Source organism: Eriocheir sinensis, unplaced genomic scaffold (assembly GCF_024679095.1).
Source record: "Eriocheir sinensis breed Jianghai 21 unplaced genomic scaffold, ASM2467909v1 Scaffold54, whole genome shotgun sequence".
NCBI lineage: Eukaryota > Metazoa > Arthropoda > Malacostraca > Decapoda > Varunidae > Eriocheir > Eriocheir sinensis.
Genome location: NW_026111876.1, coordinates 939,578 through 1,083,756, shown reverse-complemented (window position 1 = coordinate 1,083,756; position 144,179 = coordinate 939,578).

The following is a 144,179-nucleotide window of genomic DNA, read 5'->3' as shown; positions in this document are numbered from 1 at the left end:
AAAATAATGTAAATTTGAATGAAAATATATAAACAAATACACATAAAGAAACGTAGATTTGTATAAAATATATATACAAAACCACATTCAATAATGGAAAAATGTATAAAAAATATATACAAAATACACATAGAATAATGTAAAATCGAATCAAAATAAATGAACAGAATATCAATAAAATAATGTAAATTTCTATGAAAATAAAGATGCAAAATTCACATAAAATAACGCATTTTTTTTTTAAATATATATGCCAAAATGCACATAAAATATTTGAATTTGTATTGAAATAAATATACAAAATGCACATACAATATGTTAAATTTGTATTGGAAGAGATATGCAAAAACATATAAAACAATGTAAATTTGTTTCAAAATATATATACGAAGACATAAAATAACGTAGATTTCTATAAAAATATATATATAAAATGCAAATAAAATGAAGTAAATACGTATAAAAAAATGTATAAAAGTACATATAAAATAATGTAAACTCGTATCAAAATAATTAAACAAAATACCAATAAAAGAATGTGTATTTGTATAAATATAAATATACAAAATACACATAAAATAACGTAAATTTTTATAAAACTATATACAAAAATACACAAAAGTAATAAAATTTGTTTGAAAATAGATATACAAAATACACATAAAATAAGCTAAATTTGAATTGAAATATATATAAAAAATACATAAAATAATGTAAATTTGTATCAAAATATTTATACAAATACACATATAATAACGTAAATTTGTATAAAAATGAATAAACAAAATATTCATTAAATAATGTAAATACGTATAAAAAATATGTACAAAATATATATATAATAATGTAATTCGTATCAAAATAAATAAACAAAATACCAATAAAATAGTGTAAATTTGTATGAGAAAACATACAAAATACACATAAAATAACGGAAATTTCTATAAAAATATATGCACAAAAATGCACAACCAAATAAAGTAAATTTGCATCAAAACATGTATAAAAAACACACATTAAATAAAGTAATGTATAGAAAATACCTATGAAATAATCTAAATTCGTATCCAATTAAATTAACAAAATACCAATAAAATAATGTAATTTTGGATGAAAATATATATAGAAAATACACATAAAATAACCTAAATACAAATACAAATATACACATAAAATAATTTAAAATTGAATGAAATAAATATACAAAATAAACATAAAATAAAGTAAATTTGTAATGAAATATATGTACACATAAAATAATGCAAATTTTTATGAAAATATATATACAAATACACATAAAATAACATGAATTTGTATAAAAATATATATTCAAAATAAACATTAAATAATGTAAAAGCGTATAAAAATATATATATACAAAGTACATATAAAAGAATGTAAATTCGTATAAAAATAAATCAACAAAATACCAATAAAATAATATATATTTGAATGAAAATAAATTTACAAAAACACATAACATAACTAAAATTTGTATTAAAATATATACAAAAATACTCAGAAATAATTTCAATTTGTATGAAAATAGACATACAAAATACACTTAAAACTAGGTAAGTTTCTTTTGAAATATATATACAAAATACCCATAAAATATTGTCAATTTGTTTCAAAATATATAAACAAATACACATAAGAAAACGTAAATTTGTATGAAATATATATACAAAATACACATTAAATAATGGAAAAATGTATAAAAAAATATATTCAAAATACACATGTAAAATGTAAAATCGTATCAAAATAAATGAACAGAATATCAATAAAATAAAGTAAATTTCTATGAAAATAAAGATGCAAAATACACTTAAAATAACACATATATGTATAAAAATATTTATACAAAAATACACATAAAATAATTAAATTTGTATTAAAATAAATATACAAAATCCACATACAATAAGATAAATTTCTATTGAAATAGATATGCAAAATACACATGAAATAATGTAAATTTGTATTAAAATATATATATACGAAAACACATAAAATAACGTAAATTTCTATGAAAATATATATAAGAAATACACATAAAATGATGTAAATACGTATAAAAATATATATACAAAATACACCTAAAATAAGGTAAATTCGTATAAAATTCAAAGAACTAAATTTCAATTAAATAATGTATATATGTAGGAAAATAAATATACAAAATAATATATAAAATAACTAAAATTTGTATGAAAATAAATACAAAAATACACAAAAAAAATTTCAATTTGTATGAAAATAGATATACAAAATACACATAAAATTACTTAAATTTGTATTGAAATACATATACAATATACACATAAAATCATGTAAATTTGTATGAAAATATATAAACAAACAGACATAAGGTAATGTATATTTGTATGCCTGTCAACATCTACCTTTCCTTCTTGCTGGAAGTATGCCTTCACACAGCCTGTACCTAAGAAGGGTGACCGCTCCAATCCCTCAAACTACCGTCCTATTGCTTTACTTTCTTGTCTATCTAAAGCTTTTGAATCAATCCTTAACCGTAAGATTCAAAAGCACCTTTCCACTTCTGACCTTCTATCTGATCGCCAGTATGGGTTCCGCAAGGGGCGTTCTACTGGTGATCTCCTAGCCTTCTTAACTGACTCTTGGTCATCCTCTCTTAGCCGTTTCGGTGAAACTTTTGCTATTGCGCTGGACATATCAAAAGCTTTTGATAGGGTCTGGCACAAATCTTTGCTTTCTAAACTACCCTCCTACGGTTTCTATCCTTCTCTCTGTACCTTTATCTCCAGTTTCCTTTCTCACCGTTCTATTTCTGCCGTGGTAGACGGTCACTGTTCTTCCCCTAAATCTATTAACAGTGGTGTCCCACAGGGTTCTGTCCTATCTCCCACTCTGTTTCTGTTGTTCATTGATGATCTTCTTTCCAAAACGAACTGTCCTATCCATTCCTACGCCGATGATTCCACTCTGCATTATTCAACTTCTTTTAATAGAAGACCCACCTTCAGGAACTTAACGACTCAAGGCTGGAGGCTGCAGAACGCTTAGCCTCAGGGCCTTACTATTATTTCCGATTGGGGCAAGAAGAACCTGGTGTCCTTCAACGCCTCAAAAACACAGTTTCTCCACCTATCCTCGACACAATCTTCCAAACAACTATCCCTATTCTTTGACAACACAGCTATCACCTTCCTCAACACTAAACATCCTCGGTCTATCCTTAACTCAAAATCTCAACTGGAAACTTCATATCTCATCTCTTACTAAATCAGCTTCCTCGAGGCTGGGCGTTCTGTACCGTCTCCGCCAGTTCTTCTCCCTGCACAGTTGTTGTCCATATACAGGGGCCTTGTCCGCCCTCGTATGGAGTATGCATCTCATGTGGGGGGCTCCACTCACACAGCTCTTCTGGACAGAGTGGAGGCAAAGGCTCTTCGTCTCATCTGCTCTCCTCCTCATACTGATAGTCTTCTACCTCTTAAATTCCGCCGCAATGTTGCCTCTCTTTCTATCTTCTATCGATATTTCCACGCTGACTGCTCTTCTGAACTTGCTAACTGCATGCCTCCCCCCCTCCCGCGGCCCCGCTGCACTCGACTTTCTACTCATGCTCATCCCTATACTGTCCAAACCCCTTATGCAAGAGTTAACCAGCATCTTCACTCTTTCATCCCTCACGCTGGTAAACTCTGGAACAATCTTCCTTCATCTGTATTTCCTCCTGCCTACGACTTGAACTCTTTCAAGAGGAGGGTATCAGGACACCTCTCCTCCCGAAACTGACTTATCTTTCGGCCACCTCTTTGGATTCTTTTTAGGAGCAGCGAGTAGCGGGCTTTTTTTTTTATTAATGTTTACTTTTTTGTGCCCTTGAGCTGTCTCCTTTGCTGTAAAAAAAAAAAATATATACAAAATACACATAGAACAATGTAAAATCGTATCAAAATAAATACACAGAATATCAATAAAATAATGTAAATTTGTATGAAAATAAAGATGCAAAATACCCATAAAAAAGCATATTTTTATAAAAATATATATACAAAAATACACATCAAATAATTAAATTTCTATTAAAATAAATATACAAAATGCACATACAATATGGTAAATTTGTATTGAAATAGATATACAAAGCACACATAAAACAATGTAAATTTGTTTCAAAATATATATACAAAATACACATTAAATAATGGAAAAATGTATAATATATATATACAAAAATACACATAAAATAATTAGATTTGAATTAAAAAAAATATACAAAATGCACTTACAATAAGGTAAATTTGTATTGAAATAGATATGCAAAATATACATCAAATAATGTAAATTTGTATTAAAATATATATAAGAAAACACATAAAATAACTTAAATTTCTATGAAAATATATATTCAAAATATATATAAAATGAAGTAAATACGTATAAAATATATATACAAAAACACCTAAAATAAGGTAAATTCTTATCAAATTCATTAAACTAAATTTCAATAAAAGAATGTATATATGTAGGAAAATAAATATACAAAATAATAAATAAAATAAATAAAAATTGTATGAAAATATATACAAAAATACAGAAAAATTATTTCAATTCGTATGAAAATAGATATACAAAATTCACATAAAATTAGGTAAATTTATATTGAAATACATATACAAAATACACATAAGATAATGTAAATTTGTATGAAAATCTATAAACAAATAGACATAAAGTAACATATATTTGTATAAAATATATATAGAAAATGCATATTAAATAATGTAAATATGTAAAATGAGAGATATTCAAAATACACATAGAACAATGTAAAATCGAATCAAAATAAATACACAGAATATCAATAAAATAATGTATATTTGAATGAAAATAAATATGCAAAATACCAATAAAAAAAACATATTTTTATAGAAATATATATACAAAAATACACATCAAATAATTAAATTTGTATTAAAATAAATAAAAAAAATGCACATACAATATGGTAAATCTGTATTGAAATAGATATGCAAAACACACATAAAACAATGTAAATTTTTTTCAAAATATATATACGAATACACATAAAAAAATGAAATTTTTTTATAAAAATGAATATAAAAAATACACCTAAAATGATGTAAATATATATATATATATATATATATATATATATATATATATATATATATATATATATATATATATATATATATATATATATATATATATATATATATATATATATATATATATATATATATATATATATATATATATATATATATATATATATATATATATATATATATATATATATATATATATATATATATATATATATATATATATATATATATATATATATATATATATATATATATATATATATATATATATATATATATATATATATATATATATATATATATATATATATATATATAAATATATATATGAATATATATATATAATATACATATAAATTAACGTAAATATATATATATACAAAAATATATAAAATCAATTTAAATTTTAAATAGAAAATAGATATATAAAATATACATAAGATGAACTAAATTTGTATTGAAATATATATACAAAATACATAAAATAATGTAAATTTCTATCAAAATATTTAAACAAATACGCATAAAATAACTTAAATTTGTCTCAGAATATATAAACAAAATACACATTAAATAATGAAAATACGTATAAAAAATATATACAAAATACACGTATAATAATGTAAATTCGTATCAAAATACATAAACAAAATACCAATAAAAAAAAGTAAATTTGTATGAAATAATAATACAAAATACACATAAAATAACGCAAATTTCTATTTGAATATATGTACAAAAACGCACATAAAATAATTTACATTTGTATGAAAATAAATAAACAAAATACACATAAAATAAGTCAAATTTGTAGCAAAAAAATTACAGAATACAGTTAAAATAATGTAAATTTGTATAAAAAACAACACAAAGCATATAAAATGAAGTTAAATTGTATAAAAAATATATATACAAAACACACATTAAATAATGTAAATGCGTATTAAAATATGTATAGAAAATACACATGAAATAATCTAAACTCGTATAGAAATAAATTAACAAAATACCGATAAAATAATGTTATTTTGAATGCAAATATATATAGAAAATACACATAAAATAATGTAAAAACAAATAAATATATACACATTTATGGGGAGGCGGTTACTGAATCGTCAGAGTAACGGCCCCGTGTTCAATAGGACGCGAGATCAATCCCCGCCCGGTGCCATCAAGCTGGGATTTTTCAGCAGCCGCCGAGTGGCTTAAAACTACCCAGATGCTGTCCAGAAGAACACCTATCAACCCGGACTCTAAATTCTAGGATCAAAGATGAGCTCTGGGAGGGCTGCATGAGCCAGTGCAAGATGGCGCCACTATAAACACTCGCCCTCGCCAGGACGGGCTGGGCCGACCATCAGGACCCACCGGAAACAAGCCTTGGACCGACCTTCAGGATCCACCGGGAAGAAGCCTACCGGCGCAATAGGCCACAATGTAAAAAAAAAAAAAATAATAATAATAATAAAAATAATTTGAATGAAAATAAATATAAAAATCAACATAAATTAAGGCAAATTTGTAATGAAATATATAAACAAAATACACATCAAATAATGTAGATTTGTATAAAAATATATATACAAATACACGTAAAATAACATAAATTTGTATAAAAATATATATACAAAATACATATTAAATAATGTAAATACGTATAAAAATATATATACAAATTACACATAAAACAATGTAAATTCGTATAAAAATAAATCAACAAAATACCAATAAAATAATATATATTTGTGTAAATTAAATTTAAAAAATACACATGACATAAATAAAATTTGTATTAAAATCTATACAAAAAACACAGATATAATTTAAATTTGTATGAAAATAGATATACAAAATACACATAAAATTAGGTAAATTTGTTTTGAAATATACGTATATACATAATACCCATAAAATATAGTAAATTTCTATCAAAATATATAAACAAATGAAAATTAATTGCTTTAAATATATATATATATATATATATATATATATATATATATATATATATATATATATATATATATATATATATATATATATATATATATATATATATATATAAAATATACATTAAATAATGTAAATATGTAAGGAAAATATAAACAAAATACACATAAAATAATGTAAAACTGTATGAATATAAATATACAGAATATCAATAAAGTAATGTAAAAATTTTTGAAAATAAAGATGCAAAATACCCATAATGTAGCTCATATTTAAAAAAATATATATACAAAAATACACATAAAATAATTAAATTTCTATTAAAATAAATATACAAAATACACATACAATAATGTAATTTGTATTAAAATAGATATGCAAAATGCATATAAAATAATGTAAATTTGTATCAAAATATATAGAATACACACAATAAAATAACGTAAATTTTTATGAAAATACATATACAAATTACACATAAAATAATGTAAATACGTAGATAAAAAAAATATATATATATATATATATATATATATATATATATATATATATATATATATATATATATATATATATATATATATATATATATATATATACAAAATACACATAAAATAAAGTAAATTCGTATCAAAATAAATACACAAAACTCCAATAAAAGAATGTATATTTGTAGGAAAATATATATCCAAAATACAAATAAAATAACTAAAATTTGTATAAAAATATATACAAAAATACACAAAAATAATTTAAATTTGTATGAAAATAGATATGTAGAATACACATAAAATCAGGCAAATTTGTATTGAAATACATATACAAAATACACATAAAATAATGTAAATTTGTATGAAAATATATAAAAAAATATACATAAAATAAGGTAAATTTGCATAAAATATATATACAAAATATAGATTAAATAATGTAAATATGTATAAAATCGTATCAAAATAAATAAACAGAATATTAATAAAATAATGTAAATTTGTATGAAAATAAAGATTCAAAATACCTATATAATAACGCATATTTGTATAAAAATATATATATACAAAAATACACATAAAAATATTAAATTTGTATTAAAATAAATATACAAAATGAACATACAATGAAGTAAATTTGTATTGAAATAGATATGCAAAATACACATCAATAATGTAAATTTGTATCAAAATATATATACGAATACACATAAAATAGAGTAAATTTCTATGAAAAATACATACAAAAAACATATAAAATGATGTTAATAAGTATAAAAAATATATATACCAAATACACCTAAAATAATGTAAATTCGTGTCAAAATAAATAAACAAAATTCCGTTAAAAGAACGTATATTTGTAGGAAAATAAATATACAAAATACACATAAAATAACGAAAATATGTATAAAAATATATACAAAAAAACACAAAAGTAATTTCAATTTGTATTTAAATACATGTACAAAATACACATAAAATAACGTACATTTGTATAAAATATATATATAAAAAATACACATAGAATAATGTAGAATCGTATCAAAATAAATACACAGAATATCAATAAAATAATGTAAATTTTTATGAAAATAAAGATGCAAAATAACCATAAAATAAAGCATATTTTTATAAAAAAAACATCTACAAAAATACACATAGAATAATTAAATTTGTATTAAAATTAATATACAAAATGCACATTCAATAAGGTAAATTTGTATTGAAAAAATATGTAAAATACACATAAAACAATGTAAATTTGTTTCAAAATATATATGCGAATACACATAAAATAACGTTGACTTCTATAGAAATATATATACAAAATACACTTGAAATGATGTAAATACGTATAAAAATATATATACAAAATACACATTCAATAATGTAAATTCGTGTCAAAATAAATAAACAAAATATCAGTAAAAGAATGTGTATTTGTATGAAAATAGATATACAAAATACACATAAAATAACCTAAATTTGTATAAAACTATATACAAAAATACACAAAAATAACGTAAATTTGTATAAAATATATATACAAAATACACATTAAATAATATAAATATGTATAAAAAAACATACCCAAAACACAAATACAATTATGTAAAATCATATCGAAATAAATACACAGAATATTAATAAAATAATGTAAATTTGTAAGAAAATAAAGATGCAAAATACCCATAAAATAACGCATTTTTAATAAAAATATAAATACCAAAATACATATAAAATGTTTAAATTTGTATTAAAATAAATATACAAAATGCACATAAAATAAGATAAATTTGTATTGAAATAGATATGCAAAATACATATAAAACAATGTGTATATTTTGTATATCTATTTTCAGACAAATTTAGAAAACTTTTGTGTATTTTTGTATATAGTTTTATAAAAATTTACGTTTTTTTATGTGTATTTTGTATATATATTTTCATACAAACTCACATCCTCTATTGGTATTTTCTTCATTTATTTTGGTACGAATTTACATTATTTTATGTGTATTTTGTAGAAATATTTTTATACGTATTTACATAATTTTATGTGTATTTTTTAATATATATTTTTATAGAAATTTACGTTCTTTTTTGTGTATCTGTATATATATTTTGAAACAAATTTACATTGCTTTATGTGTGTTTTGCATATTCATTTCAATACAAATTTACCATATTATATGTGCATTTTGTATATTTCTTTTAAAACAAATTTAATTTCTTGGTGTGTATTTTTGTATATATATTTTTATAAAAATATGCTTTTTTTATGGGTATTTTGCATCTTTATTTTCATAAAAATTTACATTATTTTATTGATATTCTGTGTATTTATTTTGATACGATTTAACATTGTTCTATGTATATTTTGTATATATTTTATTTTACATATTTACATTAGTTAATGTGCATTTTCTATATATATTTTATACAAATATACGTTACTTTATGTCTGTTTGTTTATATATTTTCATACAAATTTACATTATTTTATGTGTATTTTGTATATGTATCTCAATACAAATTTACCTAATTTTATATGTATTTTGTATATCTATTTTCATACAAATTGAAAATATTTTTATGTATTTTGTATTATTTTTATACAAATTTTAGTTATTTTATATATTATTTTGTATATTTATTTTTCTACATATATACATTCTTTTATTGAAATTTAGTTTATTGAATTTGATACGAATTTACCTTATTTTATGTATATTTTGTATATATATTTTTACACGTATTTACATCCTTTTATGTGTATTTCTTAAATATATATTTTCATAGAAATCTACGTTATTTTATGTGTTTTCGTATATATATATATATATATATTTTAATATAAATTTACATTATTTGATGTGTATTTTGCATATCTATTTCAACACAAATTTACCTTATTGTATGTGCATTTTGTATATTTATTTTAATACAAATTTAATTATTTTAAGTGTTTTTTTGTATATATTTTTTATACAAATATGACTTATTTTATGGGTATTTTTCATCTTTATTTTCATAGAATTTTACATTATTTTATTGATATTCTGTTCATTTATTTTGATACGATTTTACATTATTCTATGTGTATTTTGTATATATTTTGATACATTTTTCCATTATTTAATGTGTATTTTGTATATATATTTTATACAAATTTACGTTATTTTATGTGTATTTGTTTTTATATTTTGACACAAATTTACAATATTTTATGGATAATTTGTATATATATTTTAAAAGAAATTTACCTAGTTTTATGTGTATTTTGTAAATCTATTTTCATACAAATTCAAATTATTTCTGGGTATTTTTCTATATATTTTAATACAAATTTTATTTATGTAATATGTATTTTGTAAATTTATTTACACTCAAATATATATTATTTAATTGGTATTTTGTTGATTTATTTTGATACGAATTTACATTATTTTATGTTATATGTACTTTGTATATATATTTTAATACGCATTTACATTATTTAATGTTTATTTTGAATATATATTTTTATTCAAATTCATGTTATTTTATGTGTATTTGTATAAATATTTGCATACAAATTTACATTATTTTATGATTATTTTGTACATAGATTTCATTACAAATTTATCTTATTTTATGTTTATTTTGTATTTTTATTTCATTCAATTTTAAATTATTTTATGTGTATCTTTGTATTTGTATTTTGGTTATTTCATGTCTTCTTTCTATATATATTTTCTTCCAAAATTACATTATTTTATTGGTATTTTGTTAATTTAATTCGATACAAATTTATAATATTTCATAGATATTTTCTTTACATATTTTTATTCGCATTTACATTATTTAATGTTTGTTTTGTATATATATTTTTATGCAAATTTGCATTTTTGTATATATATTTTTATAGAAATTTGCGTTACTTTATGTGTATTTTCCATATGTTTTCTCATACAAATTTATATTATTTTATTGGTATTTTGGTTATTTATTTTGATACGAATTACATGATTATATGTATATTTTGTACATATTTTTTATACGTATTTACATTATTTAATGTGTATTTTGTTTATATATTTTTATACAAATTTACGTTATTATATGTGTATTTGTATAAATATTTTGATTCAAATTTAGATTATTTTATGTATTTTGTATATATATTTCAATTCAAATTTAGATTATTTTATGTGTATTTTGTATATCTATTTTCATACAAATTAAATTACTTTTGTGTTTTTATATATATAGTTTTAGACAAATTTACGTTATTTTATGTGTATTTTGTATATTTATATTAATACAAATATACATTCTTTTATTGGTATTTTGTTTATTTGTTTTGATACGAATTTACATTATTTTATGTGTATTATGTATACATTTTTTATACGTATTTACTTCATTTTATGTGTATTTTGTATATATATTTTTAAAGAAATCTACGTTATTTTTTTTGTGTGTGTGTATTCGTATATATATTTTGAAACAAATTTACATTGTTTTACATATATTTTGCATATTTATTTCAATACAAATTTACCTTATTGTATGTGCATTTTTTATATTTTTTTAATACAAATTTAAATATCTTATGTATATTTTGGAATATATATTTTTAATAAAAATGCTTTATTTTATGGGTGTTTTGCATCTTCATTTTCAAAAAAAAATTACATTATTTTATTAATATTTTGTGTGTTTATTTTGATACGATTTTACATTATTCTATTTGTGTTTTATATATATTTTTTTATACATATTTGCATTATTTAATGTGTATTTTGTATATATTTTATACAAATTTACGTTATTTTAAGTGTATTTGTTTATATATTTTCATTCAGATTTACATTATTTTATGTGTATTTTGTTTATGTATATCAATAGGAATTTAGCTAATTTTATGTGTATTTTGTATATTTATTTTCATACTAATTAAAATTATTTTTGTGTATTTTTGTATATAGTTTTATACAAATTTAGGTTATTTTATATGTATTTTGTATATCTATTTTCATACAAATACACATTCTTTTATTGATATTTTGTTTATTTATTTTGACAGGAGTTTACATTATTTAATGTGTATTTTGTATATATATTTTTATACTTATTTACATTATTTCATGTGTATTTTGAATATATATTTCAATAGAATTCTACGTTATTTTATGTGTATTCGTATATATATTTTGAAACAAATTTACATTGTTTTATGTGTATTTTGCATATATTTTCACTACAAATCTACCTTATTATATGTGCATTTTGTATATTAATTTTAAGCCAAATTTAATTATTCTATGTGTATTTTTGTATATGTATTTTTATAAAAAAAAGTATGTTTTTCTTATGGGTATTTTGCATATTTATTTTCATACAAATTTACATTATTTTATTGATATTCTGTGTATATATTTTGATACCATTTTACATTATTCTATGTGTATTTTATATATATATTTTCTACAAATTTACGTTATTTTATGTTTATTTGTTTTCATTTCATAAAAATTTACATCATTTTATATGTATTTTGTACATGTATTTAAATACAAATTTAACTAATTATATGTGTATTTTGTATATCTATTTTCATACAAATTTAAATTATTTTTGTGTATTTTTGTATATATTTTTATACAAATTTTCGATATTTCATGTGTATTTTGTATATTTATTTTCCTACAAATATAAGTTCATTTATCGCAATTTTGTTTATTTATTTTTATACGAATTTACATTATTTTAGGTTTATTTGGTATATATATTTTTATGCTTATTTACATCATTTTATATGTATTTTGTATGTATATTTTCATAGAAACTTACTCTATTTTATGTGAATACGTATAAATATTTTGATATAAATTTACATTATTGATGTGTATTTTGCATATCTATTTCAATACAAATTTACTTTATTGTATGTGCATTTTTTATATTTGTTTTAATACAAAATTAATTATTTTATGAGTATTTTTGTATATATGTTTTTATACAAATATACGTTATTATATGGGTATTTTCATCTTTATTTTAATATAAATTTACATTATTTTATTGATATTCTGTTTATTTATTTTGATACGATTTTATATTATTTAATGTGTATTTTGTATAGATATTTTTATATATATTTACATTATTTAATGTATATTTTGTATATATATTTTATGCAAATTTATGTTATTTTATGTGTATTTGTTTATATATTTTCATACAAATTTACATTATTTTATGTGTATTTTGTTTATGTATTTTAATACAAATCTCCTTAATTTCATGTGTATTTTGCATATCTATTTTCAAACAAATTTAAATTATTTTTGTTTATATCTGTATATATTTTTATACAAATTTTAGTTATTTTATTTGTATTTTGTATATATATTTTCCTACAAATATACATTCTTTTATTAGAATTTTGTTTATTTATTTTGATACGAATTTACATTATTTTATGTGTATTTTGTATATATATTTTTCTACGTATTTACATTATTTTATGTGTATTTTGTATATATATTTTCATAAAAATCTACTTTATTTTATTGTGTGTATTCGTATATATTTTGATACAAATTAACATTATTTTATGTGTATTTTTTATATCTATTTCAATACAAATTTATCTTATAGTATGTGTATTTTGTGTATTTATTTTAATGCAAATTTAATTATTTTATGTGTATTTTATGTGTATTTTATGGGCATTTTGCATCTTTATTTTCATAAATTTTTACATTACTTTATTGATATTCTGTATATTTATATTGATACAATTTTACATTATTCTATGTGTATTTTGTATATATTTTCCTTACATATTTACATTATTTAATGTATATTTTGTATATATATGTTTTTATGCAAATTTCCGTTTTTTTATGTTTTTTTGTTTATATATTTTGATAGAAATTTACAAAATTTTATGGGTATTTTGTATATACGTATATTTCAAAACAAATTTACCTAATTTTATGTATATTTTGTATATCTATTTTCATACCAATTTAAACTATTTCTTTGTTTTTTTGTATATAGATTTTAATACAAATTTTAGTTTTGTTACGTGTATATTGTAATTTTAATTTCACTCAAATATATATTATTTTATTGGTATTTTGTTGATTTATCTTGATACGAATTTACATTGTCTAATGTGTAATTTGTGTATATATTTTTATAGGTACTTACCTTATTTAATGTGTATTTTGTATATATATTTTTATGCAAATTTATGTTATTTTACGTGTATTTGTATATATATTTTGATACAAATCTCCATTATTTGATGTGTATTTTGTATATATATTTCATTATAAATTTGCCTTATTTTATGTTTATTTTTATTTTTAATTATATTCAAATTTAAATTATTTTATGTGTATATATTTATTTGTATTTACGTCTTTTTATGAGTATTTTCTATATATATTTTCTTTCAAAATTACAATATTTTATCGGTTTTTTTTTTTATTTCGATACGAATTTAGATTATTTCATGTGTATTTTCTATACATATTTTTATACGCATTTACATTATTTAATGTGTGTTTTGTATATATATATTTTATACAATTTTAATTCATTTTATGTGTGCATTTGTGTTGCTTTTTTATACAAATTAACATAATTTTAAGTGTATTCTGTTCTTTTTTCCTACAAATATGCCTTATTTTTATGTGTATTTTGTTTTTTTATCTTCATACAAATCTAAATTATTTTATGTGCATTTTTTTACATATATTTTTATAGAAATTTGCGTTATTTTATGTGTATTTTGTATATATTTTTTCATGCAAATTTACGTTATTTTATGCGTAATTGTTTAAATATTTTGATACAAATTTACATTATTTTATGTATTTTGTATATATATTTCAATACACATTTAGTTTATTTTATGTATATTTTGTATATCTATTTTCATACAAATTTAAATTTCTTTTGTGTATTTTTGTATATAGTTTTATGCCGATTTACATTATTTTATGTGTATTTTGTATATTTATTTTCATACAAATTCACATTCTTCTATTGGTATTTTGTTTATTTTTTTTGGAACGAATTTACATTATTTTATGCGTATTTTGTATTTTTATACGTATTTACATCATTTTATGTGTATTTTTTATACATATTTTTATAGAAATCTACGTTTTTTTATATGTATTCATATATATATATTTTGAAACAAATTTACATTGTTTTATGTGTGTTTTGCATATCTATTTCAATACAAATTTACCATATTGTAAGTGAATTTTGTATATTTATTTTAATACAAATTCAATTATTTGATGTATGTTTTTGTATATATATTTTTATAAAAATATGCTTTTTTATGAGTATTTTGCATCTTTATTTTCATATAAATCTACATTATTTTATTGATATTCTGTGTATTTATCTTGATACGATATTACATTGTTCTATGTGTATTTTGTGTATATTTTATTTTACATATTTACATTATTTAATGTGCATTTTCTATATATATTTTATACAAATATACGTTAATTTTTGTCTATTTGTTTGTATACTTTCATACAAATTTACATTATTTTATGTGTATTTTGTATATGTATTTCAATACAAATATATCTAATTTTATGTGTATTTTGCATCTTTTTTTCTTACAAATTTACATTATTTTATTTATATTCTGAGTATTGATTTTGATACGATTTTACATTATTCTATGTGTATTTTGTATATATATTTTATACAAATGTACGCTATTTTATGTGTATTTGTTTTCATTTCATACAAATTTACTTTATCTTATGTGTATTTTGTATATGTATCTATATAAAAATTTAACTAGTTATTCGTGTATTTTGTATATCTATTTTCATACAAATTGAAATTATTTTTGTGTATTTTCGTATATATTTTTTACAAATTTTATTTATTTTCCTACAAATATACGTTCTTTTATCTGAATTTTGTTTATTTATTTTGATACGAATTTACATTATTTTAGGTGCATTTGGTATATATTTTTATACTTATTTACATCATTTTCTATGTATTTTGTATGTATATTTTCATAGAAATTTACTCTATTTTATGTATTCGTATATATATTTTGATACAAATTTACATTATTGATGTGTATTTTGCATATCTATTTCAATACAAATTTACTTTATTGTATGTGCATTTTGTATATTTATTTTAATACAAATTTAAATATTTTATGTGTATTTTTGTATATATATTTTTATACATATATGCGTTAATATAGGGGTATTTTGCAACTTTATTTTCATACAAATTTACATTATTTTATTGATATTCTGTTGATTTATTTTGATACGATTTTGCATTATTCTTTGTGTATTTTGTATATATATTTTATGTAAATTTACGTTATTTTATGTGTATTTGTTTATACATTTTCATATAAATTAACATTATTTTATGTGTATTTTGTATATGTATGTCAATACAAATTTGCCTAATCTTTATGTGTATTTTCCATATCTATTTTTAAACAAATTTGAATTATTTTTGTGTATTTTTGTATATATTTTTATACAAATTTTAATTATTTTATTTGTTTTTTTGTATATATATTTTCCTAAAAATATATATTCTTTTATTGGAATTATTTATTTTGATACGAATTTACATTATTTTATGTGTATTTTGTATATATATTTTTCTACGTATTTTCTTTATTTTATGTGTATTTTGTATATATATTTTCATAAAAATTGACGTTATTTTATTGTGTGTATTCGCATATATTTTGATACAGGTTTAAATTATTTTATGTGTATTTTGCATATCTATTTCAATACAAATTTACCTTATTGTATATGTATTTTGTATATTTATTTTAATACAAATTTACGTTATTATATGTGTATTTTGTATATTTATTTTCATACAAATTCACATTCTTCTATTGATATTTTGCTTGTTTATTTTGGTACGAATTTACTTTATTTTATATGTATTTTGTATATGTATTTTTATATGTATTTACATCATTTTATGTGTATTTTTTATATATATTTTTATAGAAATCTACGTTTTTTTATGTGTATTCTTATATATATTTTGAAACAAATTTACGTTGTTTTATGTATATTTTGCATATCTATTTCAATACAAATTTACCATATTGTATGTGCATTTTGTATATTTATTTTAATACAAATTTAATTATTTAATGTGTATTTTTGTATATATATTTTAATAAAAATATGCTTTTTTTATGGGTATTTTGCATCTTTATTTTCATACAATTTTACATTATTTCATTGATATTCAGTGTATTTATTTTGATACGATTTTACATTGTTCTATGTGTATTTTGTATATATTTTATTTTACATATTTACTTTATTTAATGTGAATTTTCTATATATATTTTATACAAATATACTTTACTTTATGTCTATTTGTTTATATATTTTCATACAAATTTACATAATTTTATGTGTATTTTGTATATGTGTTTCAATACAAATTTATATAATTTTATGTGTATTTTGTATATCTATTTTCATACAAATTGAAATTATTTTTGTGTATTTTTGTATATATTTTTATACAAATTTTTGTTAATTAATGTATTATTTTGTATATTCATTTTCCTACATATATACATTCTTTTATTTAAATTTAGTTTATTGAATTTTATGCGAATTTACCTTATTATAGGTTTATTTTGTATATATATTTTTATACGTATTTACATCATTTTATGTGTATATTTTATATATATTTTCATAGAAATTTACGTTATTTTATATGTTTTAGTATATATATTTTAATACAAATTTACATTATTTGATGTGTATTTTGCATGTCTATTTCAATACAAATTTACACTATTGTATGTGCATTTTGTATATTTATTTTAATACAAATTTAATTATTTTATGTGTATTTTTGTATATATATTTTTATACAAATATGCGTTATTTTATCGGTATTATGTATCTTTATTTTCATAGAAATTTACATTATTTTATTGATATTCTGTTCATTTACTTTGATACGATTTTACATTATTCTATGTGTATTTTGTATATATCTTTTATACATTTTTCCATTATTTAATATGTATTTTGTATATATATTTTATACAAATTTACGTTATTTTATGTGTATTTGTTTATATCTTTTGACACAAATTTACAATATTTTATGGGTATTTTGTATATATATTTCAAAAGAAATTTACCTAGTTATATGTGTATTTTGTATATCTATTTTCATAAAAATTGAAATTATTTCTGGGTATTTTTGTATATATTTTAATACAAATTTTGGTTATATTATGTGTATTTTGTAAGTTTATTTTCATTCAAATATATATTATTTTACTGGTATTTTGTTGATTTATTTTGATACGAATTTACGTTATTTTATAAGTACTTTGTATATATATTTTTATACGCATCTACATTATTTAATGTTTTTTTTAATATATATGTTTATACAAATTCATGTTATTTTATGTGAATTTCTATATATATTTTCATACAAATTTACATTATTTTATGTGTATTTTGTACATATATTTCATTACAAATTTACCTTATTTATGTTTATTTTGTATATTTATTTATGTGTATATTTGTATTTGTATTTAGGTTATTTTATGTGTATCTTCTATATATATTTTCATCCAAAATTACATTATTTTATTGGTATTTTGTTAATTTAATTCGATACGAGTTTATATTATTTCATATTTATTTTGTATACATATTTTTATACGCATTTACATTATTTAATGTGTGTTTTGTATATATATTTTTTATACAAATTTACTTTATTTTTTGTGCATTTTTGTACGTATATTTTTATTGCAATTTGCGTTATTCTAAGTGTATTTTGTTTATGTTTTCTCATACAAATTTACATTATTTTATTGGTATTTCGTTTATTTAATTTGATACGAATTTTTTTTATTTTTTTTTTTATTTATTTATTTTTTTTTTTTACATTGCAGCCTATTGCGCCGGTAGGCTTCTTCCCGGTGGATCCTGATGGTCGGTCCAAGGCTTTTTTCCGGTAGGTCCTGATGGTCGGCCCAGCCCGTTCTGGCGCAGGCGAGTGTTTATAGTGGCGCCATCTTGCATTGGCTCATGCTGTACTCCCAGAGCTCATCTTTGATCCTAGAATCTAGAGTCCGGGTTGATAGGTGGTCTTCTGGACAGCATGTGGGTAGTTTTAAGCCACTCGGCGAATTATTGTTATATTATTATTATATATGTACTTTGTACATATTTTTTATACGTATTTACATTATTTAATTATAATTTTGTTTATATATTTTTTATACAAATTTACGTTATTATATGTGTATTTGTATAAATATTTTGATACAAATTCACTTTATTTTATGTATTTTGTATATATATTACAATTCAAATTTAGCTTATTTTATTTGTATTTTGTATATCTATTTTCATACAAATTTAATTAATTTTTGTGTATTTTTGTATATAGTTTTATACAAATTTACGTTATTGTATATGTATTTTGTATATCTATATTTCTACAAATACACATTCTTCAATTGGTATTTTGTTTATTTATTTTGATACGAAGTTACATTTATTTATGTGTTTTTTGTATACATTTTTTTATACTTATTTACTTCATTTTATGTGTATTTTGTATATATATTTTTATAGAAATCTACGTTATTTTATGTGTATTAGTATATATATTTTGAAACAAATTTACATTGTTTTATATGTATTTTGCCTATCTATTTCAATACAAATTTACCTTATTGTATGTGCATTTTGTATATTTATTTTAATACAAATTCAAATGTCTTATGTGTATTTTGATATATATTTTTTTATAAAAAAACGCGTTTTTTTAAAAGTATTTTGCATCTTTATTTTCATACAAATTTACATTATTTTATTAATATTCTGAGTATTTATTTTTATACGATTTTACATTATTTATTGTGTGTTTTGTATATATATTTTATACAAATTTACGTTATTTTAAGTGTGTTTGTTTATATATTTTCATTCAAATTTATATTATTTTATGTGTATTTTTTATATGTATTTCAATACAAATTTACCTAATTTTATGTGTATTTTGTATATTTATTTTCATACAAATTTAGATTATTTTTGTGTATTTTTGTATATAGTTTTATACAAATTTAGGTTATTTTATGTGTATTTTGCAAATCTATTTTCATACAAATACACATTCTTTTATTGGTATTTTGTTTATTTATTTTGACACGAATTTACATTATTTAATGTGTATTTTGTATTTATATTTTTATACGTTTTTATATCATTTCATGTGTATTTTGTATATATATTTTTATAGAAATCTACGTTATTTTATATGTATTCGTATATATATATTTTGAAACAAATTTACATTGTTTTATGTGTATTTTGCATATTTTTTCAATACAAATTTACCTTATTGTATGTGAATTTTGTATATTAATTTTAATGCAAATTGAATTATTCTATGTGTATTTTTGTATATTTATTTTTATAAAAAATATTCTTTATTTTATGGGTATTTTGCATCTTTATTTTCATACAAATTGACATTATTTTATTGATATTCTGTGTATTAATTTTGATACGATTTTACATTATTCTATGTGTATTTTGTATATATATTTTATACAACGGTACGTAATTTTATGTGTATTTGTTTTCATTTCATACAAATTTACATTATTTGATGTGTATTTTGTACATGTATTTAATTACAAATTTAAGTAATTATATGTGTATTTTGTATATCTATTTTCATACAAATTGAAATTATTTTTGAGTATTTTTGTATATATTTTTATACAAATTTTCGTTATTTTATGTATATTTTGTATATTTATTTTCTTACAAATATACGTTCTTATATCTGAATTTTGTTTATTTATTTTGATACGAATTTACATTATTTGAGGTGTATTTGGTATATATATTTTTATACTTATTTACATCATTTTATATATATTTTGTATGTATATTTTCATAGAAATTTACTCTATGTTATGTGTATTCGTATATATATTTTGATACAAATTTACATTATTGGTGTGTATTTTGCATATCTAGTTCAATACAAATTTACTTTATTGTATGTGCATTTTGTATATTTATTTTAATACAAATTTAATTATTTTATGTGTATTTTTGTATATATATTTTTATACAAATATGCGTTATTATATAGGTATTTTGCACCTTTATTTTCATACAAATTTACATTATTTTATTGATATTCTGTTTATTTATTTTGATACGATTTTACTTTATTCTGTGTTTTTGGATATATATTTTTATACATATTTAATGATTTAATGTATATTTTGTATATATATTTTAAGCAAATTTACGTTATTTTATGTGTATTTGTTTATATATTTTCATACAAATTTACTTTTATTTATGTGTATTTTGTATATGTATTTCAATACAAATTTGATTCATTTTATGTGTATTTTGCATGTCTATTTTCAAACAAATTTAAATTATTTTTGTGTGTTTTTGTATATATTTTTATACAAATTTTTGTTATTTTATTTGTATTTTCTATATATATTTTACTACAAATATACTTTCTTTTATTGGAATTTTGTTTATTTATTTTGATACGAATTTTCATTATTTTATGTGTATTTTGTATATATATTTTTCTACGTATTTACATTATTTTATGTGTATTTTGTATATATATTTTCATAAAAATTTACGTTATTTTATTGTGTGTATTCGTATATATTCTGATACAGATTTACATTATTTTATGTGTATTTTGCATATCTATTTCAATACAAATTTACCTTATTGTATGTGTATTTTGTATATTTATTTTAATAAAAAAATTATTATTTTATGTGTATTTTTGTATATATATATATTTTTTCACTATGTTATTTTATGGGAATTTTGCATCTTTATTTTCATAAATTTTTACATTACTTTATTGATATTCTGTATATTTATATTGATACAATTTAACTTATTCTATGTGTGTTTTGTATATATTTTTCTTACATATTTACAATATTTAATGAATATTTTGTATATATATTCTTTTATGCAAATTTACGTTATTTTATGTTTATTTGTTGATATATTTTGATAGAAATTTACAATATTTTATGGGTACTTTGTATAATTTTATACCTATATTTCAAAACAAATTTACTTAATTTTATGTGCATTTTGTATATCTATTTTCCTACAAATTTAAATTATTTTTGTGTTTTTTTGTATAGATTTTAATACAAGTTTTAGTTATGTTATGTGTATTTTGTAAAATTAATTTCACTCAAATATTTATTATTTTATTGGTATTTTGTTGATTTAATTTGATACGAATTTACATGTGTAATGTGTATTTACATTATTTTATGTCTATTTTTTATATATATTTTCATAGAAATTTATGTTATTTTATGTGTTTTCGTATATATATTTTAATACAAATTTACATTATTTGATGTGTATTTTGCATATCTATTTCAATACAAATTTACCTTATTGTATGTGCATTTTGTAAATTTATTTTAATACAAATTTAATAATTTTATGTGTTTTTTTGTATATATATTTTTATACAAATATGCGTTATTTTATGGGTATTTTGCATCTTTATTTTCATAGAAATATACATTATTTTATTGATATTCTCTTCATTTATTTTGATACGATTTTACATTATTCTATGTGTATTTTGTATGTATTTTGGACACATTTTTCATTATTTAATGTGTATTTTGTATATATATTTTATACAAATTTACGTTATTTTATGTGTATTTGTTGATATATTTTGACACAAATTTACAATATTTTATGAGTATTTTTATATATATATATATATATATATATATATATATATATATATATATATATATATATATATATATATATATATATATATATATATATATTTCAAAATAAATTTACCTAGTTTTATGTGTATTTTGTATATCTATATTCATACAAATTTAAATTATTTTATGTGTATTTTGTACATATATTTCATTACAAATTTACCTTATTTCATATTTATTTTGTATATTTTTTCAATCATTTTTAAATTATTTTATGTGCAGATTTGTATTTATATTAAGGTTATTTTAAATGTATTTTCTACATAAATTTTTCTCCAAAATTACATTTTTTTATTGGTATTTTGGTTATTTAATTCGTTACGAATTTAAATTATTTCATAGGTATTTTGTATATATTTATATATATATATATATATATATATATATATGTATATATATATATATATATATTTATATATATATATATATATATATATATATATATATATATATATATATATATATATATATATATATATATATATATATATATATATATATATATATATATATATATATATATATATATATATATATATATATATATATATATATATATATAGATATATATATATATATATATATATATATATATATATATATATATATATATATATATTTCAAAAGAAATTTACCTAGTTTTATATGTATTTTGTATATCTATATTCATACAAATTCAAATTATTTCTGGGTATTTTAGTATATATTTTAATACAAATTTTTGTTATTTTATGTGTATTTTGTAAAGTTATTTTTATTTAAATATATATCATTTTATTGGTATTTTGTTGATTTATTTTGATAGGAATTTTCATTATTTTATATGTACTTTGTATATATATTTTTATACGCATTTACATTATTTAATGTTTATTTTGAATATATATTTATAGACAAATTCATGTTATTTTATGTGTATTTGTATATATATTTTCATACAAATTTACATTATTTTATTTGTATTTTGTACATATATTTCATTACAAATTTACCTAATTTCATGTTTATTTTGTATATTTTTTCATTCATTTTTAAATTATTTTATGTGTAAAAATGTATTTATATTAAGGTTATTTTAAATGTATTTTCTATATAAATTTTCCTCCAAAACTACTTTTTTTTATTGGTATTTTGGTTATTTAATTCGTTACGGATTTAGATTATTTCATAAGTATTTTGTATACATGTTTTTATACGCATTTACATTATTTAATGTGTGTTTTGTATATAAATTTTTATGCAAATTTTCTTTATTTTATGTGGATTTTTGTACATATATTTTTATAGAAATTTGCGTTATTTTATGTGTATTTTGTATATGTTTTCTCATACAAATTTACATTATTTTATTGGTATTTTGTTTATTTATTTTGATACGAATTACATGATTATATGTGTATTTTGTACATATTTTTTTATACATATTTACATTATTTAATGAGTATTTTGTTTATATATTTTTATACAAATTTATATTATTATATGTGTATTTGTATAAATATTTTCATACAGATTTACATTATTTTATGTATTTTGTATATATATTTCAGTTCAAATTTATCTTTTTTTATGTGTATTTTGTATATCTTTTTTCATACCAATTTAATCACTTTTATGTATTTTTGTATATAGTTTTATACAAATTTGCGTTATCTTAGGTGTAATTTTTTAATTTATATTTAATCAAATTCACATTCTTTTATTGGTATTTTGTTTATTTCTTTTGATACGAATATCCATTATCTTATGTGTATTTTGTACATGTATTTAAATACAAATTTAACTAATTATATGTGTATTTTTGTATATATATTTTCATACAAATTGAAATTATTTTTGTGCATTTTTGTATATATTTTTATACAAATATTCGTTATTTTATATATGTTTTGTATGTATATTTTCATAGAAATTTACTCTATTTTATGTGTATTCGTATATATATTTTAATACAAATATACATTGTTTATGTGAATTTTGCATATCTGTTTCAATATAAATTTACTTTATTGTGTGTGCATTTTGTATATTTATTTTAATACAAATTCAATTATTTTATGTGTATTTTTGTATATATGTTTGTATATATATGGATATTTTGCACCTTATTTTCATACAAATTTACATTATTTTATTGATATTCTGTTGATTTATTTTGATAAAATTTTACATTATTCTACATTATTCTTTGTGTATTTTGTATATATATTTTATACATATTTACATTATTTATTGTATATTTTGTATATATATTTCATGCAAATTTACGTTATTTTATGTGTTTTTGTTTATATATTTTCATACAAATTTACATTATTTTATGTGTATTTTGTATATGTATTTCAATACAAATTTGCCTAATTTGATGTGTATTTTGGATATCTATTTTCAAACATATTAAAATTATTTTTTGTGTATTTATATATATATTTTTATACAAATTTTAGTGATTTTATTTGTATTTTGAATATATATTTTCCTACAAATATACATTCTTTTATTGGAATTTTGTTTATATATTTTGATACGAATTTACATTATTTTATGTGTATTTTGTATATATATTTTTCTACGTATTTACATTATTTTATGTGTATTTTGTATATATATTTTCATGAAAATTTACGTTATTTTATTTAGTGTTTTCTTATCTATTATGATACGAATTTACATTATTTTATGTGTATTTTGCATATCTATTTCAATACAAATTAACCTTATTATAAGTGTATTTTGTATATTTATTTTAATACAGATTTAATAATTTTATGTGTATTTTTGTATATATATATTTTTTTTAAATATGAGTTATTTTATGGGTATTTTGCATCTTTATTTTCGGAAATTCTTACGTTACTTTATTGATATTCTGTATATTTATATTGATACAATTTTACATTATTCTATGTTTATTTTGTATATATTTTCCTTACATATTTACATTATTTAATGTATATATATATATATATATATATATATATATAAATATATATATATATATATATATATATATATATATATATATATATATATATATATATATATATATATATATATATATAAATATACAATTTAATTTCACACAAATACATTTTATTTTATTGGTATTTTGTTGATTTATTTTGATATGAATTTACATTGTTTTATTTTTAATTTGTATATATATTTTTATAAGTATTTACATTATTTAGTGTGTATTTTGTTTATATATTTTTATACAAATTTATGTTATTTTACGTTTATTTGTATATATATTTTGAAACAAATATACATTATTTTATGTATATTTTGTATATATATTTCATTACAAATTTGCCCTATTTTATGTTTATTTTTAAATTAATTTTCATTCAAATTTAAATTATTTGATGTGTATATATTTATTTGTATTTACGTTATTTTATGTGTATTTTCTATATTTATTTTCATTCAAAATTACATTATTTTATCGGTATTTTCTTCATTTATTTCGATACGAATTTAGATAATTTCATGTGTATTTTCTATACATATTTTTATACGCATCTACATTATTTAATGTGTGTTTTGAATATATATTTTTTATACAATTTATTTAAGGTATATTATTATTTGAGGTATATTTGGTATATATATTTTTTTTATTTATTTACATCATTTTATATGTATTTTGTATGTATATTTTCAAAGAAATTTACTCTATTTTATAAGTATTCGTATATATATTTTTATACAAATTTACATTATTGATGTGTATTTTGCATATCTATTTCAATACAAATTTACTTTATTGTATTTGCAGTTTGTATATTAATCTTAATACAAATTTCATTATTCTATGTGTATTTTGTATATATATTTAATACAAATATACGTTACGTTTTTTTTTTTTAAATATGCTTTATTTTATGGGTATTTTGAATCTCTATTTTCATACAAATTTACTTTATTTTATTGATATTCTGTGTATTTATTTTGATACGATTTTGCATTATTCTATGTGTATTTTGTATATATATTTAATAAAAATATACGTTACTTTATAAGTACTTGTTTTCATTTCATACAAATATACATTATTTTATATGTATTCTGTACATGTATTTAAATACAAATTTAACTAATTATATGTGTATTTTGTATATCTATTTTTATACAAATTGAAATCATTTTTGTATATTTTTGTATATATTTTTATATAAATTTTCGTTATTTTATGTGTATTTTCTATATTTATTTTCCTACAAATATACGTACTTTAATCAGAATTTTGTTTATTTATTTTGATACGAATTTACATTATTTGAGGTATATTTGGTATATATATTTTTATACTTATTTACTTCATTTTTATATTTATTTTCTATGTATATTTTAATAGAAATTTACTCTATTTTATGAGTATTCGTATACATATTTTGATTCAAATTTACATTACTGATGTGTATTTTGCATATCTATTTAAAAAAAACTTTATTGTATGTGCATTTTGTATATTTATTTTAATACAAATTTAATTATTTTATATGTCTTTTTGCATGTATTTTTTTTATACAAATATGCGTTACTATATGGGTATTTTGCATCTTTCATTTTTCATACAAATTTAAATTACTTTATTGATATTCTGTTTATTTATTTTGATACGATTTTACATTATTCTATATGTATTTTGTATATATATTTTTGATACATATTTACATTATTTAATGTATATTTTGTATATATATTTTATGCAAATTTACGTTATTTTATGTGTATTTGTTTATATATTTTCATACAAATTTACATTATTTTATGTGTATTTTGTATATGTATTTCAATACAAATTTGCCTAATTTTATGTGTATTTTCCATATCTTTTTTTAAACAAATTTAAATTATTTTTGTGTATTTTTGTATATATTTTTATACAAATTTTTGTTATTTTATTTGTATTTTGTATATATATTTTCCTAAAAATATACATTCTTTTATTGGATTTCTGTTTATTTATTTTGATACGAATTTACATTATTTTATGAGTATTTTGAATATATATTTTTCTACGTATTTACATTATTTTATGTGTATTTTGTATATATATTTTCATAAAAATTTACGTTATTTTATTGTGTGTGTTCTTACATATTTTGATACAAATTTTATATAAATTCATGTTATTTTATGTGTATTTGTATGTATATTTTTATACAAATTTATATTATTTTATGTGTATTTTTGTATATATTTCATTACAAATTTACCTTATATTATGTTTATTTTGTATATTTATTTCATTTAATTTTAAACTATTTTATGTGTATATTTGTATTTGTATTTAGGTTATTTTCTATATATAGTTTCATCCAAAATTCCATTATTTTATTGGTATTTTGCTAATTTATTTCGATACGAATTTAGATTATTTTATAGGAATTTTGTAAACATATTTTTTATACGCAATTTCATTATTTAATGTGTGTTTTGTATATATATTTTTATGCAAATTTACTTTATTTTATGTGCATTTTTGTACATATATTTTTATAGAAATTTGTGTTATTATATGTGTATTCGTATATGTTTTCTCATACAAATTTACATTATTTTATTCCTATTTTGTTTATTTATTTTGATACGAATTACATGATTATATGTGTATTTTGTACATATTTTTTATACGTATTTACATTACTTAATGTGCATTTTGTTTATATATTTTTAAAGAAATTTACGCTATTATATGTATTTCTATAAACATTTTCATACAAATTTACATTATTTTATCTGTATTTTGTATATCTCATTTCATACAAATTTAGTTACTTCTGTGTATTTTTTGTATATAGTTTTATACAAATTTACGTTATTTTAAGTGTATTTTGTATATTTATATTTATAGAAATACACATTCTTTTATTGGTATTTTGTTTATTTATTTTGATACGAATTTACATTATTTTTTGTGTATTTTGTATACATTTCTTTATACGTATTTTCTTCATTTTATGTGTATTTTGTATATATTTTTATAGAAATCTACGCTATTTTATGTGTATTCGTATATATACTTTCAAACAAATTTACATTGTTTTATATTTTCATTCAAATTTATTTTATTTTATGTGTATTTTGTATATGTACTTCAATACAAATTTACCTAATTTTATGTGTATTTTGTATATTTATTTCATACAAATTTAAATTATTTTTGTGTATTTTTGTATATAGTTTTATACAAATTTAGGTTATTTTATGTGTATTTTGTATATCTATTTTCATACACATTCTTTTATTGATATTTTGTTTATTTATTTTAACGCGAATTTACATTATTTAATGTGTATTTTGTATATATATTTTTATGCGTATTTACATCATTTCATGTGTATTTTGTACATATATTTGTATAGAAATCTAAGCTATTTTATATGTATTTGTATATATATTTTGAAACAAATTTACACTGTTGTTTTGTGTATTTTGTATATTTTTTCAATACAAAATTACCTTATTGTATGTGCATTTTGTATATTAATTTTAATACAAATTTAATTATTCTATGTGTATTTTTGTATATACGAATACACTCAATAAAATAACGTAAATTTTTATGAAAATATATATACAAAATACACATAAAATAATGTAAATAGTAGAAAAATATATTTACAAAATACACATAAAATATTATATATTCGTATCAAAATAAATAAACAAAATTCCAATAAAAGAATGTATATTTGTAGGAAAATATATATACAAAATACAAATAAAATAACAAAAAAATTGTATAAAAATATATACAAAAATACACAAAAATAATTTGTTTGTTTGAAAATAGATATGCAAAATACACATAAAATATGGCAAATTTGTATTGAAATACATATTCAAAACACACATAAAATAATGTAAATTTGTATGAAAATATATAAACAAATATACATAAGATAACGTAAATTTGGATAAAATATATATACAAAATATACATTAAATAGTTTAAATATGTATAAAAATATATATACAAAATACACATAGAATAATGTAAAATCTTATCAAAATAAATAAACAGAATATCAATAAAATAATGTAAATTTGTATGAGAATAAAGATGCAAAATACCCATATAATAACGCATATTTGTATAAAAATATATGTACAAAAATACATATAAGATAATTAAATTTGTATTAAAATAAATATACAAAATACACATACAATAAAATCAATTTGTATTGAAATAGATATGCAAAATACACATCAATAATATAAATTTGTATCAAATTATATATACGAATACTCATATGATATAATTTCTTTGAAAATATACATAGAAAATACATATAAAATGATGTAAGTATAAAAACATATATACCAAATATACCTCAAATAATGTAAATTCGTATCAAAATAAATAAACAAAATTCCGATAATAAAACGTATATTTGTAGGAAAATAAATATATAAAATACACATATAATAACGAAAATTTACATAAAAATATATAAAAAAATACACAAAAATAATTTCAATTTGTATGAAAATAGATATACAAAATACACATATAAATAGTTAAATTTGTATTTAAATACATGTACAAAATACACATAAAATAATGTAAATTTGTATGAAATGGAAAAAAATACACATAAAGTAACGTACATTTGTATAAAAGATATATACAAAATACACATAGAATAATGTAAAATCGAATTAAAATAAATACACAGATTATCAATAAAATAATGTAAATTTGTATGAAAATAAATATGCAAAATACCCATAAAATAAAGCATATTTTTATAAAAATACATATACAAAAACACACATAGAATAATTAAATTTGTATTAAAATTAACATTCAAAATGTAAATTTGTAAGAGAAAACATATACAAAATTCACATTAAATAACGCAGATTTCTATAAAAATATATGTACAAATATGCATATAAAATAAATTTGCATAAAAAAATATATACAAAACACACAATAGATAATGTAAATGAGTGTAAAAAATATGTATCCAAATTACCTCTGAAATAATCTTAATTCGTATCAAATTAAATTAAGAAAATACCAATAAAATAATGTAATTTTGGATGAAAATATATCTAGAAAATACACATAAAATAACCTAAATACAAATACAAATATACACATAAAATAGTTTAAAATTGAATGAAATAAATATACAAAATAAACATAAAATAAGGTAAATTTGTAATGAAATATATGTAAAAATACACATAAAATAATATAAATTTGTTAGAAAATATATATACAAATACACATAAAATAACGTGAATTTGTATAAAATTTGTATCAAAATATATACGAATACACACAATAAAATAACGTAAATTTTCATGAAAATGTATACACAAAATACACAAAATAATTTAAAAACGTAGAAAAATATATATACAAAATACAGATAAAATAATGTAAATTCGTATCAAAACAAATAAACAAAATTCCAATAAAAAAATGTATATTTGTAGGAAAATATATATACAAAATACAAATAAAATATCTAAAATTTGCATAAAAATATATACAAAAATACATAAAAAAAATTTAATTTGTTTGAAAATAGATATGCAAAATACACATAAAATTAGGCAAATTTGTCTTGAAATACATATACAAACTACACATAAAATAATGTAAATTTGTATCAAAATATATATACGAATACACATAAAATAGAGTAAATTTCCATGAAAATATATATTCAAAATACATATAAAATGATGTAAATAAGTATAAAAATATATAAAACAAATACACCTAAAATAATGTAAATTCGTATCAAAATAAATAAACAAAATTCCGATTAAAGAATGTATATTTGTTGGAAAATAAATATACAAAATACACATCAAACTACGAAAATTTATATAAAAATATATACAAAAATAGAAAAAATTATTTTCAATTTGTATGAAAATAGATATACAAAATACACATATAATTAGTTAAATTTGTATTTAAATACATGAACAAAATACACATAAAATAATGTAAATTTGTATGAAATGAAAACAAATTCACATAAAATAACGTACATTTGTATAAAATATATATACAAAACATACATAGAATAATGTAAAATCGTATGAAAATAAATACACAGAATATCAATAAAATAATGTAAATTTGTGTAAAAATAAAGATGCAAAATACCCATAAAATAAAGCATATTTTTATAAAAATACATATACAAAAATACACATAGAATAATTAAATTTGTATTAAATTTAATATACAAAATGCACATACAATAAGGTAAATTTGTATTGAAAGAAAATGCAAAATACATATAAAACAATGTAAATTTGTTTCAAAATATATATACGAATACATATAAAATAACGTAGATTTTTATAGAAATATATATACAAAATACACATAAAATGTTGTAAATACGTATAAAAATATATATACACAATACACATTAAATAATGTAAATTCGTGTCAAAATAAATAAACAAAACATCAATAATAGAATGTGTATTTGTGTGAAATAGATATACAAAATACACATAAAATATTGTAAATTTGTATAAAACTCTATACAAAAATACACAAAAAAAAATTTAAATTTATATGAAAATAAATATACAAAATACACATAAAATTAGGTAAATTTGTTTTGAAATACATATACAAAATACACATAAAATAATGTAAATTTTAATGAAAATATATAAACAAATACAGTTAAAATAACGTAAATTTGTATGAAATATATATACAAAATACACATTAAATAATGTAAACATGTATAAAAAAATATATACAAAACACAAATAAAATAATGTAAAATAGTATCAAAATAAATACACAAAATATTAATAAAATAATGTAAATTTGTATGAAAAAAAAGATGCAAAATACCCATAAAATAACGCATTTTTTATAAAAATATATATACCATTTTTGAATTTTTGAATATTTGAATTAAAATAAGTATACAAAATGCACATACAATAAGGGAAATTTGTTTTAAAATACATATATGAATACACATAAAATAACGTAGATTTCTATAAAAATATATGCAAAATACACATAAAATGAAGAAAATACGTATAAAAAAATGTATACAAAATACATATAAAATAATGTAAATTCGTATCAAAATAAATAAACAAAATACTAATAAAAGAATGTGCATTTTTATAAATATAAATATATAAAATATCATAAAATAACGTAAATTTATATAAAACTAAATACAAAAATACACAGAAGTAATTAAATTTGTATGAAAATAGATATACAAATTAAAGATGAAATAAACTAAATTTTAATTTAAATGTATATACAAAATACATAAAATAATGTAAATTTGTATCAAAATATTTATACAAATACATATAATGAAGTAAATTTGTTTAAAAATATATAAACAGAATACATATTAAGTAATGTAAATACGTTTTAAAAAATATATACAAAATACACATATAATAATGTAAATTCGTATCAAAATACGTAAAAGATATACCAATAAAAAAATGTAAATTTGTATGAAAAAATATACAAAATACACATAAAATAACGCAAATTTCTAAAAAAATATATGCACAAAAATTCATATAAAATAGTTTAAATTTATTTGAAAATAGATATGCAGAATACACATAAAATTAGGCAAATTTGTATTTAAAAATATATGTACAAAAATGCACATTAAAATAATTTAAATTTGTATGAAAGTAAATAAATAAAATACACATAAAATAAGGGTAATTTGTAGTAAAAAAAAGTACAGAATACACTTAGAATAATGTAAAATTTTTATGAAAACAACAACACAAATGCACATAAAATGAATTAAAATTGTATAAAAAAATATATATACAAAACACACATTAAAGAATGTAAATGCGTATAAAAATATGTATAGAAAATACACATGACATAATCTAAATTCGTATCGAAATAAATGAACAAAATACCGATAAAATAATTTAATTTTGAATGAAAATATATATAGAAAATACACATAAAATAGCGTAAATACAAATAAATATACACACATAAAATAGTTTAAATTTGAATGAAAAAAAATATATACAAAATACATATAAAACAATGTAGATTTGTATCAAAATATATATAAAAATACACGTAAAATAACATAAAATTGTATAAAAATATATATTCAAAATACACATTAACTAATGTAAATACTTATAAAAAATATATATACAAATTACACATAAAATAATGTAAATTCGTATCAATATAAATCAACAAAATACCAATAAAATAATATAGATTTGTGTGAAATTAAATTTTAAAAATACACATAACATAACTACAATTTGTATTAAAATATATACAAAAAAACACAGAATTAATTTAAATTTGTATGAAAATATATATACAAAACACACATAAAATAAGGTAAATTTGTTTTGAAATATACGTATATACAAAATAACCATAAAATATTGTAAATTTTTATCAAAATATATAAACAAATGAACATAAAATAACGTAAATTTCCATAAAAAAAATTATATATATATATATATATATATATATATATATATATATATATATATATATATATATATATATATATATAGATATATATATATATATATATATATATATATATACAAAATATACATTAAATAATGAAAATATGTAAGGAAAATATATACAAAATTCACCTAGAATAATGTAAAACTGTATCAATATAAATATACAGAATATCAATAAAGTAATGTAAAATTTTATGAAAATAAAGCTGCAAAATACCCATAAAATAAAACATATTTAAAAAAAAATATATATACAAAAATACACATAAAATAATTAAATTTATATTAAAATAGTTATACAAAATACACATACAATAAGGTAAATTTGGATTGAAATAAATATGTAAAATACACATAGAGTAATGTTAATTTGTATAAAATAAAATAAAATAACGTAAATTTTTTGAAAAAAAAAATATATATATATATATATATATATATATATATATATATATATATATATATATATATATATATATATATACAAAATACACTTAAAACAATGTAAATACGTAGAAAAATACATATACAAAATACACATAAAATTATGTAAATTCGTATCAAAATAAATAAAAAAAATACCAATAAAAGAATGTATTTCTGTAGGAAAAAAATATATATATATATATATATATATATATATATATATATATATATATATATATATATATATATATATATATATATATATATATATATATATATATATATATATATATATATATATATATATATATATATATATATATATATATATATATATATATAAAATAACTAAAATTTGTATAAAAATATATACAAAAATACACAAAAAAAATTGTTTGAAAATAAATAAACAAAATACACATAAAATAAGGCAAATTTGTAGTAAAAAAAAGTACAGAATACACTCAAAATAATGTAAAATTTGTATAAAAACAACGACACAAATGCACATAAAATTAAGTAAAATTGTATAAAAAATATATATATATACAAAACACACATTAAATAATGTAAATGCGTATAAAAATATGTATAGAAAATACACATGAAATAATTTAAATTCGTATCGAAATAAATGAACAAAATACCGATAAAATAATTTAATTTTCAATGAAAATACATATAGAAAATACACAAAAAATAACGTAAATACAAATAAATATATATACATGAAATAATTTAAATTTCAATGAAAATAAAATTAAAATAAACATAAAATAAGGCAATTTTATAATGAAATATATATACAAAATACACATAAAACAATGTAGATTTGTAGCAAAATATATATGCAAATACACGTAAAATAGCATAAATTTGTATAAAAAAAAATATAAAAAATACTCATTAAATAATGTAAATACGTATAAAAATATATATACAAATTACACATAAAACAATGTAAATTCGCATCAAAATAAATCAACAAAATAACAATAAAATAATATATATTTGTGTGAAATTAAATTTTAAAAATACACATAACATAACTACAATTTGTATGAAAATCTATACAAAAAAACACAGAATTAATTTAAATTTGTATGAAAATAGATATACAAAACACACATAAAATAAGGTAAATTTGTTTTGAAATATACGTATATACAAATAAACATAAAATAACGCAAATTTTCATAAATATATATATATATATATATATATATATATATATATATATATATATATATATATATATATATATATATATATATATATATATATATATATATATATATATATATATATATATATATATATATATATATATATATATATATATATATATATATATATATATATATATATATATATATATATATATATATATATATATATATATATATATATATATATATAAAATACATTAAATAATGTAAATATGCAAGGAAAATATATTCAAAATACATAGAATAATAGAAAATTGTATCAATATAAATATACAGAATATCAATAAAGTAATGTAAAAATTTATGAAAATAAAGGTGCAAAATACCCATAAAATAACTTATATTTAAAAAAAAATATATATATATATATATATATATATATATATATATATATATATATATATATATATATATATATATATATATATATATATATATATATATATATATATATAAATACATATAAAATAATTAAATTTGTATTAAAATAAATATACAAAATACACATACAATAAGGTAAATTTGTATTGAAATAGATATGTAAAATACACATAAAATAATGTAAATTTGCATCAAAATATATACGAATACACACAATAAAATAACGTAAATTTTTATGAAAATATATATACAAAATACACATAAAATAATGTAAATACGTAGAAAAATATAAATACAAAATACATATAAAAAATGTAAATTCGTATCAAAATAAATAAACATAATTCCAATAAAAGAATGTATATTTGTAGTAAAATATATATACAAAATACAAATAAAATGACCAAAATTTGTATAAAAATATATACAAAAATACACAGAAATAATTTAAATTTGTTTGAAAATAGATATGCAAAATATACATAAAATTAGGCAAATTTGTATTGAAATACATATACGAAATACCAATAAAATAATGTAAAATTGTATGAAAATATATAAACAAATACACTTAAAATAACGTAAATTTGCATAAAATATATATACAAGATATTTATTAAATAATGTAAATATGTATAAAAATACATATACAAAATACACATAGAATAATGTAGAATCGTATCAAAATAAATAAACAGAATAGCAATAAAATAATGTAAATTTGTATGAAAATAAAGATATATAATAACGAATATTTGTATAAAAATATATTTACAAAAATACACATTAAATAATTAAATTTGTATTAAAATAAATATACAAAATTCACATACAATAAAGTAAATTTGTATTGAAATAGATATAAAAAATACACAATAATAATGTAAATTTGTATCAAAATATATATATGAATACACATAAAATAGAGTAAATTTCTATGAAAATATACAAACAGAATATATATAAAATGATGTATATAAGTATAAAAATATATATACCAAATACATTTAAAATAATGTAAATTCGTATCAAAATAAACAAAATTCCTATAAAAGAACGTATATGTGTAGGAAAATAAATACACAAAATACACATAAAATAACGAAAATTTGTACAAAAATATATACAAAAATACACAAAAATAATTTCAATTTGAATGAAAATAAATATACAAAATACACATATAATTAGTTAAATTTGTATTTAAATACATGTACAAAATACACATAAAATAATGAAAATTTGAATGAAATGTAAAGAAATGCACATAAAATAACGTACATTTGTATAAAATATATATACAAAATACACATAGAATAATGTAAAATCATATCAAAATAAATACAATGTAAAATGTAAAAAATAATATAAATTTATATGAAAATAAAGACGCAAAATACCCATAAAATAAAGCATATTTTTATAAAAATACATATACAAAAATACATATAGAATAATTATATTTTCATTAAAATAAACATACAAACTGCACATAAAATAAGGTAAATTTGTATTGAAAAAATATGCAAAATACACATAAAACAATGTAAATTTGTTACAAAATATATACGCGAATACACACAAAATAACGAAGATTTCTATAGAAATATATATACAAAATACAAATGAAATTATGTAAATACTTATAAAAATATATATACAAAATACACATTAAATAATGTAAATACGTGTCAAAATAAATAAACAAAATATCAATAAATGAATGTGTATTTGTATGAAAATAAATATACAAAATACACATAAAATACCTTAATTTTGTATAAAACTATATACAAAAATACACAAAAATAATTTAAATTTGTATGAAAATAGATATACAAAATACATATAAAATTAGGTAAATTTGTATTGAAATACATATACAAAAAAAAGACAAAAAATAATGAAAATTTGAATGAAAATATATAAACAAATACACTTAAAATAACGTAAATTTGAATGAAATATATATACAAAATACACATTAAATAATGTAAATATGTATAAAAAAAAATATACAAAACACAAATAGAATAATGTAAAATCGTATCAAAATAAATACAGAGAATATTAATAAAATAATGTAAATTTGTATGAAAATAAAGACGCAAAATACACATAAAATAACGCATTTTTTCTAAATATATGTACAAAAATACACAAAAAATTTGTATTAAAATAAATATACAAAATGCACATACAATAAGGTAAATTTGTATTGAAATAGACATGCAAAATTCATATAAAACAATGTAAATCTGTTTCAAAATATATATATGAATACACATAAAATAACGTTGATTTCTGAAAAAATATATATACAAAATACACATAAAATGAAGTAAATAAGTATAAAAAGATGTATACAAAATACACATAAAATAATGTAAATTCGTATCAAAGTAAATAAACAAAATACCAATAAAAGAATGTGTATTTGTATAAATATAAATATACAAAATGCACATAAAATAACGTAAATTTGTATAAAACTATAAACAAAAATACACAAAAGTAATTAAATTTGTATGAAAATAGATATACAAAATACACATAAAATAAGCTAAATTTGAATTGAAATATATATACAAAATCCATATATATATATATATATATATATATATATATATATATATATATATATATATATATATATATATATATATATATATATATATATATATATATATATATATATATATATATATATATATATATATATATATATATATATATATATATATATATATATATATATATATATATATATATATATATATATATATATATATATATATATATATATATATATATATATATATATATATATATATATATATATATATATATATATATATATATATATATACAAAATACACATATAATTAGTTAAATTTGTATTTAAATACATGTACAAAATACACATAAAATAATGTAAATTTGAATGAAATGAGAACAAATACACATAAAATAACGTACATTGTATAAAATATATATACAAAATACACATAAAAGAATGTAAAATCGTATCAAAATAAATACACAGAATATCAATAAAATAATGTAGATTTGTATGAAAATAAAGATGCAAAATACCCATAATATAAAGCATATTTTCATAAAAATACATATACAAAAATAAACATTGAATAATCAAATTTGTTTTAAAATTAATATACAAAATTCACATACAATAAGGTAAATTTATATTGAAAAAATATGCAAAATACACATAAAACAATGTAAATTTGTTTCAAAATATATATACGAATACACATAAAATAATATACATTTCTATAGAAATATATATACAAAATACACATGAAATGAAGTAAATACGTATAAGAATATATATACAAAATACACATTAAATAATGTAAATTCGTGTCAAAATAAATAAACAGAATATCAATAAAAGAATGTGCATTTGTATGAAAATAGATATAAAAAATACTCATAAAGTAACGTAAATTTGTTTAAAGCTATATACACAACACTAAAATACACAAAAATAGTTTAAATTTGTATGAAAATAAATATACAAAATATACATAAAATTAGGTAAATTTGTGTTGAAATACATATACAAAATACACATAAAATAATGTAAATTTGAATGAAAATATATAAACAAACACACCTAAAATAACGAAAATTTGTATAAAATATATATACAAAATACACATTAAATAATGTAAATATATATAAAAAAAAATATACAAAACACAAATAGAATAATGTAAAATCGTATCAAAATAAATACACAGAATATTAATAAAGTAATGTAAATTTGTATAAATATAAAGATGCAAAATACCCATAAAATAACGCATTTTTTTATAAAATTATATATACCAAAAAACACAAAATATTTGAATTTGTATTAAAATAAATATACAAAATGAACATACAATAACGTAAATATGTATTGAAATAGATATGCAAAATACAAATAAAACAATGTAAATTTGTTTCAAAATATATATATACGAATACACATAAAATAACGTAGATTTCTATAAATGTATATATACAAAATACACATAAAATGAAGTAAATACGTATTAAAAAAGTATACAAAATACACATAAAATAATATAAATTCGTATCAAAATAAATAAACAAAATACCAATAAAAGAATGTGTATTTGTATTAATATAAATATATAAAATACACATAAAATAGCGTAAATTTGTATTAAACTATATACAAAAATACACAAAAGTAATTAAATTTGTAGGAAAATAGATATACAAAATACACATAAAATAAGCTAAATCTGAATTGAAATATATATACAAAATACATAAAATAATGTAGATCTGTATCAAAATATTTATACAAATACACATATAATAACGGAAATTTTTATAAAAATATATAAACAAAATACACATTAAATAATGTAAATACGTATAAAAAATATGTACAAAATACACTCATAAGCATGTAATTCGTATCAAAGTAAATAAACAAAATACCAATAAAATAATGTAAATTTGTATGAGTAAACATATTCAAAACATACATAAAATAACGCTAATTTTTATAAAAATATATGTACAAAAATGCACATAAAATAAAGTAAATTTGCATTAAAATATATATTCAAAACTCACATTAAATAATGTAAATGCGTATAAAAATATGTATACAAAATACCTATGAAATAATCTAAATTCGTATCGAATTAAATTAACAAAATACCAATAAAATAATGTAATTTTGGATGAAAATATATATAGAAAAGACACATAAAACAACCTTAATACAAATACAAATATATCCATAAAACAATTTAAAATTTAATGAAATAAATATACAAAATAAACATAAAATAAGGTAAATTTGTAATGAAATATATGTAAAACTACGCATAAAATAATGTAAATTTGTATGAAAATATATATACAAAAACACAAAATAACATGAATTTGTATAAAAAAATATATTCAAAATAAACATCAAATAATGTAAATGCGTAAAAAATATATATACAAAGTACATATAAAATAATGTAAATTCGTATAAAAATAAATCAACAAAATACCAAGAAAATAGTATATATATGAATGAAAATAAATTTACAAAATACACATAATATATCTAAAATTTTATTAAAATATATACAAAAATACCCAAAAATAATTTGAATTTGTATGAAAATTGATATACAAAATACATATAAAACTAGGTAAATATCTTTTGAAATATATATACAAAATACTCCAAAAATATTGTAAATTTGTGTCAAAATATATCAACAAATACACATAAATAACGTAAATTTGAATAAAATATATATACAAAATACACATTAAATAATGAAAAAATGTATCAAAATAAATGAACAGAATATCAATAGAATAATGTAAATTTCTTTGAAAATAAAGATGCAAAATACTCATAAAATAACGAATATTTGTATAAAAATATATATAATGCATATTAAATAATTAAATTTGTATTAAAATAAATTTACAAAATGCACATACAATAAGTTAATTTGTATTGAAATAGATATGCAAAATACACATCAAATAATGTAAATTTGTATTAAAATATATAAACGAAAACACATAAAATAACGTAAATTTCTATGAAAATATATATAAAAAATACACATAAAATGATGTAAAAACGTATAAAAATATATATACAAAATACACCTAAAATAATGTAAATTCGTATCAAATTCAATAAACTAAATTTCAATAAAAGAACGTATAGGTATATGTAGGAAAATATATATAAGAAATAATATATAAAATAATTAAAATTTGTATTAAAATACATACAAAAATACACAAAAATGATTTCAATTTGTATGAAATTAGCTATACAAAATACACATAAAATTAGGTAAATTTATATTGAAATACATATACAAAATACACATTAAATAATATAAATTTGTATGACATATAAACAAATAGACATAGCGTAACGTATATTTGTATAAAATATATATAGAAAATGGATATTAAATAATGTGAATATGTAAAATAAAATATATACAAAATACACACAGAACAATGTAAAATCGTATCAAAATAAATACACAGAATATCAATAAAATAATGTAAATCTGTATGAAAATAAAGATGCAAAATACCCATAAAAATGCATTTTTTTTTAAATATATATACAAAAATAGACATCAAATAATTAAATTTGTATTAAAATAAATATACAAAATGCATACACAATATGGTAAATCTGTATTGAAATAAATATGCAAAACACACATAAAACAATGTAAATTTGTTTCAAAATATACAAAATACACATACAATAAGGTAAGTTTGTATTGAAATAAATATGCGAAATACACATAAAATAATGGAAATTTGTATCAAAATATATACGAATACACACAATAAAATAACGTAATTTTTTTTGAAAATATATATACAAAATACACATGAAATAATGTAAATACGTAGAAAAATATATATACAAGATGAACATAAAATAATGTAAATTCTTATCAAAATAAATAAACAAAATTCCAATGAAAGAATGTATATTTGTAGGAAAATATAATATACAAAATACAAATAAAATAACCAAAATTTCTATAAAAATATATACAAAAGACATAAAAATAATTTAAATTTGTTTGAAAATAGATATGCAAAATACACATAAAATTAGGAAATTTTGTATTGAAATACATACACAAAATACACATAAAATAATGTAAATTTGTATGAAAACATATAAACAAATACACATAAAATAACGTAAATTTGCATAAAATATATATACAAAATATACATTAAATAATGTAAATAAGTATAAAAAATATATACAAAATACACATAGAATAATGTTAAATCGTATGAAAATAAAGATGCAAAATTCCCTTATAGTAACCCATATTTGTATAAAAATATATATACAAAAATACACATAAAATAATCAAATTTGTATTAAAATAAATATACAAAATGCACATACAATAAAGTAAATTTGTATTGAAATAGATATGCAAAATACACATCAGTAATGTAAATTGTATCAAAATATATATATACGAATACACATAAACTAGAGTAAATTTCTTTGAAAATATATATACAAAATACATATAAAATGATGTAAATAAGTATAAAATTATAAATACCAAATACACCTAAAATAAAGTAAACTCGTATCAAAATAAATTAACAAAATTCCGATAAAAGAACGGATATTTGTAGGAAAATAGATATACAAAATACACATAAAATAACTATAAATTTGTATAAAAATATATACAAAAATACACAAAATTATTTAAATTTGTATTAAAATAGAAACACAAAATACACATAAAATAATGTAAATTTGAATGAAATGAAAACAAATAAACATAATATAACGTAAATTTGTATAAAATATATATATACAAAATACACATAGAATAATGTAAAGTCGTATCGAAATAAATACACAGAATATCAATAATAGAGTAAATTTGTATTAAAATAAAGATGCAGAATACCCATAAATAAAGCATATTTTTTTAATAAAAATACATATACAAAAATACACATAGAATAATTAATTTTGTATTAAAATTAATATACAAAATGTACATACAATAAGGTAAATTTGTAATGAAAAAATATGCAAAATACACATAAACAATGTAAATTTGTTTCAAAATATATATACAAATACACATAAAATAATGTATATTTCTATAGAAATATGAATAAAAAATACACATTAAATAATGTAAATTCGTGTCAAGATAAATAAACAAAATATCAATAAAACAATGTGTATTTGTATGAAAATAGATATACAAAATACACATAAAATAACCTAAATTTTTTTTAAACTATATACAAAAATACACAAAAATAATATAAATTTGCATGAAAATAGATATACAAAATACACATAAAATTAGGTAAATTTGTATTGAAATACATATACAAAATACACATACACTAATGTAAATTTGAATGAAAATATATAAACAAATACACATAAAATAACGTAAATTTGTATCAAATATATATACAAAGTAAAATCGTATCAAAATAAATAAACAGAATATAAATAAAATAATGTAACTTTGTATGAAAATAAAGATGCAAATTACCCACATAATAACGCATATTTGTATAAAAATATATATACAGAAATCCACATAAAATAATAAAATTTGTATTAAAATAAATATACTAAATGCACATACAATAAAGTAAATTTGTATTGAAATAGATATGCAAAATACACATCTATAATGTAAATTTGAATCAAAATATACATACGAATACACATAAAATAGAGTAAATTTCTATGAAAATATACATACAAAATACATATAAAATGATATAAATAAGTATAAAATTATATATGCGAAATACACATAAAATAATGGAAATTCGTATCAAAATAAATAAACAAAATTCCAATGAAAGAACGTATATTTGGAGGAAAATAAATATATAAAATACACATAAAATAACCAAAATTTGTATAAAAATATATACAAAAATACACAAAAATAATTTCAATTTGTATGAAAATAGATACATAAAAAATACATATATTAAGTTAAATTTGAATTAAAATACATGTAGAAAATACACATAAAATGAGGTAAATTTGTATGAAATGAAAACAGATAAACATAAAATAACGTGAATTTGTATAAAATATATATACAAAATACACATAGAATAATGTAAATTTGTTTCAAAATATATATACGAATACACATAAAAAAAACGTAGATTTCTACAGAAATATAAATACAAAATACACATTAAATAATGTAAATTCGTGTCAAAATAAATTAGCAAAATATCATAATAATCAAAATAACATAAATTTGTATAAAACTTTATAAAAAATACACAAAAATAATTTAAATTTGTATGAAAATAAATATACAAAATACACATACAACTAGGTAAATTTATATTGAAATACATATACAAAATACACATAAATTAATGTAAATTTGAAAGAAAAACAAAGAGAATAATGTAAAATCGTATGAAAATAAATACACAGAATATTAATAAAGTAATGTAAATTTGTATGAAAATAAAGATGCAAAATACCCATAAAATAGCGCATTTTTTATAAAAATATATATTCTAAAATACACATAAAATATTTGAATTTGTATTAAAATAAACATACAAAATGCACATACAATAAGGTAGATTTGTATTGAAATAGATATGCAAATTACATATAAAACAATGTAAATTTGTTTCTATAAATTTACATTTCTATAAAAATATTTCTATAAAAATATATATACTAAATACACAAAAAATGAAGTAAATACGTATAAAAAACACACATAAAATAATGTAAATTCGTATCAAAATAAATAAACAAAATACCAATAAAAGAATGCGTATTTCTATAAATATAAATATACAAAATACACATAAAATAACGTAAATTTTCATAAAACTATATACAAAAATACACAAAAGTAATTAAATTTGTATGAAAATAGATATACAAAATACACAAGAAATAAGCAAAAGTTGAATTGAAATATATATACAAAATACATAAAATAATGTAGATTTGCATCACAATATTTATACAAATACACATATAATAACGGAAATTTGTATAAAAATATATATACAAAAAGAACACTAAATAATGTAAATACGTATAAAAAATTATGTACAAAAGACACATTTAATCATGTAATTCGTATCAAAATAAGTAAACAAAATAACAATAAAATAATGTAAATTTGTATGAGAAAACATATACAAAACACACACAAAATAACGCTAATTTCTATGAAAATATATGAACAAAAATGCACATAAAATAAAGTATATTTGCATTAAAATATATATACAAAACACACATTAAATAAAGTAAATGCGTATAAAAATATGTATACAAAATACCTATGAAATAATCTAAATTCGTATCGAATTAAATTAAAAAAATACCAATAAAATAATATAATTTTGGATGAAAATATATATAGAAAATAGACATAAAATAACATAAATACAAATACAAATATACAAAAAAAAATCAATTAAAAATGTATGAAATAAATATACAAAATAAACATAAAATAAGGTAAATTTATAATGAAATATATGCAAAAATATATATAAAATAATGTAAATTTGTATGAAAATATATATACAAATACACATAAAATAACATGAATTTGTATAAAAATATATATTCAAAATAAACATTAAATAATGTAAATGCGTATAAAATATATATACAAAGTACATATAAAATCTTGTAAATTCGTATCAAAATAAATCAACAAAATACTAATAAAATAATATATATTTGAATGAAATTAAAATTACAAAATACACATAATATAACTAAAATTTGTATTAAAATATATACAAAATAGATATACAAAATACACATAAAACTAGGTAAATTTCTTTTGAAATATATATACAAAATACCCATAAAATATTGTAAATTTATATCAAAATATATCAAGAAATACACATAAAATAACATAAATTTGTATAAAATATATATTCAAAACACACATAAAATAATGGAAAAATGAATGAAAAATATATATAAAATACATTTAGAATAATGTAAAATCGTATCAAAATAAATGAAGGGAATATCAATAAAATACCGTTAATTTCTATGAAAATAAATATGCAAAATACCCATAAAATAACACATATTTGTATAAAAATATATATACAAAAATACACATAAAATAATTAAATTTGTAAAATGTACATACAATAAGGTAAATTTATATTGAAATAGATATGCAAAATACACATCAAATAATGTAAATTTGTATCAAAATATATATACGAATGCACATAAAAGAACGTAAATTTCCATGAAAATATATATACAAAATACACATAATATGATGTAAATAAGTATAAAAATATATATACAAAATACACCTAAAATAAGGTAAATTCGTATCAAATTCAATAAACTAAAGTTCAATAAAAGAATGTATATATGTAGGAAAATAATTATACAAAAAATATATAAAATAACAAAAATTTGTATAAAAATATATACAAAAATACTCAAAAATAATTTCAATTTGTATGAAAATAGATATACAAAATACACATAAAACTAGGTAAATTTGTATTGAAATACATATACAAAATACACATCAAATAATGTAAATTTGTATCAAAATATATAAACAAATAGACATAAAGTAACGTATATTTGTATAAAATATAAATAGAAAATGCAAATTAAATAATGTAAATATGTAAAATAAAATATATACAAAATGCACATAGAACAATGTAAAATCGTATCAAAATATATACACAGAATATCAATATAATAATGTAAATTTGTATGAAAATAAAGATGCAAAATACCCATAAGAAAAGCATATTTTTATAAAAATATATATACAAAAATACATATGAAATAATTAAATTTGTATTAAAATAAATATACAAAACGCTCATACAATATGGTAAATTTGTATTGAAATAGATATGCAAAACACACATAAAACAATGTAAATTTGTTTGAAAATATATATACGAACACATAAATAAAACAATTTCATAAAAAAATATATATATATATATATATATATATATATATATATATATATATATATATATATATATATATATATATATATATATATATATATATATATATATATATATATATATATATATATATATATATATATATATATATATATATATATATAAATATATATATATATATATACCAAAATAAATAAACAAAATACCAATAGAAGAATGTGAATTTGTGTGAAAATAAATATTCAAAATACACATAAAATATCGTAAATTTGTATAAAACTATTTACAAAAATACACAAAAGTAATTTAAATTTGTATGAAAATAGATATACAAAATATACATAAAATAAACTAAATTTGTATTGAAATATATATACAAAATACATAAAATAATGTAAATTTGTATCAAAATATTTAAACAGATACGCATAAAATAACGTAAATTTGTTTTAAAATATATAAACAAAATACATATTAAATAATGAAAATACGTATACAAAATATATATAAAAATACACATATAATAATGTAAATACACATATATTAATGTAAATTCGTATCAAAATACGAAAACAAAATACCAATAAAAAATGTAAATTTGTATGAAAAAATATATACAAAATACTCATAAAATAACGCAGATTTTTAAAAAAATATATGTACAAAAATGCATATAAAATAATTCAAATTCGTATGAAAATAAATAAACAAAATACACATAAAATAAGGCAAATCTGTAGTAAAAAAAGTAGAGAATACTCTTAAAATAATGTAAATTTGTGTAAAAACAATAACAATGCACATAAAATGAAGTAAAATTGTATAAAAAAAATATATACAAAACACACATTATATATTGTAAATGCGAATAAAAATATGTATAGTAAATACATATGAAATAATCTAAATTCGTATCGAAATAAATTAACAAAATACCGATAAAATAATGTAATTTTGAATAAAAATATATATAGAAAAAAGACATAAAATAACGTATATACAAATAAATATATTCACATAAAATATTTTAAACTTGAATGAAAATAAATATAAAAATAAACATAAAATAAGGCAAATTTGTAATGAAATATATATACAAAATACACAAAAAATAATATAGATTTTTATCAAAATATATATACAAATACACGTAAAGTAACACAAATTTGTATAGAAATATATATACAAAAAAACGCATTAAATAATGTAGATACGTATAAAAATATATATACAAATTGCACATAAAACAATGTAAATTCGTATCAAAATAAATCAACAAAATACCAATAAAATAATATATATTTGTGCGAAAATAAATTTACAAAATACACATGACATAACTGAAATTTTAATTAAAATCTATACAAATTTTTTTTTATTTTGTATGAAAATAGATATACAAAATACACAAAAAATTTGGAATATTTGATTTGAAATATACGTATATATAAAATACCCATAAAATATTAAAAATTTGTATAAAAATATATCAACAAATAAACATAAAATAACATAAATTTGCATAAAAAAAAATATATATATATATATATATATATATATATATATATATATATATATATATATATATATATATATATATATATATATATATATATATATATATATATATATATATATACAAAATATACATTAAATAATGTAAATATGTAAGGAAATATATACAAAATACACATAAAATAATGTAAAATTGTATCAATGTAAATATACAGAATATCAATAGAGTAATGTTAAAATTTAAGAAAATAAAGATGCAAAATTCCCATAAAATAACTTATATTTAAAAATATATATATATACAAAAATACACATAAAATAATTAAATTTGTATTAAAAAAATATACAAAATACTCATACAATAAGGTAGATTTGTATTCAAATAGATATGCAAAATACACATAAAATAATGTAAATTTGTATCAAAATATATACGAATACACACAATAAAATAACGTAAATTTTAATGAAAATATATATACAAAATTCACATAAAATAATGTAAATTCGTATCAAAATAAATGAACAAAATTCCAATAAAAGAATGAATATTTGTTGGAAAATATTTATACAAAATACAAATAAAATAACTAAAATTTCTATAAAAATATATACTAAAATACACAAAAATAATTTAAATTTGTTTGAAATTAGATATGCAAAATAGAAATAATATTAGACAAATTTGTATTAAAATACATATACAAAATACTCATAAAATAATGTAAATTTGTATGAAAATATATAAACAAAAACACATAATATAACGTAAATTTGCATAAAATATATATACAAAATATACATTAAATAATGTAAATATGTATAAAAATATATATGCAAAATACACATAGAATAATGTAAAATCGTATCAAAATAAATAAACAGAATATCAATAAAATAATGTAAATTTGTATGAAAATAAAGATGCAAAATACCCATATAATAACGCATATTTGTATAAAAATATATATACAAAAATACACATAAAATAATTAAAATAAATATACAATAGGCACATACAATAAAGAAAATTTGTATTGAAATAGATATGCAAAATACACATAAATAATGTAAATTTGTATCAAAATATATATACGAATACACATAAAATAGAGTAAATTTGTATGAAAATTTACATTCAAAATACATATAAAATGATGTAAATAAGTATAATATATATATATATATATATATATATATATATATATATATATATATATATATATATATATATATATATATATATATATATATATATATCAATTACACCTTAAATAATGTAAATTCATATCAAAATAAATAAACAAAATCCCGATAAAAGAATGTATATTTGTAGAAAATTAAATATACAAAATACACATAAAATATTTAAATTTGTATTGAAATAAATATACAAAATACACATACAATAAGGTAAATTTGTATTGAAAGAGATATGCAAAAATACATATAAAACAATGTAAATTTGTTTCAAAATATATATACAAATACACATAAAATAGCGTAGATTTCTATAAAAATATAAATACAAAATACACATAAAATTAAGTAAATACGTATAAAAAAAATGTATATAAAATACACGTAAAATAATGTAAACTCGGATCAAAATAAATAAACAAAATATCAATAAAAGAATGTGTATTTGTATAAATATAAACAAACAAAATACACATAAAATAACGTAAATTTGTATAAAACTATATACAAAAATACACACAAGTAATTAAATTTGTATGAAAATAGATATACAAAAAACACATAAAGTAAGCTAAATTTGAATATAAATATATATACAAAATACATAAATTAATGTAAATTTGTATCAAAATATTTATACAAATACACATATAATAACGTAAATTTGTATAAAAATATATAAACAAAATACTCATTAAATAATTTAAATACGTATAAAAAATATGTTCAAAATACACATATAATAATGTAATTCGTATCAAAATAAATAAACAAAATACCAATAAATTAATGTAAATTTGTATGAGAAAACATATACAAAATACACATACAATAACGGAAATTTCTATAAAAATATATGTAAAAAAATGCACGTAAAATAAAGTAAGTTTGCATTAAAATATATATACAAAACACACATTAAATAATGTAAATGAGTATAAAAATATGTATACAAAATACCTATGAAATAATCTAAATTCGTATCGAATTAAATTAACAAAATACCAATAAAATAATGTAATTATGGATCAAAATATATATAGAAAATACACATAAAATAACCTAAATACAAATACAAATATACACATAAAATATTTTAAAATTGAATTAAATAAATATACAAAATAAACATAAAATAAGGTAAATTTGTAATGAAATATATGTACAAATTACACATAAAATAATGTCAATTTGTATGAAAATATATATTCAAAATAAACATTTAATAATGTAAATGCGTATGAAAATATATATACAAAGTACATATAAAATAATGTAAATTCGTATCAAAATAAATCAACAAAATTACAATAGAATAATATATATTTGAATGAAAATAAATTTACAAAATACACATAACTTAACTAAAATTTGTTTTAAAATATATACAAAAATACCCAGAAATAATTTGAATTTGAATGAAAATAGATATACAAAAACACATAAAATTAGGTAAATTTCTTTTGAAATATATATATATATATATATATATATATATATATATATATATATATATATATAAAAATATATATATATATATATATATATATATATATATATATATATATATATATATATCTATATATATGTAAATTTGTGTCAAAATATATAAAAAATACACATAAAATAATGTAAATTTGTATAAAACATATAATCAAAATACACATTAAATAATGGAAAAGTGTATAAAAAATATATACAAAATACACATAGAATAATGTAAAATCGTATCAAAAGAAATAAGCAGAGTATCAATAAAATAATCTAAATTTCTATGAAAATAAAGATGCAAAATACCCATAAAATAACGGATATTTGTATAAAAATATATATACAAAAATACACATAAAATAATTAAATTTGTATTAAAATAAATACAAAAAATGCACGTACAATAATGTAAATTTGTATTGAAATTGATATGCAAAATACCCATCAAATAATGTAGATTTGTTTTAAAATATATAAACAAAAACACATAAAATAAAGTAAATTTCTATGAAAATATATATACAAAATACACATAAAATGATGTAAATACGTATTTTTTTTTTTTTAACAAAGGAGGCAGCTCAAGGGCACACAAAAAAAGAAAACAATAATAAAAAAAAATGCCCGCTACTCGCTGCTCCTAAAGTAAAACAAAAGAGGTGGCCGAAAGGAAGATCAAATACAGGAGGAGAGGTGTCCTGATACCCTCCTCTTGAAAGAGTTCAAGTCGTAGGCAGGAGGAAATACAGATGAAGGAAGATTGTTCCAGAGTTTACCAGCGTGAATGAAGAAAGAGTGAAGATGCTGGTTAACTCTTGCATAAGGGGTTTGGACAGTATAGGGATGAGCATGAGTAGAAAGTCGAGTGCAGCGGGGCCGCGGGAGGGGGGGAGGCATGCAGTTAGCAAGTTCAGAAGAGCAGTCAGCGTGGAAATATCGATAGAAGATAGAAAGAGAGGCAACATTGCGGCGGAATTTAAGAGGTAGAAGACTATCAGTATGAGGAGGAGAGCTGATGAGACGAAGAGCCTTAGCCTCCACTCTGTCCAGAAGAGCTGTGTGAGTGGAGCCCCCCCACACATGAGATGCATACTCCATACGAGGGCGGACAAGGCCCCTGTATATGGACAACAACTGTGCAGGGGAGAAGAACTGGCGGAGACGGTACAGAACGCCCAGCCTCGAGGAAGCTGATTTAGTAAGAGATGAGATATGAACGTTCCAGTTGAGATTTTGAGTTAAGGATAGACCGAGGATGTTTAGTGTTGAGGAAGGTGATAGCTGGGTGTTGTCAAAGAGTAGGGGATAGTTGTTTGGAAGATTGTGTCGAGTGGATAGGTGGAGAAACTGTGTTTTTGAGGCGTTGAAGGACACCAGATTCTTCTTGCCCCAATCGGAAATAATAGTAAGGCCTGAGGCTAAGCGTTCTGCAGCCTCCAGCCTTGACTCGTTAAGTTCCTGAAGGGTGGGTCTTCTATTAAAAGAAGTTGAGTAATGCAGAGTGGAATCATCGTCGTAGGAATGGATAGGACAGTTCGTTTTGGAAAGAAGATTAATTATCAATGAATAACAGAGAGTGGGAGATAGGACAGAACCCTGTGGGACACCACTGTTAATAGATTTAGGGGAAGAACAGTGACCGTCTACCACAGCAGAAATAGAACGGTCAGAAAGGAAACTGGAGATAAAGGTACAGAGAGAAGGATAGAAACCGTAGGAGGGTAGTTTAGAAAGCAAAGATTTGTGCCAGACCCTATCAAAAGCTTTTGATATGTCCAGCGCAATAGCAAAAGTTTCACCGAAACGGCTAAGAGAGGATGACCAAGAGTCAGTTAAGAAGGCTAGGAGATCACCAGTAGAACGCACCTTGCGGACCCCATACTGGCGATCAGATAGAAGGTCAGAAGTGGAAAGGTGCTTTTGAATCTTCCGGTTGAGATTGATTCAAAAGCTTTGAATGAACAAGAAAGTAAAGCTATAGGACGGTAGTTTGAGGGATTGGAGCAGTCACCCTTCTTAGGCACAGGCTGTGAAGGCATACTTCCAGCAAGAAGGAAAGGTAGATGTTGACAGGCAGAGGCGAAAGAGTTTGACCAGGCAGGGTGACAGCACAGGGGCACAGTTTTAAGGACAATAGAGGCACTCCATCAGGTCCATAAGCCTTCTGAGGATTGAGGCCAGAGGGCATAGAAAACATAATTTTGAAGAATCTTTATAAAAGGCATAAAGGAGTCAGAGGGGGATGAGTAGGAGAATATGCCCAGAATCGTCCAGAGTGGAGTTTTAGAAAAAGTTTGAGAGAAGAGTTCAGCCTTAGAGATAGATGAGACGGCAGTGTTGCCGTCAGGACTGAGGAGTGGATGGAAAGATGAAGAAGTGAAGTTGGAGGAGATGTTTTTGGCTAGATGCCAGAAGTCACGGGAAGAGTTAGAGAAAGCAGGGTTTTGACATTTTCTATTAATGAAAGAATTTTTGGTTAGTCGGAGAATAGATTTGGCACGATTTCGGGCAGAAATGTAAAGTTCATAATTAGCATTAGTTTGAAGGCTCTGGTACCTTTTGTGAGCTACCTCTCTATCATTGACAGCACGAGAACAAGCGTAATTAAACCAAGGCTTTTTAGCGTGAGGAGTAGAGAAAGAACGTTCCAGAGACAATCACCTCTGTGATGCGCTGAGCACACACAGGGGGGTCTCTATCCTGGAAGCAATAATCATTCCACGGGAAATCGGAAAAGTACATCCTCAGGTCGTCCCACCGAGCTGAAGCAAAATGCCAGAAGCATCGCCTCTTCGGTGGGTCCAGAGGGTGTACAGGAGCGATAGGACAGGATGCAGAAATAAGATTGTGATCAGAGGAGCCCAACGGAGAGAACAGTTTGACAGAATAAGCAGAAGGGTTTGAGGTAAGGAAGAGGTCTAGAATGTTGGGCCGATCTCCAAGACGGTCGGGAATACGTGTAGGGTGCTGGACCAACTGCTCTAGGTCGTTGAGGATAGCAAAGTTGTAGGCTTGTTCACCAGGATGGTCAGTGAGAGAGGATGAAAGCCAAAGCTGGTGGTGAACATTGAAATCTCATAGGATGGAGATTTCAGCGAAGGGAGAGTGGGTCAAGATGTGCTCCACTTTAGAATTCAAATAGTCAAAGAATTTTACATAGTTGGTAGAGTTAGGTGAGAGATAAACAGCACAGATGTATTTAGTAATAGAATGACAATGAAGTCTTAGCCAGATGGTGGAAAATTCAGAAGAGTCAAGGTTGTGGGCACGAGAGCAAGTGATGTCGTTGCGCACGTAGGCGCAACATCCAGCTTTGGATTGAAATTTAGGATAGAGATAGTAGGAGGGAACAGAGTAGAGATTGCTGTCAGTAGCCTCAGAAACCTGTCTTTCGGTAAGGAAGAGAAGGTGAGGTTTAGAGGAGGAGAGATGATGTTCCACAGAATGAAAATTAGAGCGAAGACCGCGAATGTTGCAGAAATTGAGAAGAAAGAGGTTCGAGGAGTTATCAAGACACCTCTCAGGTCGGCAGCCAGAAGGGAGTCCTCCTGGGGAGTTGTAGCCCCAGGCGGGGACTCCGAGGCTTGGTGTATGTGCGCCATTTTGAAATTTTAATTTTGGGAAAAGGTGTATATGTTGTATGAATCTAGTGTGGTGTGGATAAAGAGAGGATCTGTCTTTAGAGAGCATGCTTTAGAGAGCATGCTGAATACACATAAAATAAGGTAAATTCGTCTAAAATTCAATAAACTAAATTTCAATAAAAGAATATATATATGAAGGAAAATGAATATACAAAATAATATATAAAATAACAAAAATTTGTATAAAAATATATACAAAAATACACAAAAATAATTTCAATTAGTATGGAAATATATATACAAAATATACATAAAATTTGGTAAATTTGTATTGAAATACATATACAAAATACACATAAAATAATGTAAATTTGTATAAAAATATATAAAGAAATAGACATAAAGTAATATATATTTGTATAAAATATATATAGAAAATGCATATTAAATAATGTAAATATGTAAAATAAAATACATACACAATACATATAGAATAATGTAGAATCGTATCAAAATAAATACACAGAATATCAATAAAATAATGTAAATTTGTATGAAAATAAAGATGCAAAATAAGCATAAAAAAGCATATTTTTATAAAAATATGTATACAAAAACAAACATCAAATAATTAAATTTGTATTAAAATAAATATACAAAATGCACATACAATATTGTAAATTTGTATTGAAATAGGTAAGCAAAACACACATAAAACAATGTAAATTTATTTCAAAATATATATACGAATACACATGAAAAAACGTAAATTTCAATAAAAATATATATAAAAAATACATACAAAAATACAAAAAAATAATTTAAATTTGTATGAAAATAAATATACAATATACACATAAAATAAGGTAAATTTGTATTGAAATACATATACAAAATACACATAAAATAATGTAAATTTGAATGAAAATATATCAACAAATATACTCTAAATAACGTAAATCTGTATAATATATATATATATATATATATATATATATATACATATATATATATATATATATATATATATATAGATAGAGAGAGAGAGAGAGAGAGAGAGAGAGATACAAAAGACACATTAAATCATCCAAATATGTATGAAAAAAATATATACAAAACACAAATAGAATAGTGTAAAATTGTATCAAAATATATACACAGAATAATAATAAAATAATGTAAATTTGTATGAAAATTAAGATGCAAAATACCTATAAAATAACGCATTTTTTATAAAATTATATTTACCAAAATACACATAAAATATTTGAATTTGTATTAAAATAAATATACAAAATGCACATGCAATAAGGTAAATTTGTATTGAAATAGATATGCAAAATACATATAAACCAATGTAAATTTGTTTCAAAATATATATACGAATACACATAAAATAACGTAGATTTCTATAAAAAATATATATACAAAATACATATAAAATTAAGAAAATACGTATAAAAAAATGTATATATAATACACATAAAATTATGTAAATTCGTATCAAAATAAATAAACAAAATACCAATAAAAGAATGTGCATTTGTATAAATATAATTATACAAAATACAAATAAAATAACGTAAAATTGTATCAAACTATATACAATAATACACAAAAGTAATTAAATTTCTATGAAAATAGATATACAAAATACACGCAAAATACCCATAAAATAAAGCATATTTTTATAAAAATACATATACAAAAATACACATAGAATAATTAAATTTGTATTTAAATTAATATACAAAATGCACATACAATAAGGTTTGTACTGAAAAAGTATGCAAAATACACATAAAACAATGTAAATTTGTTTCAATATATATATATATATATATATATATATATATATATATATATATATATATATATATATATATATATATATATATATATATATATATATATATATATATATATATATATATATATATATATATATATATATATATATATATATATATATATATATATATATATATATATATATATATATATATATATAATATATATATAAAATAAACAAAATATCAATAAAAGAATGTGTATTTGTATGAAAATATATATACAAAATACATAAAATAACGTAAATTTGTATAAAACAATATACAAAAATACACAAAAATATATTTAATTTTTGTGAAAAAAAATATAAAAATACACAAAAAATTTTGTAAATTTGTAAATATATATATATATATATATATATATATATATATATATATATATATATATATATATATATATATATATATATATATATATATATATATATATATATATATATATATATATATATATATATATATATATATACATTAAATAATGTAAATATGTATAAAAAAATATATATACAAAACTCAAATAGAATTATGTAAAACAGTATCAATATAAAAACACAGAATATTAATAAAATAATTTAAATTTGAATATACAAAATACACATAGAATAATGTTTAAATCGTATCAAAACAAATAAACAGAATATCAATAAAATAATGTAAATATGTATGAAAATAAATATGCAAAATACCCATATAATAACGCATATTTGTATAAGAATATATATACAAAAATACATATAAAATAATTAAATTTGTATTAAAATAAATATACAAAATCCACATACAATAAAGTAATTTTGTATTGAAATCGATATGCAAAATACACATCAATAATGTAAATTTGTATCAAAATATATATACGAGTACTCATAAAATAGAGTAAATTTCTATGAAAATATACATACAAAGTACATATAAAATGATGTACATAAGTATAAAAATATATATACCAAATATACCCCAAATAATGTAAATTCGTATCAAAATAAATAAATAAAATTCCTATAAAAGAACGTATATTTGAAGGAAAATAAATATACAAAATACACATAAAGCAACGAAAATTTATATGAAAATATATATATATATATATATATATATATATATATATATATATATATATATATATATATATATATATATATATATATATATATATATATATATATATATATATATATATATATATATATATATATATATATATATATATATATATATATATATATATATATATATATATATATATATATATAAATAAATAAATAAACAAAATATCAATAAAAGAATGTGTATTTGTACGAAGATAAATATACAAAATACACATAAAATAACCTAAATTTGAATAAAACTATATACAAAAATAAACAAAAATTATTTGAATTTCTATGAAAATAAATATACAAAATACACATAAAATTAGGTAAATTTTTATTGAAATACATATACAAAATACTCATGAAATAATAATTAAATTTGAATCAAAATATATAAACAAATACACTTAAAATAATGTAAATTTGTATAAAATATATATACAAAATACACATTAAATAATGTAAATATATATAAAAAAAATATATACAAAACACAAAGAGAATAATGTAAAATTGTATGAAAATAAATAAACAGAATGTTAATAAAATAATGTAAATTTGTATGTAAATTAAGATGCAAAATACCCACAAAATAACGCATTTTTATGTAAGAATATATATACCAAAATACACATCAAATATTTGAATTTGTATTGAAATAGATATGCAAAATACATATAAAACAATATAAATTTGTTTCAAAATATATATACGAATACACATAAAATAACGTAGATTTCTATAAAAATATATATACAAAATACACATAAAATTAAGTAAATACGTATAAAAAAATATATACAAAATACACATAAAATAATGTAAATTTGTATCAAAATAAATGAAAAAAATACCAATAAAAGAATGTGTATTTGTATAAATATAAATATATAAAATACACCTAAAATAACGTAAATTTGTAAAAAACTATATACAAAAATACACTAAAGTAATTAAATTTGTATTAAAATAGACATACAAAATACACATAAAATAAGCTAAATTTGAATTGAAATATATATACAAAATACATAAAATAGTGTAAATTTGTACCAAAATATTTATAAAAATACACATATAATAATGTAAATTTTTATAAATATATATAAACAAAATACTCGTTAAATAATGTAAATACGTATAAAAAATATGTACAAAATACTCATATAATAATATAATTCGTATCAAAATAGATAAACAAAATACTAATAAAATAATGTAAATTTGTATGAGAAAACATATACAAAATACATATAAAATAACGCAAATTTCTTTAAAACTATATGTACAAAAATGCATATAAGATAAAGTAAATTTACATAAAAATATATATACAAAACACACATTAAATAATGTAAATGCGTATAAAAATATATATACAAAATACCTATCAAATAATCTAAATTCGTATCGAAATAAATTAACAAAATACCAATAAAATAATGCTATTTTGGATGAAAATATATATAGAAAATACATATAAAATATCCTAAATACAAATACAAATATACACATAAAATAATTTAAAATTGAATGAAATTAATATACAAAATAAACATAAAATAAGGTAAATTTGTAATGAAATATATGTACAAAATACACATAAAATAATGTAAATTTGTATGAAAATATATATACAAATACACATAAAATAACATGAATTTGTATAAAAATGTATATTCAAAATAAGCATTAAATAACGTAAATGCGTTTAAAAATATATATACAAGTTACATATAAAATAATGTAAATTCGTATAAAAATAAATCGACAAAATACCAATAAAATAATATATATTTGAATGAATATAAATTTACAAAATACACATAAAATAATTAAATTTGTATTAAAATAAATATACAAAAAGCACATAAAATAAAGAAAATTTGTATTGAAATAGATATGCAAATTACACATAAATAATGTAAAGTTGTACCAAAATATATATACGAATACACATAAAATAGAGTAAATTTCTATGAAAATATATATTCAAAATACATATAAGATTATGTAAATAAGTATAAAAATATATACATCAAATACACCTAGAATAACGTAAATTCGTATCAAAATAAATAAACAAAATTCCACTAAAAGAATGTATATTTGTAGGGAAATATATATACAAAATATAAATATACAACTAAAATTTGCATAAAAAGTTATACAAAAATACAGAAAAATAATTTAAATTTGTTTGAAAATAGATATGCAAAATACACATAAAATTAGGCAAATTTGTATTGAAATACATATACAAAATACATATAAAATAATGTAAATTTGTATGAAAATATATAAACAAATACATAAAATAACGTAAATTTCCATAAAATATATATACAAAATATATATTAAATAAAGTAAATATTTATAAAAATATATATAAAAAATACACATACAATAATGTAAAATCGTATCAAAATAAATAAACAGAATATAAATAAAATAATGTAAATTTGTATGAAAATATTGATGCAAAATACCCATATAATAACGCATATTTGTTTAAAAATATATTTGAAAAATACACATAAAATAATTAAATTTGTATTAAAATAAATATACAAAAGGCACATACAATAAAGCAAATTTGTATTGAAAAAGATATGCAAAATGTACATAAATAATATAAATTTATATCAAAATATATATACGAATACTTATAAAATAGAGTTAATTTCTATGAAAATATATATTCAAAATACATATAAAATTATGTAAATAAGGATAAAAATATATAAAACAAATACACCTAAAATAATGTAAATTCGTATAAAAATAAATAAACAAAATTTCGATAAAAGAATGTATATTTGTAGGAAAATGAATATACAAAATACACATAAAATTACGAACATTTGTATAAAAATATATACAAAAATACACAAAATTAATTTCAGTTTGTATGAAAATAGATATACAAATTACACAAATAAATAGTTAAATTTGTATATAAATACATGAACAAAATACACATAAAATAATGTAAATTTGTATGAAATGAAAACAAAATCAATAACGTACATTTGTATAAGATATATATACAAAATATGCATATAATAATGTAAAATCGTATCAAAATAAATACACAGAATATCAATAAAATAATGTAAATTTGTATGAAAATAAAGATGCAAAATAATCATAAAATAAAGCATATTTTTATAAAAACACACATACAAAAATACACATATAATAATTAAATTTGTATTAAAATTAATATACAAATTGCACATACAATAAGGTAAATTTGTATTGAAAAAAAATGCAAAATACACATAAAACAATGTAAATTTGTTTCAAAATATATATACGAATACACATAAAATAACGTAGATTTCTATAAAGATATATATTCAAAATACACATGAAATGATGTAAATACGTATAAAAATATATATTCACAATACACATTAAATAATGTAAATTCGTGTCAAAATAAATAAACAAAATATCAATAAAAGAATCTGTATTTGTATGAAATAGATATACAAAATACACATAAAATATTGTAAATTTGTATAAAACTCTATACAAAAATACACAAAAAATAATTTAAATATGTATGAAAATAAATATACAAAATACACATAAAACTAGGTAAATTTGTATTGAAATACATATACAAAATACACATGTAATAATGTAAATTTGAATGAAAATATATAAACAAATACACTTAAAATAACGTAAATTTGTATGAAATATATATAAAAAATACACATTAAATAATGTAAACATGTATAAAAAAATATATATAAAACACAAATAGAATAATGTAAAATAGTAGCAAAATAAATACACAGAATATTAATAAAATAATGTAAATTTGTATGAAAATAAAGATGAAAAATACCCTTAAAATAACGCATTTTTCATAAAAATATATATACCAAAATACACATAAAATATTAAAATTTGTATCAAAATAAATATAAAAAATGCACAAACAATAAGGTAAATTTGTTTCAAAATATATATACGAGTACACATAAAATAACGTAGATTTCTATAAAAATATATACAAAATACACATAAAATGAAGTAAATATGTATAAAAAAATGTCAAAATAAATCAAAACAAACAATCAAAATAAATAAACAAAATACCAATAAATGAGTATGTATTTGTATAAATATAAATATACAAAATACACATAAAATAACGTAAATTTGTATAAAACTATATACAAAAATACACAGAAGTAATTAAATTTGTATGAAAATAGATATGCAAAATACAGATAAAATAAGCTAAATTTGACCTGAAATGTATATACATAATACATAAAATAATGTATATTTGTATCAAAATATTTATACAAATACATATAATAAAATAAATTTGTTTAAAAATATATAAACAAAACACACATTAAGTAATGTAAATACGTATAAAGAATATGTACAAAATACACATATAATCATGTAATTCGTATCAAAATAAATAAACAAAACAGCAATAAAATAATGAAAATTTGTATGAGAAAACATATACAAATACATATAAAATAAAGTAATTTTTTTTTTAAACATATGTACAAAAATGCACATAAAATAAAGTAAATTTGCATAAAAATATATATACAAAACACACATTAAATAATGTAAATGCGTAAATAAAATAACCTAAATTTGTATAAAACTATATACAAAAATACACAAAAATATTTTAAATTTGTATGAAAATAAATATACAAAATACACATAAAATAACGTAAATTTATATAAAATATATATACAAAATACACATTAAATAATGTAAATATGTATAAAAATATATATATATACAAAACACAAATACAATAATGTAAAATCGTATCAAAATAAATACAGAGAATATTAATAAAAATAATGTAAATTTGTATGAAAATTAAGATACAAAATACCAATAAAATAACGCATTTTTTCTTAAAATACATATACTAAAACACACATAAAATATTTGAATTTGTATCAAAATATATATAAAAAATGCACATACAATAAGGTAAATTTGTATTGATATAGATATGCAAAATACATATAAAACCATGTAAATTAATTTCAAAATATATATACGAATACACATAAAATAACGTAGATTTCTATAAAAATATATATACAAAAAAACACATAAAATGAAGTAATTACGTATAAAAAAATGAATACAAAATACACATAAAATAATGTAAATTCGTATCAAAATAAATAAACAAAATACTAATAAAAGAATGTGTGTTTGTATAAATATAAATATACAAAATACACATAAAATAACGTAAATTTATATAAAACTATATACAAAAAATCCACAGAAGTAATTAAATTTGTATGAAAATAGATATACAAAATACACATAAAATAAGCTAAATTTGAATTTAAATATATATACAAAGTACATAAAATAATGTAAATTTGTATCAAAATCTTTATACAAATACACATATAATAACGTAAATTTGTATAGAGATATATAAACAAAATATACATTAAATAATGTAAATACGTATAAAAAAAAATTTATAAAATATGCAAAAAATCATGTAATTCGTATCAAAATAAATAAACAAAATACCAATAAAATAATGTAAATTTTTATGAGAAAACATAAACAAAATACACATAAAATAACGTAAATTTCAATAAAAATATATGTACAAAAATGCACATAAAATAAAGTAAATATGCATAAAAATAAATATACGAAACACACATTAAATAATGTAAATGCGTATAAAAATATGTATACAAAATACCTATGCAATAATCTAAATTCGTATCGAATTAAATTAACAAAATACCAATAAAATAATGAAATTTTAGATGAAAATATATATTGAAAATACACATAATATAACCTAAATACAAATACAAATATTCACATAAAATAATTTAAAATTGAATGAAATAGATATATAAAATAAACATAAAACAAGGTAAATTTGCAATGAAACATATGTAAAAATGCACATAAAATAAGATAAACTTTTGTGAAAATATATATACAAATACACATAAAATAACATGAATTTGTATAAAATTTGTATCAAATTATATACGAATACACTCAATAAAATAGCGTAAATTTTTATGAAAATATATATACAAAATACACATAAAATAATGTAAATACGTAGAAAAATATATATACAAAATACAGATAAAATAATGTAAATTCGTATCAAAATAAATAAACAAAATAAAAAAAAAAGAATGTGTATTTGAAGGAAAATATATATACAAAATACAAATAAAACAACTAAAATTTGTATAAAAATATATACAAAAATACACAAAATTAATTTAAATTTGTTTGAAAATAGATATGCAAAATACACATAAAATTAGGCAAATTTGTATTGAAATACATATACAAAACACACATAAAATAATGTAAATTTGTATAAAAAATATAAAAACAAATACACATAAAATAACGTAAATTTGGATAAAATATACATACAAAATATACATTAAATAATTTAAATATGTATAAAAAGATATATACAAAATACACATAGAATAATGTAAAATCGTATCAAAATAAATAAACAGAATATCAATGAAATAATGTAAATTTGTATGAGAATAAAGATGCAAAATACCCATATAATAACGCATATTTGCATAAAAATATATATACAAAAATACATATAAAATAAATAAATTTGTATTAAAATAAATATACAAAATGCACATACAATAAAGTAAATTTGTATTGAAATAGATATGCAAAATACACATCAATAAATTTGTATCAAAATATATATACGAATTCTCATAAAATAGAGTAAATTTCTATGAAAATATACATACAAAATACATATAAAATGATATAAATAAGTATAAAAATATATATACCAAATATACCTCAAATAATGTAAATTCGTATCAAAATAAATGAACAAAACTCCGATAAAAGAACGTATACATGTAGGAAAATAAATATACCAAATACATCTAGAATAACAAAAATTTAAATAAAAATATATACAAAAATACTCAAAAATAATTTCAATTTGTATGAAAAAAAAAAAAAAATATATATATATATATATATATATATATATATATATATATATATATATATATATATATATATATATATATATATATATATATATATATATAGTTAACATAAAATAATGTAAAATTAAAACAAATACACATAAAGTAACGTACATTTGTATAAATATATATATATATATATATATATATATATATATATATATATATATATATATATATATATATATATATATATAAAATCGAATTAAAATAAATAAACAGAATATCAATAAAATAATGTAAATTTGTATGAAAATGAAGATGCAAAATACCCATAAATTATAGCATATTTTTTTAAAAAAATACATATACAAAAATACACATAGAATAATTAAATTTGTATTAAAATTAACATACAAAATGCATATACAATAAGGTAAATTTGTATTGAAAAGATTTGCAAAATACACATAAAACAATGTAAATTTGTTTCAAAATATATATACGAATACACATAAGATAACGTAGATATATATACGTAGTATATATACAAAATACACCTGAAATGATGTAAATACGTAAAGAAATATATATACAAAATACACATTAAATAATGTAAATTCGCGTCAAAATAAATAAACAAAATATCAATAAAAGAATGTGTATTTCTATAAAAATAGATATACAAAATACACATAAAATAAATTAAATTTGTATAAAACTATATACAAAAGTACACAAAAATAATTTAAATTTATATGAAAATACACATAAAATTAAGCAAATTTGTATTGAAATACATATACAAAATACACTTAAAATAATGGAAATTTGAATGAAAATATATAAACAAATACGCTTAAAATAACGTAAATTTGTATAAAATATATATACAAAATACACATTAAATAATGTAAATATGTATAAAAAAATATATACAAAACACAAATAGAATAATGTAAAATCGTATCAAAATATATACACCGAATATTAATAAAATAATGTAAATTTGTATGAAAATTCAGATGCAAAACACCTATAAAAAAACGCATTTTTTTATCAAATTATATATACAAAATACACATAAAATATTTGAATTTGTATTAAAATAAATATACAAAATGCTCATACATTAAGGTAAATTTGTATTGAAATAGATATGCAAAATACATATAAAACAATGTAAATTTGCTTCAAAATATATATACGAATACACATAAAATAACGTAGATTTCTTTAAAAATACATAAACAAAATACATATAAAATTAAGTAAAAACGTAAAAAAAAATATATACAAAATACACATAAAATAATGTAACTTCGTGTAAATATAAATAAACAAAATACCAATAAAAGAATGTGTATTTGTATAAATATAAATATATGAAATGCACATAAAATAAAGTAAATTTATATAAAACTATATACAAAAATACACAAAAGTAATTAAATTTGTATGAAAATAGATATTTAAAATACACACAAAATAAGCTAAATTTGAATTGAAATATATATACAAAATACATAAAGTAAAGTAAATTTGTATCAAAATATTTTTACAAATACACATATAATAACGTAAATTTGTATAAAAATATATAAACAAAATACACATTAAATAATGTAAATACGTGTAAAAAAATATGTACAAAACACATATAATCATGTAATTCGTATAAAAATAAATAAAGAAAATACCAATAAAATAATGTAAATTTGTATGAGAAAACATATACAAAATACACATAAAATAAAGCAAATTTCTATAAAAATATAAGTACAAAATTGCACATAAAATAAATTTGCATAAAAAATATATACAAAACACACATTTGATAATGTAAATAAGTATAAAAATATGTATACAAAATACCTATGAAATAATCTAAATTCGTATCGAAATAAATTAAGAAAATACCAATAAAATAATGTAATTTTGGAAAAAAATATATATAGAAAATACACATAAAATAACCTAAATACAAATACAAATATACACATAAAATAATTTAAAATTGAATGAAATAAATATACAAAATAAACATAAAATAAGGTAAATTTGTAATGAAATATATGTAAAAATACACATAAAATAATGTAAATTTATATGAAAATCTATACAAATACACATAAAATAACATGAATTTGTATAAAATTTTTATCAAAATATATACGAATACACACAATAAAATAACGTAAATTTTTATGAAAATGTATATACAAAATACACATAAAATAATTTAAATACGTAGAAAAATATATATACAAAATACACATGAAATAATGTAAATTCGTATCAAAATAATTAAACAAAATTCCAATAAAAGAATGTATATTTGTAGGAAAATATATATACAAAATACAAATGAAATAACTAAAATTTGTATAAAAATATATACAAAAATACACAAAAATAATTTAATTTTATTTTAAAATAGATATGCAAAATACACATAAAATTAGGCAAATTTGTATTTAAATACGTATACAAAATACACATAAAATAATATAAATTTGAATGAAAATATATAAACAAATACACATAAAATAACGTAAATTTGGATAAAATATATATACAAAATAAACATTATATAATGTAAATATGTAGAAAAAAATATATATACAAAATACACATTGAATAATGTTAAATCGTATCAAAATAAATAAACAAAACTTCAATAAAATAATGAAAATTTGTATGAAGATAAAGATGCAAAATACCCATATAATAACGCATATTTGCATAAAAAAATATATATACAAAAATACACAAAATAATTTAATTTGTATTAAAATAAATATACAAAAAGCACATACAATAAAGTAAATTTGTAATGAAACAGATATGCAAAATACACATAAATAAAGTAAATTTGTATCAAAATATATATACAAAAACACATAAAATATAATAAATTTCTATGAAAATATACATTCAAAATACATATAAAATGATGTAAATAAGTATAAAAATATATATACCAAATACACAAAATAATGTAAATTCGTATCAAAATAAATAAACAAAATTCGGATAAAAGATCGAATATTTGTAGGAAAATAAATATACAAAATACACATAAAATAACGAAAATTTGTATATAAATATATACAAAAAAAAGAAAAATCTATTTGTATGAAAATAGATACACAAAATACACATATAATTAGTTAAATTTGTATTTAAATACAAGTACAAAATACACATAAAATAATATAAATTTGTATGAAATGAAAACAAATACACGTAAAATAACTTACATTTGTATAAAATATATATATAAAATACATATAGAATAATGTAGAATCGTATCAAAATAAATACACAGAATATCAATAAAACAATGTAAATTTGTATGAAAATTTGAATTGAAATATATATACAAAATACATAAAATAAAGTAAATTTGTATCAAAATATTTATACAAATACACATATAATAACGTAAATTTGTATAAAAATATATAAACAAAATACACATTAAATAATGTAATTACGTATAAAAAAATATGTACAAAATACACATATAATCATGTAATTCGTATCAAAATAAATAAACAAAATACCAATAAAATAATGAAAATTTGTATGAGAAAACATAAACAAAATACACATAAAATAACGCAAATTTCTATAGAAATATATGTACAAAAATGCACATAAAATAAATTCGCATTAAAATATATATACGAAACACACATTAGACAATGTAAATGAGTATAAAAATATGTATACAAAATACCTATTAAATAATCTTAATTCGTATCGAATTATATTAAGAAAATACCAATAAAATAATGTAATTTTCGATGAAAATATATATAGAAAATACACATAAAACAACCTAAATACAAAAAAAATATATACACATAAAATAATTTAAAATTGAATGAAATAAATATATAAAATAAACATAAAATAAGATAAATTTGTAATTAAATATATGTAAAAATACACATCAAATAATATAAATTTGTATGAAAATATATATACAAATACACATAAAATAATGTAAATTTGTATGAAAATATATAAACAAATACACATAAAATAACGTAAATTTGTATAAAATGTATATGCAAGATACAAATTAAATAATGTATATATGTATAAAAAATATATATATACAAAAAACAAATAGAATAATGTAAAATCGTATCAAAATAAATACTCAGAATATTAATATAATAATGTAAATTTGTATGAAAATAAAGATGAAAAATTCCCATAAAATAGCCCATTTTTTATAAAAATATATATACCAAAATACACATAAAATATTTAAATTTGTATTGAAATAAATATACAAAATGCACATACAATAAGGTAAATTTGTATTGAAAGAGATATGCAAAAATACATATAAAACAATGTAAATTTGTTTGCAAATATATATAGGAATACACTTACAATAACGTAGATTTCTGCAAAAAAATATATACAAAATACACATAAAATTAATTAAATACGTATAAAAAATATATATATACAAAATACACATAAAATAATGCAAACTCGTTTTAAATTAATTAATAAAATACTAATAAAAGAATGTGTGTTTGTATAACTATAAATATACAAAATACACATAAAATAACGTAAATTTATAAAAAAACTATAAACAAAATACTCAAAAGTAATTAAATTTGAATGAAAATAGATATGCAAAATACACATAAAATAAGCTAAATTTCAATTGAAATATATATACAAAAATACACAAAAGTAGTTAAATTTGTATGAAAATAGATATACAAAATACACATAAAATAAGCTAAATTTGAATTGAAATATATACACAAAATACATAAAATAATGTTAATTTGTATCAAAATATTTATACAAATACACATATAATAACGTAAATTTGTAAAAAATTATATAAACAAAACTCTCATTAAATACTTCAAATAGGTATAAAAAAAATATGGACAAAATACACATACAATAAAGTAGTTCGTATCAAAATAAATAAACAAAATACCAATAAATTAATGTAAATTTGTATAAGAAAACATATGCAAAATACTCATAAAATAACGCAAATTTCTATAAAAATATATGTACAAAAATGCACGTAAAATAAAGTAAATTTGCATAAAAATATATATACAAAACACACATTAAATAATGTAAATACGTATAAAAATATGTATACAAAATACATATAAAATAATATAAATTCGTATCGAAATCTTTAACAAAATACCAATAAAATAATGTAATTATGGATGAAAATATATATAGAAAATACACATAAAATAACCTAAATACAAATGCAAATATACACATAAAATAATTTAAAATTGAATTGAATAAATATACAAAATAAACATAAAATAAGGTAAATTTGTAGTGAAATATATGTACAAAATACACATATAATAATGTCAATTTGTATGAAAATATATATAAAAATACACATAAAATAACATGAATTTGTATTAAAATATACATTCAAAATAAACATTAAATAATGTAAATGCGTATGAAAATATATATACAAAGTACAAATAAAAAAATGTGAATTCGTATCAAAATAAATCAACAAAATACCAATAAAATAATATATATTTGAATAAAAATAAATTTACAAAATACACATAACATAACTAAAATTTGTTTTAAGATATATACAAAAATACCCAGAAATAATTTGAATTTGTATGAAAATAAATATACAAAATACACATAAAACTAGGTAAATTCCTTTTGAAATATATATACAAAATACATATAAGATATTGTAAATTTGTCTCAAAATATATCAACAAATACACATAAAATAAAGTAAATTTGTATAAAATATATATACAAAATACACATTAAATAATGGAAAAATCTATAAAAAATAAATACAAAATACACATAGAATAATGTAAAATCGTATCAAAATAAATGAGCAGAATATCAATAAAATAATGTAAATTTCAATGGAAATAAATATGCAAAATATCCATAAAATAACCGATATTTGTTTAAAAAAAAAATATATATATATATATATATATATATATATATATATATATATATATATATATATATATATATATATATATATATATATATATATATATATATATATATATATATATATATATATATATAAATACAAAATGCACGTATAATAATGTAAATTTCTATTGAAATAGATATGCAAAATACACATCAAATAATGTAGATTTGTATTAAAATATGTATACGAAAACACATAAAATAAAGTAAATTTCTATGAAAATATATTTATAAAATACACATAAAATGATGTAAATATATAATATATATATATATATATATATATATATATATATATATATATATATATATATATATATATATATATATATATATATATATATATATATATATACAAAATACTCCTTAAATAAGGTAAACTCGTCTCAAACTCAATAAACTAAATTTTAATAAAAGAATGTATATATGTAGGGAAATAAATATACAAAATATTATATAAAATAAATAAAATTTGTATAAAAATATATACAAAAATACACAAACATAATTTCAATTTGTATGGAAATAGATATACAAAATACACATGAAATTTGGTAGACTTGTATTGAAATACATATACAAATTACAAATAAAATAATATAAATTTGTATGAAAATATATAAACAAATCGACATAAAGTAACATATATTTGTATAAAATATATATAGAAAATGCACATTAAATAATGTAAATATGTAAAATAAAATACATACAAAATACACATAGAATAATATAAAATCGTATCAAAATAAATACACAGAATACACAAACATAATTTCAATTTGTATGGAAATAGATATACAAAATACACATGAAATTTGGTAGACTTGTATTGAAATACATATACAAATTACAAATAAAATAATATAAATTTGTATGAAAATATATAAACAAATCGACATAAAGTAACATATATTTGTATAAAATATATATAGAAAATGCACATTAAATAATGTAAATATGTAAAATAAAATACATACAAAATACACATAGAATAATATAAAATCGTATCAAAATAAATACACAGAATATCAATAAAATAATGTAAATTTGTATGAAAATAAAGATGCAAAATACCCATAAAAAAGCTTATTTTTATAAAAAATATGTATACAAAAACACATATCAAATAAATAAATTTGTATTAAAAAAAATATACAAAATGCACATACAATATGGTAAATTTGTATTGAAATAGATATGCAAAATACATAAAACAATGTAAATTTATTTCAAAATATATATACGAATACACATATAAAAACGTAGATTTCTATATAAATATATATGAAAAATACATACAAAAATACACAAAAATAATTTAAATTTGTATGAAAATAAATATACAAAATACACATAAAATTAGGTAAATTTGTATTGAAATACATATACAAAATACACGTAAAATAATGTAAATTTGAATGAAAATATATAAACAAATACACTTTAAATAACGTAAATTTGTATAAAATATATATACAAAATACACATAAAATAATGTAAATTCGTATCAAAATAAATAAACAAAATTCCAATGAAAGAATGTATATTTGTAGGAAAACATATATATAAAATACAAATAAAATAACTAAAATTTGTATAAAAATATATACAAAAATACACAAAAATAATTTAAATTTGTTTGAAAATAGATATGCAAAATACACATAAAATTAGTCAAATTTCTATTGATATACATATAAAAAATACACATAAAATAATGTAAACTTGTATGAAAATATATAAACAAATACACATAAAATAACGTAAATTTGGATAAAATATATATACAAAATAAACATTAAATAATGTAAATATGTATAAAAAAATATATACAAAATACACATAGAATAATGTTTAATCGTATCAAAATAAATAAACAGAATATCAATAAGATAATGTAAATTTGTATGAAAATAAAGATGCAAAATACCCATATAATAACGCATATTTGCATAAAAATATATATACAAAAATACACATAAAATAATTTAATTTGTATTAAAATAAATATACAAAATGCACATACAATAAAGTAAATTTGTATTGAAATAGATATGCAAAATACACATAAATAATGAAATTTGTATCAAAATATATATACGAATACACATAAAATTGAGTAAATTTCTATGAAAATATACATACAAAATACATATAAAATGATGTAGATAAGTATAAATATATATATATATATATATATATATATATATATATATATATATATATATATATATATATATATATATATATATATATATATACCAAATACACCTAAAATAATGTAAATTCGCATCAAAATAAATAAACAAAATTCCGATAAAAGAACGTATATTTGTAGGAAAATAAATATACAAAATACACATAAAATAACGAAAATTTGTATAAAAATATATACAAAAAAAAATAAATAAAAAATAAACAAAAAAAAATCAATTTGTATGTGTATTTTCTATATATATTTTTATAAAAATTTATGTTATTTTATTGTGTGTATTCGTATATATTTTGATACAAATTTACATTATTTTATGATTATTTTGCATATCTATTTCGATACAAATTTACATTATTGTATGTGTATTTTGTATATTTATTTTAATACAAATTTAATTATTTGATGTGTATTTTTGTATATATTTTATTTTAAATATGAGTTATTTTATGGGTATTTTGCATCTTTATTTTTATAAATTTTTACATTACGTACATATTTTTTATACGTATTTGCATTATTTAATGTGTATTTTGTTTATACATTTTTATACAAATTTATTTCATGTGCATTTTTGTCCATATATTTTTACAGAAATTTGCGTTATTTTATGTGTATTTTGCATATGTTTTCTCATACAAATTTTGATACAAATTACATGATTATATGTGTATTTTGTACATATTTTTTATACGTGTTTACATTATTTAATGTGTATTTTGTTTATATATTTTTATACAAATTTACGTTATTATATATGTATTTGTAAAAGTATTTTGATACAAATTTACTTTATTTTATGTATTTTGTATATATATTTCAATTTAAATTTAGCTTAATTTGTGTGTATTTTGTATATATATTTTCATTCAAATTTAATTACTTCTGTGTATTTTTGTATATAGCTTTATATAAATTTACGTTATTTTATGTGCATTTTGTATATTTATATTTATACAAATACTCATTCATTTATTGGTATTTTGTTTATTTATATCTATACGAATTTACATTATTTTAAGTGTATTTTGCATACATTTTTTTATAAGTATTTACATAATTTTATGTGTATTTTGTAAATGTATTTTTATAGAAATCTACGTTATTTTATGTGTATTCGTAAATATATTTTGAAACAAATTAACATTGTTTTATATGTATTTTGTATATCTATGTCAATACAAATTTACCTTATTGTATGTGCATTTTGTATATTTATTTTAATACAAATTCAAATATTCTATGTGTATTCTGGTATATATAATTTAAAAAAAAAAAACGTTATTTCTTAGGTATTTTACATCTTAAAATATACATAGACAATACATATAAAATAATGTAAATAAAAATAAAAATATATATACCAAATATACCTCAAATAAAGTAAATTCGCATCAAAATAAATATACAAAACTCCGATAAAAGAACGCATATTTTTAGGAAAATAAATGTACAAAATACACATAAAATACAAATTTATACAAATTTACATTATTTTATGTGTATTTTGTATATGTATTTCAATACAAATATGCCTAATTTTATGTGTATTTTGCATATCTATTTTCAAACAAATTTAATTTATTTTTGTGTATTTTTGTATACATTTATATACAAATTTTATTTATTTTATTTGTATTTTGTATATATATTTTCCTACAAATATACATTCTTTTATTGGAATTTTATTTATTTATTTTAATACGAATTTACTTTATTTTTTGTTTATTTTGTATATATATTTTTCTACGTATTTAAATTATTTTATGTGTTTTTTGTATATACATTTTCATAAAAATTAACGTTATTTTATTGTGTGTATTCGTATTCATTTTGATACAAATTTTTTACAAATTCATGTTTTTTTTGTGTGTATTTGTATATATATTTTCATACAAATTTATATTATTTTATGTGTATTTTTACATATATTTCATTAAAAATTTACCTTATTTTATGTTTATTTTGTATATTTATTTCATTCAATTTTAAATTATTTTTTGTGTATATTTGTATTTGTATTTAGGTACATATTTTTATACTCATTTACATTATCTAATGTGTGTTTTGTATATATATTTTTACGCAAACTTATTTTATGTGCATTTTTGTACATATATTTTTATAGAAATTTTCGTTATTTTATGTGTATTTTGTATATGTTTTCTCATACAAATTTACATTAGTTTATTGGTATTTTGTTTATTTATTTTGATACGAATTACATGATCATATGAACATATTTTTTTATACGGATTTACATTATTTAATGTGTATTTTGTTTACATATTTTTATACAAATTTACGTTATTATATGTGTATTTGTATAAATATTTTGATACAAATTTACTTTATTTTATGTATTTTGTATATATATTTCAATTCAGATTTAGCTTATTTTTTGTGTATTTTGTATATCTATTTTCATACAAATTTAATTACTTCTGTGTATTTTTGTATATACTTTTATATAAATTTACGTTATTTTATGTGTATTTTGTATATTTATATTTATAAAAATACACATACTTTTACTGGTATTTTGTTTATTTATTTTGATACGAGTTTACATTATTTTATGTGTATTTTGTATACATTTTTTTATACTTATTTACCTCATTTTATGTGTATTTTGTATATATATTTTTATAGAAATCTACGTTATTTTATGTGTATTAGTATATATATTTTGAAACAAATTTACATTGTTTTATATGTATTTTGCATATCTATTTCAATACAAACTTTCCTTATTGTATGTGTATTTTGTATATATATTTTAATACAAATTTATTTTTTATGTGTATTTTGGTATATATATTTTTATCAAAAAATTCGTTATTTTATGGGTATTTTGCTTCTTTACTTACATACAAATTTTCATTATTTTATTAATATTCTGTGTATTTATTTTGATACTATTTTGCATTATTATTTGTGTTTTATATATATATTTTTATACATATTTACATTATTTAATTTGTATTTTGTATATATATTTTATACAAATTTACGTTATATTAAGTGAATTTGTTTATGTATTTTCATTCAAATATACATTATTTTATGTGTATTTTGTATATGTATTTCAATACAAGTTTACCTAATTTTATGTGTATTTTGTATATTTATTTTCATACAAATTTAAATTGTTTTTGTGTATTTTTGTATATAGTTTTATACAAACTTAAGTTATTTTATGTGTATTTTGTATATCTATTTTTATACAAATACACATTCTTTTATTGATATTTTTTTTATTTATTTTGACGCGAATTTACATTATTTAATGTGTATTTTGTATATATATTTTTATACGTATTTACATCATTTCATGTGTGTTTTGTATATATATATTTCTATAGAAATCTACGTTATTTTATGTGTATTCGTATATATATTTTGAAACAAATTTACTCTGTTTTATGTGTATTTTGCATATTTTTTCAATACAAAGTTACCTTATTGTATGTGCATTTTGTATATTAATTTTAATACAAATTTAACTATTCTATGTGTATTTTTGTATATGTATTTTTATAAAAATATGCTTTATTTTATGGGTATTTTGAATCTTTATTTTCATACAAATTTACATTATTTTATTGATATTCTGTGTATTTATTTTGATACGATTTTACATTATTCTATGTGTATTTTGTATATATATTTTATACAAATGTACATGTATTTAGATACAAATTTAACTAATTATATGTGTATTTTGTATATCTATTTTCATACAAATTGAATTTTTTTTGTTCTTTTAATATATTTTTACACAAATTTTCGTTATTTTTTGTGCATTTTGTATATTTATTTTCCTACAAATATACGTTCTTTTATCGGAGTTTTGTTTATTTATTTTGATACGAATTTACATTATTTTAGGTGTATTTCGTATATATATTTTTATACTTATTTACATAATTTTATATGTATTTTGTATGTATATTTTCATAGAAATTTACTCTATTTTATGTGTATTCGTATATATCTTTTGATACAAATTTACATTTTTAATATGTGTATTTTGCATATCTATTTCAATACAAACTTACTTTATTGTAGGTGCATTTTGTATATTTATTTCAATACAAATTAAATTATTTTATGTGTATTTTTGTATATATATTTTTATGCAAATATGCGTTATTATATGAATGTTTTGCATCTTTATTTTCATACAAATTTACATTATTTTATTGATATTCTGTTTATTTATTTTGATACGATTTAACATTATTCTATGAGTATTTTGTATATATATTTTTTATACATATTTACATTATTTAATATTTATTTTTTATATATATTTTATCCAAATTTACGTTATTTTATCTGAATTTGTTTATATATTTTTTTTTAAATTTACATTATTTTATGTTTATTTTATATATGTATTTCAATACAAATTTGCCTAATTTTATGTGTATTTTGCACATCTATTTTCAAACAAATTTAAATTGTTATTGTTTATTTTATGTATTTTGTATATATATTTTCCTACAAATATGCATTCTTTTATTGGAATTTTGTTTATTTATTTTGATACGAATTTACATTATTTTATGTGTATTTTGTGTATATATTTTTCTACGTATTTCGATTATTTTATGTGTATTTTGTTTATACATTTTCATAAAAAATTACGTTATTGTATTGTGTGTATTCATATATATTTTGATACAAATTTTATACAAATTCATATTATTTTATGTGTATTTGTATATATATTTTCTTACAAATTCATATTATTTTATGTGTATTTTTACATATATTTCTTTACAAATTTACCTTATTTTATGTTTATTTTTTATATTTATTTCGTTCAATTTAAAATTATTTTATGTGTATATTTGTATTTGTATTTAGGTTATTTTATGTGTATTTTCTATATATATTTTCATCCAAAATTACATTATTTTATTGGTATTTTCTTAATTTAATTCGATACGAATTTAGATTATTTCATAGGTATTTTGTATGCATATTTTTATACTCATTTACATTATCTAATGTGGCATTTTTGTACATATATTTTTATTGAAATTTGCGTTATTTTATGTATATTTTGAATATGTTTTCTCATACAAATTTACATTATTTTATTGTTTTTTTTGTGTATTTATTTTGATACGAATTACATGATTATTTCTATATTTTGTACATATTTTTCTATACGTATTTACATTATTTAATGTGTATTTTGTTTATATATTTCTATACAAATTTACGTTATTATATGTGTATTTCTATAAATATTTTGATACAAATTTACATTATTTTATGTATGTTATATATATATTTCAATTCAAATTTAGATTATTTTATGTGTATTTTGTATATCTATTTTCATTCAAATTTAATTAATTTTGTGGATTTTTGAATATATTTTTATATAAATTTACGTTATTTTATTGGTATTTGGTATATTTATATTTATACAAATGCAGATTCTTTTATTAGTATTTTGTTTATTTATTTTGATACGAATTTACATTATTTTATGTGTATTTTGTATACATTTTTTATAATTATTTAATTAATTTTATTTTTATTTTTTATATATATATATATATATATATATATATATATATATATATATATATATAGAGATATATATATATATATATATATATATATATATAGAAATACGTTATTTTATGTGTATTCGTATATATATTTTGAAAGAAATTTACATTGTTTTATATGTATTTTGCATATCTATTTCAATACAAATTTACCTTATTGTATGTGCATTTTGTATATTTATTTAATATATATATTTTTATAAAAAATGCGTTATTTTAAGGGTATTTTGCAAACTAATTTTCATACAAATTTACATTATTTTATCTATATTCTGTGTATTTATTTTTATATGATTTTATATTATTCGATTTGTGTTTTGTATATATTTTTCTATACATATTTACATTATTTAATGTGTATTTTGTATATATATTTTATACAAATTTACGTTTTTTAAGTGTATTTGTTTATATAATAATTAAAATGTGTATGAAAATAAATACACAAAATACACATAAAATTAGGTAAATTTGTGTTAAAATACATAAACAAATACACATAAAATAATGTAAATTTGAATGAAAATATATAAACAAATACACTTAAAATAACGTAAATTTGCATAAAATATATATACAAAATACATATTAAATAATGTAAATATGTATAAAAAAAATATATACAAAGCACAAATAGAATAATGTAAAATAGTATCAAAATAAATACACAGAATATTAATAAAATAATGTAAATTTGTATGAAAATTACCCATAAAAACGCATTTTTTATAAAAAAAATTTATATATATAACAAAATACACATAAAATATTTGAATTTGTATTAAAATAAACATACAAAATACACATACAATAAGGTAAATTTGTATTGAAATATATAAGCAAAATACATATAAAACAATGTAAATCTGTTTCAAAATATATATACGAATACACATATAATAACATAGATTTCTATAAAAATATATATACAAAATACATATAAAATTAAGAAAATACGTATAAAAAAATGTATACAAAATACACATGAAATTGTGTAAATCCGTATCAAAATAAATAAACAAAATACCAATAAAAGAATGTGAATTTGTATAAATATAATTATACAAAAAACAAATAAGATATTGTAAATTTATATAAAACTATATACAAAAATACACAAAAGTAGTTAAATTTGTATGAAAATAGACATACAAAATACACGCAAAATACCCATAAAATAAAGCATATTTTTTTAAAAATACATATACAAAAATACACATAGAATAATTAGATTTGTATTAAAATTTGTATTGAAAAAATATGCAAAATAGACATAAAACAATGTAAATTTGTTTCAATATATATATACGAATACACATAAAATAACGTAGATTTGTATATAAATATATACAAAATACACGTAAAATGATGCAAATTCGTGTCAAAATAAATAAACAAAATATCTATAAAATAATGTGTATTTGTATGAAAATAGATATACAAAATACACATAAAATAACGTAAATTTGTATAAAACTATATACAAAAATACACAAAAATAATTTAAATTTGTATGAAAATAAATATACAAAATACACATAAAATCAGGTAAATTTGTATTGATACACATATACAAAATACACTTAAAATAACGTAAATTTGTATTAAAAAAAATATATATATATATATATATATATATATATATATATATATATATATATATATATATATATATATATATATATATATATATATATATATATATATATATATATATATATATATATATATATATATATATATATATATATATATATATATATATATATATATATATATTTATATAAAACACATTATATATTTTATATGTGTATAAAAAAATATATAAAAAACACAAAAAGATTTATTCAAAATATTGTAAAAATAAATACACAAAATAGTAATAAAATAATGTAAATTTGTATATACAAAATACACATAGAATAATGTTAAATCGTATCAAAATAAATAAACAGAATATCAATAAAATAATGTAAATTTGTATGAAGATAAAGATGCAAAATACCCATATAAAAACGCATAACTTAAAATAACGTAATTTATATTATATATATATATATATATATATATATATATATATATATATATATATATATATATATATATATATATATATATATATATACAAAATACATATTAAATAATGTAAATCTGTATATAAACTATATACAAAACACAAGTAGAATAATGTAAAATAGTAGCAAAATAAATAGCCAGAATATTAATAAAATAAAGTAAATTTGTATGAAAATTACCCATAAATTACGCATTTAAAAAAAATATATATATATATATATATATATATATATATATATATATATATATATATATATATACATATATATATATATATATATATATATATATATATATACACACATAAAATATTTGAATTTGTATTAAAATAGATATACACATCAATAATGTAAATTTGTATCAAAATATTTATACGAATACTCATAAAATAGAGTAAATATCTATGAAAATATACATACAAAATACATATAAAACGATGTAAATAAGTATAAAAATATATATACCAAATATACCTCAAATAATGTAAATTCATATTAAAATAAATAAACAAAATTCCGAAAAAAGAACGTATATTTGAAGGAAAATAAATATACTAAATACACATAAAGTAACGAAAATTTATATAAAAATATATACAAAAATACAATGTAAATTTATCTCAAAATATATATACGAATACACATAAAATAACGTAGATTTCTATAGAAATATATATATACAAAATACACATGAAATGATGTAAATACGTATAATAAAAAATATATATATATATATATATATATATATATATATATATATATATATATATATATATATATATATATATATATATATATATATATATATATATATATATATATATATATATATATATATATATATATATATATATATATATATATATATATATATATATATATACACATTACATAATGTTCGTGTCAAAATAAATAAACAAAATATCTATAAAAGAATGTGTATTTATATGAAGATAAATATTCAAAATACACATAAAATAACCTAAATTTGAATAAAACTATATACAAAAATAAACAAAAATAATTTAAATTTGTATGAAAATAAATATACAAAATACACATAAAATTAGGTGAATTTCTATTGAAATACATATACAAAATGCACATAAAATAATAATTAAATTTAAATGAAAATATATAAACAAATACACCTAAAATAACGTAAATTTTTTAAAAATATATATACAAAATACACATTAATAATGTAAATATGTATAAAAAATATATACTAAACACAAATAGAATAATGTAAAATTGTATCAAAATAAATACACAGAATGTTAATAAAATAATGTAAATTTGTAAGTAAATTAAGATGAAAAATACCTATAAAATAACACAATTTTTTATAAAAATATATTTCCCATAATACACATAAAATATTTGAATTTGTGTTAAAATAAATATACAAAATGCACATACAATAAGGTAAATTTGTATTGAAATAGACATATAAAACAATGTAAATTTGTTTCAAAATATATATACGAATACACATAAGATAACAAAGATTTCTATAAAAGTATATATAAAAAATACACATAAAATTAAGTAAATACGTATAAAAAAATGTATACAAAATACACATAAAACAATGTAAATTCGTATCAAAATAAATAAACAAAATACCAATAAAAGAATGTGTATTTGTATAAATATAAATATACAAAATACACATAAAATAACGTAAATTTGTATAAAACTATATACAAAAATACACAAAAGCAATTAAATTTCTATGAAAATAGATATACAAAATACACATAAAATAAGCTAAATTTGAATTGAAATGTATATTGAAAATAAATAAAACAATGTAAATTTGTATCAAAATATTTATACAAATACACATATAATAACGTAAATTTTTATAAAAAATATAAACAAAATACTCATTAAATAATGTAAATACGTATAAAAAATATGTACGAAATATACATATAATAATATAATTCTTATGAAAATAAATAAAAAAATACCAATAAAATAATGTAAATTTGTATGAGAAAACATAAACAAAATACACATAAAATAACGCAAGTTTCTTTAAAAATATATGTACAAAAATGCACATAAAATAAAGCAAATTTGCATGAAAATATATATACAAACCACACGTTAAATAACGTAAATGCGTATATAAATATGTATACAAAGTACCTCTGAAATAATCTAAATTCTTATCGAATTAAATTAACAAAATACCAATAAAATAATGTTATTTTGGATGAAAATATATATATAGAAAATACACATAAAATAACCTAAATACAAATACATTTATACACATAAAATAATCTAAAATTGAATGAAATTATTATACAAAATAAACATAAAATAATGTAAATTTGTAATAAAATATATGTACAAAATACACATAAAATAATGTAAATTTTGTTTGAAAATATATATACAAATACACATAAAATAACATGAATTTGTAAAAAAATATATTCAAAATAAACATTAAATAATGCGTATAAAAGTATATATACACAGTACATATAAAATAATGTATATTCGTATCAAAATAAATCAACATAATACCATTAAAATAATATTTATTTGAATGAAAAAAAAATACAAAATACACATAACATAAGTAGAATTTGCATTAAAATATGTACAAAAATACTCAGAAATAATTTGAATTTATATGAAAATAGATATACAAAATACATATGAAACTAGGTAAAATTTTTTCTAAATATATATACAAAATACCCATAAAATATTGTAAATTTGTGTCAAAATATATCAACAAATATACCAAAAATTACGCAAATTTGTATAAAATATATATATACAAAATACACATTAAATAATGGAAAAGTGTATAAAAATATATATACAAAATACACATGTAGAATGGTCTCAAAATAAATGAACAGAATACCAAAAAAATAATATAAATTTCTATGAAAATAAAGATGCAAAATACCCATAAAATAATGCATATTTATATAAAAATATATATACAAAAATACACATAAAATAGTTAAATTTTTATTAAAATAAATATACAAAATGCACATACAATAAGATAAATTTGTATTGAAATACATATGCAAAATACACATCAAATAATGTAAATTTGTATTAAAACATGTATACGAAAACACATAAAATAAGGTAAATTTCTATGAAAATATATATAAAAAATACATATACAATGATGTAAATACGAATAAAAATATATACAAAATACACCTAAAATAAAGTAAGTTCGTATCAATTTCAATAAACTAAATTGCAGTAAAAGAATGTATATATGTTGGAAAATAGATATACAAAATAATATATAAAATAACTAACATTTGTATAAACATACATACAAAAATACACAAAAATAATTTCAATTTGTATGAAAATAGAAATACAAAATACACATAAAATTAGATAAATTTGTATTGAAATACATATACAAAATACACATGAAATAAAGTAAATTTGTATGAAAATACATAAACAAATAGACATAAAGTAACGTATATATGTATAAAATATATATAGAAAATGCACATTAAATAATGTAATTATGTAAAATAAAATATATACAAAATACACATACAACAATATAAAATCGTATCAAAATAAATACACAGAATATCAATAAAATAATGTAAAATTGTATGAAAATAAAGATGCAAAATACCCATAAAAAAAGCATATTTTTATAAAAAATATATATACAAAAATACACATCAAATAATTAAATTTGTATTAAAATAAATATAAAAAATACACGTACAATATGGTAGATTTGTATTGAAATAGATATGCAAAACACATATCAAACAATGTAAATTTGTTGCAAAATATGTATGCGAATAAACATAAAAAAACGTAAATTTTTATAAAAATTTATATAAAAAATACACATAAAATTATGTAAATAATCATTAAAATATATATACAAAATACACAAATTTGTATGAAAATAAATATACAAAATACACATAAAATTAGATAAATTTGTATTGAAAATACATATACAAAATACACATAAAATAATGTAAATTTGAATGAAAATATATAAACAAATACACTTTAAATAACGTAATTTTTTTTAAAATATATATAAAAAATGCACATTAAATAATGCAGATATGTATGAAAAAAATATACACAAAACACAAATAGAATAGTGTAAAATCGTATCAAAATAAATACACAGAATATTAATAAAATAATGTAAATTTGTATGAAAATAAAATGCAAAATAGCCATAAAATAACGCACTTTTTATAATATATATATATATATATATATATATATATATATATATATATATATATATATATATATATATATATATATATATATATATATATATATATATATATATATATATATATATATATATATATATATATATATATATATATATATATATATATATATATATATATATATATATATATATAGAAAATACACATAAAATATTTAAATTTGTATTAAAATAAATATAAAAAAAGCATATTCATTAAGATAAATTTGTATTGAAATAGTTATGCAAAATGCATATAAAACAATGTAAATTTGTTTCAAAATATATATACGAATACAAAAAATAACGTAGATTTCTATAAAAAATATATATAAAAATACACATAAAATGAAGTAAATACGTATAAAAAAATGTTTACAAAATACACATATAAATTTGTATGAAAATATATATACAAATACACATAAAATAACATGAATTTGTATACAATTTGTATCAAAATATATACGAATACACACAATAAAATAATGTAATTTTTTATGAAAATGTATATCCAAAATACACATAAAATAATATCAATACGTAGAAAAATATATTTACAAAATACACATAAAATACTGTAAATTCGTATCAAAATAAATAAACAAAATTCCAATAAAAGAATGTATATTTGTAGGAAAATATATATACAAAATACAAAAAAAAATAACTAAAATTTGTATAAAAATATATAAAAAAATACAGAAAAAAAATTTAAATTTGTTTGAAAATAGATATCAAAATACAACAAAATACACATAAAATAACCTAAATTTGTATAAAACTATATACAAAAATACACAAAAATAATTTTAATATTTATGAAAATAAATATACAAAATACACTTAAAATTAGGTAAACATGTATATAAAATATACAAAATACACATAAAATAATGTAGATTTGAATGAAAATACATAAACAAATACACTTAAAATAACGTATATTTGTATAAAATATATATACAAAATACAAATTAAATAATGTAGATATGTATAAAAAAAATATATACAAAACACAAATAGAATAATGCAAAATCGTATCAAAATAAATATAAAGAATATTAATAAAATATGAATAAATAATAAATAAATAATAAAGTATGAAAATAAAGAAGCAAAATACCCATAAAATAACGCATTTAAAAAAAAATATATATAAACCAAAATACACATAAAAAAATTAAATTTGTAGTAAAATAAATATAGAAAAAACACATACAATAAGGTAAATTTGTATTGAAATAGACATGCAAAATAGATATAAAACAATGTAAATTTGTTTCAAAATATATTTACGAATACACATAAAATAACGTAGATTTCTATAAAAAATATATATACAAAATACACATAAAATAAAGTAAATACGTATGAAAAAATGTATACAAAATACACATAAAATAAAGTAAATTCGTATGAAAATAAATAAACAAAATACCAATAAAAGAATGTGTATTTGTATAAATATATCTATACAAAATACACATAAAATAATGTAAATTTGTATCAAAATATTTATACAAATACATATAATAACGTAAATTTGTTTAAAAATATAAACAAAATACACATTAAGTAATGTAAAAACGTATAAAAAAATATGTATAAAATACACATATAATTATGTAATTCGTATCAAAATAAATAAACAAAATAGCAATAAAATAATGCAAATTTGTATGAGAAAACATATACATATACACATAAAATAACTCAAATTTCTTTAAAAATATATGTACAAAAATGCACATAAAGTAAATTTGTATAAAAATATATATACAAAAAACACATTAAATAATGTAAATGCGTTCATAAAATAACCTAGATTTGTATAAAACTATATACAAAAATACAGAAAAATAATTTAAATTTGTATGAAAATAAATATACAAAATACACATAAAATTAAGAAAATTTGTATTTAAATACATATACAAAATACACTTAAAATAATGTAAATTTGAATGAAAATATATAAACAAATACACTTAAAATAATGTAAATTTGTATAAATTATATATACAAAATACACATTAAATAATGTAAATATATATAAAAAAATATATATACAAAACACAAATAGAATAATGTAAAATCGCATCAAAATAAATACACAGAATGTTAATAAAATAAGGTAAATTTGTATGAAAATTAAGATGCAAAATGCTAATAAAATAACGCATTTTTTTTATAAAAATATATATACCGTATTAATACGTATAAAAATATATATACAAAATACATATTAAATAATGTAAATTCGTGTCAAAATAAGTAAACGAAATATCATGAAAAGAATGTATATTTGTATGAAAATAGATAATAGATAATAAATTTGCATGAAATATATATGCAAGATACACAATAAATAATGTAAATATGTATAAAAAAATATGTACAAAAAACAAATAGAATAATGTAAAATCGTATCAAAATAAATACACAGAATATTAATAAAATAATGTAAATTTGTATGAAAATAAAGATGCAAAATTCCCATAAAACAGCGCATTTTTTATAAAAATATATATACCAAGATACACATAAAATATTTAAATTTGTATTGAAATAAATATAAAAAATGCACATACAATAAGGTAAATTTGTATAGAAAGATATATTCAAAAATACATATAAAACAATGTAAATTTGTTTCAAAATATATATACGAATACACATAAAATAACGTAGATTTCTATAAAAATATATATACAAAATACACATAAAATTAAGTAAATATGTATGAAAAAATATATACAAAATACACATAAAATAATGTAAATTCGAATCAAAATAAAAAAAAACAAAATACCAATAAAAGAATGTGTATATGTATAAATATAAATATACAAAATACACATATGCAAATACACATAAAATAACATGAATTTGTTTAAAATTTGTATCAAAATATATACGAATACACACAATAAAATAACGTAAATTTTTATGAAAATATATATACAAAATACACATAAAAAATGTAAATACGTAGAAAAATATATATACAAAATACTCATAAAATAATGTAAATTCGTATCAAAATAAATAAAAAAAAATTCCAATAAAAGAATGTATATTTGTAAGAAGATATATATACAAAATACAAATAAAATAACTAAAATTTGTATAAAAATATATACAAAAATACACAAAAATAATTTAAATTTGTTTGAAAATAGATATGCAAAATACACATAAAGTTAGGCAAATTTGTATTGAAATACATATACAAAACACACATAAAATAATGTAAATTTGTATGAAAATATATAAACAAATACACATAAAAAAACGTAAATTTGGATAGAATATATATACAAAATATACATTAAACATTTTAAATATGTATAAAAATATATATACAAAATACTTATAAAATAATGTTAAATCGTATCAAAATAAATAAACAGAATATCAATAAAATAATATAAAATGGTATGAAAATAAAGATGCTAAATATACATATAAAAACGGAAATTTGTATAAAAATATATATACAAAAATACACATAAAATAATTAAATTTGTATTAAAATAAATATACAAAATGCACACACAATAAAGTAAATTTGTATTAAAATAGATATGCAAAATACATATAAAACAATGTAAATTTGCTTCAAAATATATATTCGAATACACAAAAAATAACGTAGATTTATATAAAAATATGTATACAAAATACACATAAAATGAAGTAAATACGTTTAAAAAATGTATACAGAATACACATAAAATAATGTAAATTCCTATCAAAATAAATAAACAAAATACCATTAAAAGAATGTGTATTTGCATAAATATAAATATACAAAATACACATAAAATAACGTAAATTTGTATAAAACTATATACAAAAAAAAAGTAATTAAATTTGTATGAAAATAGATATACAAAATACACATAAAATAAGCTAAATTTGAATTGAAATATATATACAAAATACTTAAAATAATGTAAACTTGTATCAAAATATTTATACAAATACACATATAATAACGTAGATTTGTTTAAAAATATATATACAAAATACACATTAAATAATGTTAATACGTATTAAAAAAATATGTACAAAATACACATATAATCATGTAATTCGTATCAAAATAAATAAACAAAATACCAATAAAATAATGTAAATTTGTATGAGAAAACATATACAAAATACACATAAAATAACGCAAATCTCTTTAATAATATATGTACAAAAATGCACATAAAATAAAGTAAATTTGCATAAAAATATATATACAAAACACACATTAAATAATGTGAATGCGTATGTAAATATGTATAGAATATACGTATGAAATAGTCTAAATTCGTATCGATTTAAATTAATAAAATACCAATAAAATAATGTAATTTTGGATAAAAATATATATAGAAAACACACATAAAATAACCTAAATACAAATACAAATATACACATAAAATTATTTAAAAATGAATCAAATAAATATTCAAAATAAACATAAAATAATGTAAATTTGTAATGAAATATATGTAAAAATACTCTTAAAATAATGTAAATTTGTATGCAAATATATATACAAATACACATAAAATAACATGAATTTGTATAAAATTTGTATCAAAATATATAAGAATACACACATTTAATATAGTAAATTTTTATGAAAATATATGTAGAAAATACATATAAAATAACGTAAATACATAGAAAAATATATATACAAAATACATATAAAATTATGTAAATTCGTATCAAAATGAATAAACAAAAATCCAATAAAATAATGTATATTTGTAAGAAAATATATATACAAAACAGAAATAGAATAACTAAAATTTGTATAAAAATATATACAAAAATACACAAAAATAATTTAAATTTGTTTGAAAATAGATATGCAAAATACACATAAAATTAGGCAAATTTGTATTGAAATACATATACAAAATACACATAAAATAACGTAAATTTGCCTAAAATATATTTACAAAATATACATTAAATAATGTAAATATGTATAAAATATATAGGCAAAATACACATAGAATAATGTAAAATCGTATCAAAATAAATAAAGAGAATATCAATAAAATAATGTAAATTTGTATGAAAATAAAGATGCAAAATACCCATATAGTAACGCATATTTGTATAAAAATATATATACAAAATACATATCAAATAATTAAGATTGTATTAAAATAAATATACAAAATGCACATAAAATAAAGTAAATTTGTATTGAAATAGATATGCAAAATACACATCAATAATGTTAATTTTTATCAAAATATATATACGAATACTCATAAAATAGAGTAAATTTATATGAAAATACATATAAAATGATGTAAATAAGTATAATATATATATATATATATATATATATATATATATATATATATATATATATATATATATATATATATATATATATATATATATATATATATATATATATATATATATATATATATATATATATATATATATATATATATATATATATATATATATATATATCACCTATACGTCAAATAATGTAAATTCGTATCAAAATAAATAAACAAAATTCCGATAAAAAAACGTATATTTGTAGGAAAATAAATATACAAAATACACATAAAATAACGAAAATTTCTATGAAAATATATACAAAAATACTCAAAAATTATTTCGATTTTTATAAAAAAAGATATACAAAATACATATATAATTAGTTAGACTTGTATTTGAATATATGCACAAAATACACATAAAATAATGTAAATTTGTATGAAATGAAAACAAATACACATAAAGTAACGTACATTTGTATTAAATATATATACAAAATACACATAGAATAATATAAAATTGTATCAAAATAAATACACAAAATAACAATAAAATAATGTAAGTTTTTATGAAAATAAAGATGCAAAATACCCTTAAAATAAATCATATTTTTATAAAAATACATATTCAAAAATACACATAGAATAATTATATTTGTATTAAAATTAATATACAAAATGCATAAACAATAAGGTAAATTTGTATTGAAAAAATATGCAAAATACACATAAAAAAGTGTAAATTTGTTTCAAAATCTATATACGAATACATATAAAATAACGTAGATTTCTATAGAAATATATATACAAAATACACATGAAATGATGTAAATACGTATGAAAAATATATATACAAAATACACATTAAATAATGTAAATTCGCGTCAAAATAAATAAACAAAATATCAATAAAAGAATATGTATTTGTATGAAAATAGATATACAAAATACTCATAAAATAACCTAAATTTGTATAAAACTATAAAAAAAATACACAAAAATAATTTAAATTTATATGAAAATAAATATACAAACTACACATAAAATTAAGTAAATTTGTATTGAAATACATATACAAAGTGCACATAAAATAATGTAAATTTCAATGAAAATATATATTCAAACACTTAAAATAACGTAAATTTGTATAAAATATATATACAAAATACATATTAAATAATGTAAATATATATAAAAAAATATATACAAAACACATATAGAATAATGTAAAATAGAATGAAAATAAATACACAGAATATTATTAAAATAATGTAAATTTATATGAAAATTAAGATGCAAAACACCCATAAAATAACGCTTTTTTTATAAAAATATATATACCAAATCAAACATAAAATATTTGAATTTTTATTAAAATAAACATACAAAATGCACTTACAATAAGGTAAATTTGTATTGAAATAGATCTGCAAACTATATAAAAAACAGTGTAAACTTGTTTCAAAATATATATACGAATACACATAAAATAACGTAGATATCTATAAAAAAATGTATACAAAATACACATAAAATAATGTAAACTCGTATCAAAATAAATAAACAAAATACTAATGAAAGAATGTGTATTTTTATAAATATAAATATACAAAACACACGTAAAATAACGTAAATTTATATAAAACTATATACAAAAATACACAAAAGTAATTAAATTTATATGAAAATAGATATACAAAATACACATAAAATAAGTTAAATTTGAATTGAAATATATATACAAAATACAAAAAATAATGTAAATTTGTATCAAAATATTTATACAAATACACATATAATAACGTAAATTTGTATAAAAATATATTAACAAAATACACATTAAATAATGTAAATACGTATCAAAAAATATATACAAAATACACAAATAATCATAAAATTCGTATCAAAATAAACAAACAAAATACCAAAAAAATAATCTAAATTTGTATGAGAAAACATATACAAAATACACATAAAATAACGAAATTTCAATAAAAATATATGTACAAAAATGCACATAAAATAAAGTAAATTTGCATAAAAATATATATACAAAACATATATTAAATAATGTAAATCCGTATAAAAATATGTATACAGAAAACCTATGAAGTAATCTAAATTCGTATCGAATTAAATTAACAAAATACCAATAAAATAATGTAATTTTGGATGAAAATATATATAGAAAATACATATAAATTAACCTAAATACAAATAAAAATATACACATTAGATAATTTAAAATTGAATGAAATAAATATACAAAATAAACATAAAATAAGGTAAATTTGAAATGAGATATATGTAAAAATACACATAAATATACATAAAATTACATTAATTTGCATAAAATTTGTATCAAAATATATACGAATACACACAATAAAATAAAGTAGATTTTTATGAAAATATATATACAAAAAACACACAAAAAAAATGTTAGAACGTAGAAAAATATATATACAAAATACTCATAAAATAATGCAAATTCGTATCAAAATATATAAACAGAATTACAATGAAAGAATGTATATTTGTAAGAAAATATATATATAAAATACAAATAAAATAACTAATATTTGTATAAAAATATATACAAAAATACACAAAAATAATATAAATTTGTTTGAAAACAGATATGCAAAATACACATAAAATTAGGCAAATTTGTATTGAAATACATATACAAAACACACATAAAATAACGTAAATTTGTATGAAAATGTATAAACAAATACACATAAAATAACGTAAATTAAGATAAAATATATATACAAAATATACATTAAATATTTTAAATATGTATAAAAATATATATACAAAATACTCATAGAATAATGTTAAATCGTATCAAATTAAATAAACAGAATATTAATATAATAATAATAAATTTGTATGAAAATAAAGATACAAAATACCCATATAATAACGCATACTTGTATAAAAATATATATACAAAAATACATATAAAATAATTTAATTTGTATTAAAATAAATATACAAAATGCACATACAATAAAGTAAATTTGTATTGAAATATATTTGCAAAATACACATCAATTATGTAAATTTGTATCAAAATATATATACGAACACTCATAAAATTGAGTAAATTTCATTGAAAATATACATACAAAATACATATAAAATGATGTAAATAAGTATAAAAATATATATACTAAATATACCTCAAATAATGCAAATTCGTATCAAAATAAATAAACAAAATTCCGATAAAAGAACGTATATTTGTGGGAAAATAAAAATACAAAATACACATAAATTAACGAAAATTTATATAATATCAATTTGTATGAAAATAAATATACAAAATACACATATAATTAGTTAAATTTGTAATTAAATACATTTCACACAAAATATATATTTATGTATATATAAAGTAACGTACAATTGTATATATATATATATATATATATATATATATATATATATATATATATATATATATATATATATACATATATATATATATATATATATATATATATATATATATATATATATATATATATATATATATATATATATATATATATATATATATGTATATATATATATATATGTATACAAAATACACATAGAATAATGTAAAATCGAATCAAAATAAATAAACAGAGTATCAATAAAATAATGTAAATTTGTATAAAAATAAAGATGCTAGATACCGCTAAAATAAAGCATATTTTAATAAAAATACATAAACAAAAATAAACATAGAATAATTAAATTTTTTATTAAAATTAATATACAAAATGCACATACAATAAGGTAAATTTGTATTGAAAAAATATGCAAAATATACATAAAACTGTAAATTTGTTTCAAAATATATATACGAATACATATAAAATAACGTAGTTTTCTATAGAAATGTATATACAAAATACACATGAAATGATGAAAACAGGTATAAAAATATATTTGCAAAATACTCATTAAATAATGTAAATTCGCTTCAAAAAAATAAACAAAATATTAATAAAAGAATGTGTATTTGTATGAAAATAGATATACAAAATACACATGAAATAACCTAAATTTGTATAAAACTATATACAAAAATACACAAAAATAATTAAATATGTACACAAATAAATATAAAAAATACACATAAAATTATGTAAATTTGTATTTAAATACATATACAAAATACACTTAAAATAATGTAAATTTGAATGAAAATATATAAACAAATACACTTAAAATAACGTAAATTTGGATAAAATATATATACAAAATACACATTAAATAATGTAATTATGTATAAAAAATATATATGTTCATACATATATCTATCTCTCTCTCTCTCTCTCTCTCTCTCTCTCTCTCTCTCTCTCTCTCTCTCTCTCTCTCTCTCTCTCTCTCTCTCTCTCTCTCTCTCTCTCTCTCTCTCTCTCTCTCTCTCTCTCTCTCTCTCTCTCTCTCTCTCTCTCTCTCTCTCTCTCTCTCTCTCTCTCTCTCTCTCTCTCTCTCTCTCTCTCTCTATATATATATATATATATGTAAAACACAAATTCAAAAATGTAAAATCGTATCAAAATAAATACACTAAATATTAATAAAACAATGTAAATTTGAATGAAAATTAAGATGCAAAATACCCATAAGATAACGCAATTTTTATAAAAATATATATAACAAAATACACATAAAATATTTGAATTTGATTTAAAATAAATATACAAAGTGCACATACAATAAGGTAAATTTTTTTAAATAGATATGCAAAATACATATAAAACTATGTAAATTTGTTTCAAAATATATATACGAATACACATAAAATAACGTAGATTTCTATAAAAATATATAATTATACAAAAACCACATAAAATAACGTAAATTTATATAAAACTATATACAAAAATACACAAAAGTAATTAAATTTGTATGAAAATAGATATACAAAATACACGCAAAATACCCATAAAATAAAGCATATTTTTATAAAAATACATATACAAAAATACACATAGAATAATTAAATTTGTATTAAAATTAATATACAAAATGCACATACAATAAGGTAAACTTGTATGGAAAAAATATGCAAAATACACATAAGACAATGTAAATTTGTTTCAATATATATATACGAATACACATAAAATAACGTAGATTTCTATAGAAATATATATACAAAATACACATGAAATGATATAAATACGTATAAAAATATAAATACAAAATACACATTAAATAATGTAAACTCGTGTCAAAATAAATAAACAAAATATCAATAAAAGAATGTGTATTTGTATGAAGATAAATATACAAAATACACTTAAAATAACCTAAATCTGGATAAAACTATATACAAAAATAAACAAAAATAATTTAAATTTGTATGAAAATAAATATACAAAATACACATAAAATTTGGTAAATTTGTATGGAAATACATATAGAAAATACACATAAAATAATAATTAAATTTGAATGAAAATATATAAACAAATACAGCAAAAATAACGTAAATTTATATCAAATATATATACAAAATACACATTAAATAATGTAAATATGTATAAAAAAATATACAAAACACAAATAGAATAATGTAAAATTGTATCAAAATAAATACATAAAATGCTAATAAAATAATGTAAATTTGTATGTAAATTAAGATGCAAAATAACCATAAAATAACGCATTTTTTTATAAATATATATACCAAAATACACATAGAATATTTTAATTTGTATTAAAAGAAATATACAAAATGCACATACAATAAGGTAAATTTGTATTGAAATATATATGCAAAATACATATAAAACAATGTAAATTTGTTTCAAAATATATATACGAATACACATAAAATAACGTAGATTTCTATAAAAATATATATACAAAATACACATAAAATTAAGTAAATACGTATAAAAAATGTATACAAAATACACATAAAATAATGTAAATGCATATCAAAATAAATAAACAAAATACCAATAAAAGAATGTGTATTTGTATAAATATTAATATGCAAAATACACATAAAATAACGTAATTTTTTATGAAAATAAATATACAAAATACACTCAAAATAAGCTAAATTTGAATTGAAATATATATACAAAATACATAAAATAATGTAAATTTGTATCAAAATATTTATACAAATACACATATAATAATGTAAACTTTTATAAAAATATATAAACAAAATACTCATTAAATAATGTAAATACGTATAAAAAAATATGTACAAAATACACATATAATAAAATAATTCGTATCAAAATAAATAAACAAAATACCAATAAAATAGTGTAAATCTGTATGAGAAAACATATACAAAATGCACATAAAATATCGCGTTTCTTTAAAAATATATGTACAAAAATGCACATAAAATAAAGTAAATGTGCATAAAAATATATATACAAAACAAACATTAAATAATGTGAATGCGTGTAAAACTATGTATACAAAATACCTATGAAATAATCTAAATTCGTTTCGAGTTAAATTAACAAAATACCAATAAAATAATGTAATTTTGGATGAAAATATATATAGACAATACACATAAAATAACTTAAATACAAATACAAATATACACATAAAATAATTTAAAATTGAATGAAATTAATATACAAAATAAACTTAAAATAAGGTAAATTTGTAATAAAATATATATACAAAATACACAAATACACAAATAATTTACATTATATTATATGTACTTTGTATATATATTTTTATACGCATTTGCATAATTTAATGTTTATTTTGAAAATATATTTTTAAAAAAATTCATGTTATTTTATATGTATTTGTATATATACTTTCATACAAATTAACATTATTTTATGTGTATTTTGTACATATATTTCATTACAAATTTACCTTATTTTATGTTTATTTTGTATATTAATTTCATTCAATTTTAAATTATTTTATGTGTATATTTGTATTTGTATTTTGGTTATTTTTTGTTTTTTATATATATATATATATATATATATATATATATATATATATATATATATATATATATATATATATATATATATATATATATATATATATATATATATATATATATATATATATATTTTCATCCAAAACTACATTATTTTATTGGTATTTTGTTAATTTAACTCGATACAATTTTAAATTAGTTCATGTGTATTTTGTATACATATTTTTATACGCATTTACATTATTTAATGTTTGTTTTGTATATATATTTTTATACAAATTTACTTTATTTTACGTGCATTTTTGTACATATATTTTTATAGAAATTTGCGTTATTTTATGTGTATTTTGTATATCTTTTCTCATACAAATTTACATTAACTTATTGGGTTTTATTTTTTTTTTTTTTGATACGAATTACATGATTATTTGTGTATTTTGTACATATTTTTTTATACGTATTTACTATATTTAATGTGCATTTTGTTTATATATTTTTATACAAATTTACGGTATTATATGTGCATTTGTATAAATATTTTGATACAAATTTACATTATTTTATGTATTTTGTATATATATTTCAATTCAAATTTAGCTTATTTTATATGTATTTTGTATATCTATTTTCATACAGATTTAATTACTTTTGTGTATTTTTTGTATATAGTTTTATATAAATTTACGTTATTTTATGTGTATTTTGTATATTTATATTTATACAAATACACTTTCTTTTATTAGTATTTTGTTTATTTATTTTGATTCGAATTTACATTATTTTATGTGTATTTTGTATACATTTTTTTATACGTATTTACTTCATTTTATGTGTATTTATATATATATATATATATATATATATATATATATATATATATATATATATATATATATATATATATAAATATATATATATATATATATATATATATATATATATATATATATATATATATATATATATATATATATATATATATATATATATATATATATATATATATATATATATATATATATATATATATATATATATATATATATATATATATATATATATATATATATATATATATATATATATATATATATATATATATATATATATATATATATGTGCATTTTGTATATTTATTTTAATACAAATTCAAATATTTTCTGTGTGTTTTGGTAAATATATTTTTATAAAAAAAACGTTATTTTATGGGTATTTTGCATCTTAATTTTTATACAAATTTACATTATTTTATTTATATTCTGTGTATTTATTTTGATACGATTTTACATTATTCTATATGTGTTTTGTATATATTTTTTTATACATATTTACGTTATTTAATGTGTATTTTGTATATATATTTTATACAAATTTACGTTTTTTTAAGTGTATTTGCTTATATATTTTCATTCAAATTTACATTATTTTATGTGTATTTTGTATATGTATTTCAATACAAATTTTCCTAATTTCATGTGTATTTTGTATATTTATTTTCATACAAATTTAAATGATTTTTGTGTATTTTTGTATATAGTTTTATACAAATTTAGGTTATTTTATGAGTATTTTGTATATCTATTTTCATACAAATACACATTCTTTTATTGATATTTTGTTTATTTATTTTGACGCGAATTTACATTATTTAATGTGTATTTTGTATATATATTTTTATACGTATTTACATCATTTCATGTGTATTTTGTATATATATTCTATAGAAATCTACGTTATTTTATGTGTATTCGTATATAGATTTTGAAACAAATTTACACTTTTTTGTGTATTTTGCATATTTTTTCAATACAAATTTACCTTATTGTATATGAATTTTGTATATTAATTTTAATACAAATTTAATTATTCTATGTGTATTTTTGTATATGTATTTTTATAAAAATATGCATTATTTTATGGGTATTTTGCATCTTTATTTTCATAAAAATCTACTTTATTTTATTGATATTCTGTGTATTTATTTTGATACGATTTTACAATATTCTATGTGTATTTTGTATATATATTTAATACAAATGTACGTTACTTTATGTGTATTTGTTTTCTTTTCATACAAATTTACATTATTTTATGTGTTTTTTGTACAATTATTTAAATACAAATTTAACTAATTATATGTGTTGTTTGTATATCTATTTTTATACAAATTGAAACTATTTCTGGGTATTTTTGTATATATTTTAATAGAAATTTTACTTATGCTATGTGTATTTTGTAAATTTATTTTCATTCAAATATATATTATTTTATTGTTATTTTGTTGATTTATTTTGATACGAATTTACATTATTTTATATGTACTTTGTATATATATTTTTATATGCATTTATATTATTTAATGTTTATTTTTGAATATATATTTTTATACAAATTCATGTTATTTTATGTGTACAATATACACATAAAATGAGGTAAATACGTGTAAAAAAATGTATACAAAATACACATAAAATAATTTAAATTCGTATCAAAATAAATAAACAAAATACCAGTAAATGAATGTGTATTTGTATAAATATAAATATACAAAATACACATAAAATAACGTAAATTTATATAAAACTATATACAAAAACACACAGAAGTAATTAAATTTGTATGAAAATAGATATACAAAGTACACACAAAATAAGATAAATTTGAATTTGAATATATATACAAAATACATAAAATAAAGTAAATTTGTATGAAAATATTTATACAAATACACATATAATAACGTAAATTTGTATAAAAATATATAAACAAAATACACATTAAATAATGTAAATACGTATAAAAAATATGTACAAAATACGCATATAATCATGTAATTCGTATCAAAATAAATAAACAAAATACCAATAAAATAATGTAAATTTGTATGAGAAAACATATACAAAATACACATAAGAAAACGCAAATTTCTATAAAAATATATGTACAAAAATGCACATCCTATAAATTTCATATATATATATATATATATATATATATATATATATATATATATATATATATATATATATATATATATATATATATATATATATATATATATATATATATATATACAAAACACACATTAGATAATGTAAATGAGTATAAAAATATGTATACAAAATAATCTTAACTCGTATCGAATTAAATTAAAAAAATACCAATAAAATAATGTAATTTTGGATGAAAATATATATAGAAAATACACATAAAATAACCTAAATACAAATACATATATACATAAAAATAATTTAAAATTGAATGAAATAAATATACAAAATAAACATAAAAAAAGGTAAATTTGTAATGAAATATATGTAAAAATACACATAAAATAATATAAATTTGTATGAAAATATATATACAAATACACTTAAAATAACATGAATTTGCATAAAATTTGTATCAAAATATATACGAATACACAATAAAATAACGTAAATTTTTATGAAAATGTATATACAAAATTCACATAAAATAATTTAAATACGTAGAAAAATATATATACCAAATACATATAAAATAATCTAAACTCGTATCTAAATAAATAAACAAAATTCCAATAAAAGAATGTATATTTGTAGGAAAATATATATACAAAATAAGTAAAATTTGTATAAAAATATACCCAAAAATACACAAAAAAATTTAAATTTGTTTAAAAATAGATATGCAAAATACACATAAGATAACGCAAATTTCTATTAAATATATGTACAAAAATGCACGTAAAATAAATTAAATTTGCATAAAAATATATATACAAAACACACATTAAATAATGTAAATGCGTTTAAAAATATGTATACAAAAAAACTATGAAATAATCTAATTTCGTATTGAATTAAATTACCAAAATACCATTAAAATAATGTAATAATGGATTAAAATATACACATAAAATACACATAAAATAACCTAAATATAAATAAAAATATACACATAAAATAATTTAAAATTGAATGAAATAAATATACAAAATAAACATAAAATAAGGTAAATTTGTAATGAAATATATGTACAAAATACACATAAAATAATGTCAATTTGTATGGAAATATATATACAAATACACATAAAATAACATGAATTTATATAAAATATATATTCAAAATAAACATTATATAATGTAAATGCATATAAAAATATATATACAAAGTATATATAAAATAATGTAAATTCGTATCAAAATAAATCAATAAAATACCTATAAAATAATATATATTTGAATGAAAATAAATTTACAAAATACACATAGCATAAGTAAAATTTCTATTAAAATATATACAAAAATACCCAGAAATAGTTTCAATTTGTATAAAAATAGATATACAAACTACACATATGATTAGTTAAATTTGTATTTAAATATTTGTACAAAATACACATAAAATAATGTAAATTTGTATGAAAAGAAAACAAATACACATAAAGTAACGTACATTATATTTTGTATTAAATATATATACAAAATACACATAGAATAATGTAAAATCGTATCAAAATAAATAAACAGAATATCAATAAAATAAAGTAGATTTTTATGAAAATAAAGATGCAAAATACACATGAAATGATGTAAATACGTATAAAAATATATATACAAAATACACATTAAATAATGCAAATTCGCGTCAAAATAAATAAACAAAATATCAATAAAAGAATGTGTATTTGTATGAAAATAGATATACAAAATACTCATAAAATAACCTAAATTTGTATAAAACTATATACAAAAATACACAAAAAACATTTAAATTTGTATGAAAATAAATATACAAAATACACATAAAATTAGGAAAATTTGTATTGAAATACATATACAAAATACACATAAACTAATGTAAATTTGAATGAAAATATATAAGCCAGTACACTTAAAAAAACGTAAATTTGTATAAAATATATATACAAAATACACATTAAATAACGTAAATATGCATAAAAAAATATATACAAAACACATAGAGAATAATGTAAAATCGTATCAAAATAAATACACAGAATATAAATAAAATAATGTAAATTTGTATGAAAATTAAGATGCAAAATACCCATAAAATAACGTTTTTTTATATAAAAATATATTTACCAAAACACACATAAAATATTTGAATTTGTATTAAAATAAATATACAAAATGCATATACAATAAGGTAAATTTGTATTGAGATAGATATGCAAAATACCTATAAAAAAATGTAAATTTGTTTCAAAATATATATACGAACACACATAAAATAATATATATATATATATATATATATATATATATATATATATATATATATATATATATATATATATATATATATATATATATATATATATATATATATATATATATATATATATATATATATATATATATATATATATATATATATATATATATATATATATAGTTGTATATATATATATATATATATATATATATATACAACTTTACATTGTTTTATATGTATTTTGCATATCTATTTCAATACAAATTTACCTTATTGTATGTGCATTTTGTATATTTATTTTAATACAAATTTAATTTTTTATGTGTATTTTGGTATATATATTTTTATAAAAAAAATGCGTTATTTTATGGGTATTTTGCTTCTTTATTTTCATACAAATTTACATTATTTTATTAATATTCAGTGTATTTATTTTGATACGATTTTGCATTATTCTATTTGTGTTTTCTATATATTTTTTATACATATTTACATTATTTAATTTGTATTTTGTATATATATTTTATACAAATTTACGTTATTTTAAGTGTATTTGTTTATGTATTTTCATTCAAATTTACATTATTTTATGTGTATGTTGTATATGTATTTCAATACAAGCTTACCTAATTTTATGTGTATTTTGTATATTTATTTTCATACAAATTTAAATTATTTTTGTTTATTTTTGTATATAGTTTTATACAAATTTAGGTTATTTTATGTGTATTTTGTATATCTATTTTCATACAAATACACATTCTTTTATTGATATTTTGTTTATTTATTTTGAAGCGAATGTACATTATTTAATGTGTATTTTGTATATATATTTTTATACGTATTTACATCATTTCATGTGTATTTTGTATATATATTTCTATAGAAATCTACCTTATTTTATGTTTATTCGTATATATATTTTGAAACAAATTTACACTGTTTTATGTGTATTTTGCATATTTTTTCAATACAAATTTACCTTATTGTATGTGCATTTTGTATATTAATTTTAATACAAATTTAATTACTCTATGTGTATTTTTGTATATGTATTTTTATAAAAATATGCCTTATTTTATGGGTATTTTGCATCTTTATTTTCATACAAATTTACATTATTTTATTGATATTCTGTGTATTTATTTTGATACGATTTTTCATTATTCTATGTGTATTTTGTATATATATTTTATACAAATGTCCGTTATTTTATGTGTATTTGTTTTCATTTCATACAAATTTACATTATTTTATGTGTATTTTGTACATGTATTGAAATACAAATTCAACTAATTATATGTGTATTTTGTATATCTATTTCATACAAATTGAAATTGTTTCTGTGTTTTTTTTGTACATATTTTTATACAAATTTTCGTTATTTTATGTGTATTTTGTATATTTATTTTCTTACAAATATACGTTCTTTTATCGGAATTTTGTTTATTTATTTTGGTACGAATTTACATTATTTTAGGTGTATTTGGTATATATATTTTTATACTTATTTATATAATTTTATATGTATTTTGTATTTATATTTTCATAGAAATTTACTCTATTTTATGTGTATTCGTATATATATTTTGATACAAATTTACATTATTTATGTGTATTTTGCATATCAATTTCAATACAAATTTACTTTATTGTATGTGGATTTTGTATATTTATTTTAATACAAATTAAATTATTTTATGTGTATTTTTGTATATATATTTTTTATGCAAACATGCGTTATTATATGGGTATTTTGCATCTTTATTTTCATACAAATTTACATTATTTTATTGATATTCTCTTTATTTATTTTGATACCATTTAACATTATTCTATGTGTATTTTGTATATATTTTTTTATACATATTTACATAATTTAATGTTTATTTTGTATATATATTTTATCCAAATTTACGTTATTTTATGTGTATTTGTTTATATATTTTCATACAAATTTGCCTAATTTTATGTGTATTTTGCATATCTATTTTCAAAGAAATTTAAATTATTTTTGTGTATTTTTGTATATATTTTTATACAAATTTAAGTTATTTTATTTGTATTTTGTATACATATTTTCCTACAAATATACATTCTTTTATTGGAATTTTGTATTTTTTTATTTTGATTCGAATTTACATTATTTTATGTGTATATTGTATATATATGTTTCTACATATTTAAATCATTTTATGTGTATTTTGTATATACATTTTCATAAAAATTTACGTTATTTTATTGTGTGTATTCGTATATATTTTGAAATTTTTTTTATACAAATTCATGTTATTTTATGTGTATTTGTATATATATTTTCATACAAATTTATATGTGTATTTTGTATACATTTTTTTATACGTATTTACCTCATTTTATGTGTATTTTGTATATATATTTTTATAGAAATCGTTATTTTGTGTATTCGTATATAAATTTTGAAACAAATTGACATTGTTTTATATGTATTTTTATGTGTATTTTGTATATGTTTTCTCCTACAAATTTACATTATTTGTTTATTTATTTTCATACGAATTACATTATCATATGTGTATTTTGTACATATCTTTTATACGTATTTACACTATTTAATGTGTATTTTGTTGATATATTTTTATACAAATTTACGTTATTATATGTGTATTTCTATAAATAGTTTGATACAAATTCACATTATTTTATGTATTTTGTATATATATTTCAATTCAAATTTAGCTTATTTGAAGTGTATTTTGTATATCTATTTTCATAGAAATTTAATTCCTTTTGTGTATTTTTGTATAACGTTTTATACAAATTTACGTTATTTTATGTGTATTTTGTGTATTTTTATGTATACAAATACTTTTTCTTTTATTGGTATTTTGTTTATCTATTTTGATACCAATTTACATTATTTTACGTGTATTTTGTATACATTTTTTTTATACGTATTTACTTCATTTTATATGTATTTTTTTATATATATTTTTATAGAAAACTACGTTATTTTGTGTATTCGTATATGTATTTTGAAACAAATTTACATTGTTTTATATGTATTTTGCATATCTATTTCAATACAAATTTACCTTAATGAATGTGCATTTTGTATATTTATTTTAATACAAATTTAATTGTTTTATGTGTATTTTGGTATATATTTATTTTATAAAAAAAATGCGTTATTTTATAAGTATTTTGCATCTTAATTTTCATACAAATTTTCATTATTTTATTAATATTCTGTGTATTTATTTTGATACGATTTTACACTATTCTAGTTGTGTTTTGTATATATTTTTTTCATACATATTTCCATTACTTAATGTGTATTTTGTATATGTATTTTATACAAATTTACGTTATTTAAAGTGTATTTGTTTATATATTTCCATTTAAATTTACATTACTTTATGTATATTTTGTATATGTATTTCAATACAAATTTAAATAATTTAATATATATTTTGTATATTTATTTTCATACAAATTTAAGTTATTATTGTCCATTTTTGTATGTATTTTTTATACATAATTTTATAGAAATTTACGTTTTTTTATATGTACTCGTAAACATATTTTGAAATAAATTTACATTGTTTTATGTGTGTTTTGCATATCTATTTCAATATAAATTTGCCATATTGTATGTGCATTTTGTATATTTTTTTAATACAAATTTAATTATTTGATGTGTGTTTTTGTATACATATTTTTATAAAAATATGCTTTTTTTATGGGTATTTTGCATCTTTATTTTCATACAAATTTACATTATTTTATTGATATTCTGTGTATTTATTTTGATACGATTTTACATTTTTCTATGTGAATTTTGTATGTATTTTTTTTTACATATTTACATTATTTAAAGTGCATTTTCTATATATATTTTGTACAAGTATATGTTACTTTGTGTCTATTTGTTTATATATTTTCATTCAAATTTACATTATTTTATGTGTATTTTGTATATCTATTTCGATACAAATTTACCAAATTTTATGTGTATTTTGTATATCTATTTCCATACAAACTGAAATTATTTTTGTGTAATTTTGTTTATATTTTTTTACAAATTTTAGTTATTTTATATTATTTTGTATATCTATTTTCTTACATATATACATTCTTTTATTGAAATTTAGTGTATTGAATTTGAGACGAATTTACCTTACTTTAGGTGTATTTTGTATATATATTCTTATACGTATTTACATCATTTTATGTGTATTTTGTATATACATTTTCATAGAAATTTACTTTATTTTATGTGTTTTCGTATATATATATATATATATATATATATATATATATATATATATATATATATATATATATATATATATATATATATATATATATATATATATATATATATATATATATATTTTTTTTAATACAAATCTACATTATTTGATGTGTATTTTGCATATCTATTTCAATACGTGCATTTTGTATATTTATTTTAATACAAACTTAATTATTTTATGTGTATTTTTGTATATATATTTTTATACAAATATCCGTTATTTTATGGGTATTTTGCATCTTTATTTTCATAGAAATTTACATTATTTTATTGATATTGTACTCATTTATTTTGATACGATTTTACATTATTCTATTTGTATTTTGTATATATTTTTTATACATTTTTCCATTATATAATATGTATTTTTTATATATATTTTATACAAATTTACATTATTTTATGTGTATTTGTTTATATATTTTGACACAAATTTACAATATTTTATGGGTATTTTGTATATATATTTCAAAAGAAATTTACCTAGTTTTATGTGTATTTTGTATATCTGTTTTCATACAAATTCAAATTATTTATGGGTATTTTTGCATATATTTTAAAACAAATTTTAGTTATGTTATGTGTATTTTGTTAGTTTATTTTCATTCAAATATATATTATTATACTGGTATTTTGTTGATTTATTTTGATACGAATTTACATTATTTTATATATACTTTGTATATATATTTTTATACATTATTTAATGTTTATTTTGAATATATGTTTTTATAGTAATTCATGTTATTTTATGTTTATTTGCATATATATTTTCATAAAAATTTATATTATTTCATGTGTATTTTGTACATATATTTCATTACAAATTTACCTTATTTTATGTTTATTTTGCATATTTATTTCATTCAGTTTTAAATTAATTTATGTGTATATCTGTATTTGTATTTAGGTTATTTTATGTGTATTTTCTATATATATTTTCATCCAAAATTCCTTTATTTTATTGGTATTTTGTTAATTTAATTCGATACGAATTTAGATTATTTCATAGTCATTTTGTATACATATTTTTATACGCCTCTACATTATTTAATGTGTGTTTTTTATATATATTTTTATGGAAATTTACTTAATCTTATGTGCATTTTTGTACATATATTTTTATAGAAATTTGCTTTATTTTATGTGTATTTTGTATATGTTTTCTCATACAAATTTACAGTATTTTATTGGTATTTTGTTTATTTATTTTGATACGAATTACATTATTATATGTGTATTTTGTACAAATTTTTTATACATATTTACATTATTTAATGAGTATTTTGTTTATATATTTTTATACAAATTTACTTTATTATATGTGTATTTTTATAAATATTTTGATACAAATTTACACTATTTTATGTACTTTGTATATATACTTCAATTCAAATTTAGCTTATTTTGTGTGTATTTTGTATATCTATTTTCATACAAATTTAATTACTTTTGTGCATTTTTGTGTATTTTTGTATACAAATTTACGTTATTTAATGTGTATTTTGTATATTTATATTCATACAAATACACATTCTTTTATTGCTATTTTGTTTATTTATTTTGATACGAATTTACATTATTTTATGTGTATTTTGCATACATTTTTTTATACGTATTTACTTAATTTTATGTGTATTTTGTATATATATTTTTATAGAAATCTACCTTATTTTATGTGTATTCGTATATATATTTTGAAACAAAATTTACATTGTTTATATGTATGTTGCATATCTATTTAAATACAGATTTACCTTATTGTATGTGCATTTTGTATATTTATTTTCATACAAATTCAATTATTTTATGTGTATTTTGGTATATATATTTAAAAAAAAAAAAGCGTTATTTTATGGGTATTTTGCATCTTAATTTTCATACAAATTTATATTAATTTATTAACATTGTGTGTATTTCTTTTGATACGATTTTACATTATTCTATTTGTGTATTGTATATATTTTTTTATATATATATATTTACATTATTTAATGTGTATTTTGTATATATATTTTATGCAAATTTACATTATTTTAAGTGTATTTGTTTATATATTTTCATTCAAATTTACATTATTTTAAGTGTATTTTGTATATGTATTGAAATACAAATTTACCTAATTTTATGTGTATTTTGTATATTTATTTTCATACAAATTTAAATAATTTTTGTGTATTTTTGTATATAGTTTTATACAAATTTAGGTTATTTCATGTGTATTTTGTATATCTATTTTCATACAAATACACATTCTTTTATTGATATTTTGTTTATCTATTTATTTTGACGCGAATTTACATTATTTAATGTGTATTTTGTATATATATTTTTATACGTATTTACATCATTTCATGTGTATTTTGTATATATATTTCTAAAGAAATCTACATTATTTTATGTGTATTCGTATATATATTTTGAAACAAATTTACACTGTTTTATGTGTATTTTGCATATTTTTTCAATACAGATTTAATTTATTGTATGTGCATTTTGTATATTTATTTTAATACAAATTTAATTATTTTATACGTATTTTTGTATATATATTTTTATTCAAATATGCGTTATTATATGGGTATTTTGCATCTTTATTTTCATACAAATTTACATTATTTTATTGATATTCTGTTTATTTATTTTGATACGATTTAACATTATTTTATGAGTATTTTGTATAAATATTTTTATACATATTTAATATATTTAATTTTTATTTTGTATATATATTTTATCCAAATTTACGTTATTTTATGTGTATTTGTTTATATATTTTCATACAAATTTACATTATTTTATGTGTGTTTTGTATATGTATTTCAATACAAATTTGCCTAACTTTATGTGTATTTTGCATATCTATTTTCAAACAAATTTAAATTATTTTTGTGTACTTTTGTATATTTTTATACAAATTTTAGTTATTTTATTTGTATTTTGTATATATATTTTCCTTCAAATATACATTCTTTTATTGGAATTTTGTTTATTTATTTTGATACGAATTTACATTATTTTATGAGTATTTTGTATATATATTTTTCTACGTATTTACATTTTTTATGTGTATTTTGTATATATATTTTCACAAAAATTTACGTTATTTTATTGTGTTAATTCGTATATATTTTGATACAAATTTCAAACAAATTCATGTTCTTTTATGTGTATTTGTATATATATATTTGCATACAAATTTACATTATTTTATGTGTATTTTTACATATATTTCATTACAAATTTACCTTATTTAATGTTTATTTTGTATATTTATTTCATTCAATTTTAAATCATTTTATGTGTAGATTTGTATTTCTATTTAGGTTATTTTATGTGTATTTTCTATATATTTTCATCCAAAATTACATTATTTCATTGGTATTTTGTTAATTTAATTCGATACGATTTAGACTATTTCATAGGTATTTTGTAAACATATTTTTATACGCTTTTACATTATTTAATGTGTGTTTAGTATATATATTTTTATGCAAATTTACTTTATTTTATGTGCATTTTTGTACATATATTTTTATTAAATTTTCGGTATTTATATGAATTTTGTATATTTTTTCTTATACAAATTTACATTATTTTATTGGTGTTTTGTTTATTTATTTTGATACGAATTACACGATTATATGTGTATTTTGTACATATTTTCTTTATACCTATTTACAATATTTAATGTGTATTTTGTTTATATATTTTTAAACAAATTTACGTTATTATATGTATTTGTATAAATATTTTGATACAAATTTACATTATTTTATGTATGTTGTATATATATTTCAATTCAAATTTATCTTATTTTATGTGTATTTTGTATATCTATTTTCATACAAATTTATTTACTGTTGTGGATTTTTGTATGTAGTTTTATATAAATTTACGTTATTTTATGTGTATTTTGTATATTTATATTTATACAAATACACATTATTTTATTAGTATTTTCTTTATTTTGATACGAATTTACATTATTTTATGTGTATTTTGTATACATTTTTTTTATACGTATTTACTTCATTTTATGTGTATTTTGTATATATATTTTTATAGAAATCTACGTTATTTTTTTGTGTATTCGTATATATATTTTGAAACAAATTTACATTGTTTTATATGTATTTTGCATATCTATTTCAATACAAATTTACATTATTGTATGTGCATTTCGTATATTTATTTTAATACAAATTCAAATATTTAATGTGTGTTTTGGTATATATATTTATAAAAAATGCGTTATTTTATGGGTATTTTGCATCTTAATTTTCATACAAATTTACGTTATTTTATTAATATTCTGTGTTTTTATTTTGATACGATTTTACATTATTCTATTTGCGTTTTGTATATAATTTTTTATAAATATTTACATTATTTAATATGTATTTTGAATATATATTTCATACAAATTTACGTTTTTTAAGTGTATTTGTTTATATATTTTCATTCAAATTTACATTATTTTATGTATATTTTGTATATGTATTTCAATACAAATTTACCTTATTTTATGTGTATTTTGTATATTTCTTTTCATACAAATTTAAATTATTTTTGTGTATTTTTGTATATAATTTTACACAAATTTAGGTTATTTTATGTACGCATTTACATTATTTAATGTGTGTTTTGTATATATATTTTTATGCAAGTTTACTTTATTTTATATGCATTTTTGTACATGTATTTTTATAGAAATTTGCGTTATTTTATGTGTATTTGTATATGTTTTCTCATACAAATTTATATTATTTTATTGCTAATTTGTTTATTTATTTTGATACGAATTACATTATTATATGTGTATTTTGTCCATATTTTTTAAACGTATTTACATTACTTATTGTGTATTTTGTTTATATATTTTTAAACAAATTTACTTTATTATATGTATTTGTATAAATATTTTGATACAAATCTACATTATTTTATGTATTTTGTATATATATTTCTATTCAAATTTAGCTTATTTTATCTGTATTTTGTATATCTATTTTCATACAAATTTAATTATTCTGTGTATTTTTGTATATAGTTTTATACAAATTTACGTTATTTTAAGTATATTTTGTATATTTATATTTATACACATACACATTCTTTTATTGGTATTTTGTTTTTGTTTTTTGATACGAATTTACATTATTTTAGGTGTATTTGATATATATATATATTTTTATACTTATTTATATCATTTTACATGTATTTTGAATATATATTTTCACAGAAATTAACTCTATTTTATGTGTATTCGTATATATATTTTGATACAAATTTACATTATTTATGTGTATTTTGCATATCTTTTTCAATAAAAATTTTCTTTATTGTATGTGACTTTTGTTTATTTATTTTAATACAAATTTAATTATTTTATGTGTATTTTTGAATAAATAATTTTAAGCAAATATGCGTTATTATATGGGTATCTTGCATCTTTATTTTCATACAAATTTACATTATTTTATTGATATTCTGTTTATTTATTTTGATACGATTTTACATTATTCTATGTGTATTTTGTATATATATTTTTATACATATTTACATTATTTAATGTATATTTTGTATATATATTTGATCCAAATATACGTTATTTTATGTGTATTTGTTTATGTATTTTCAAAAAATTTACATTATTTTATGTATATTTTGTATATGTATTTCAAAACAAATTTGCCTAATTTTATGTGTATTTTGCATATCTATTTTCAAACAAATTTAAATTATTTTTGTGTATTTTTGTATATATTTTTATACAAATTTTAGTTATTTTATTTGTATTTTGTATATATATTTTCCTACAAATATACATTCTTTTAATGGAATTTTCTTAACTTATTTTGATACGAATTTACATTATGTTCTATGTATTTTGTATATATATTTTTCTACGTATTTACTTTATTTTATGTGTATTTTGTATATATATTTTCATAAAAATTGACGTTATTTTATTGTGTATTCGTATATATTTTGATACAAATTTACATTATTTTATGTGTATTTTGCATATCTATTTCAATACAAATTTACCTTATTGTATGTGTATTTTGTATATTTATTTTAATACAAATTTAATTATTTTATGTGTATTTTTGTATATATTTTTTTTATATATGAGTTATTTTATGGGTATTTTGCTTCTTTATTTTTTTAAATTTTTGCATTACGTACATATTTTTTATACGTATTTAGATTATTTAATGTGTATTTTGTTTATATATTTTTATATAAATTTACGTTATTATATGTGTGTTTCAATAAATAATTTGATACAGATTTACATTATTTTATGTATTTTGTATATTTATTTTAATTCAAATTTTGCTTATTTAATGTGTCTTTTGTATATCTATTTTCATACAAATTTAATTATTTTTGTTTATTTTTGTATATAGTTTTATACAATCTTACTTTATTTTATGTGTATTTTGTATATTTATATTTATACAAATACACATTCTTTTATTGGTATTTTGTTTATTTTATTTAATACGAATTTACATTATTTTATGTGTATTTTGTATACATTTTCTTACACGTATTTACTTCATTTTATGTGTATTTTGTATATATATTTTTAAAGAAATCTACGTCATTTTATATATTCGTGTATATATTTTGAAAAAAAATTACATTGTGTTATGTGTATTATGCATATCTATTTCAATACAAATTTACCTTATTGTATGTGCATTTTGTATGTTTATTGTAATACAAATTTAAATATTTTATGTGTATTTTAGTATATATATTTAAAAAAAAATGCGTTATTTTATGGGTATTTTGCATCTTTATTTTCATACAAATTTTCATTATTTTATTTATATTCTGTGTATTTATTTTGATACGATTTTACATTATTCTATTTGTGTTTTGTTTATATTTTTTATACATATTTACATTATTTAATATGTATTTTGTATATATTTTTCATACAAATTTACGTTATTTTAATTGTATTTTTTTATATATTTTCATTCAAATTTACATTATATTATGTGTATTTTGTATATATATTTTAATATAATTTTACCTAATTTTATGTGTATTTTGTATATCTATTTTCATACAAATTTAAATTATTTTTTTGTGTATTTTTTGTATAGAGTTTTATACAAATTTACAATATTTTATGTGTATTTTGTATATCTATTTTCATACAAATACACATTCTTTTATTGACATTTTGTTTATTTATTTTGACACGAATTTACATTATTTAATGTGTATTGTGTATATATATTTTTATACGTATTTACACCATTACATGTGTATTTTGTATATATATTTCTATAGAAATCTACGTTATTTTATATGTATTCGTATATATTTTTTTAAGCAAATTTACATTGTTTTATGTGTATTTTGCATATTCTTTCAATACAAATTTACCTTATTGTATGTGCATTTTGAATATTAATTTTAATACAAATTTAATTATTATATGTGTATTTTTGTATATGTATTTTTATAAAAATATGCTTCATTTTATGGGCATTTTGCATCTTTATTTTCATACAAATTTACATTATTATATTGATATTCTGTTTATTTATTTTGATACGATTTTCCATTATTCTATGTATATTTTGTATATATATTTTTAACAAATGTGCGTTATTTTACGTGAATTTGTTTTCATTTCATACAAATTTACATTATTTTATGTGCATTTTGTACATGTATTTAAATACAAGTTTAACTAATTATATGTGTATTTTGTATATCTATTTTCATACAAATTGAAATTAATTTTGTGTATTTTTGTATATATTTTTATACAAATTTTCGTAATTTTATGTGTATTTTGTATATTTATTTTTCTACAAATATACATTCTTTTCGGAATTTTGTCCATTTATTTTGATACGAATTTACATTATTTTAGGTTTATTTGATATATATATTTTTATACTTATTTACATCATTTTATATGTATTTTTAATATATATTTTCATAAAAATTTACTCTATTATATGTGTATTCGTATATATATTTTGATACAAATTTACATTATTTATATGTATTTTGCATATCTATTTCAATACAAATTTTCTTTATTGTATGTGCCTTTTGTATATTTATTTTAATACAAATTTAATTATTTTATGTGTATTTTTGTATATATATTTTTAAACAAATATGCGTTATTATATGGGTATTTTGCATCTTTATTTTCATACAAATTTACATTATTTTAATGATATTCTGTTTATTTATTTTGATACGATTTTACATTATTCTATGTGTATTTTGTATATATATATATATATATATATATATATATATATATATATATAAATATATATATATATATATATATATATATATATATATATATATATATATATATATATATATATATATATATATATTTTTTTTTTTTTTTTTTTATACATATTTACATTATTTAATGTATATTTTGTATATATATTTTATGGAAATTTACGTTATTTTATGTGTATTTGTTTATATATTTTCATACAAATTTACATTATTTTATGTGTATTTTGTATATGTATTTCAATACAAATTTGCCTAATTTTATGTGTATTTTGCATATCTATTTTCAAACAAATTTAAATTATTTTTGTGTATTTTTGTATATATTTTTATACAAATTTTAGTTTTTTAGTTTTTATTTTATGTATATTTTGTATATCTATTTTCATACAAATTTAAATTATTTTTGTGTATCTCTGTATATAGTTTTATACAAATTTACGTTATTTTATGTTTATTTTGTATATTTATTTTCATACAAATTCACATTCTTCTATTGGTATTTTGTTTATTTATTTTGGTACGAATTTACATTATTTTATATGTATTTTGTATATATATTTTTATACGTATTTACATCATTTTATGTGTATTTTTTATTTGTATTTCTATAGAAATTTACGTTTATTCATGTGTATTCGTATATATATTTTGAAACAAATTTACATTGTTTGATATGTGTTTTGCTTATCTATTTCAACACAAATTTATCATATTGTATGTGCATTTTGTATATTTACTTTAATACAAATTTAGTTATTTGATGTGTATTTTTGTATATATATTTCTATAAAAACATGTTTTTTTTCAATGGGTATTTTGCATCATTATTTTCATACAAATTTACATTATTTGATTGATATTCTGTGTATTTATTTTGATACGATTTTACATTGTTCTATGTGTATTTTGTATATATTTTTTTTTTTACATATTTACATTATTTAATGTGCATTTTCTATATATATTTTATACAAACATACGTTACTTTATGTCTATTTGTTTATATATTTTCATACAAATTTACATTATTTTATGTGTATTTTGTATATGTATTTCAATACAAATTTACCTAATTTTATGTGGATTTTGTATATCTATTTTCATACAAACTGAAATTATTTTTGTGTTTTTTTGTATGTATTTTTAATACAAATTTTAGGTTTTTTATATATTATTTTGTATACTGATTTTCCTACATATATACTTTCTTTTATTGATATTTAGTTTATTGAATTTGATACGAATTTACCTTATTTTAGGTGTATTTTGTATATATATTTTTATACGTATTTACATCAATTTATGTATATTTTTTATATTTATTTTCATACAAATTTATTTTATTTTATGTGTTTTCGTTTACATATTTTAATACAAATTTACATTATTTGATGTGTATTTTGCGTATCTATTTCAATATAAATTTACCTTATGGTATGTGCATTTAGTATATTTATTTTAATACAAATTTAATTATTTTATGTGTATTTTTGTATATATATTTTTTATACAAATATGCATTATTTTATGGGTATTTTGCATCTTTATATTCATAGAAATTTACATTAATTTATTGATTTTCTGTTCATTTATTTTGATACGATTTTACAGTATTCTATGTGTATTTTGTATATATTTTTTTTAATATTTTTCGTTAATTCAAAGTGTATTTTGTATATATATTTTATACAAACTTACGTTACGTAACGTTACGTTACGTTACGTGTATTTGTTGATATATGTTGACACAAATTTATAATATCTTATGGGTATTTTGTACATATATTTCAAAAGAAATTTACCTAGTTTTATGTATATTTTGTATATTTATTTTCATTCAAATTCAAATTATTTCTGGGTCTTTTTGTATATATTTTAATACAAATTTTACTTATGTTAGTTGTATTTTGTAAATTTATTTTCATTGAAATATATATTATTTTATTGGTATTTTGTTGAATTATTTTGATACGAGTTTACATTATTTTATATGAACTTTGTATATATATTTTTATACATTATTTAATGTTTATTTTGAATATATATTTTTATGTGAATTTGTATATATATATTATCATACAAATTTATATTATTTTATGTGTATTTTGTACATATATTTCATTACAAATTTACCTTATTTTATGTTTATTTTGTATATTTATTTCATTCAATTTAAAATTATTTTATGTGTATATCTGTATTTGTATTTAGGTTATTTTATGTGTATTTTCTTTATATATTTTCATCCAAAATTCCATTATTTTATTATTATTTTGTTAATTTAATTCGATACGATTTTAGATTATTTCATAGGTATTTTGTATACATATTTTTATACGCATGTACATTATTTAATGTGTGTTTTGTATATATATTTTTATGTAAATTTTTTATAAAAATTTGCGTTATTTTATGTGTATTTTGTATATGTTTTCTCATACAAATTTACATTATTTTATTGGTATTTCGTATATTTATTTTGATACGAATTACATTATTATTTGTGTATTTTGTACATATTTTATACACGTTTTTACATTATTTAATGAGTATTTTGTTTAAATATTTTTATACAAATTTACTTTATTATATGTGTATTTTTATTAATATTTTGATAGAAATTTACATTATTTTATGTACTTTGTATATATATTTCAATTCAAATTTAGCTTATTTTATGTGTATTTTGTATATCTATTTTCATACAAATTTAATTACTTATGCGCATTTTTGTGTATCGTTTTACACAAATTTACGTTATTTAATGTATATATTGTATACATATATTATACAAATACACATTCTTTTATTGGTATTTTGCTATTTATTTTTATTTGAATTTACATTATTTTATGTGTATTTTGTATACATTTTTTTTATACGTATTTACTTCATTTTATGTGTATTTTGTATATATATTTTTTTATAGAAATCTACCTTTTTTTATGTGTATTCGTATATATATTTTGAAACAAATTTACATTGTTTATATGTATTCTGCATATCTATTTCAATACAGATTTACCTTATTTTATGTGCATTTTTTATATTTATTTTAATACAAATTCAATTATTTTATGGGAATTTTGCATCTTAATTTTCATACAAATTTACATTATTTTATTAATATTCTGTTTATTTATTTTGATACGATTTTACATTATTCTATTTGTGTTTTGTATATATTTTTTTATACATATTTACATTATTTAATGTGTATTTTGTATATATATATATTTGATACAAATTTACGTTATTTTAAGTGTATATGTTTATATATTTTCATTCAAATCTACATTATTTTATGTGTATTTTGTATATGTATTTCAATACAAATTTACCTAATTTTATGTGTATTTTGTATATTTATTTTCATACAAATTTAAATTATTTTTTAGTATTTTTGTAAATAGTTTTATACAAATTTTGGTTATTTTATGTGTATTTTGTATATCTATTTTCATACAAATACACATACTTTTATTGATATTTTGTTTATTTATTTTGACGCGAATTTACTTTAATTAATTTGTATTTTGTATATATTTTTTTATACGTATTTACATCACTTCATGTGTATTTTGTATATATATATTTCTATAGAAATCTACGTTATTTTATGTGTATTCGTATATAGATTTTTAAAGAAATTTACATTTTTATGTGTATTTTGCATATTTTTTCAATACAAATTTACCTTATTGAATGTGCATTTTGTATATTAATTTTAATACAAATTTAATTATTCTATGTGTATTTTTGTATATGTATTTTTATTAAAATATGCTTTATTTTATAGGTATTTTGCATCTTTATTTTCATATAAATTTACATTATTTTATTGATATTCTGCTCATTCATTTTGATACGATTTGACATTATTCTATGTGTATTTTGTATATATTTTTCATACAAATTTACGTTATTTTATGTGTATTTGTTTATATGTTTTGACACAAATTTACAATGTTTTATGGGTATTTTGTATATATATTTCAAAATAAATTTACCTAGTTTTAGGTGAATTTTGTATATCTATTTTCATACAAATTCAAATTATTTCTATGTATTTTTGTATATATATATTTATACAAATTTTTGTTATGTTATTTGTATTTTTTAAATTGATTTTCATTCAAATATATATTATTTTATTGTTTTTTTGTTGATTTATTTTGATACGAATTTACATTATTTTACATGTACTTTGTATATATATTTTTATACGCATTTACATTATTTAATATTTATTTTGAATATATATTTTTATACAAATTCATGGTATTTTATGTGTATTTGTATATATATTCTCATATAAATTTACATTATTTTATGTGTATTTTGTACATATATTTCATTACAAATTTACCTTATTTTATGTTTATTTTGTATATCTATTTCATTTAATATTAAATTATTTTATGTGTTTATTTGTATTTGTATTTAGATTATTTTATGTGTATTTTCTATATATATTTTCATCCAAAAATTACTTTATTTTATTGGTATTTTGTTAATTTAATTCGATAAGAATTTACTTTATTTTATAGGTATTTTGTATACATATTTTTATACGCATTTACATTATTTAATGTGTGTTTTGTATATATATTTTTATGGAAATTTACTTTATTTTATGTGCATTTTTGTACATATATTTTTATAGAAATTTCCGTTCTTCTATGTGTATTTTGTATATGTTTTCTCATACAAATTTACATTATTTTATTGGTATTTTGTTTATTTATTTTGATACGAATTACATTATTATATGTGTATTTTGTACATATCTTTTATAGGTATTTACATTATTTAATGTGAATTTTGTTTATATATTTTAATACAAATTTACATTATATGTGTATTTGTATAAATAGTTTGATACAAATTTACATTATTTTATGTATTTTGTATATATATTTCAATTTAAATTTAGCTTACTTTAAGTGTATTTTGTATATCTATTTTCATACAAATTTAATTACTTTTGTGTATTTTTGTATAAAGTTTTATATAAATTTACGTTATTTTATGTGTATTTTGAATATTTTTATTTATAAAATACTCATTCTTTTATTGGTATTTTGTTTATCTATTTTGATACCAATTTACACTATTTTATGTGTATTTTGTATACATTTTTTTATACGTATTTACTTCATTTTATGTGTATTTTGTATAAATAGTTTTATAGAAATCTACGTTATTTTGTGTATTCGTATATATATTTTGAAAAAAAATTACCTTAATGAATGTGCATTTTGTATATTTCTTTTAATACAAATTTTAATATTTTATGTGTATTTTTGTATATATATATTTTATAAAAAAAAATGCGTTAATTTATGGGTACTTTGCATCTTTATTTTCATACAAATATACAATATTTTACTAATATTCTGTGTATTTATTTTGATACGATTTTATACTATTCTATTTGTGTTTTGTATATATTTTTTTCATACATATTTGCATTATTTAATGTGTATTATTTATATATATTTTATACATATTTACGTTATTTAAAGTGTATTTGTTTATATGCAAGATGGCGCCACTATAAAAAACACTCGCCTGCGCCAGAACGGGCTGGGCCGACCATCAGGCCCCACCTGGAAGAAGCCTTGGGCCGACCATCAGGCCCCACTGGAAGATGCTAAGATGCGCAATAGGCAACAACGTAAAAAAAAAAAAATATATATATATATATATATATATATATATATATTTATTTTCATTTAAATTTACATTATTTTATGTGTATTTTGTATGTGTATTTCAATACAAGTTTACCTATTTTATATGTATTTTGAATATTTATTTTCATATAAATTTAAATTATTTTTGTGAATTTTTGTATGTATTTTTTTTAATATCTTCTTTTTATAGAAATTTACGTTTTTTATGTGTATTCGTATATATATTTTGAAATAAATTTACATTGTTTTATGAGTGTTTTGCATATCTATTTCAATACAACTTTATCATATTGTATGTGCATTTTGTATATTTATTTTAATTCAAATTTAATTATTTGATGTGTGTTTTTGTATACATATTTTTATAAAAATATGCTTTTTTTATGATTATTTTGCATCTTTATTTTCATACAAATTTACATTATTTTATTTATATTCTATGTATTTATTTTGATACGATTTTACATTATTCTATGTGTATTCTGTATATATTTTATTTTACATATTTACATTATTTAATGTGCATTTTCTATATATATTTTATTCAAATATATGTTACTTTATGTCTATTCTTTTATATATTTTCAAACAAATTTACATTATTTTATATGTATTTTGTATATGTATTTCAATACAAATTTACCAAATTTTATGTGTATTTTGTATATCTATTTCCATACAAATTGAAATTATTTTTATGTATTTTTGTATATATTTTTATACAAATCTTAGTTATTTTATATATTATTTTGTATATTTATCTTCCTACATATATACATTCTTTTATTGAAATTTTGTTTATGGAATTTGAGACGAATTTTACCTTATTTTAGGTGTATTTTGAATATATATTTTTATACGTATTTACATCATTTTATGTGTATTTTGTATACATATTTTCATAGAAATTTACTTTATTTAATGTGTTTTCGTATATATATTTTAATACAAATCTACATTACTTGTTGTGTATTTTGCATATCTATTTCAATACAAACTTACATTATTGTACGTGCATTTTGTATATTTATTTTAATACAAATTTAATTATTTTATGTGCATTTTTGTATATATATTTTTATACAAATATCCGTTATTTTATGGGTATTTTGCATCTTTATTTTCATAGAAATTTACATTGTTTTATTGATATTCTGCTCATTTATTTTGATACGATTTTACATTATTCTATGTGTATTTTGTATATATTTTTATACATTTTTCCATTATTTAATGTGTATTTTGTATATATATTTTATACAAATTTACATTATTTTATGTGTATTTGTTTATATATTTTGACACAAATCTACAATTATTTCATGTGTATTTTTACATATATTTCATTACAAATTTTCCTTGTTTTATGTTTATTTTGTATATTTATTTCATTTAATTTTAAATTATTTTATGTGTATATTTGTATTTGTATTTAGGTTATTTTATGTGTATTTTCTAAATATATTTTCATCCAAAATTACATTATTTTATTGGTATTTTCTTAATTTAATTCGATACGAGTTTAGATTATTTCTTAGGTATTTTGTATACATATTTTTATACTCATTTACCTTATCTAATGTGTGTTTTGTATATATATTTTTATGCAAATTTATTTTATGAGCATTTTTGTATATATATTTCTATAGAAATTTGCGCTTTTTTATGTGTATTTTGTATATGTTTTCTCATACAAATTTACATTATTTTATTGGTATTTTGTTTATTTATTTTGATACGAATGACATGATTTTGTACATATTTTTTTATACGTATTTATATTATCTAATGTGTATTCTGTTTATATATTTTTATACAAATTTACGTTATTATATGTCTATTTGTATAAATATTTTGATACAAATTTACATTATTTTATGTATTTTATATATATATATATATATATATATATATATATATATATATATATATATATATATATATATATATATATATATATATATATATATATATATATATATATATATATATATATATCAATTCAAATTTAGCTTATTTTGTGTGCATTTTGTATATTTATTTTCATACAAATGCAATTACTTCTGTGTATTTTTGTATATAGTTTTATATAAATTTACGTTATTTTATGTGTATTTTGTATATTTATATTTATACAAATACACATTCTTTTATTGGATTTTTTTTTATTTATTTTGATACGATTTTACATTTTTTTATACAAATTTACATTATTTATGTGTATTTTGCATATCTATTTCAATACAAATTTTCTTTATTGTATGTGCCTTTTGTATATTTATTTTAATACAAATTTATTTATTTCATGTGTATTTTTGTATATATATTTTTAAACAAATATGCGTCATTATATGGGTATTTTGCATCTTTATTTTCATACAAATTTACATTATTTTATTGATATTCTGTTAATTTATTTTGATACGATTTTACATTATTACACTTATTTTTTTATACATATTTACATTATTTAAAGTTTATTTTTATATATATATTTTATCCAAATTTACCTTACTTTATGTGTATTTGTTTATATATTTTCAAACAAATTTACATTATTTTATGTTTTTTTTGTATATGTATTTCAATATAAATTTGTTTAATTTTATGTGTATTTTGCATATCTATTTTCAAACAAATTTAAATTATTTTTGTATATTTTTTTATACAAATTTTAGTTATTTTATTTGTATTTTGTATATATATTTTCCTACAAATATACATTCTCTTAGTGGAATTTTGTTTATTTATTTTGATACGAATTTAAATTATTTTATGTGTTTTTTTTATATATATATATATATATATATATATATATATATATATATATATATATATATATATATATATATATATATATATATATATATATTTTTTTTTTTTATATGTATTTTAATTATTTTATGTGTATTTTTTATATACATTTTCATAAAAATTTACGTTATTTTATTGTGTGTATTCGTATATAATTTTATACAAATTTTATACAAATTCATGTTATTTAATGTGTATTTGTATATATATTTTCATACAAATTTACATTATCTTATGTGCATTTTGTACATATATTTTATTACAAATTTACCTTATTTTATGTTCATTTTGTATATTTATTTGATTTAAATTTAAATTATCTTATGTGTATATTTGTATTTGTATTTAGGTTATTTTATGTGTTTTTTCTATATATATTTTCATCGAAAATTACATTATTTTATTGGTATTTTGCTAATTTAATTCGATACGAATTTAAATTATTTCATAGGTATTTTGTATACATATTTTTATACGCATTTACATTATTTAATGTGTGTTTTGTATATATATTTTTAGGCAAATTTACTTTATTTTATGTGCATTTTTCTAGATATATTTTTTATAGAAATTTGCGTTATTTTATGTGTATTTGTTTTCTCATACAGATTTACATTATTTTATTGGTATTTTGTTTATTTATTTTGATACGAATTACATGATTATATGTCTATTTTGTACATATTTTTTTTACGTATTTACATTACTTAATGTGTATTTTGTTTACATATTTTTAAACAAACTTACGTTATTATATGTATTTGTATAAATATTTTGATACAAATTTACATTATTTTATGTATTTTGTATATGCATTTCAATTCAAATTTAGCTTATTTTATGTGTATTTTGTATGAAAAGAAAGATGCAAAATACCCATAAAATGAAGCATATATTTTATAAAAATACATATACAAAAAAACACATAATTAAATTTGTATTAAAATTAATATACAAAATGAACATACAATAAAGTAAATTTTTATTGAAAAAATATGCAAAATACATATAAAACAATGTAAATTTGTTTCAAAATATATATACGAATTCACATAAAATAACGTAGATTTCTATAGAAATATATATACAAAATACACATTAAATGACGTAAATACGTATAAAAAATATTTACAAAATACACATTAAATAATGTAAATTCGTGTCAAAATAAATAAACAAAATTCAATAAATGAATGTGTATTTGTATAAAAATAGATATACAAAATATATATAAAATAATCTAAATTTGTATAAAACTATATACAAAAATACACAAAAAATAATTTAAATTTGTATGAAAATAAATATATAAAATACACATAAAATTAGGTAAATTTGTATTGAAATACATATACAAAATACATATAAAATAATCATTAAATTTGTATGAAAATATATAAACAAATACACTTAAAATAACGTAAATTTGTATAAAATATATATACAAAATACACATTAAATAATGTAAATATATATATATATATATATATATATATATATATATATATATATATATATATATATATATATATATATATATATATATATAAAACACAAATAGAATAAAGTAAAATCGTATCAAAATAGATACAGAGAATATTAATAAAATAATGTAAATTTGTTTGAAAATTAAGATGCAAAATACCCATAACAGCACGCATTTTTTTATAAAAATATATATAAGAAAATACACATAAAATATTTGAATTTGTATTAAAATAAATATACAAAATGCACATACATTAAGGTAAATTTGTATTGAAATAGAAATGCAAAATATATATAAAACAATGTCAATTTGTTTCAAAATATATATACGAATACATATACAATAACATGGATTTCTATAAAAATGTATATACAAAATACACATAAAATTAAGTTAATACGTATGAAAAATGTATACAAAATACACATAAAATAATGTAAATTCGTATCAAAATAAATAAACAAAATACCAATAAAAGAATGTGTATTTGTATAAATATAAATATACAAAATACACATAAAATAACGTAAATTTGTATAAAACTATATACAAAAATACACAAAATAACTAAATTTGTATGAAAATGGATATACAAAATACAGATAAGATAAGTTAAATTTTAATTGAAATGTATATACAAAATACATAAAATAATGTTAATTTGTATCAAAATATTTATACAAATACATATAATAACGTAAATTTGTCTAAAAATATATAAACAAAGTACACATTAAGTAATGTAAATACATATAAAAAAATATGCACAAAATACACATATAATCATGCAATTCGTATCAAGAGAAATAAACAAAATAGCAATAAAATAATGTAAATTTGTATGAGAAAACATATAAATAAACATAAATAACGCAAATTTCTATAAAATATATGTACAAAAATGCACATAAAATAAAGTAAATTTGCATAAAAATATATATACAAAACACACATTAAATAATGTAAATGCGTACATAAAATAACCTAAATTTGTATAAAACTATATACAAAAATACACAAAAATAATACCTAATTTTATGTGTATTTTGTATATTTATTTTCCTAGAAATTTAAATTATTTTTGTGTATTTTTTTAAGCATTTTTTATATATATTTTTATAGAAATTTACATTTTTTTATGTTTATTTGTATATGTTTTCTCACATATTTACATTATTTAATGTGTATTTTGTATATATATATATATTTGATACAAATTTACGTTATTTTAAGTGTATATGTTTATATATTTTCATTCAAATCTACATTATTTTATGTGTATTTTGTATATGTATTTCAATACAAATTTACCTAATTTTATGTGTATTTTGTATATTTATTTTCATACAAATTTAAATTATTTTTTAGTATTTTTGTAAATAGTTTTATACAAATTTTGGTTATTTTATGTGTATTTTGTATATCTATTTTCATACAAATACACATACTTTTATTGATATTTTGTTTATTTATTTTGACGCGAATTTACATTAATTAATTTGTATTTTGTATATATTTTTTTATACGTATTTACATCACTTCATGTGTATTTTGTATATATATTTCTATAGAAATCTACGTTATTTTATGTGTATTCGTATATAGATTTTTAAAGAAATTTACATTTTTATGTGTATTTTGCATATTTTTTCAATACAAATTTACCTTATTGAATGTGCATTTTGTATATTAATTTTAATACAAATTTAATTATTCTATGTGTATTTTTGTATATGTATTTTTATTAAAATATGTTTTATTTTATAGGTATTTTGCATCTTTATTTTCATATAAATTTACATTATTTTATTGATATTCTGCTCATTCATTTTGATACGATTTGACATTATTCTATGTGTATTTTGTATATATTTTTCATACAAATTTACGTTATTTTATGTGTATTTGTTTATATGTTTTGACACAAATTTACAATGTTTTATGGGTATTTTGTATATATATTTCAAAATAAATTTACCTAGTTTTAGGTGAATTTTGTATATCTATTTTCATACAAATTCAAATTATTTCTATGTATTTTTGTATATATATATTTATACAAATTTTAGTTATGTTATTTGTATTTTTTAAATTGATTTTCATTCAAATATATATTATTTTATTGTTTTTTTGTTGATTTATTTTGATACGAATTTACATTATTTTACATGTACTTTGTATATATATTTTTATACGCATTTACATTATTTAATATTTATTTTGAATATATATTTTTATACAAATTCATGGTATTTTAGGTGTATTTGTATATATATTCTCATATAAATTTACATTATTTTATGTGTATTTTGTACATATATTTCATTACAAATTTACCTTATTTTATGTTTATTTTGTATATCTATTTCATTTAATATTAAATTATTTTATGTGTTTATTTGTATTTGTATTTAGATTATTTTATGTGTATTTTCTATATATATTTTTATCCAAAAATTACTTTATTTTATTGGTATTTTGTTAATTTAATTCGATAAGAATTTACTTTATTTTATAGGTATTTTGTATACATATTTTTATATGCATTTACATTATTTAATGTGTGTTTTGTATATATAGTTTTATGGAAATCTACTTTATTTTATGTGCATTTTTGTACATATATTTTTATTGAAATTTCCGTTCTTTTATGTGTATTTTGTATATGTTTTCTCATATAAATTTACATTATTTTATTGGTATTTTGTTTATTTATTTTGATACGAATTACATTATTATATGTGTATTTTGTATTTACATTATTTAATGTAAATTTTATTTATATATTTTTATACAAATTTACGTTCTTATATGTGTATTTGTATAAAGATTTTGATACAAATTTACATTATTTTATGTATTTTGTATATATATTTCAATTCAAATTTAGCTTACTTTAAGTGTATTTTGTATATCTATTTTCATACAAATTTAATTACTTTTGTGTATTTTTGTATAAAGTTTTATATAAATTTACGTTATTTTATGTGTATTTTGAATATTTTTATTTATAAAATACTCATTCTTTTATTGGTATTTTGTTTATCTATTTTGATACCAATTTACACTATTTTATGTGTATTTTGTATACATTTTTTTATACGTATTTACTTCATTTTATGTATTTTGTATAAATAGTTTTATAGAAATCTACGTTATTTTGTGTATTCGTATATATATTTTGAAAAAAAATTACCTTAATGAATGTGCATTTTGTATATTTCTTTTAATACAAATTTTAATATTTTATGTGTATTTTTGTATATATATATTTTATAAAAAAAATGCGTTAATTTATGGGTACTTTGCATCTTTATTTTCATACAAATATACAATATTTTACTAATATTCTGTGTATTTATTTTGATACGATTTTATACTATTCTATTTGTGTTTTGTATATATTTTTTTCATACATATTTGCATTATTTAATGTGTATTATTTATATATATTTTATACATATTTACGTTATTTAAAGTGTATTTGTTTATATGCAAGATGGCGCCACTATAAAAAACACTCGCCTGCGCCAGAACGGGCTGGGCCGACCATCAGGCCCCACCTGAAGAAGCTTGGGCCGACCATCAGGCCCCACTGGAAGATGCCTACCGGCGCAATAGGCAACAACGTAAAAAATATATATATATATATATATATATATATATATATATATATATATATATATATATATATATATATATATATATATAAATATATATTTATATTCATTTAAATTTACATTATTTTATGTGTATTTTTTATGTGTATTTCAATACAAGTTTACCTATTTTATATGTATTTTGAATATTTATTTTCATATAAATTTAAATTATTTTTGTGAATTTTTGTATGTATTTTTTTTAATATCTTTTTTTTATAGAAATTTACGTTTTTTATGTGTATTCGTATATATATTTTGAAATAAATTTACATTGTTTTATGTGTGTTTTGCATATCTATTTCAATACAACTTTATCATATTGTATGTGCATTTTGTATATTTATTTTAATTCAAATTTAATTATTTGATGTGTGTTTTTGTATACATATTTTTATAAAAATATGCTTTTTTTATGATTATTTTGCATCTTTATTTTCATACAAATTTACATTATTTTATTGATATTCTGTGTATTTATTTTGATACGATTTTACATTATTCTAAGTGTATTTGGTATGTATTTTATTTTACATATTTACATTATTTAATGTGCATTTTCTATATATATTTTATTCAAATATATGTTACTTTATGTCTATTCTTTTATATATTTTCAAACAAATTTACATTATTTTATATGTATTTTGTATATGTATTTCAATACAAGAAAATACACATAAAATATTTGAATTTGTATTAAAATAAATATACAAAATGCACATACATTAAGGTAAATTTGTATTGAAATAGAAATGCAAAATATATATAAAACAATGTAAATTTGTTTCAAAATATATATACGAATACATATACAATAACATGGATTTCTATAAAAATGTATATACAAAATACACATAAAATTAAGTTAATACGTATGAAAAATGTATACAAAATACACATAAAATAATGTAAATTCGTATCAAAATAAATAAACAAAATACCAATAAAAGAATGTGTATTTGTATAAATATAAATATACAAAATACACATAAAATAACGTAAATTTGTATAAAACTATATACAAAAATACACAAAATAACTAAATTTGTATGAAAATGGATATACAAAATACAGATAAGATAAGTTAAATTTTAATTGAAATGTATATACAAAATACATAAAATAATGTTAATTTGTATCAAAATATTTATACAAATACATATAATAACGTAAATTTGTTTAAAAATATATAAACAAAGTACACATTAAGTAATGTAAATACATATAAAAAAATATGCACAAAATACACATATAATCATGCAATTCGTATCAAGAGAAATAAACAAAATAGCAATAAAATAATGTAAATTTGTATGAGAAAACATATACAAATAAACATAAAATAACGCAAATTTCTATAAAAATATATGTACAAAAATGCACATAAAATAAAGTAAATTTGCATAAAAATATATATACAAAACACACATTAAATAATGTAAATGCGTACATAAAATAACCTAAATTTGTATAAAACTATATACAAAAATACACAAAAATAATACCTAATTTTATGTGTATTTTGTATATTTATTTTCCTAGAAATTTAAACTATTTTTGTGTATTTTTTTAAGCATTTTTTATATATATTTTTATAGAAATTTACATTTTTTTATGACTATTCGTATATATATTTTAAAATAAATTTACATTGTTTTATGTGTGTTTTGCATATCTATTTCAATACAAATTTACCAAATTGTTTGTTCATTTTGTATATTTATTTAAATACAAATTTAATTATTTGATGTGTGTTTTTGTATACATATTTTTTATAAAAATATGCTTTTTTTATGGGTATTTTGCAGCTTTATTTTCATACAAATTTACATTATTTTATTGATATTCTGTGTATTTATTTTGATACAATTTTACATTATTCTATGTGTATTTTTTATGTATTTTATTTTACATATTTATTTTATTTAATGTGCATTTTCTATATATATTTAATACAAATATGTGTTACTTTATGTCTATTTGTTTATATATTTTTAGACAAATTTACATTATTTTATGTGTATTTTGTATATGTATTTCAATACAAATTCACCAAATTTTATGTGTATTTTGTATATCTATTTCCATTCAAATTGAAATTTTTTTTTTTGTATTTTTGTATATATTTTTATACAAATTTTAGTTATTTTATATATTATTTTGTATATTTATTTTCCTACATATATACATTCTTTTATTGAAATTTAGTTTATTGAGTTTGATACGAATTTACCTTATTTTAGGTGTATTTTGTATTATGTTTATTTTCTATATATATTTTCATTGAAATTTACTTTATTTTATGTGTTTTCGTATATATATTTTAATACAAATCTACATTATTTGATGTGTATTTTGCATATCTATTTCAATATAAATTTACCTTATTGTACGTGCATTTTGTAAATTTTTTTCATACAAGTTTAATTATTTTATGCGTATTTTTGTATATATATTTTTATACAAATATCCGTTATTTTATGGGTATTTTGCATTTTATTTTAATAGAAATTTACATTATTTTATAGATATTCTACTCATTTATTTTCATACGATTTTACATTATTCTATGTGTATTTTGTATATATTTTTTATACTTTTTTCCATTATTTAATGAGTATTTTGTATATATATTTTTTTAGAAATTTACATTATTTTATGTATTTTGTATATATATTTCAATTCAAATTTAGCTCATTTTAAGTGTATTTTGTATATCTATTTTCACACAAATTTAAATACTTTTGTGTATTTTTGTATAAGGTTCTATACAAATTTACGTTATTCTATGTGTATTTTGTATATTTTTTTTTTTACAAATACTCATTCTTTTATTGGTATTTTGTTTATCTATTTTAATACCAATTTACATTATTTCATGTGTATTTTGTATACATTTTTTTATACGTATTTACTTCATTTTATATGTATTTTGTATATATATTTTTATAGAAATCTACGTTATTTTGTGTATTCGTATATATATTTTGAAACAAATTTACTTTGTTTTATATGTATTTTTGCATATCTATTTCAATACAAATTTACCTTCTTAATGAATATGCATTTTGTATATTTATTTTAATACAAATTTAAATATTTTATGTGTATTTTGATATATGTATTTTATAAAAAATGAGTTATTTTATGGGTATTTTGCATCTTTATTTTCATACAAATTTACATTATTTTATTAATATTCTGTGTATTTATTTTGATACGATTTTACACTATTCTATTTGTGTTTTGTATATATTTTTTCATACATATTTGCATTATTTAATGTGTATTTTGTATGTATAATTTATACAAATTTACGTTATTTATAGTGTTTTTATTTATATATTTTCATTCAAATTTACATTATTTTATGTGTATTTTGTATATGGATTTCAATACAAATTTACCTAATTTTATGTGTATTTTGTATATTTATTTTCATACAAATTTAATTTTTTTTGTGTATTTTTGTATGTATTTTTTATATATATTTTTATAGAAATTTACGTTTTTTTATGTGTATTCGTATATATATTTTGAAATAAATTTACATTGTTTTATGTGTGTTTTGCATATCTATTTCAATACAAATTTACCATATTGTATGTGCATTTTGTATATTTATTTTAATACAAATTTAATTATTTGATGTATGTTTTTGTATACATATTTTTATAAAAATATGCTTTTTTATGGGTATTTTGCATCTTTATTTTCATACAAATTTACATTATTTTATTGATATTCTGTGTATTTATTTTGATACGATTTTACATTATTCTATGTGTATTTTGTATGTATTTTATTTTACATATTTACATTATTTAATGTGCATTTTCTATATATATTTTATACAAATATAAGTTACTTTGTCTATTTGTTTATATATTTTCATACAAATTTACATTATTTCATGTGAATTTTGTATATGTATTTCAATACAAAGTTACCAAATTTTATGTGTATTTTGTATATCTATTTCCATACAAATTGAAATTATTTTTGTGTATTTTTGTATATATTTCATACAAATTTTAGTTATTTTATATATTATTTTGTATATTTATTTTTATACATATATACATTCTTTTATTGAAATTTAGTTTATTGAATTTGAGACGAATTTACCTTATTTTAGGTGTATTTTGTATATATATTTTTATACGTATTTACATCATTTTATGTGTATTTTGTATATATATTTTCATAGAAATTTACTTTATTTTATATGTTTTCGTATATATATTTTTATACAAATCGACATTATTTGATGTGTATTTTGCATATCTATTTCAATACAAATTTGCCTTATTGTACGTGCTTTTTGTATATTTATTTTAATACAAACTATATAAATATCCGTTATTTTATGGATATTTTGTATATATTTTTTATACATTTTTCCATTATATAATGTGTATTTTGTATATATATTTTATACAAATATACTTTATTTTATGTGTATTTGTTTATATATCTTGACACAAATTTACAATATTTTATGGGTATTTTGTATATATATTTCAAAAGAAATTTACCTAGTTTTATGTGTATTTTGTATATCTATTTTCATACAAATTCAAATTATTTCTGTTTTTTTTTTTTATATATTTTAAAGCAAATTTTAGTTATGTTATGTGTATTTTGTAAATTTATTTTCATTCAAATATATATTGTTTTATTTGTATTTTGTTGATTTATTTTGATACGAATTTACAGTATTTTATATATACTTTGTAACTATATTTTTATACGCATTTACATTATTTAATGTTTATTTTGAATATATATTTTTATACAAATTCATGCTATTTTATGTGAATTTGTATATATATTTTCATACAAATTGACATTATTTTATGTGTATTTTGTACATATATTTCATTACAAATTTACCTCATTTTATGTTTATTTTGTATATTTATTTCATTCAATTTTAAACTATTTTATGTGTATATTTGTTTTTGTATTTAGGTTATTTTATGTGTATTTTCTATATATATTTTCATCCATAATTATATTATTTTATTGGTATTTTGTTAATTTAACTCGATACGATTTTTGATTATTTCATAGGTATTTTGAATACATATTTTTATACGCATTTACATTATTTAATGTGTGTTTTGTATATATATTTTTATGCAAATTTACTTTATTTTACGAGCATTTTTGTACATATATTTTTATAGAAATTTGCGTTATTTTATGTGTATTTTGCATATGTTTTGTCATACAAATCTACATTAGTTTATTGGTATTTTATTTATTTATTTTGATACGAATTACATTATTATATGTATATTTTTATACGTATTACATTATTATATGTATATTTTTATACGTATTTAAAGTATTTAATGAGTTATTTGTTTATATATTTTTATACAAATTTACGTTATTATATGTGTATTTGTATAAATATTTTGATACAAATTTACTTTATTTTATGTATTTTGTATATATATTTCAATTCAAATTTAGATTATTTTATGTGTATTTTGTATACATTTTTTTTACGTACTTTTATTTTATTTATATATTTATTTATTTATTTATTATTTTTTATGTACTTTGTATATATATTTTTATAGAAATCTACGTTATTTATGTGTACTCGAATATATATTTTGAAACAAATTTACATTGTTTTATAAGTATTTTGTATGTCTATTTCAATACAAATTTACCTTATTGTATGTGCATTTTGTATATTTATTTTAATATAAATTTTAATATTATATTTTTACTTTGGTATATATATTTTTATAAAAAATGCGTTATTTTATAGGTATTTTGCATCTTTATTTTTATACAAATTTACATTATTTTATTAATATTCTGTGTATTTATTTTGATACGATTTTGCATTATTGTATTTGTGTTTTGTATATTTTTTTTTTATACATATTTACATTATTTAATGTGTATTTTCTCTATATATTTCATACAAATTTACGTTATTTAAAGTGTATTTGTATATATATTTTCATTCAAATTTACATTATTTTATGTAGATTTTGTATATGTATTTCAATACAAATTTACCTAATTTTATGTGTATTTTGTATATTTATTTTCATACAAATTTAAATTATTTTTTGTGAATTTTTGTATAGAGTTTTATTCAAATTTACAATATTTTATGTGTATTTTGTATATCTATTTTCATGCAAATACACATTCTTTTATTGATATTTTGTTTATTTATTTTGACACGAATTTACATTATTTAATGTGTATTGTGTATATATATTTTTATACGTATTTACATAATTTCATGTGTATTTAGATATATATTTCTATAGAAATCTACGTTATTTTAAGTCTATTTGTATATATATTTTGAAACAAATTTACATTGTTTTATGTGTATTTTGCATATTATTTCAATACAAATTTACGTTATTGTATGTGCGTTTTGTATATTAATCTTAATACAAATTTAATTATTCTATATGTATTTTTGTATATGTATTTTTATAAAACTATGCTTTAATTTATGGGTATTTTGCATCTTTATTTTCATACAAATTTACATTATTTTATTGATATTCTGTGTATTTATTTTCATATGATTTTACTTTATTCTATGTATATTTTGTATATATATTTTATGCAAATGTACGTTATTTTATGTGAATTTGTTTTCATTTCATACAAATTTACATTATTTTATGTGTATTTTGTTCATGTATTTAAATACAAATTTAACTAATTATATATGTATTTTGTATATCTATTTTCATACAAATTAAAATTAATATCTATGTATTTTTGTATATATTTTTATACAAATTTTCGTAATTTTAAGTGTATTTTGTATATTTATTTTCCTACAATTATACATTCTTTTATCGGAATTTTGTTTATTTATTTTGATACGAATTTACATTATTTTAGGTGTATTTGATATATATTTTTTATAATTATTTACACCATTTTATATGTATTGTGAATATATATTTTCATAGAAATTTACTCTATTTTATGTGTATTCGTATATATATTTTGATACAAATTTACATTATTTATGTGTATTTTGCATATCTATTTCAATACAAATTTTCTTTATTGTATGTGCCTTTTGTATATTTATTTTAATACAAATTTAATTATTTTATGTGTATTTTTGTATAAATATTTTTAAACAAATATGCGTTATTATATGGGTATTTAGCATCTCTATTTTCATACAAATTTACATTATCTTATTGATATTCTGTTTATTTATTTTGATACGATTTTACAATATTTTATGTGTATTTTCTATATATATTTTTATACATATTTACATTATTTAATGTATATTTTGTATATATATTTTATGGAAATTTACGTTATTTTATATGTATTTGTTTATATATTTTCATACAAATTTACATTATTTTATGTGTATTTTGTGTATGTATTTCATTACAAATTTGCCTAATTTTATGTGTATTTTGCATATCTATTTTCAAACAAATTTAAACTATTTTTGTGTATTTTTGTATATATTTTTATACAAACTCTAGTTATTTTATTTGTATTTTGTATATATATTTTCCTACAAATATACTTTCTTTTAGTGGAATTTTCTTTATTTATTTTGATACGAATTTACATTAACTTAAGTGTATTTTCTATGTATATTTTTCTACGTATTTACATTATTTTATGTGTATTTTGTATATATATATATTCATAAATATTTACGTTATTTTATTGTGTGTATTCGTATATATTTTGATACAAATTTACATTATTTTATGTGCATTTTGCATATCTATTTCAATACAAATTTAATTTATTGTATGTGTATTTTGAATATTTATTTTAATACAAATTTAATTATTTTATGTGTATTTTTGTATATATTTTTTTTATACATGAGTTATTTTATGGGTATTTTGCATTTTTATTTATATAAATTTTTACATTACTCTGTTGATATTCTGTATATTTATATTGATACAATTTTACATTATTCTAGGTGGATTTTGTTTATATTTTCCTTACATATTTACATTATTTAATGTAAAATATTTTATGTGTATTTTTGTATATATATTTTTATACAATTATCCGTTATTTTATTTTTCATATAAATTTACACTATTTTATTGATATTCTGCTTATTTTCATATGATTTTACATTATTCTATGTGTATTTTGTATATATTTTTTATACATTTTTCCATATATATTTTGTACATCTATTTTCATACAAATTCAAATTATTTCTGGGTATTTTAGTCTATTTTAAAACAAATTTTGTTTATGTTATGTGTATTTTGTAAATTTATTTTCATTCAAATATATATTATTTTATTGGTATTTTGTTGATTTATTTTGACTCGAATTTACATTATTTTATATGTACTTTGTATATGTATTTTTATACGCATTTACATTATTTAATGTTTATTTTGAATATATGTTTTTATACAAATTCATGTTATTTTATGTGTATTTGTATATATATTTCCATACAAATTGACATTATTTTATGTGTATTTTGTACATATATTTCATTACAAATTTACCTTGTTTTATGTTTATTTTGTATATTTATTTCATTTAATTTTAAATTATTTTATGTGTATATTTGTATTTGTATTTAGGTTATTTTATGTGTATTTTCTATATATATTTTCATCCATAATTACATTATTTTATTGGTATTTTGTAAATTCAATTCGATACGAATTTAGATTATTTCATAGGTATTTTGTATACATATTTTCATGCGCATTTACATTATTTAATGTGTGGTTTGTATATATATTTTTATGCAAATATACTTTATTTTACGTGCATTTTTGTACATATTTTTTTTTTTTTGAAATTTGGGTTATTTTATGTGTATTTTGTATATGTTTTCTCATGCAAATTTACATTAATTTATTGGTATTTTGTTTATTTATTTTGAAAAGAGTTACATTATTATATGTGTATTTTGTACATATTTTTTTACACGTATTTAAAGTATTTAATGAATATTTTGTTTACATATTTTTATACAAATTTACGTTATTATGTGAGTATTTGTATCAATATTTTGATACAAATTTACATTATTTTATATATTTAGTATATATATTTCAATTCAAATTTAGCTTATTGTATGTGTATTTTGTATATCTATTTCCATACAAATTTAGTCACTTTTGTGTATTTTTGTATATAGTTTTATACAAATTTACGTTATTTTATGTGTATTTTGTATATTTATATTTATACAAATACACATTTTTTTATAGGTATTTTGTTTATTTATTTTTTATTCCAATTTCCATTATTTTATGTGTATTTTGTATACATTGTTTTATACGTATTTTCTTAATTTTATGTGTATTTTGTATGTATATTTTTTTAGAAATCTGCGCTATTTTATGTGTATTCGTATATATATTTTAAAACAAATTTACGTTGTTTTATATGTATTTTTGCATATCTCTTTCAATACAAATTTACCTTATTGTATGTGCATTTTGTATGTTTATTTCAATACAAATTTAAATATTTTATGTGTATTTTGGTATATGTGTTTTTATAAAAACTGCGCTGTTTTATGGGAATTTTGCATCTTTATTTTCAAACAAATTTACATTATTTTATTAATATTCTGTGTATTTATTTTGATACGATTTTACATTATTCTATTTCTTTTTTGTATATATATTTTTTATACATATTTACATTATTTAATGAGTATCTTGCATATATATTTGATACAAATTTATTATCTATTATCTATTTTCATACAAATACACATTCTTTTCATGATGTTTTGTTAATTTATTTTGACACGAATTTACATTATTTAATATGTATTTTGTATATATATTTTCATACGTATTTACATCATTTCATGTGTATTTTGTATATATATTTCTATAGAAATCTATGTTATTTTATGTGTATTCGTATATTTATTTTGAAACAAATTTACATTGTTTTACGTGTATTTTGCATATTTTTTCAATACAAATTTACCTTAGTGAATGTGCATTTTGTATATTAATTTGAATTCAAATTTGATTATTATATGTGTGTTTTTGTATATGTATTTTTATAAAAAATATTCTTTATTTTATGGGTATTTTGCATCTTTATTTTCATACAAATTTACATTATTTTATTGATATTCTGTGTATTTATTTTAATACGATTTTACTTTATTCTATGTGTATTTTGTATATATATTTTATAAAAATGTACGTTATTTTATGTGTATTTGTTTTCATTTCATACAAATTTACATTATTTTATGTGTATTTTGTACAAATATTTAAATACAAATTTAACTAGTTATATGTGTATTTTGTATATCTATTTTCATACAAATTGAAACTATTCTTGTGTATTTTTGTATATATTTTTATACAAATTTTAGTCATTTTATGTGTATTTTGTATATTTATTTTCCTTCAAATATTCGTTGTTTTATCTGAATTTTCTTTATTTATTTTGATACGAATTTACATTATTTTAGGTGTATTTGGTATATATATTTTTATACTTAATTATATCATATATATGTATTTTGTATGTATATTTTCCTAGAAATTTACTCTATTTTATATGTATTCGTATATATATTTTGATATAAATTTACATTATTGATGTGTATTTTGCATATCGATTTCAATACAAATTTACTTTATTGAATGCGCATTTTGTATATTTATTTTATTACAAATTTAATTATTTTATGTGTTTTTTTGTGTGTATATTTTTATACAAATATGCGTTATTATATGGGTATTTTGCATCTTTATTTTCATACAAATTTTCATTATTTTATTAATATTCTGTTCATTTATTTTGAAACGATTTTACATTATTCTATGTGTATTTTGTATATATATTTTTATACATATTTTCATTATATAATGTATATTTTGTATATATATTTCATGCAAATTTACGTTATTTTATGCGTATTTGTTCATATATTTTCATACAATTTTACATTATTTAATGTGCATTTTGTATATGTATTTCAATTTAAATTTGCCTAATTTTATGTATAGTTTGCATATTTATTTTCAAACAAATTTAAATAGTTTTTGTGTATTTTTGTATATATTTTATACAAATTTTAGTTATTTTATTTGTATTTTGTATATATATTTTCCTACAAATATACATTCTTTTATTGGAATTTTGTTTATTCATTTTGATACGAATTTACATTATTTTATGTGTATTTTGTATATATATATTTTCATGAAAATTTACGTTATTTTATTTTGTGTATTCGTATATATTTTGATATAAATTTATATTATTTTATGTGTATTTAGCATATCTATTTCAATAAAATTTTTCCTTATTGTATGTGTATTTTGTACAGGTAACTCTCGATTTACGCGAGTATTGCGTTCTTGGAGAGATCGCGTAAATCAAAAACAATGCAAATCAAACAATCAACAAGAGAGGTATTTTCTGTCAGCCATATTTTCAGCGTATATTTATTTTCAGATAAAAAAAGCTTACAATTAGCCCTGCGCCTTGTACGCCGAATGTACAAATTTTTAATGATTTTTTTCTTCTTTGGGGTGTTTTTAAGGGTCTTTTTTGTCTTGTCCAATAACGGCAAACTTTCCTTTATTATATATATAATCCTTCATAGTCCGTAGCTGTCTCATAATATGTTAACATAGAATTTAGGGTGATCTAATAACTACTATACAAAATTGAAATCGATGGAGGATTGCCCATGCCTTGTTGTTATCCCGTTTTTCCGTCGGGCGCCATTTGTATGATCTTGATCTTGATGTCACAGGTGGCAGTTGTATGACTGAGGAAGGAGCAGCACAAGCTATATAAATCATATTGGAAAAAATATCCATGTGTTCATTATTAATTATTATATTAATATATATATAATGATATTTGCAAATATCAACATCATCTTGTATATTGTTTATTATAGCCAGGCCGCCATTTGCATTATTTTATTGTGTTTTGTAGTTATCTGTCAGAAAATGTACAATTGTGTCTTGTATTTACTTCATTCAGTGGAGAGAGAGAGAGAGAGAGAGAGAGAGAGAGAGAGAGAGAGAGAGAGAGAGAGAGAGAGAGAGAGAGAGAGAGAGAGAGAGAGAGCGAGAGAGAGAGAGCGAGAGAGAGAGAGAGAGAGAGAGAGAGAGAGAGAGAGAGAGAGAGAGAGAGAGAGAGAGAGAGAGAGAGAGAGAGAGAGAGAGAGAGAGAGAGAAAAAGAGAGAGAGAGAGAGAGAGAATATCCATATCACTGGGAGCGGGAAGAACTAGCATCAAATCTCAGCCCTCACTTCGTGAGGAAGAAACAATTTACCCATGTATTTTAAGGAAGCACTCAGCGCACTCAGACTGTATTGCTGTTCGGCGGCGCGCGGAAGAACTGAGCCTGCTATGTATTGTTACCGTATTTATGTGTATTTTGGAGACATCTTCAGGGCAGGGCCTCCATAAAATATCGCATATAAGGTATAAAACGTGTAAATAAATTTTTGGACTTTGGACCCCGCGTTATTTCAAAAACGTATATATATATATATATATATATATATATATATATATATATATATATATATATATATATATATATATATATATATATATATATATATATATATATATATATATATATATATATATATATATATATATATATATATATATATTTCTATATACTTATATATAAAAAAAAATTTACCTAATTTTATGTGTATTTTGTATATCTATTCTCATCCAAATTTAAATTATTTCTGTGGTTTTTTGTATAGATTTTAAAACAAATTTTAGTTATGTTGTGTGTATTTTGTAAATTTAATTTCACACAAATGTATATTATTTTATTGGTATTTTGTTGATTTATTTTGATACGAATTTACATTGTTTTATGTGTAATTTGTATATATATATTTGTATACGTATTTACATTATTTAATGTGTATTTTGTATATATATTTTTATAGAATTTTACGTTTTTTTACGTGTATTTGTATATATATTTTGATACAAGTCTACATTATTTTACGTGTATTTTGTATATATATTTCATTACAAATTTGCCTTATTTTATGTTTATTTTTATATTTATTTTCATTCAGATTTTAACTCTTTTATGTGTATATATTTATTTGTTTTTAAGTTATTTTATGTGTATTTTCTATATATATTTTCATTCAAAATTACATTATTTCGATTCAAATTTAGATTATTTCACGTGTATTTTCTATACATATTTTTATACGCATTTACATTATTTAATGTGTGTTTTGTATATATATTTTTTATACAATTTTACTTAATTTTATGTGCATTTGTGTTGTTTTTTCATACAAATTAATATTATTTTAAGTGTATTTTGTACTTATTTTACAACAAACTTGACTTATTTATGTGTATTTTGTTAATTTATTTCCATACAAATTTAGATTATTTTATGTGCATTTTTTTACATATATTATTATAGAAATTTGCGTTATTTTATGTGTATTTTGTATATATTTTTTCATAGAAATTTACATTTTTTTATTGGTATTTGGTTACGTATTTTGATACAAATTTACATTATTATATGTGTATTTTGTATATATATTGTATACGTATTTTCATTATTTAATGTGTATTTTGTTTATATATTATAAAACAAATTTAAATTACTTTTGTGTATTTTTGTAAATAGTTTTATACAAATTTACGTTATTTTATGTTTATTTTGTATATTAATTTTCATACAAGTTCACATTCTTCTATTGGTATTTTGTTTATTTACTTTGGTACGATTTTACATTATTTTATGTGTATTTTGTATATATATTTTTATACATATTTACATCATTTTTTGTATATTTTTTATTTGTATTTTTATAGAAATTTACGTTTTTTATGTGTATTCGTATATATATTTTGAAACAAATTTACATTGTTTGATGTGTTTTGCATATCTATTTCAATACAAATTTATC